Source organism: Melospiza melodia, chromosome 6, assembly GCF_035770615.1.
Source record: "Melospiza melodia melodia isolate bMelMel2 chromosome 6, bMelMel2.pri, whole genome shotgun sequence".
Lineage (NCBI taxonomy): Eukaryota > Metazoa > Chordata > Aves > Passeriformes > Passerellidae > Melospiza > Melospiza melodia.
In genome coordinates, this window is record NC_086199.1 from 3,925,033 (window position 1) to 4,068,815 (window position 143,783).

Sequence of the window (143,783 nt, forward strand, 5' to 3'; positions counted from 1 at the left end):
AGGATCCCTGCTGCAGCAGAGCCACAGCTGGCACTGCAGGAGGGCTGAGCCCCCACGGGATGGGGCTGGGACACCCCTGACACACAGGGGGCAGGGACTGCTCTGACTCTGGCACTGTTGTTTTGTGTTACTGCACGATTTATTTTATTTTTATTTTTTTCCCTAATAAAGAACTGTTATTCCTGCTCCCATGTCTTTACCCGAGAGCCCCTTAATTTCAAAATTACAACAATTCAGAGGGAGGGGGTCTACATTTTCCATTTCTGGGGAGTCTCCTGCTTTCCTTAGCACACACCTGGCTTTTCAAACCAAGGCACCTTCTCCTGTGGTTGCTTTCCAGCCGTGAGCCTTGCCAAAGGAAGACCTTGTATACCTTAAATCCAACAACTGTCTCAACTCACCTCTTTTTAAAATGGCTTTTTGAGGAAAGAAAGTATCAGTGGCTCTCATGGGCCTGTCACAGCAGTGAAGAGGGGGATGGACATGGTGATGGAGAAGATGAGGATCTGCTCATCATGGTGGGATTTCACAGAATCCAGAATGGAATCCCAGAGTGGTTTGGGTTGGAAGGAGCCCTAATGCCCATCCAGTCCAACCCCCTGACATGGGCAGGGACAATTTCGACTATCCCAGGTTGATCCGAGTCCTGTCCAAACTGGCCTGGAGCACTGCCAGGGATGGGGTACCCACAGCTTCTCCATGCCAGGACCTCCCCACCCTCACAGGGAAGAATTTCTTCCCAATATCCACCAAACCCCACCCTCTTTCTTCATTTCTGACTGTCTCCAACCATGGCCTTCTAGGATGAAAAACATCATTTCCAAAGTGGAAAAAAAAATTTAAAAAATCTCTAATGATCCAAATGTTTTGCACTTGGAGTTTGATTTCAATGATATTTTCAGGGCAGCTTTGTTTTTAGTGTGTCTCGTTTGGAAAGGACGAGAACATTCTGTGCTGATGAAATTGTTCAGCTTAATTGCATGCTAAAAGCATGTTGATGTTTATGTTGTGTGAGTATTAATTTTAATCCCCAATATTAATCAGCAGCAATGTAAACAATGTATCAAGTATTATCTTTTGCCAGGTTGTATTTGTATATAATTTAATATTTACAACAGGTGTTTAATATTTTATATTATGTGATAATGTTTCTCTGTTATTGCTCATCAGGGACATGAAAAGAAATGAAGACTCTAAATGTCAGTCAAGGAGTTTGGATTAAACATCTGGAGCATTATTTTCTTAGGGGAAGGGCAGTGAAGCACTTGGGCAGATTTTTGGGGATGAGGAGAACTTGCTGTGACTTCAGTTGTCACACCAGTTGGTTGTCCCCATCTGATCATCACCCCAAAACCCTTTTAGCCCCATTTTCCCAGTGGGGAAGGGAAACTCTAGAAGTGTCAGCTTGTGGGGTGGACTTATCATAAAACAGCTCTGAAAACTCATAGATTTTATTGTCCTGATGGAACTATTTCCTTATTTTGCAGGAAACAAAGAAGATTAAAGGCAAGATCTGGACTGGCCAAATTTTGCTTTGATTGGGACATTGGGGTCCTTGAAGTAGCTTATAAATGAACTGCTCAGAAAATCATGGTCCAGTATCTCCTGCTGCCAGAATCTGATAAAATTTAGCCATCACTCCTTGTCAGGTCTGAAGATCACAAATCCAAATTGCCTCCAGATCAAGGCTGAAAAAATCTGCATAAGAAATAATTTTTTACCTGTAAAACTGGTATTTATCCCTCAGGTCTGCTCAGGCACAGTGTGGGAACCATGGCCATTTTCACCCCAAATTTGAAAGGCAGAAAGAGCTGCTGTGATCCAAAATACAAAATAACCTGTCTCTATAGATTTAGTGGAGATTCTACTCTTCAAGACATGGCTCTTGATTCCCAGTACCAGGAAAGAGCAATCTACATTATTTTCTTCCAAAATTATTTTGAGATTTCATGGAAAGACTTATGTAAGAGCTAAACAGCATTTTCATTTTTCATGCATGAACCACTTGGACATTTTTTGACTTTTAAACTAGAAAGGGGTTTTTTATTATCATTATTTTCCAGGAAACCATTTGGTTAAATTATATTTTAATAGTGTTTCAACAGACTCTAGTACAGGAAATAAAGTAGTCACAAGTTATGCATCTAAGCACTGATTTGCATTATATTTCCCCACAAAAAAATATTATATATTCATTGTTGCTATGAAACCAGAAGTTTTGCTTAGATCAGATCATTTTGTTCTCATGTCATGGATAGAGGGGCTGAATGAACAATGCACTGCTAATGGTGTTCATGTTAAATCTCCTTAAGGGAACCTTTCACCTCCCACACTTCCCAAACAAATAAAGTCTTTAAAAAAGGTTTTGGGTAAGTTCAGTGCTCCTGAAAGTTCCTCCTGGGAGAGGCAGTGAGAGGAGTGCTGGGGCTGTGTGTTGCTGTGGAAATCTGAGTTTTGCAATGATTTATGTCTGGGTTAAGTTGAGGTGTGGTTTTTGCTGATGCATCAGTTCCCTCCTTCAATAGAGGGGGGTCCCTTGAGAATCCTCCTGCTCCTGTCAGGAGCCCCGAGTGGCACCAGGATGCTGATGATGAAATAATGGCAATGAGAATATCATTTTTGATTAAACAGCTTTTTCCAATTGCCTTTTGGAAGAAAACTGTGGTTAGAAAAGATTCACTCAATTCCTGGAGTTGGGTCTTTAAGGGAAAAAAATAAAAGGTGAAATTCTGGGATAAAACTTCATTTGGGTGATGATGTGTCAGTCCTTGGGCAAGGCAAGCAGGTTCTCTTCTTCTTTTGGCTGCTTGTGTGTATGTACAATGTGCAGATCTCTATATAATCTATATATCAATATCTATATCTAAAAAAAAAGATTTATGCATGCTATGTGTGTAAATATATATGTATAGTGTATGGCTTAAATTTAACAAAAATTATTGAATATATTAATATATATGTGTGTATATATATGTATGCCTGTGTCTATATATATGTTTATGTATAATAGCACATAAACCCTTATATATTTATATATACATATACTAGCATACATATTTATATATACATATACACACACACAGAGACATATATAGATAAAAAAATATATTTTATATGTATATATATAATAGCACATAAAACCATATATATTTATATACATATAATAGCATACATATTTATATATACATATACACACACACAGAGACATATATAGATAAAAATATATATTTTATATGTATATATATATAATAGCACATAAAACCATATATATTTATATACATATAATAGCATACATATTTATATATACATATACACACACACAGAGACATATATAGATAAAAATATATATTTTTTATATATATGTATATATATTATAGCACATAAAACCATATATATTTATATATACATATACACATAGAGAGACATATAGATAAAATATATATATCTTATATAAATATATATAGTATATATGTGTATATATATATGTGTGTGTATGTATATATATATATATGTATATATAGTTCTGAAAAAGGCATCAAAGACAGAAACTTTCTCTTGCCCCTGCCCCTATTTTATTCCTAATTGTGGATGATGGATTGCATTTATATGGCTCTCTCTAATCTCTTTTCTTAAATACAAATATACCTCTGTAAGAATTCCTTGGGAAGAGCTGTGGGCAGAAAGCTAATTCAGTCTCCTTGCTGATTCATATTCCTTGCTTGCCTCAGGCATAACAGTGCTGGGCTTGTGGAAGTTGGTGCTTGCAGAAAACCCCCACCTGTTGGAGGGAGCAGCTCTGGGGTGTCTCGTCCTTCCCCCGTTATCAGCCCTGGCTGGCTGCAAGAATAGAGCCAGTGTAACAGCCCGGGGATGGGAAACGAGGCACTGCAGCCAAAATGGGAATGAAAGTCTCTTTTTAGCAGCTGAACAGAAGATAGGAGTTAAAATATGCAAGTCCATGATGGAGCAGGGAAAATGTGGGCTTTGTTAAAATTAACTGGTGAGGGCTGCTCCCCATCCTTCCTCCTCAGCCACTGTGGGAACACCATGGCTCTCCTCCAAACAGGAGCTCAGTTTTGGGTTTGCCTCGTGCCAGCTTCCATCCTTAGGTAGGAGGCACTGGAGGTGCTGTGAGCTGCAAAAATCTAAAAACTTCCTCAAATATCCATCCTGAATGTACACATTTATATGTGTGTGCATGCACATATATAAATATACACGCACACATGTAAAAATAAATGCATGTATATACATATTTTTCAAGTCCTCAGCTGCTCTGTTTGCAACATAAACTTCCAGTCTAACTAAAAAAAGAAAAAAAAAAAAAAAAAAGAGGAGGAAATCAACAGTTGGAATTGCTTGGAGGGAAGTGATGCTGCCTGCAAAATCAGTTTGTTTTTAGGGCTGCCTTTGCTGGTGTATAACTCATGTCAGGAGTTACCTCCAGCACCTGTGGCAAATTCACTCTTGGTTCAGACTGACTTTGCAGGAGCCAGAGGGAACAGCCCCGAATTTGAACCTGGCTCCTACCCCTGCTGCATTAAAGAGGAGAATTGTTAACTACAACTCAGCTCATTAAAAGGGGGATGAAAGGAGAGGGCAGCTCGGACGGAGGGGAATTTACTCAGCAGGGAGGGAGTAAGGGGTAGGGATGGAAAATCCAACACGTGGGACTCCAGGAGCTGGTTAGGAGAGCACATGGACAGGGGGAGCCCTTAAAATTTTGGGAAAAGCTTTTTTTACTCCAATTGTAGGATTTTCCACAGTGGAGGGATACCGTAGAGTAACTTGGGATGAGCTTCATGCCACAAAGCCACAAATCCAAATTGAGGCTCTTCAGAAACTCTGGTATTAACTTCCAGTAGTTTTACTGGTTAAACTGGTGGTCTTGTATGGATACAAAGCAGACAGCTAAGGATGAGGCGCTCCCTTTCCCTTTTGCATCCTTGAAGAAAACCCCCTGAAGAAAGTGTAAGAAATGCCCTCGGCTTTTGGGGCAGGAAAGGAGCAAGATCCACATTCCTCCTGTGGAACCAGTGCTAATTCCTGGCTGCTCTGGACGGGAGCAGGAGAGGGATTAGGGGATGCATGAAGTGGAATTTTGTAATCAAAGTGAACTTTTGGGGTTTTTGCACTGGGCTGTGACACTCAGGGTGGCTGTTTGTACCTCCACTAGGTTAAATCAGCACTGTTAGCCCTTTAGGAATGAGTAGATATTACCACACTGCCCCTTGAAAAAAAAACAATTACTGCATCCATTGGGCAGTACATTAATTGACACTGCTTAATTACAGCCTGATTTATCTCTGAACGAAATAAATTTCAAATTTCCAGTGTATTATTCCATTCAATTACTGCAAATCTCTGTCCATTTGCAGCCACAGACAGCTGGGTTGGCAAAGCTGGGCACACACACCAGCAAATATTCAGCTTTGCCCTCATCCCTGGGGAATCAGCTCCAAACCCAGACCCAGCAGCCTGATTTCTGCCTCTGGTGCCTTTTCCAAGCTTTTGTGGAGGTGGGATGTTTTCCAGCCATTCCCAGGAAAAGGAGGTCAGGTCTGGGGCCAAATCAAGCTGATACAGAATTTGGGAAGGAGCTGAAACATCTTTATGGGATGTGGGATGATATCCCAGCCTTACTGAGGTCAGAGAGGGGTTGGTGACCATGGCCCTGGGGTTGGGGTTTCTCCTGGAGCCTTTGGTGAGGTTTCCATGGTAAACCTGGAGTGAAGCCAAGCTGAAATCCAACAATGCCCATCCTTTTAGTCCTTCCAGCAGAGCTGCATCGTTTAATCCCAGAACTAGAAGGTACCAAAATTTACTAAAATTTAGATGGCTAAATTTTATCAGACTCTGGCAGCAGGAGAAACTGGACCATGATTTTCTGAGCAGTTCGTTTATAAGTTCATTTCAAGGACCCCAATGTCCCAATCAAAGCAAAACCTGAGGTACCTGCAAGGCTACCTTACAGATCCTCTTGTTCCAAACCCCTGCTATGACAGGGACACCTTCCACTATCCCAGGTGGCTCCAAGCCCCATTCAACCTGGCCTTGTCCCAAAAGCTTACATTTCACAAAATTCCTTGTGTTTTCAGCCACAGAAGCTCAACAAATAAAATAATCACGGGAAGATTTGCCAATCTGGCATAAATTTGTGCAGAAAGAGCTTTCTAGCCAAGGACAGACAATTTGCTGTCCGTGCTGCTAACCAGTCACAGGAAACGTGGCTGTTTGACAAGTTTGTGATTAGGGGACCACCAAAATAGGTCCCCAATTTAAAATAAATTTGGGAGCTATTTAAAATTCATTTAAAATAAATGAAATAATAAATTAATTTAAAATAAATGAAAAAATAAATAAGAATATTTAATATATTATAATTATATATAATATATAATATATATTATATATAGTATTATATTTAAATGATATTATATATATACTATAATGAATAATATTTATAAATAGATAAATAAATAATCAAACAAATAAATAAATGGATGAAATAAGTACACCTCTGGCCATATGCTCTTAAAGGCCATCCCATTCCAGCCCCCTGCCATAGCAGGTACACATTCCACTATCCCAGTCTTAAAAAGTGCAGGAGAGAGGGAGGTTTTATTTTATTATTATAATTATTTTCTGTTACATTGGCATTTTCTGAGCAGCCTGAATTTGGGCAGGAAGCTCAGAGGAGTCTGGGAAATGACACGGGCAAAATTCCTGCAGCTTTTGCCCCAAGCTACAAATCTCTCTGTGTTAAACATGTTTTCTTTCAACACAGATGCCCTCACTGCTTCATCCTGGGGCTATGAAATACTCAAGCATTGTGAAGAGAAGGAAGACAACCCCATTTCCAGGGACTCTCCAGCCCTGTGGCAGTGCTAGCTCTGGCTCTAGAGTGTGGATTGGAGCAGTGATTTCAGCTTTGCTAAACACGTTTTCCTTAAATACATGTTTAAGGTTAGGCATTTACTAACCTGGGACCTAAAAGATAATTTTGCCCCAACCCCTTTCCATGATCAAGGACACTTCCCACTATCCCAGGTTGCTCCAAGCCCTGTCCAACCTGGTCTTGGACACTGCCAAGGATCCAGGGGCAGCCACAGCTGCTCTGGGCACCCTGTGCCAGGGCCTGCCCACCCTCACAGGGAACAATTCCTTCCCAATCTTTAATATCTTTGAACTGCTCACCAAATGGGCTTCCTTGCAAAGAAAAAGGACTTTTCATTCCAGGTTAAGCAATGCTGTTCCTTTTTTTCTCCAGCCCTGCAGTTTCTTTTTCATTATGTCTGGGAGAAGGGAACACAAATAGAGACACAGGAGAAACCTGACAGAATTCAGCCTAATAGGGAATATGGGACAGCATTTTTGCTTTTAGATCTGTACTGAGCTTCTCATCTTTATTAGAGGAGTTGACAACTGAGCTTATTTCTCTGTGTGATAAATCCACTGTAGTAAAAGGCTGTTTCCAGATGGCAATAGCTGGCACATAGGAGTAAGATATAAGCAGAACATCAGATACACAGATATAAGCAAAACATAGATACTCCCAACCAAAACTGTTGGCTGGTCAAAAATTCTTCAGTTTTAATGGTGTGCGAAACGCCACGTGAAACACATTTCCTCAATAAAAATCGTGGGGGATGTTATTTTCAAATGAGCTCTTTAATTAAGAATTCTTTTCTTCGGCCTCAAAGTTTTCCCTCCGTCCTGGATCAGCAGAAAAAAGCCAACACGGCTGAGCTTATCCAACTGACACGGGAGGATTGGAAAGCTGGGAGTAGGTGGTGACAGGGATAATTTGGGTTGTAAAGTGCTAATGACCTCCTGGGATCATCAGAGCGTTTGTTTGGGTTCCTTTGGCTACAAATGCCTTTGCCATGAAGGCACAGAGCTGCTTTCAGCCCCGGGAAAGGCAGGATGGATGCAGAGGCTGTGCCTGTGGAGGAGGTCTGGTGGCAGCAGCACTTTGCCCCCCAAGCCATGGACACGGAGCTTTCACAGCTGGAACAAGTTTTTCAAAGCAAGTTAAATCTCCTGCTCTTCATTCCTGTATCATCCACAGCTCCATTGGCCCACACTGGGATGGTGTCCCTCACATTCCCAGCCTGGATGGGAGGTGGGCAGGTTTGGGAATTTCAGCTGTGTCCTCCCCTTTTTCCCTCTTGCCACGATTTTCTCCTGCTTCTGGCTGCAAGTCTAATAAAACAAAAACCCTGTGCATTATGCAAAGCCTTTAATTTAAAATGCTATCCATAAATCCGGTCCGTTTTATTTTGCCACGGATGGGGTTTTAGCTATATTTGCTGGTTTGCTTTTTTTTTTTCCCCTAGGATTTCTGCTCTGAATCTTTTTAGAGCTGTGGTTGGGCTTTGCTTTAGGGAATGTCTGCCCTCACCCTCCAGCCTTCAAACTCCTTCCCTGTGTAAACCCTTGCACGCAGCCACAGAAATGTGCTATATATTATGTATGGGCTATATATTTTGTGCTATATATTGTTTTTGTGCTCTGTTTTGCCTCTGATTATGTATGCTCTGTCTGCTGTACATGGCCTGTGTGCTGTGTAGCCATATATTAACATACCAAATACATTTACATTCCATAATTGTTATACAGACTTCTGCAATGCTTTGGGTTGGAAGGGAATTTAAAGCCCATCTCGTTCCAACACCCTTGCCATGGGCAGGGACACTTCCCACCAGGCTAAGCTGTAGGGGGATACAGTATGGGTAAATGAGGGTGGTATAGAATGTACTCTTATCCCCTAAAGAGTTGCAATGGAATCAATTACCAAAAATTAGGAGCAGGCCTAATGTTAAAAGGCCACACCTGTAGCCAATAAGAACAATGGTATAAAAGAGTGGATTGGTGGGATCTGGAGTCAGATGGTTATTGCAAGGACCAGGAACAGCCAGTGCTTAGAGGAGATGCCTGTGAGAAGAATTGAGGAGGTATGAAACTCTGGCAATATGGAATCCTTGCACTATAATGATAATAGAACTCTTGGTATACAAGACAACACTGAGCTGCCCCAAAACTCATCCCATCTAGCCTTGAATACTCCCAGGGATGGCAATTTTTGCTCAGAACCCCTCAGGTTTGGTTTATTTTACGGAGGCAGCCCTGTCCTCAGGCCCAGTCCCGCCTGCCGCAGGCCGAGTGGTTTTTCCCAGGAAAACTCTCCAAAATCAGCTCTGGCTCCTGCTCAGAGAGTATTAGTGTGTGGATTACGTGTAATGCAACCCATTATGCAAGGCAGCCGGGATGGCAGTGGGGATTACAGCCCCAAAATCCCATGGAAATGCGGGTTTAGCAGCCCTGGGCCCTGAGGCCGCTCCCAGAGCACAGAGAGGAGGGAGCTGAGCCTCCAGCATTCCCTCCCTGGGGATACCCCTCAGTGCATTTCATGGAGTCACAGAATATCCTAAGCTGGAAGGGACCACAAGGATCAGGGTGCAACTCCCGGCCCTGCACAGACACCCCAAAAATCCCACCCAGTGCATTGTCCCAACTCTGCAGCCTCAGGGCCGTGCCCATTCCCTGCTGTGAATAATGTGTGTTTTATGATTGGCTTTTTGCAAATATTAAAGTGAATATTATATATGTTGTGTTAGAAAGTAATGCTGTATTCATTCTCTTAAGTAGTGTGTTAAATATAGTTTTAGGTTATAACAAAATGTTAAAATAGAAACTATGCTGTGTAGGATACTTTTTTTAAAGGGAGGACTTGCACTGAGACAGCAGCCACAGGACACCTGAATCTTTCAGAGAAAGAGAATCTATTGCTCCATTATCAGGAGAAATGAACTTCTTCCTGCCTCATTTAGGCAGCATGTCACCATTAGGATTGTGAGGAAGAAGTTTATGATGACCAGACAGAATCCTCTATTTGAGCAGAATTTATGCATCGTGTATGAGCTGTATGAATATGCAACAGGTTATTGCTTTAAGGGTTAATCCTTTGTTAATGTGGGTCCTTTTTTGGGCTCGTGCTGCCCAGAAAAGGTACCCAGACATGCGTAACTCTTTGTTTCTATTGTCTCATATTGTCCTAATTCAAATTGTCCAAATTATTATTACTCTAATTGTATTACTATTTCTATAACCATTTTACTGCTATTAAACTTCCAAAATTTTAAAAACAAGTGATAGGCGTTTTTCACACTGAGGAGCCTTTTCAGAGCCCCACCACCTTCTGGATGAAGAATATTTTCCTGACATCCATCCTAAACCTTCCCTGACTCAGCTCCAGCTGTTCCATCAGGTCCTGTCACCTGTGAGAGTGAAGAGTTGGTGCTGCCCCTCTATAGGAATGTCCCCCCTGTTGACAGAGTGACAAAACTATCCTTTGTCCCCTTAAAAAGGAAATAAGCCCAGAAATTTCTCTCCTCAATTAGGTGAAAAGACATCTCACAGGACCTGGGGGACTTCACCTCAAACTTAAGGATGGCTAATGGGACAGAAGCCAAAAAGTCCAGCCTGGGCAATTCACTAGAAAAAGAAGAGAGCAAAGAAACTGATCACTTTTGTGAAGTGTTTTACCAAGGGCAAGAACCTCTTGCACCTGGCTCAGTCTTTCTCTGTTTTGTTATTTTGCCTTTTATTAAAACCTTTTTGTTTCCAACACTGCCACAGAAGCCATCCTGCTGATTTTATGCCTTCTAAGGTAGCTGAGCTATCTTGGGTGTGAAATAGATCTCCAAGAGCTTGTGAGACCTGGCTTGAGGAGACCCACGTTTCACCCCTTTGCTTCCCCTTGTGAGGATTTTGGAGGCTGCAATGAGGTCTCTCCTCAGCTGGTGTTTCAGCTCCTGGTGCACATCCCAGCAGGAATGATGGGGGAATACATCCCTGCCATAGGGTGCAAAGTCCTTTTACAGCATCCTCAGGTCCTTGGTGAATCCTCTCTCTGCTCAGTCCAGAATTACACAGCTGGGACAAGGCCTGCTGTAAGGTCATTATGTTTGTAGAACTTTTTTCTCTTTTTTTCTCCCTTCCATCCAAATCCACTGACTATTTTTATCCCTGAGCTATCATAGCTTTGTCCTTTGCCTTTTTGGAGTATCATGCTAATTGGGTTGGAACAGAGGCTTTCATTACCAAAAGCAATAGCTCACAAACAGAGTGGCACCAATTATTTCCCAACCAACTGCAGGATTGTTTAATCCAAGGCTGGATTTTGAAGCCAGTGGCACAGAGGGATGGGGATGTCCCACTGTCCTGGCTGTGCAGTCACAGGGATGGTGATAATTATCTGAGAGAGGGACATAGGCAGGGCATTGAATGCTTTTCAGGCAGGATTTTGGGGGTTGAGGAAATGTCAGATTTGATGAAAAGTGACTCTCTGCAGAATCCAGCCAGTGTCAGGATTTCCCCAGGCTGAGGTATGACCTGTTCAAACCTGTGAGTCTGTAGTGGAAAATGACAGAACCTGGAATTGCAGTGCTTGTAGGTAATGGAAAAGCTGGTGGGGATATTAATATCCCTGCTTTCATAGAATCATGGAATGGTTAAGGAAGAACTTAAAGCTCATCCAGTTCTACCCCCTGCCATGGGCAGGGACACCTTCCATTATCCCAGGGTGCTCCAAGCCCTGTCCAACCTGACCTTGGGCACTTCCAGAGATCCATGGGCAGCCACAGCTTCTATGGGCACCCTGTGCCAGGGCCTCCCACCCTCACAGCCAGGAATTCCTTCCCAATATCCCATCTAAGCCTTCCATCTGGCAGTGGAAGCCATTCCCTGGCTCCTGTCCCTCCATCCCTTGTCCCCAGCCCCTCTGCAGCTCTCCTGGAGCCCCTTCAGGCCCTGCCAGGGGCTCTGAGCTCTCCCTGGAGCCTTCTCCTCTCCAGGGCAGCACCCCCAGCTCTCCCAGCCTGCCTCCAGCCCTTGGAGCTTTTCTCTGGACTCATTCCAGCAGATCCACATCCCTCTTATATTTGAGGCCATGGGATTAAGTGTAAGGTTAAGCTTAATTACATTTCTCTGTTAGATGTTAGGATGAAACCCCTGAGGAGGGCTGGAGCACCCGAGGGTTGCTGCTTTCCAGCCCCAAAAGCAATGGGGATTTTTTCCAGCCAGCCCAGCAGCACTCGGCCCCTCTGTCTCCCCTCCCAAACTGGGATCACTGGGTGCAAATGGTAAAGTCACTGATGCATAGAGGAGAACCAAAATATCCTACAGAGGAAGGGTTTGGTTGGCCAGCACCTCTCCAGGTTGGCACAGAGGAGTGGAAGCTGCGGAGCAGAGGCTGTAAAATCTCCTTGATCCAGGGGAAACACTGCTCTGAGGGGCTTTAGGGCATTAGGAGAGCACAGAGCTGGGCTGTGGGGTAGGGACAGAACCCCCTGAGCCGCCTGGTGCCTGCAGAGCCAGCCCTGTGCTAATCCCGGACCCCGTGCAGGTCCTGCAGGAAACCCAGGGGGCCAGCACAGATGCTCTGCTCCACAGGAACACCTGGCAGGTCGGGTTCTGTCCTCTGCAGAGCTGCTCCTGCAGGTGGGGAGAGGGGGAAAGCAGTGAGGAATCGCCTGTGATTAATGAAATCAGGGTGCACACATCCACAGGGATCACACCATCCCCAGTGGGGATGTTCAGCAGGGCAGGATTAATCCCCTGTCTGTCCCCTCCAGCACCTTGCACTGACACTGGCCACAGCCAGATGCTGCTGGGGAAGGTGTAAGAAGTCTGGGAGGAGGCAGAGACCCCTCTACTCCCAATGTTTTCCTTCCTCTGCCCTATTTCTCTGCCATGCCAAGGGGACTGTGATGGGTACTGTGCTCTGGGCTGCAGGATGAGCACTGTGCTGGAGGCTTTCAATATTTCTTTTTTGGTTCTGAGTTGCAGCCACCAGAAGATGCTGCATTTGGGGCTGCTGGCTGAGGTTGCAGCATGACAGTGGTGGGGACAGTGGGCTCTGAGACCTTGGCTGTGCTGCTCACTCCTGGGGACACCACACTGGCCCAACCTCTTGTCCAGGAGCATGGAACATAGACTTACAAACTCCAGCCAGCTCAAGGAGGGGATCAAGGCAGGGAATAGAAGCACTTTTCTGCATTTATTTGGTATTTGAAATTCTCCCTGGCAGCTCACACTAGGCAGGTTAAATCCCTTTCCCTCTGTCTCTTGGCACTAAGCCCACTGGAGGCCGAGCTGCAGCCCCAGCCCTGTCCCAGCCATGGTCTCAGAGGACATGCACATGGATTTTTCCGAGTCCTTCCCTCCAGCAAAGGCAAATGATGGGTGAAGCTCAGGCTGGGGACAGGCACGGGGTCTGCACTGTGTGTTCCTGCCTCCAGGGATAACCTGAACACCTTCCAAGCCCCAGGGCAGGATCGTGGCTCCATCTGCCCCTGCTCCCACCTTATTGCCCTCCTTGGACCCTGCCACTCTCAGCAGGGCAAGGGGCTGTTGCCCATTACCCTGCTGCTGCTGCTGCTCTTGAGCCTCCTCGACTGCAGCTTTGCTGTAGAAATGCTGGATTTTTTTTCCCCCTAGAAAAAAGATTTGTATTTTCTTAGATCTGCAAGGCTAATTGAGCAGAGGAATCGATTACCACGGCCATGGAAAATGTCTTATCTCTTTAAGTCTATAAAGCACTCACGCTGATGTAGTTATGAAATACCTGTGAAGCCCCTGAGGTGTATTCTGCCAGAGAGCAGAGCTGCTGGTGGGGTCCCTTCCCTTGAGAAACACAGAATCCAGGGAGCTCTGCCCATTGCCTGCTGCCTCTCCAGCAGGGAGCTGTGGCTGCTGTCTCAAGGGGCTCCATGTTGCTCCAGTCAGCAGGACTTGTCCTTGTCCTCAGTGGTGGAGAACACAGAGGCAGCTTTGAAATTGCTGGGATGATGCTCAGCTGTGGATGATGTCGCTGGTGTGTCTCAGCCCAGCAGTGCTGGTTATCCTTGCTTCACCTCTACTCCTTGGCCTGAAAATGTGGGATTGGCCAATCCTAAACATGCTGGAAGCACTGAGACACTCAGATTCACAGAATCACAGAATGGTTTGGGGTGGGAGGGATCTCTTAAAGCTCATCCCATCCCACCCCTGCCACAGCAGGGACACCTTCCACCATCCCAGGCTGCTCCAAGCCCTGTCCAACCTGGCCTTGGGCACTGCCAGGGATCCAGGGGCAGCCACAGCTGCTCTGGGCACGCTGTGCCAGGACCTCAGCACCCTCAGAATGAAGAATTTTTTCCTAATATCCCACCTGGACCTGCCCTCCTTGAGCTTAAAGCCACTCCCCATCGTCCTGTCCCTCCATCCCTTGTCCCCAGTCCCTCTCCAGCTCTCCTGGAGCCCCTTCAGGCCCTGCAAGGGGCTCTGAAGCCACTCTGGAACCTTCTCCAGGCTGAACAGCCCCAGCTCTCCCAGCCTGTGGTCACCTTCATGGGCTCCTCGTGGTTTCTGAGCTCCAGGAGGAAATTCAGTGAGAGGCACCATGCCCTGGTGTATTCAGGCAGCTCTGATGTTTTAACCCTGCCTTCTGCTGGGAACCTCAGCATCCCTTTCTGACACACACACCTGTGCAGAGCCACGTGGAGAATTACAGGCACCAAGTATTACAAAGCCAGACTTTGGGATATTCTGTGTGTTCAGGATGAATCCTGGGCCATTAGCAATATCTCCTCTCCTTTTATTTTTTTTCTTTTTATTTTTTTTTCCACCAGGATAGTATCAGCAGCCTAAGTGGATGCTTTCTATTCAGTTTTTTTTTTTGTTTGTTTGTTTGTTTTGTGGTTTTTTTTTTTTTTTGTTTTTTTTTTGGTGTGTGTGTGGTTTTTTTTTTTTTTTTTTTTTTTTTGGTGTGTGTATTCTTTGTGGTAAGAACCACGTAGCGAGCAATCCATGTGCTCCAAACGTGATAATGCAGAGATACAGCAGACCCCCTGCTTGGCTGGAGATTGCTGGATAATATATGGCATTCTGGTGAGATAATAACTCCAAATGGAGTGAGGTTTTCTCCCTGCAGCATTTACATCAAATACTTAGGGTAGCCAGCCTTTTGTGGACAGAGGAGTCAGAGGTGGCATCATCTGACTGGAGAACAGAAAAGACTTGAAATAGGGGGATAAAAAGAGCCAGTCATTGAGATGATTTCATTTTTCTTGAGCTTGCAAGGCTTGGGAGGCCGTGGGATGAAAGGGGATGGAGGGAATAATTGGAGTTATGAAGTGTGGGCAGCCAGCTTGCTGCTGGGGAAGTTAATGAGCTCTATGAAAATCAAATCCCCAGCACGAGAACTCACTATGAGGATGCTCTCCCTTGGTGGTTTTTTTTCCCCTGCTGGCTGCCAGCAGGTACTGGAAAATGGGATTTTGCCATAGATGATGCCAGCAGCCAACCTGCTGTCGCCAGATTGGTTTCTTGGAAAGGGAGCAGAGTTTCTAGGCAAGGCAAATGCAGAGTCTGGAGTGTGCCTGCCTTCCCCAAAGCACTGCCCTGTGCTGGCAGGAGGGTGCAGAGTCTGAGGGTCAGTGCTGCTATTGACTGTGAAAGGTTGGGGCTGCTGTAAAACAGGGCAAATGCCATATTGCAAAGGGTGAGCTCAAGAGTCTGGGAGAAAATCTGCTAAACTGAGGGCTGGTGAGTGGAAATCAAAAGGAGAACAAAGAGCATTCCCTATGTGCCATTGATATGGGATGCTGCTGGGAGAAAAGGAAAATGGGACCCTAAAATGTAAAAAAGCAAAATAAAGATGAGGAAATATTTAAGAGAACAAAGACCTTGGTGCATTCCCTATGTGCCATTGATTCGGGGTGCTGCTGGGAGAAAAGGGACTCTAAAGTGTAGAAAAGCAAAATAAAGATGAGGAAATATTTAGGAGAACAAAGACCTTGGTGCATTCCCTATGTGCCATTGATACCGGGGTGCTGCTGGGAGAAAAGGAAAATGGGACCCTAAAATGTAAAAAAGCAAAATAAAGATGAGGAAATAGTTAAGGACTCTGCTAAATGCTGGGGAAGCCTCTTTGGGAATGTGCCACAGGGTTCTGGTGGTTACCCTCAAAAAGGGTGAGCTGAAATCACAACAGGTGCAGCAGGGCAGGGGAAAAGGGCCTATTTTAGGCAAGGAGCTGAAAAATATCATCTGTGTTTGTCCAAAGATGTTGGGAGAGGACACCATAGAGGCTGCCTATAAATACAGAGGGAATGTAAACACCAGGGAGGGAAGCAAACTGATTTAACTGGAAGGGCTGTGTCAGCAGAAAGCCAAATGGCTCTGAAGCAGGCAGGAATGAATCTGAGAGGGGATCAGAACACAGCTCTGGGATCCTGGGGTGCCTGGGGCTAATGGGATTGCTGAGGGTGAGAGACCTCAAAACCAATTTTGAGGCAGAGCTTGTTAAACTGATGAAAGATCTGACAGGGCAGCAGAGTGGGGGCTGAGCTGGGAAATCCCTTTGGGGGTGAATTACTCTGACTTGCATCCACAGCACCCCAGTGAGCCCATGGTAACAGGAGTAGGGACTATTCATAGCACTACAGGGTTCTTTATTTGTATTTTCCATGCCTATCCCATGCTATTTGTAAGGAAAAAAACACCAGGAATATTTGAAATTAGCACAGGAATATCTGAAAATGCCTCCCTGCCCCAGGCTGGATGGATGTCAGGATTAGCACAGGGGCTTCCAGGAAGGTCCCTGCTGTTGGTACAAAGGAGCTTGTGAGGGTCCTGTGCTGCTGAGCAGAAGATGCTGGTGCTGGGGGATGCTCAGCCCTGCCTGACACAAGGATGTGTGGGCACAAACCCACTCTGAGCTGCTGCACGTTGCTCCTCTCATGGGAGCCACAATATTGCATTAGCACCTTATGGCAGCAGACCACAAGTGGGCAAAAATTTACTTTTTTCTCAGTTAATCTTGAACGTTCCCTGCAACCTGAGAATCTCCAGACAGATGGATCATAAAGCTCTTGGTGATTTTTGGGATAGGCCGTCACAGGGAGGTTTGTGGGCTGAGATTTTGGAAAGGGCGGTGTGAGGGAGGTGGGAGAGGCTCCCCTGGGGCAGGAGGGTGTTTGTTCTGCAGCAGGAACAGACCCAGGAATGATTTCCCTGTTTTTTGCCCCGGGCATTTCAGTTTTGTTAATCAGAGGAGCTGTTAATTCCTTGGGCTGGAATGAACCTCGTGAGGAGGGTGTTTGGATAAAGCCTTTGGGAGGCTGTGCTGTTTGGGCACAAAAAGGGTTTGCTGAGGCTTATGTGGGGGTCACAGTGGCCTAATTAGGATTTAGGGGAAATGGTGCTTTTTATGTAAATGGGTTTTTAGGTAAAGGAAGGAGGTGGCTGGAATGTGCTGTTAGATGTGGAGTGTAGCATTGAATGAGCATGTAAATGAGATGACTCTCATTAGAAAAGGGCAAGTTTGATGAACAGTTCCTGAGAGCTTTCCCTGGAACGATGCCTTTGACTTCTGCCTCCTGCCTTATTATGGCAGGACAAGGAGGCTGGGAGGGTGGGAGGGATAATGAACTGCTGGGAACACTGGGAGAGCACGGCTTTGATGCTGGTAATAAGGAGCAGCCATTTCACCTCTGAGCCTCATCCCAAAACTAACCTGCTTGGGAATATGGCAAAAGCACCACCAGGCCCAGGGGGCTGAGGTTTGGATGAGAGTTATGGTCAGAGTTGGTTTTTGGCAGGGGCTGCATGGGCTGGTGAATCTCTTCTGAGCGTGCTTATGTTCAAATCCAGGTTTGCATGGAAAGTTCTTCCCAGCATCTCCCAAAATTCTCCCCAGGAGCATCTCAGCACCCAAGCCATGGGGGAGAACAAGGCCAGAGTTTCCTCCTGCACTTGGGATGAAGCAGGGCTGGGTTTTTTCCTGCCTAAAATAATCCTGACTATTAAGCCTCGAGCCCTGGACCTTCCCAGCCTGACAAGAGCACTTCAAGATGATTCCCCTTGAGCTCTCTCCTTGCTGAAACAACCTGTGTGTGTGCTGGCTGTGTGCTCCAGCCCAGCTGAGTGCAAAGGCTCCAGGGATGAAAGCAAAATCCCATTTGTCTTTGCTGGCTGCAAACAGTTGGAGGATCAGAGATCTCCATCCCATTTAGAAGCAGGCTGGGGCAATTTTTAGGCAATTTAGGCAATTTTTTAGGCAAGGGATGTATTTTGCTGAATGAGGTGGTTTTTTGTTACCTCTCCTTCAATAGAAGATGAAAATCTTGCTTCATATCAGCTGCCTTCCTGAATTTAGTGATCACCTCCTTTGGTTTCATGGAAATAGGCTGACAGACATGGGGAGAGCCTCGGGGATTAATGGAGTGGAGCTGTCCTTATGGAACCTCTGCTGGATTCCCCCAAATGAGGCTGAAAAGGATTTTCTGAGCTCCTCAGCACTCCTGGAGGAGGTTTTAAGCTCTGAGACACATGTCCAGTCAGATATCCCCAGGTGATGGAGATGTTTGTGGTTCTCCTGGATAACTTCCCTTTGAGACAAGGAGACTGATGCACTGAGACCATCAGTTCCAAAGTATTTTCCTTCTGGGCCTGTATTTTTCTGGTTTGCAATGAAAGCTCTCATTCTCCCTCCAGGCTGCTTTTCCTCATCCCTCCTGCATCTTTAACTGAGGGTTTGTCAGGGCCAGGATTAACCCCACAGCCAGTGCAGGTTTAGGCAGTGAGGTCCTGGTGTTGGTTACACCCCTCAGCAGGAATTGACATTTCCTAGTGCTGGAAACTACAGGAACCAACCCTCAAATTGCAGCAGCTCCCACGCTGCTCCCCTGACTCCGACGGCAGCCACTGGCAGCCCTGTAATTGTCACTGTAATTGCAGGGGACTTGGAAACCCTGAGCCCTGCCAGAAGCACAACCTAATCTTTCCTGAGCTGTTGCTTTTGAGGGCTGAGCGCGGGGATTTGCTCTTCTCGTGGTGCCAGGGGATCAGTCCTGATCCCAGGGCTGGCAGGGAGGCTCTGGGCGCTGCTGCTCCCTCCCAGGGCAGGACAAGGAGCTCAGGTAAGCTCGTTACAGGGGCTTATTCAGCAGATGGACGAGCTGTTGCCAGGTAGATCTCGTTGCTCATTAATATGCCATTGGCCTCATTTGTGTGCCCTGCTCACCCCTGGCTGTGTCCTTGTGTGGTGCAGGGATTGTGTTTCCAGCCCAGCCTGTCCCTGGCATCCTGTTCCCATTGTTCCTCAGCTTCCCAGATGGCAATAACTGGTGAGGGACCTGGATATGGCCATCCCCAATCCTGGGGCTTGAGAAATGTCCTGAATGTGGCACTGGGTCACAGTCACAAGGCTATGGAGGAATGATGCCCCATCCCTGAATGAGGGATGGAGTGACAGGATGATGGGCAGTGGCTTTAAGCTCAAGAAGGGCAGGTCTAGGTGGGATATTAAGAAAAAATTCTTCATTCTGAGGGTGGGGAGGCCCTGGCACAGCGTGCCCAGAGCAGCTGTGGCTGCTCCTGGATCCCTGGCAGTGCCCAATACCAGGTTGGACAGGGCTTGGAGCAGCCTGGGATAGTGGAAGGTGTCTCTGCCGTGGCAGGGATTGGAATGAGATGGGATTTAAGGTCCCTTCCCACCCAAACCATTCTGTGAACCTATGACTGACTGCAAGAGATATCAAAGGCTTCTGTATCTTTTCCAGCTGTGTCTCCCAGTGTTACAGAAACCCCTGGGGAGGGTGTTTGTGAGCATGCTGACATGGGGACAGGTGGGTGACACAAAACACCTCGGCCTGCAGCACAACAAGGAGCAATTTGGGGCTGCTGCATTCACCTGTAACATCTATCAAAACTCCCCCAAAAAAACCAAAGCCTGGCAAAATCCCTCCTCCTCTGCCATTCTTTCTTAAATGTTTGCCATCAGTACATTTGGTTCTCCATTTTCCCTGGCACTGAAGTGAGAGATTTCATCATGATTCACACTGTGTTCTGCTGAGCAGCTTCAAGCAGCAACTGGGGAGTCTGTTAAACAGGCATCCAGCCCGGAATATTTTGTACACTATCTAAATGCAGAGCTGTAATTAAAAGACATGCTTGAAATAAATGACAGAGGGCTTGGGGTTCGTGGTTTTTTTCTCTCCTTTATTTTTTTCCCCTTCCCCAAGGGAGATGGGAAGGCGGGTGGAAGTTGCACTGAAGTACCAAAAGGCACAACAAGCACAATTGAACAAATAATATCCAACAACACAGGTCGACAGAATTGCTTTCAAATGCTGCATGTTCAGTTATCACCCAGGGAAGTTTCTGTCTGATTAAAAATAATTATTGCTGGCATTAAATCTGTTCAGAATTACTCAGCGCAATTCGTCTCCCGCCGCACGCCGCTACCATATGCCTGGTCTGTTGAGTGAAAAATGTCTCTTTTATTCAGAGAAATAATGCTTTGTAAATATTTAGAGATGAATGTTCTGGATCAGTGAGCGGCTATTTTTTTTCCTGATGACAAATATGTGCAAATGAGCTTGGTTTTGGCTGCGGCTCCATTTGAGGCAAGCGCTGTATGGGGCCACATTAATCCCTCAGTGAACTGCAGGGGATGTGCCAGGATGATTTACCACGGGGACAGCAGAGGGGTCACAGAGTCATGGAAGAGTTTGGGTTAAAGGCCATGTCCTTCCAAAATTAATGCAATCAGCAGAGATACCTTCCCCTAGAGCAGGCTGCTCCAGGCCCTGTCCAACCTGGCCTGGAACACTTCCAGGGATGGAGGAGCCACAGCTTCTCTGGGCTGTGGGCCTGAGAAGGGCCTGCTCACTCTCACAGCCAGGAATTCCTTCCCAATCTCCCATCCATCCCTGCCCTCTGGCACTGGGAGCCATTCCCTGTGTCCTGTCCCTCCATCCCTTGTCCCCAGTCCCTCTGCAGCTCTCCTGGAGCCCCTTCAGGCCCTGCCAGGGGCTCTGAGCTCTCCCTGGAGCCTTCTCCTCTCCAGGGCAGCACCCCCAGCTCTCCCAGCCTGCCTCCAGCCCATGGAACACCTCTGGGGCCTCCTCTGGACTGGCTCCAGCAGGTCCATGTCCTTCTGCTCGGGGTCCCAGAGCTGGATGCAGCACTGCAGGTGGGGTCTCATGAGAATGAAGCAGAGGGGAAGGATCCCCTCCCTCACCTGCTGCCTGAGCTGCTTTGCATGCAGCCCGGGACACGTTTTGCTTTCTGGGCTGCCAGTGCACATTGCAGAGTGATGTCCAGACTTTCCTCCACCAGGACCCCAAATCTTTCTTGGCAGAGCTGCTTTCAATCCTTTCAACCCCCAGCTTGTAACACCAAGGGTTGCCCCAATCCCGGTGCAGAACCTTGCACTTGGTCCTTGCACTTCTGCTGCTGAGCAAAGATTTTTTAAAATCTTTTTTTAAAGATTTTGAAATCTATTAAGATACCTGCAATGCCTTCCAGCCAACCATAGTTGCAGGCACCTGGATGTTGGGCAAATGCCATGGATTTCCCTTGTTCCTGCTGCTGAAGTCCCAGGAGGATCCATGGGATGTGGGCAAAGGTACAAGAGCTGGATCCCACACTGTGTCTGGATCTGACCCTGCTCCCCAGTATGCCTGGAAGGAGGGTTTGTTTAAAAAATGGGACACATGAAACTCTTGGCATGGCCACACTCCTGCCTGATGCTGACAGAGGCTCGTGGGACTGGATGGGATTGTGGGTTAAAACTCCTGGAGCTGTGTGATGGCAGCGGAGCTGACACTTTGCATCTTTCCCCTTTTACACTTCCAAAGTACTGCAGGGAAAATGCTCATCTCGGTGCCAAAAAACGTATTTGCTGAGCACATATAACCTCCAGGACAGCTGCTCTGGCTGGGTCCTGGTGATTCATGGAAAGGGAACAGGGCTGCTGGAGGGTGCATGGAATATTTAAAGCACTGCAGTTTTCATGTTTTGTCCAGAGGCTTTAATTGAGATGAGATCTCTCCCACAGGTGAGATAACAGCCCTGCGAGGGGTGAGACTTAGCCAGACACATCCCTCCACTCCCAAAATGCCTCCCAGGGAGTGGAGGTGTTGGAGAGCACATCCAAAAGCTGAATTTCTGTCCCTCAGGATACGCACAGGAAGAGGGATGCAAATCCCAGGCCTCCAGGTCTGCCACCTCTTCACCTCCATCACCTCCTTCTCCCAGGCAAATTCCAAGTGGCTGGAGATCCTGGCTGGTGCTGCCGGCCTCAATAAACACCCTCTGGATGTATTTGCTCTGTATTCCATTAAAACATGGAGGCAAACAAGGGGCATTAATGAATTCCTTCGTTTATGATGACAATACGTTTCCGAGTCCTCCTATTGATTTGCCGAGCAAGCTGATAAAAAGAGCAAACCTTGCAGTATTTACCGCCCCGAGCCTAAGTGTGATGTCTGAACCAACAGAGCCTGTTTGCTGTTCAAAATTCAAATGAGGACAAAAATAATCTCCTTTCCAGGAGGCCAGCAGGCCCCTGCAGGAGGGGTTTTTTGCCAAACTTACTCAAAGAGGTGTCGCAGCCTGGTTGGTGTACTTGGGATTTCCCCAAGATTTGGGGTCTGTGCTGATGCTCACAGGGGCAGACGCTAGGTCAGGCTGTGAAAGCTGGAAACCAGAGCAAAAAAGCTTTTGACAGTCAGCTGAGTCATCAACTCCACGTGGTTAATTAGGCGTAGTTCCTAATGAAAGTCATTATTTACCTTGGAAAGCAGGAGACTGGGCTGCTCCAGCCTTCGCTGAGTGCAGGGCTGGGCTTTGATGTGTTTTCCAGGGAGGACAGTGGGAAACAGAGGCACATGGCTCCTTTGGGTGCATGGAGACAGGAAAAAACCCATGAAATTAAGAAATTGGAGTGACTGGGAGGGTCAGTGTTGCATCTGGTGCTCTGGGTTTCCTCCAAACTGTCCCATGTTCAGTGGGAGCTGCAGGGTAGAGAGGGATGAGCAGTGCGAGCCCAGCTGGCCAGAGGCTGGTTTAAAACCACCCTGCTTAGATTAACTACCAAAGAAAAACAAACCAAAAATCCAAACAGGATTAAAGAATTTCCTTTCTCTCTCTGGAATATTGGAGACCACAGGCCATGCTTCTGCCTCTGTGCTCACCCTGAGAGCAGATGGAGCAAACCCTTCCTCTGCTTTGCACTCCAAAATGCAGCAGCATGCTCAAGCCTTGACCAAAGGGGCCATTACAAAGGCAAGTCAAAGCCTTGATTTAAACCAGCTTGTTCAAATATTTTCATGCTCCTTGTGGTTGGATTCCAGACTTTTACTCTCTGATTACTTTAGCCTGGAAAAAAAAGGGAGAAAAGAAAGGCCCGATTCAGTGATGAGGGGATGGCACTGCTGAGCACAGGGTGCTACAGTTTCCCCAGGAATTCTTTCGGGTCTCAGAATGCCCTGCAGTAAATAAAAACAACCAAAGATTGCTAAAGATTGAGGGAGATAGTTTTGTCCATCTTAACAAGGTATAGGATGCCTTCTGGGAGAGTGAGGTTTGGGAGATGGTCCATGGAATCTATTAACAGTTGTGGTTATTAATTAATATCCTGGGCTTTTGGCACCATCAAATTGTTTTTGTTCAGGATCCTGAAGAGACTTTGGGTTTCCTGACACCCCCATGGAGAGTGGGGCTGTGAGGACTCTTCCATGTTTTTTGTTTCTCTGGGAGGGCAGGGGAGGCTCTGGGGCTGTGCTGGCTCCATCACTGACTCCAGCTTCACTCACAAATTATTTATGGTCATTACTGGCTTCTCATTCTTGGTGTCATGGAGATTCTCCACGAGCAAAAACCTTCCAGTGAGCTCATCTTAATGTCCAGATTCATACATTTATTTCTTTTTTCCTGCAGCCAGGAATGTGCTTGCAGGATCCCCTTCAGAATCCACGAGCTTTGTCATCCAGGGGCAACACTGGAAGGTTTCCCCATACCCTACATGTGACAGGCACTTGTGTCCTTGTTCCCTTTGTTGGAGATTTTACCCCTGGAAATCCCCTCATGGCCACAATCACCTCTCCAAGGCCACAGAGCAGGCACGGCATCACTGGGTTGTTTTTTTTTTTGCAGAAGATGATTTTTAGGAGGAAGGAAGCAGCTGATGGTGGTGTGTGTGTGCTCCTCCCAAACAAAGATAAAGAAGGGTGCTCCAAATAACTCTGTTCTTGCTGGCAAGGGGTATTTTTAACCAGCAACACGACGCAAAAATAACACAGACGGCTGGAAAGAAAAAGGAACGGCTGCTTTGCTGGGAGAGCAGTTTGCTCTGTTTCATGGGGAACGCAAGAAATATTTATTGTGCAGCTCCCCATCAGCCCTGCCATTCCCAGGAGGTGTTACCCATGGTGTTTGCATGGACATGGGGGTGATTTTAAATGGCTGCTATAAAGTAATAAAGGTTGAAAGGTCAGGCTTGGGTACAAACAGCCCCCGGGAGTCTGTTTTTACACCCTGGCCATGCCCTGAACCAAAGAAAGAATTGGTCGACTTTATTGGCTCCTTTCTCCAGAGACACTTGGGACATCTGGGTGTTCTGGTGAATGCTGTCACAAGGCAGCAAATACAGCTCTGACTCAGTGCCAAACCAAGGAATGACCTTTTCCCACCCCTCCTGCCTGCAGCTTTCCTTCCCCACTGCTGGGCCGCGCTGGGAGCGGGGCTGAGCCTGCCCCTGGCAGGGAGAGAGCTCTGGCACAGCCCTTGGGGTGTCTGGGCTCTGAGCAGAGCCTCCATGGCTCTGGGGCACTTTCTGTGCATGCCTGACAGCTGGTTTTTCCCTTAGTAAAGAGCAGGAAATGAGCTGGGGTAAGGATGGGATGTGCAGCGTGTGCGTGGGGGAAGTTTTGGAAAGAGGCTCAGACCCCAGGGCTACACGAGGCATGTGGAGACTGTCAACAGGCCTGTTGATATTCAGGGGAAAAGTGGGAATATCCCCTTGCAGGTACATGCCTGTGGACTTTTTGTTGGGTTTTTTTGTTTGGGTTTTTGGTGGGTTTTTTGTGTGGGTTTTTTTTTTCTTTTTGGTTGTTTTTTGGTTAAGGTTGGGATTAAATGTGTGTGACAGTATTTTTTGTTTATGTGACTTAGATATTTATTAGTTTTTATCTATATTATATGACTTAGATGTTTATCAGTTTTTATCTATATTATGTGACTTAGATGTTTATTAGTTTTTATCTATATTACAGTTTCACAAATTGTGAGTTCTACAGTACTTACTTTATTTTAACAAATCAAAAATGGAGCTGTATTTTTTTTCTATGATGTTTTTAAAGGATAAGCTGTCTAATTAAGAAATTATACTTACATTATTTTAATTTTAACTTGACAACTAACTACTTGTGGTCTGCAATGTCGACATTTAAATTTAATTACACAATATTACTTAAACTCATGTAGAAGAAGGTGAAGAAGGACTAGTCTGCTCTAAAACTTTAATCTTTATATATATATAGATTTATATATGTTTCTATATTCTAAAACTTTAAGGTTTTTACTATGTGATGTTATACACTTCTATTTAAACTACATACTCACAATTTTAGTTCTACCATTCACTTTTGGAAGCCTTCTTTACGGCCTCAGGTTAAATGTAGTGTTTTCTTTGGGGTTAGTGTCTGTCAGCGCAGAAAGTTTAAAAATTCTCAGTAACCAGGGCTCTAACACACGCCCACACACGCAGAGGGGAAATGAAGGTACTCTGGCGCTTGTCAGAGCATCCTTTGGGGAGAGCAGTCAGGAAAAGGAGCAGCTGTGGAGGAAAATCCCTGTTTGTGCTCATGGAGCAGCCCCAGGGCTCCGGTGCCTCCCTCTGTGGTGCCTTGATGTGAGTCAGGTCCTTCCCTTTGGGATGAGTAATGGAGCTGGGATCACCTCTAACGTGTCCTGGGGACTCTCCCAGCTCCTTATTTGAAGTGTTTTATTGACAGGGATCGGGATGGAGTTAAAGTGTGGGGTGTGGAATGTGGGGGTTCCCTTGGAACCTCCTCCCCAGGAAATGCACCCAGTTCCTACAGCAGCGCCCGCATTCCGTGGGGAGGGAGCCCCATAACTCAGCTTTCCTCAAGCTGCAGCAACCCCCAGTAAATCTTATTTGTGTTTTAAGGTTTAAAAGCTCCAGTGACTCTTTGCTGCAGCGTTGCAGCACCTGGAGGGAGCCTCAGCCCAGCTGATCCTTGTGGTGCTGGGGCTGTGCCTGGAAAATGGGGCGGCTGCCTCCAGCCTGGCCCTGGAGCAACCCAAAGGCAGCAGGAATTCAGTCAGAGTGAGGACCAAAAGGCACCTTTCTGGCTCAAAACTGCCCCCTCACTTTTCTCAGTGCTTCACAGAGCAGGCTGATGGCACAGAACCACAGAATCATTTAGGTTGGAAAAGACCCTTAAGGTCATCCAGCCAATTGTTCACCCAGCAGTGCCAACCCCACCACTCAGCCACGACCCCAAGTGCCACGATTCTGGCTCCATTTGTTTGTACAATGGCTTGAAGAGGTGAGTCTTGGCCTGTGAGTGGGGCATTTTTACCTTCTGGGGTGCAAATAATGACCTCAAGCATGATGGGCTGAGTCTGGTGGGTGCTGAAATTTCCATAAACAAGTCCTTTACTGTGGGAGAGGCACTCATACCAAGCCCTCTCCCTTTCAGGATTACAAATAAATTGCATGGTGTGATTTTTAGAGTTGTCCTGTGCCAGGAGCTGGACTTGATGATCCTTGTGGGTCCCTCACAACTGAGGATATTCTGGGATTCTGTGATAAAGAATCTCCTCCCCATAACCAGAGCGCCAGAATTGTGCTCAGGTCGGTGAATCAGAGGCAAGCAATTTATGTCAAGATTTCCCCTCTCTTGCAAATTATAATGTACTCTATTATCATTATAGGATTATGATTATGTCTAATAAGCAGGAATTTTGGGTGCTGGCAGCTCTTTAAACTCCCCTGTTGGGATTTCTTTGCCTGTCCCGAGGCAAAGGCAGGCGGCAAAGTCACGCGGACGGAGAGGGCTCTGTGGTGGCCCAAAATGAGGTGGAATTTGGAGGTCAGGATGAAAGGGACCATTGTGGGGGCTTGTCTGCTGCTCAGCACATGAAGGGCATGGTGTTCTGCAGGGCTCATCATGTGTCAGCTCTGAGCACAACTGCTGACCTTTGATTTTGGGGCCAAGGGGTTTGTTTGATGCTCAGCCCATCAAACAGCCCAGGGAGGCTTCAGGGTTTGGAGATGTGGGGTTTGGCAGAAGTTTGTGATCACTCAAGGCAGCACAAGGCTGGGTCAGGGGAGGGTTAGGTTGGAAATTAGGAAGAGATTCTTCATCCAGAGCATGGTTAGGAACTGGAACAGGCTCCCCAGGACAGAGGTTGGGCATGAAGCCTGCCAGAGCTCTGCAAGCGTTTGGCCAGTTCTCTCAGACACATGGTGTGACTTTTGGGGTCATCCTGTGCAGGGCCAGGAGTTGGACTTGGTGATCCTTGTGGGTCCTTTCCAACTCAGGATATTCCATGTTTCTGTGATTCTGTATGTTGGAGAAGCCTTTTGGGCTAATTAAATTCCTCCACTACCTGCAAAAGAGTCCTCCATGGGGTATTTAATTGTATTATTAATTTCTCATAGGTACTGAGCAGTTTCAAAAGATGAAATCTCAAAACACCAATGTCAAATAAAAAAAAACCAAAACAACCAAAGGTGAATGCTTTCTGTGATTTGCTGATCTTTCCAGTGTCGATCTTTAAGATTTTGGGGGCCTTGGTGTAGACTTTAATAATTGCAGTTGGTAAGACTGGATTTAAAGGGCTATTATTGGTATATTAAATGTCTGGCATTTAGTTATGTGTCATTTGTATGAAAATTGAAGCCACCTTCTCCCTCAGATCTCCTGCTAATAGTGTTGTTTTAATTTAGGCTTGTTAATGGGCCGTGTAATTTAAGGACAAACCCCTGTGTTTGAAGCATTCCCAATCACTTCAAGTCCCTCATCAGCACTCAGGACTTCCCTGCCTTTGCAGAAGGAGGCAGATGGAAAACACAGGGAGGCAAACTGCAGGTGGATTTCTCCACTCCAAGAAAGGATAATGTACATGTACCTGTGAGTGCCCAGGATATCAGGGATCTGTTCTTGCCCCATCCCTGGAAGTATCCAAGGTTGGATGGGCTTGAAGCACCCTGGGATAGTGGAAGGGGGTTGGAATGAGACGAGCTTTAAATTCCCTTCCAAACCAAACCATTCTGTGATTCTGTGAAGACACGGAATGTCTTTGGGAAGGTCTATCTCCTTGTTGGAACAGCCCTCAATCCCCTCAGTTCTGGGATAAATTGTTGGGGCAGGGGATCCAGGCAGTCATGCCCAGCTCAGCAGCTGATGCTCCAGCTAGGAATTCTTCTCCAAGATTTCATCCCCTGGGCTTTTCCTTCCACTGCCTCCCCGCTGGTCTGCTGGGCTCCTTCAGCACCAGGAGGAGGAGGAGGAGATGGAGGAAGGCTGTCACACAGCACTTGCTCTTCTGAGGATTTTACAGCACCCATATCTGCTCCTGAGCTTCTCACCACGTCCTTCTCCCCTGCAGAAGGGTCTCATGTTCTGTGCTGCTCTCTGGTCCCATTTCCCCACCACAGCTCCCTCTTGGAAGGGAGGTTCTGCTTCTCCTGTGGCTTTAATTCATGCACCTCTCACCGTGTGAGACACCAGAGCACCATTAAGCCCATGAACACATCTCTGGTAATTTATGGTCCAGCTTGGGAACTCCGTGGCTTCTGGATGCTGCTAAGTGGTTCTGCAAGTGAAATAAATATCACCCCTTCAGGATTCCAGCTGATAGCTTTATTATAGGTGTTTTTCCCGAGGGGAAAGCGTAGAATCTACACTTTAATTCTTCCCTGGTACCTGTTCCTCCTGAAAAATGTTGCTGAACTGAGTCAGGAGGATAAGGAAAGCATCTAGGTGCAGAGTCAGTTGCCAGCACCTGGGATTTATGCCATGGAAAACACCATTCCATCAGGACGTGGCTGCCCTGGGCACCTCATCAGCCTGATGGGAAGTTGCATTATTTTTCCTGTTGTGTGGATGCAGGATGGGCACCTCCACGATAAATCCAGTGCCTCACTGGAGGATTTTGTGCCTGTGGTGGTGGGAGGAATCTCATTAACACAAACTTCAGAGGGATCCAGCCCTGCCAGCCACAAGACAAATGCAGCAGCACTATCATCATCTATCAAATGGAGAATGACCTTTGCTATCCATTAGGATGAAATGAAAAGCTTTGGGCTTTAACTTGGTTAAAATGCACATGGCTGTCTTTTTAGATCCTGGAGCCGGCACATTGCTGAGATTAATCAAATTGTGCATTTTGCAAGTGCTTAAGCAGTATTGTTATGTAACTCCATCTCTGCGTGGCTTCAAGACAGAAAGCAGAATAATTACACTGAGCCTGCCTGTGGAATCATCCTGCTGTGGTCAACAGCTGAGGAGGCAGGAGGGGTTTGGATCCAAGTGCCAACTCCATGTTCTTAAATCTTGAATTCAGTTTTCTTCTGGTCAGAATTAAATATGTGAGTCTCCAAGGCTGTGTGTGTGTGCCCAGCAGGGCTCAGCTGAAGGACATGGGTGCATCCCATTGTGGCCTGTCCTAAATCTCCCCATAGAAAGGGGTGTAGGAGTGGGTTTTTCTGGTATTTCACTTTGAAAAATGCTGATATGGCAAGGAAACCTAGCCATGCTGAAAAGAGGGAGAGGAGAGCATTGCTGTGCTGGCATTGGCCATCAGAGAGGGGCCCACAGAGGGAAGCAGGGCCTGGTGGGGGTCTGGGGAATGGGCTGGATGGCAGTGGAGAACATGCCTGGAAAACCCTCTTTCCACCAGCTATTTAAGCAAGAGAGCTCATGGATCCCTCCTCCTTGATCATACCTTGCCTCTGAGACGAGCACAAATTCAGCCCTTCCCTAAGAGAAGGAATTACCCAGATCATCATGTCCAAAGTGTTGTAGTCAGTGCCTCAGCAGACACAATCCAGTGCTGTCCTTCAAGGGATGGTGTTGGGACTGGTTGGAGCTGGATGATCTTTAAAGGTCTCTCCCAGCCCAGCCAACTCCATGGTTGTAAATCCTCACAATCCTCCTGAGCTCCTTGGCCTCCATCGTGTGTATCCTGCACCCAACAGCTCCTTGTGTGTGTCTTCCCCTCCCTTTCTCCTCTCAAGCTCTTCCCTGCTTTTCTCCTGGTCATAATGGAGCCCCTCTCCATCCTGGTGCTTCGTGGGGTGATAATTTGGAACCACCTGTGGCATGAGCAACGCTTGGTGCTCCCACACCAAAGATGAATCTATTTTTTTCTGCATAACCTCTCTAGTATTTCTATTTTCTTGGCAATTCTTGGCATAAGGTGCAGACAATTCTGCCAAGCCATGCAGGCAAGGCAGTCAGATGGTGCCTGATGCCTTCTTGTCTTCACCTGAGGGCTGCACCCAGCTCTGCATCCCTGGATTTTCAACCATTGCTGCTCCATGGGAAGTTGGATCCTGCTGCACAGCCAAGTCCCATTCCCAGCTGACTTCAGCAAAAGCAGGAAACACTTGGAGCAAACAAAACAAACCCCAAAAGTCTGTGCAGCTGTGTGAATTAGGTTGGATGTAATCAGTCTGGTGTCTCACCTTACAGCCCCTGGTTAGAAAAACTGCTGTGTTTATAGGTTGTAACCCCACCTGCATTTGTTTCAGTGTCACTCTAAGCAGATACTTTACTTAAGCCTATAAATATCTTTTTTTCCCCCCCTGCTTAAAGTATCTGCTTATTTACAAACAGAAATTAAATCCAGTTCAGAGGATATGATGTAACAGGGTCTTATACTGAAATAACGACAAGCTTTGGGTTCCAGCTGGCAGATAAGACCATAATGCTACTGCACATAGACAAGCCTTGAAGCAAACATATATTCTTGTAGCTTCAGTGCAAAAGGCAAGAAAAAGTGATGATGAGGAGAGTTTGAGCCTTGTAAATCAACAGAGCACCATTGGCTGATCTGACAGGATTTGAACAAAGAGGAGCTGATACCACAGTGGAAATCAATCCCTTAATGGACAGTTCCCCTTGTCAGTTCCTGGAGTTGATGCAAGTCTCTGGGAGGATCTGAAATGATGAGCTGGAAATACATCCTTGTTTGAACAGGGTCTTTGGGAAGTGCCTCTTTAGCTCAAGTTGTGTGAACTTGCATTCTGATGGTGACATCAGATAAATCACCTCTAAAGTGGGCTGGATCCTGGACTGCTGTTATACCTAACCTGGAGGAATTTCAGGTTGTTAAGCATTGGAATGGAGTGCCTGAGGAGGTGGTGGAGTCCCCATCCCTGGAGTTGCCCAAAGAACCACTGGATGTGGCATTCAGTGCTCTGGTCTGGGTGACAAGGCGGTGACAGTCACAGGCTGGACTGGATGACTTCAGAGACCTTTTCCAATCTAAATGATTCTGTGACATAGGATGTGCTATTTATGAGTGAGGTAATAAACAAGTTTGCATCACTCAGTTATGAATCCATATGTAAAAGCCATTTCCAGTGTGTCCTGGAGGAGCTGCGTGGCACCGGATCCACGTCCTGCTCGGACCCTGCTCACCCTGGGAATGCCTCTGCTCTGAGAAGCTGAGCCTTGAATGGGAACCACTGACTAAATATTAACTCAGAAAAAACAAAGACCCTATTTAGATGTAAATGGAACTGGGGGGGGGGGGAGGGGGAAGTGGGGGGAGAAGAAGGAAGGAAACAGAAACACATAAAATAGGAGACTACAAGCAGAATTATTTCTTTGCAGATTCCGTTTTCCAGACTTCCCTCGGTGAGTTATCAGCAACACTCCACATATTTGTGCAGCCCAATAGCTGCAAGGCACAAGCACATTCTCCAGGAATGGGGGGTGCAACTGGATGATCTTTAAGGTGCCTTCCAACCCAAACCATTCCATAATCCTGTGATTGCAGATCTGAGCATGGACATCAGCACTGGGCTGCTCCGGAGTTAGAGAGATGCCTTGTGAAGGCTGACCTAGAACAGAGACTGGAGAGAGTTAAAGAATAAAGGAGGGATTTATCAAAAGGCCTCAATGGAAATACCTTGGGCAGCACAAGAGCCCAGCCAGGGCTATACCCAAGATGAATCAAAATGGTCACAAAATGGACAGCCAGTCACGGAGTCTCATATTTTTATCAGTTCTGCTCCATTTGCATACTGGAGTTAATTGTCTAATTACAGCTTTACCCCATGAAGCCCCATCCTGCTTGTTTTTCTCTCTCCAGCCCACGGTGTTTGTGCTCTTGAGCTGAGATTTGGGTCATTTGTCCTTGGTGCCCAGCTGGAGCAGGAATTGTTTTGTCTCCCTGCTCTGTGCACAGAGCTCACCATCCCCTGATATGAATCCCAGACCCACACACTAAAGCAGCACAGAGCCTGAAAAACATAAAAGGTAAAACCTGAGGCATCAAGAGCAACAGGAAGATGCAGCAGGAAAACCCTGCAAACCTAACAGAGCAGCTTCCTCTTTGCCAGTAACACAAGATGCACCTTGCTGGGAAGTGTCAACACTTCAGCATTTGCAGGGCAGGGTCTGTCAGACCTCTCTGCAAGAACTAATTGCTTTTAGTGGTGAGGCTGCTCAGCTCAGTGGACAGACCCAGGTGCCTCTGGACCTGTCTCAGCTCCTCTGTGATCAGCCTGTCCTTGAAAAGCAGGTTGTCCATGGGTGCCCACCTTTGGGTGGGGAGCTGTCACCCTGCAGCTCCGGGAAAGGCTGCAGCGAGCTGGAGATTAGATCTGAAAAGGCAGAGCTCATTTGTCTCCCTGATCAGCAGAATGAGTGCTCAGGATGTGCAAAATGAGGTTAAAACAATGTAATATATATCGTTCCAGCTTTTTTCCCCCCTCTTCTCTTGGTGTCACTGGCAGAAACTGACCAAGACAGAGAGGAGATCTGGGAGAGAAGGAAAACTCTGTGCTCAAGGTCAGTGTCTTCACTAAGCTCCAGTGGGAAAATAGAAAGCAAAAAGTCAAACCTCTGCCCCAAAACCCCAAGGCCACGTGGCAAATTAACACCTCTAAAAGGGGTTTCTCCACTGCTGCTCACATCAGTCCAAGTGTTGGCATCACACCTGTGCTTGCCCAGCTGGCTTGGCTGGAGGTGTGAAGAGTTACCTGTGTCCTCCCCTTCACAAGCAGAAACACCCTCTTTTTCTATCCTATTTTTTCCACTTGCTGGGAAAATGGGGGCAATTCCAATGGGGGCAAATCCAGGTGCATGGGATTCAGCAGCTGCTCCACACTGGGGGCACCAACACAAGCAGAACGTGCTCAGGAGCTCTGCCAAGGGACCCTGCTCTGTCAGGGCTCCCAGCAAACCTTGTTTATTCCCGCCTTGAATCTTTCCTGTGGATGAAGAGCATGTTATCCTTGGAGACACAACCCAGAGCTGTGCTTGCAAATTGAAATCCTGGGCCTTGCATGTTTCCTGGGAAGCATCAGATCAGTGGTGAACACCCACAGCACGCTGCCCTTCACAGGGGCACGTCTGCAGGGGCTTTGCTGCTTGCAAGGGTCTCCTGCTCTACAGCAGGGGAAAACGTGGTTTTCCTCTGATGGTTTGTTTTTGTTTTTTTTTTTTTTTTTTTTTTTTTTTTTTTTTTTTTTTTTTTTGTGAAAGGCTTTACAGGCTGGGATTTGGAAGCATTCCCAGTTTTTGCAAATAAAACTGTGAGTCTGTCTGAGAGCGTTGGAAGAGGAATCTCAGGAACGTGGGAGCGTTCTCCCCGGAGCCGCTCTTGAGTTTCTCCTCTTGTTGCTTCAAAATATTCCTAAGGCAGTGGTTGTTCTGCACATCTCCAGGTGCTGGAAACAAAGGAGGCACGAGGCCTTACAGCAAGTTTGTTTGGCAAAAAATACAGGCCAAAATTAAAAGCGGGATTTGCCCCTGCAGTTACAGAACCAGAAGAAGGAAATATCAAACTCTGATTCTGCACGAGTGAGGACAATGATGGAACAAATTCCCCTGAGAAATCGTGAATTTTCCAACCCTGGAAGTGTTCCAGGCCAGGCTGGATGGGGCTTGGAGCCACCCGGGCTAGTGGAAGGTGTCCCTGCCCATGGCATGGGGTGGAATGAGTTGATCTTTAATGTCCTTTCCAGCCCAAACCATTCTGTGACTCTGTGACAAAATATGAGCAGGGGTCCCTGTGTCGGTGACTGCAGTTTGTGAGAGACCCTCAGCACATCATTTTGCCCCACTTTTCATGTCCCCATACCATGCCAGGACAGCTAAACAGCTTCCAGACTCAGATGGGACTTGGGGAAGCCAGGAGACATCCAAGGAGCTGAGATAACAGGCTGCAGTTTTCTCCCAGGCTGTCTGCATTAAAATGAGAGACGTTCCTTGCTTGTTGTTCCCCATCCACGTGAAGGATATGATGAGTTCCATAAAATTTAATGGAACAAAAGCTCATGGGCATTTTATTCGCTTTTTTTTGTGACTTAGGAGTCACAGACAGTTCAGGAATGTGATGAACCCTGAGAAGAAGTTTTATCTTCTTAACCAAGGACTGGAGCCGCGCAGTACCACCGGCAGGATAATCTATTTCCTCCAGGCTGCTGCCTCAAAAATGTCAAAAAGTTAAAGGGATTTGAGTAAAAATAGAAAACGACATCCTGGATGATGGGGGAAGGCTTTGTGTCCGGTGGGAAGCCAGGGAAGGCAGGAAGTCACCAGGCAAAGCCCAGCACAAACAGGGAACCCAGCGTGCATGGGGACCTGTGGGCTGGGATGTGAGGAGGGAAAATCAAAAATCAAAAATCCCACCTGGACATTATTCTGGGGGGGAACTGGGGTGGTTTCTGCTTGTTCTTGCTACTCTGCCATGTGCATGGGGCCAAAATGAGATGGGTGCCAGGGTTGGGTTGGCTCTTGGGGGGGCAAAACACCTTCTGCTTCCCATGGCAGCATCGGCATGATCAGAAACCCCTGGGATTTATTGCTCCAAGGCCATCCCAGCAAGCAGGAGCTCCCGGAATTTCCATTAGAGCAGCAGTGGATGGGCAATGCCAGTGATCCTGGGATGGAGATGTGGAGCCATGCAGAGCTGAGGGGTGGCCTGATTCCAGGGCTTGGTGCTGAAATGTTGTCTTGGTATAATTGAGTGAAGAAGACTCAGCCTGTCCTCTAGCAGCAAATTAAACACAACTTTGTGGGTTTGGTGGTTTGCTGCCAAGTGCCAATACAGCTCCATATTAATGGCTTATGACAGGATTATTCTCCCTGTTTTTGGCAGGAAGCAGCTCTTTGGCCTCAATCCTGCTTGTGGCTGAGGGAAGAAACCCAGCACATCCCATGTATTTACCAATGGTGGAACTCCCAAATACTGCCTAAATCCCAAATTTTCAGAGAGGAGCTGAGCAGAATGACTCTGCATCAATCCAAAAATGCTGCCAGGAGGCAGAAAGGGGTGAGGACCCTTCATGCACATCCCAGGGTGAAGCTCAGTCTACCCCAAGAACAGGAATTCCTTTGTGTAACTGTGGGCATCCATCCTCTCAGTATAATATATAAGCATCACAATAAAAATAAAAATCTATGATTTTTTATTTAGATACAAAAATATGATAAGGAAAAATATATGTGTGAAGTTGTTAAATCAACAACTACTAAAAAATTTTTATACCAGTAGAGAGCTCAATATTTAACTGCCTAAAAGGGGTAAATCCTCCAAACAATGGGGTTGGAAATGGGAAAGTAAAAGGGATTTGAAGCGGTGGGTTTAGGAGAGCAAAGTACTCAGCACACAACCAGGTCAAAACCTCTTTGGGGGGCATCTGGATGAAGGCTCTCACAGCATTAATCCTTTTTAAAATTCACAGATTCCAGCCAGGGACCTCAGTGGTCACAGAGAATCAATTTAAGTGAAAATCTCCAAATTACACACCCAGCATCCCACCCTTCCCTGTGCTTGCAGTGATGAGAGACCGGCCAGAGAGGCTTCAAGGGTTTGATTTTGGGAAAAGCTGAGCTGCCAGCACTGGCAGCAGAGCTTCACTGAACTGAACTGGCAGCATCACTGGAAATAAAAGCAGGGTTGGGTTGTTTTTTTTTTTTATTTTATTTCTCCCTGATTGTTGAAGTTTTGGCTGTGTCTGTGAGGATTTGCTGGTGTGGGCAGCAGGGCTGGGCTGCACTGGAGGCTGTGGGACTGGTCAGTGCTGGGGGTGGGGGGAGGACAAAGATACGTGTGTGCAAAGCACCAAAAACCTCCAGGAAAAACGAGGACAGGCCTGAATTTTTATAAGGAGGTCAGCACAGCCGTGGCTTTGTGCTTCCCACGACCTGCGGACAATGTCCCTTCTCACTGTTACACATTTGCGAAGGGGAGGAGGGGAAAGAATGAAAGTCAAACTTTGTCTCCTTCGCCTTGCCGTGCCAGCCGTGCCCTGTGGGCACAGAGGAGGTGACAGGGTGGCTGGGGTGGAGGTGGCACCCCGCAGCACCAAGCTGCCATCGCTGCATCCATCACTGCATCCATCAGCAAGGCACAGAGACGATGCAAATTTTTGGGAGGTAGAAATGTTTGTCTTGACTTCACGGAGTAACCAGGAGTCAAAGCATGAATAGCTAACTACAGGGAGAGAAGAAAAGAAAAAAAAAATAAAAATAAAAAAGATCCCCAAAGCCCTCAGGACACTTCAGTCTGCTTTAAAGTTCTCATGTGGCACGAAACAGAGACATCTGCACTTTTTCTGTGTTTCCTTATCTTCCCAAAAACAGAGGAGCATTTGCCCACATGAACACAACATTTGTGAGAGGATGCAGGCACAGACACGCTGAAATATTTAAATGTAGCACCATGCTCAGTCAATGACCTTTGCATAATTAGCAGCTCTTTCTCTTTCTGATCATGGAGATGGCCTGTGGCTCCTGCCTTTGTGCTGCCTGCTATAGTCTCCATATGCTCCATTTGCATCCTGGAATTATCGATTGCCCTGTGTCTCAAATGTAAAGATTTATAAGCAGCCCTGGCAGGGTTGGGGATCCCAGGTGGGGAGGTTGAGGTCACCGAGGCCTTGGCTGCTGCAGATGGGACGAGCAGAGGGTTTGGCTGTGCAGGGCCTCACTAATGAGCTGCGGGTTGGGTCAGCTCTCGGATCAGGAGGCTTCCTAAGGCTCTGCTCCCATCTCTTCCCCAAAATCAGGCGAACAAAACACGAAATAAATAAGATAATACATAAAATGAATCTTGTGAAATGAGAACTTTCGTGGCAAGGCCAGGTTGTATGGGGCTTGGGGCAACCTGGTCTAGTGGAAATTGTCCCTGCTCATGGCAGAGGGTTGGAACAAGATGGGCTCTGAGGTCTCTTCCAACTCAAGCCATTCCACAATGTGATTTTCCACCACCAGATTTGGATTTATAAGGTAGCTTTTGCTTTCCCCAGGTTGGAAGGGGCTTGGAGCAACCTGGTCTAGTGGAAGGTGTCCCTGCCCATGGCAGAGGGTTGGAACAAGGTGGGCTTTAAGGTCCCTTCCAACTCAAGGCATTCCACAATGTGATTTTCCACAATGTGATTTTCCACCAGCAGACTGGGATTTATAAGGTTGCTTTTGCTTTCCTGGATGCTTGGATTTGACTAAAACATCTGACCCAGGGACTCCTTCACTCCAGAAGGCAGATGGTGATTTTTATTAGCGAGTGGTTTCCTGTTCTTTTGATTCCTTCAATAATGTATTTTCTGTTGCTGGGGTTGGATGTACTCTCTGTATATGATTGCTAACCCTCAGCAATGAATTCATGTTGATTTTCTTTCAGCTCAAAGGCTTCCCTCATTCATCTTCTCTCTCTTAATGGCAACAGCAGGTATGTCTGTACCCAAAAAAAAAAAAAAAAAAATGTATCACACACTTTTCACAGATTCTTCTGGCGTTTCCATACAAAATCTTCCCCTCTATCAGAGCTGGTAAATCTCAGCCACGAGAGGAAAGGCAGGAGCTCTCAGCCTCTTCCATGATAACTCGGCTCCTTTGTTAAGGAAAGGCATTATCTGATGAGGTACAAGGCATCTCCATCTCCCAACCATTCCAGGAGCAATCAGGGCTCACCAGGATCGTGTTTCTCAGCCATTACCTGATTGCTGAGAAGCACCGCTCCAGCCCGTCCATCTCCTAAAGAGCCCATAACAGAGACAACCCGACCGGAATCCCGACAATAGCGAGCCTTTCAGCTTGTAAAGATAATGACTGGCTAATTACCCGCACGGAGGATGAGTGGCCATCCATAACCACCCCTGCGAGCTCCCGCGGCCGGCAGGAAGGCAGCGCTCCGCATTTTGGGAGCTGCACGTTGATGTCACAGGATGCTGCACGATGTCGCTCCCTCCGCCACATCCTCCCGACATCTGCGCGCCCATGGTGGTCGCTGCCTTTTGGTGCTGTGTTGGTTGTGGGTTTTTTATTCTTCCGATTTTTTTCCCCCCCTCTTGCTCGGATTTCAAGGGGTTTGGGGGCTGTAGCAGCCTTTTTTTCCTTCTTTTTTTCCTCGGAGTTTATGCGCTGGCTGGCTGAAGGCAGCCTGGAAGCCTGCCAGGGGCACCTGGCAATGCACGCAGTAAATTACAGCAGGGAAAAGAATGTCAGATGCTGGGAGGGAGTTATAAGGCTTTACTGGTGTATACATTTTGGAGGCCAAACGCTGCTTTTATTACATATTCAGGTATGACCTGGCATCTCTTTACCCTAACAAGATGTAGAGGAGGAAATGATGAATTGCCAGGTCTTGCTGCCCATGAAGACAGAACTCCCAAGTTGTTGGGAACCACAGAATGGGCTCACAGAGTAGTTTGGGCTGGGAGGGACCCTTTAGGGTCATCTTGTCACCTTCAGCTAGAGCAGGTTGTTCAGAGCCCTGTCCAACCTCTGCCTTGAATGTTTTCAGGGCTGGTCACCCATCAGCACTTTGCTCTTTGGTCAACCTGCTCAGTGCTCCACCACCCCCACACAAAAGTTCCTCAAAGAACACGAGGTCCCACAAGATCCCACAGCCCTTTCTGTCCCACTCCACCAAGTCTCAGAGTGTTTTCCTTTTCCAAAATCAGCGCTGCAAAGATTGCCAAAGGCAGCAATGAGGAATTTGGGGAGACAAAGGGATGGGCTCCCATGGATTCAGTGCTTTTGCTGTGGAGCTGAATCCTGCTGGGGAACAGCCAGGGCTGGATCCTACTGGAGATGAGGAGGAGGTTTCTGTAGCCTGCTGATTATCTGCTGGCTGAATAGGAGCTGGGGGAATGTCTCTCGTTTCTAGTGTGCAATAATTTCTAAAATGCATTTCATTCTCTCTAGCAGAAATATGTGGAAGTGATGTTTGATTTAAAAGTGTCTTTGTGGGTGTTCATACTTTGCTGGTGGGTGAAATATTTTGGCATCTGCAGACTGGGGAAGTTTTGGGTCTGAGATTCATAGTGCTGGTACTGATGGCTCCCATCATCCTGAGACTCCTTGAGCATCTTCTAAAAAGGGGATTTCTTGGCTGATAAAAATTAGTTGGGTGATACCAGCAGCTAGAGAAGGTTTTCAGGGATTGCAATTGGCTGACAAACCCTCACCAAGGGAGCCTTTCACACCAGAGCCAGGCTGAGACCACAGATCTGTGCTGTGCCAGAGCTCCAGTGCTTGGAAAGCAGAGCTCCCCTCCTACCCCATATCCTGCAATGATTGGGGTGCTCTCATTATGTCTGACTGGGGGAAGTCTGGCTGATTTATGGGATGGCTGAATTCCTCTTTGTGCATGGGGACCCAGCCATCTGCTCTGGAAGCTGCTCTCCTGGGGGATGGGGACCATCAGTGCCAGGGATGGCTCCTGCAGGAGGGTGATGGGATCCAGGGATCCACATCCACCAGCTTTGTCTGCAGGGATAAAGGTCAGAGCAGCAGAATTTCCCCTAAATTAGGTACAAGTAAATTATAGGGAAACTCTGTCCATCTTTTGCATCCCACCACTGTATTTGTGTTAACTTTGCAATGGAGGCAAAATTAAAAAAGAAAAGGGGGTGAAACCTTGAAGAGCAAAAGTCCGTTCCCAAACCAGCAGCTGGGATAGGATAGAGGGATGTGGTGACCTGAGAGGGGACTTGGCTCTGGGCTGCAAGGTCCTCAGCAGGAGCTGGAGCTGTGGCTGGACCTGAATCCTCCTGGGAAAAGTGCAATAAAGGCAACACCGAGATTTGGGATGCCAGTGTTCTGGTTTTGGCAGGCACACACAAAATGAGTTTATTTTCACTGCCCCTTAGCTAACACAGGTCCTTCAGGAACTGACTGCAAAGTGAGTGCACAGTGCTGGTGTTCCAGGAAAGGGGGGAGCTGAGGGGCACAGGAAAAGGCACTCAGAACATCCCTCTGGAATAACCCAGGTTGCTGTAAAAGACCTACAGAACCATCTGGGCACATTTTGTGTTTTAGATCATTCTGTTTCAAGAGAAGGACCCGTGGTGCCTGTCACACCTGGGGATGCCTTTCTGGAATGACAATGACAATTAGAGCCAGCCATTAGACGGATATGGCTAAGGTCATCTTCTCTCTACTTGGACATTTTCTTGCTGGGTCCTTCTAGAATTCCTTGCAGTCAGCTTAAATTTTTTTTTGGCTTGTCAGCAAACTTTCCCATTAGGAGTCAGGAGTCTCCTCAGGAAAGGGGGGAGCTGAGGGGCACAGGAAAAGGCACTCAGAACATCCCTCTGGAATAACCCACATTGCTGTAAAGGACCTACAGAACCATCTGGGCACATTTTGTGTTTTAAACTTAGATCATTCTGTTTCAAGAGAAGGATCCGTGGTGCCTGTCACACCTGGGGATGCCTTTCTGGAATGACAATGGCTCAATTAGAGCCAGCCATTAGACGGATATGGCTAAGGTCATCTTCTCTCTACTTGGACATTTTCTTGCTGGGTCCTTCTAGAATTCCTTGCAGTCAGCTTAAATTTTTTTTTGGCTTGTCAGCAAACTTTCCCATTAGGAGTCAGGAGTCTCCTCAGGAAAGGGGGGAGCTGAGGGGCACAGGAAAAGGCACTCAGAACATCCCTCTGGAATAACCCAGGTTGCTGTAAAAGACCTACAGAACCATCTGGGCACATTTTGTGTTTTAAACTTAGATCATTCTGTTTCAAGAGAAGGATCCGTGGTGCCTGTCACACCTGGGGATGCCTTTCTGGAATGACAATGGCTCAATTAGAGCCAGCCATTAGAAGATGACCGTAGCCATATCTGTCCATCCACTTTACTTGGACATTTTCTTGCTGGGTCCTTCTAGAACTCCTTGCAGTAAGCTTAAAATTTTTTTGGCTTGTCAGCAAACTTTCCCATTAGAAGTCAGCAGCCTGGCCAGGGCCCCACAATACCTCAAAATCCCAGCAATAACCTCTCCCCACTGTCAAAATGAAAACTGATTTCCAGCCTTTGGTTTCTCTTGTCTCAGCTGCTAATCAATGCATCCCTTTCTTTATCTCATGTAACTTTTATCTCTTTGACAGCTCTTGTGGTGCCAAAGCTTTGCTGAACCCCAGGTATGTGATACACATGCAATCACTTCCTCCAACATATTCATTGACTGCTTTAAGGGGTGTGAATGCCTTATAAACTTTGATTTCTTTCTGCAAAAACTGCCTATTGCCTTTTCCCTGGTGTATGAGATCTTCCCAGTGCATCCCAGGTATCCATATTTACCTGGACTCCATTGGATTTTCATTTGTGTAATGAAAAATGATGTGGTCTCTGACTATTTTAGGTTTTTTATTTCTTCTTCAGTAAAGTTTAATTTTTTAAGCTTGCTTCTTCAGTAGCAAGTTTGTTATTTCTCATCCTGCAGACAAGTGCAACTTTTCACAGAATTCTACAAAGCAAATATATAAAATAATTTATACAATGTTTTATGGAATTATACAATTATTCATATTGTATTTGAATCTCTTTCTAATTATTGGGCCAATGATGTCTCACTCTGAAAATTTGCTCCTCTGCCAATTTACCTTTATATTCCAAAACTTTTTTGGTGATACTTACATTTGAGAAGCTCACCAGAGGCACTGCAGAAAAGGAGTTTTTCTGTGGGTGTCTCAAGCCCAGACACATGGGGAGCTCATTTACTCAGCCCACCAGTGTTTTATTTCACCCCAATCTTCTCACTTTCCCTGCTTGCTGCTCCCAGTGAGTCCCTGGTTGAATTTCTGCCTCTGCTTTTTTTATGAGCATTTTTATGCCTCTGGTAAACTGCTTTGAAATATCTTCTCCTCTCGCCTTGCTGTGCTTTCAGGTTTGCCAGTGTTTGTGCTATATTTCATTTCCCTCATTTTTGACAGCTGTCTTTTTTGTTCCTAATAGCCTTCCCCACTCTGCTACTTAACTTCTTTGCTTTTAAAAATTCCTTTAGGGTCTTTATTAAGGAGTGTTACATATTAAGCTGGAGCCGGTACTATATCTTTAAGCCGCTGCCAGGGTATTTGAAAGCATTTTATCCTTTTAGCTTTTTCACTTATTTTTTAATGCAATTCTCCTCTGTAAATTTTAGGTGGTACTATGAGTCAAGACCATTACATGCTGTGGTAGAAAATTAAGACAATAGAAGAGGTTCTCAAATGGAGTAAGGAAAAGGAAATCTGTTTTAGCCTGACCTAAGCTGGGCACTGAACCCCTGAGACATGGACTGAGAGGCTCCCCTAAAGATGCTAATCTTGGTGTTGCATCAATATGAGCAATCACATCTTATTTTTCCTGCAATTTATTTGTCAAATCTACTTTTAAAACACCTGCTGCTCTTTCTTCTGCTTTTTCCAGTGGCTGCTTGAGAGCCTCACTGGAGACTTCCCAGCCAGAAAGGTATCACCCACCAGGTGATATCTGCTTGATCCTAACCTTAGAGCTGAGAGAGTTTTTCTCCTTTCCTGGGGTTTATTCCCCTCTCTGGAGCACCAAATCCAGGCTTTTGCCATCCCAAAGTTTAATTTTCCCAGCCCCAAACCATCCCCACTGATGGCTGAACATAAACCTGATCCCAGGCCTGGAAACCTCTCTGTGAACCAGGAATGGGAACCTTTATCCCTATTGATGCTCTGATCCCATGTGCCACGAGTTCCACGTGCAGTGGGAGCTGCAGGTGTCACTCAGGGGCTGTTCAGAGGATCTCAGGATGGTTTGGGTTGGAAGGGACCTGAAATCCCATCCCATCCCACCCCTGCCATGGCAGGGACACCTTCCACCATCCCAGGATGCTCCAACCTGGCCTTGGACACTTCCAGGGACCCAGGGGCAGCCACAGTTTCTCTGGGCAACCTGTGCCAGGGCCTGCCCACCCTCCCAGTCCAGGATTTCATCCCAATATTCCATCTAAATCTCCCCTCTTGTACTTTAAAAACCTCTTTCAGTACTTTTGAAGCCCATTCCCTAAGCCCCGATTCATAAAAGCACTGAAGTACACTCAGAGTCCAGCACATCTGGAAGTACTTTGCTAAATTAGAGACTTATTAATCTTCCTGCATTTAAAATAGCTTTTTATTAGATTTTAAAAATAAATGGGTATGTACTATTTCTTCATGTTTGGGATTTTTATTTTTTTTTTCCTCCAAACATTGATTTTTTTAAGGCTTGGCTGGATATTCCTCCACCCAGCCAAGCAGCTGCTCGTGCTAAACCTGGGAGCAAAATCCTTTTTTCAGTGTTGATGCAGCCTAGAAGGAGCTCCAAATTATCTGTGGCTCCCACTTTCAGGTTTTGTTTGGTTGGAAAACAACCAAACCTCCCTTCACTGCCCTGAAAAGCCACCCTGAGACACCCCAAATCCAAAAAGGAAGGATGTTGTGAGCTGAAAAGTAGCAGAGTGCAGCTGTGGGCTTATTTCCCAATTATTTCAATGGGTTTGGGGAAAAATGCCAGCCAAGTGTTGCTTGTATCAGTTGCAAAAGGAATTTTTTGGAGCTGGTGGAAATAGAGGAGCTGGGATTTGGGGTTGGGATCTGTGTGACACAGGGGGCTGTGTAATGTGAGGCAGAGCTGCTGCATGCTCCTGGCTTTGCTTCATTAGCCAAAACGTAAAAATTTTAAGTATTAAACAATTCTAAGCAGGTTTCCAGTGCTGGCAGCTATTGGTCTTTGGGAATTGAAATGAGAAAACCTAAAATTTGGCAAGAAAAGACTCAACAGCCCTCAGAACACCTTGTGGGGCTGGGGCTGATTTTCCTTCAGCCTAAAACACCCTGTGGGCAGAATGAAGAGATTGGACATGGACAGATGAAGCAAAATTCCAAGGGAAAAAATAATGGATCAGCCCAAGCTCAGGGTTTATGTCACAGTGTCCCACCACAGGTCCATGGCAGGTGAGTGCTCCTCACCCCAGCACAGCTCATCCACCACAGATGTAAATATTCCTAATATTCCTCTGTGAATCCCACTGGGATCTTTTTTTCCCCTGCACATTCATTTTTCAGCCATGCCAAGAAAAGCACTTTCTGTATTTAATAATTTTTTTTCAGCAGTGCAAACCAGTGCATTTTCTGTAGTCATGGAGTGGGAGTCACTTCTGTGTTTAATGACAGAAAATGCACTGGTTTGTGTGCTAGGAGAGAAAAACCTGCAGGTTTGGGAAAAAGGTGCAAAGCTGCCCAACTTCCCCTCTGTTTTCCAAAAGAACAATGTTAAAAAATGTGGAAGTGGAAAAGAGGGGCAAAATCAGATTTACAAGCTCCTTCTTCATCCCTCCATCCCCAGGTGGGAGCAGTAGGAGATGCTCCAAGTGCAGACCCATCACTGACTTGTGGAAGGAGCATTTTTTGGAAGGTTATTGGAGTTTGTTAATGCCATGTGAAAGCCAGGCTGCTGGGAAGGTCTTGCTTTCAGGGGAGAAATGCAGAAATTGAAGAGGATGCAGCCAAGAGCTTTGTTTTCCACGCTGTTTTTGGGAATTTATTTGTTGCCTTTGACAGTGACTTACGGCCCGGCTTTCTTTTCTATTTTGTTAGAGCAATAAAGAAGATAAATCTATAATAATTCAGCTGCCTGTCTTCAATAAAATCTTGTCTTCTTCACAGAGCCCCTGGGAAGATCTCCATTTTGCCAGCCCTTCGAGATTGGTTGTGTTTTTCCATTTCACCTCTTCACCGGAACGACAGAAAAATAATATTACCAGTAAAATTAATAGCTAAATACAATTTCTGGCAGAGGGAAAGCTTTCAGCAGGAGCAGCTGGGACTGTGGCGGCCCCAAGGATGCTCTTCAGCAAAGGTGGATGCTCCCATTGTTTTTGTATTTCATAATGGGTTGGAAACCTCAAATGTCAGCTAATGAGAGTTTCTATCTTTAGCAAGGATTAATGTCAAGCCAATCTTTGCTGGTTTTGGGTTTTAATCAGGTGCAGAGGACAAAGGGGGAGAGAAGGATGGCGGGGCAGACACCGAGGCAGAAAAATATCCTTGGAAGTCACGGAATGGGTTGTGTTGGGAAGGACCTGAAAGACCCGTAAGGAACAAAGGGGGTGAGGGCATTTCTGTCCCCTCAGACAGAAATTTCTGTCCCCTCAGGAGGAGGCAGAAGAGGCTGGAATTGGGCTCCAGGGATGGGGGACAGGAGGCGGGACAGGGGAGCCCGGCAGGGGCAGGGTGTGACAGCGGGAGCCCAGGGAAGGGGCAGGGGCTGCGCAGTGGCGGCGCCGCTCCCTCAGGGGCAGGAGCGGCCCCGGGAGCTCCCTCAGAACCCCAACCCAGACAGGCGGCGACGCGGCCCCGCAGTGACCCAAAGCTGCGGTGTAGAGACACGCTGTGGATCCCGGGGGCAAGAGGGCATCCAGAGCCCCCGACGTGCTGTGGAACCCGGGCTGCGGTGACACAGAGCCACCGCTCGGGACCCCTCGGTGACCCCGAGCCGCGGCCGCCGGTGCGCGGCCCCTTTAACAGCGGCCGGGTCCCCTTTACTCTATGTTTACATAACACGGCCGGGCCGTACCACTGCCGCCTGTGCGGGGGGGGCGCGCCGCGCGGGAGGGGGCGGTGCGCACCCGCGCCCAGCCCCGCCCCGTCCGCCGGCCGTTAATGGGCGCGGGGAGGGCGGGGCCACTCGCAGCCTCGCGGGGGGGGGACGGCGCCGGTTCGCTCCCGCCCCCCCGCGGCGGCGGGTTGGTCCGTCCCCCCGGAGGCCCCGCCCCCCGCGCCCCCCGCGGTGTAGTGGCCGTTGCCACTGGCCGGCGGTGCAGAGCGGAGCGGAGCCCGCTCGGGACGCGCGCCCGCACCGGCGGCCGGGACGGGGCGGCCCGGTGCTCCTACAGCGGCGGCCCCATGTTTTCCTCCAGCCAGGAGGAGCTGTGCGCGCTGAACAAGGAGCCCGTCAAGTATGGGGAGCTGGTGGTGCTGGGGTGAGTGCTGGGCAGCGGGGAGAAGCGCCGTGGTCCCGGAGCGGCGGCAGCGGCGAGAGCTGCCCCCTGCCAGCCTCCGGCTCAGCGCCGGCCGCGTCTCGGCGCTGCGAGGGAGCGCTCGGAGCTGGAGGGGGGCGCGAGGGGGCGCGTGGCGCTTCCCGCCTTCTCCCCGGCCGAGTGCGCGGCGCGGCCGCTGGAGGCGGGGGGTGATCCCGGTGCCCGAGGGGAGCGGGGAGGGATGGATGGATGGATGGGGGGGGTCCCGTTGCCTGAGCGGAGTAGGGAGGGAGGGATGGATGAGGGGGGGTCGCGGTGCCGGAGAGGAGCGGGGAGGGACGGGGGAGTGAGGCGGGGGAGGTCCCGGTGCGTGACGGGGCGCGCGGTGCGGCCGTTGCGGGCTGCCGGTGCCAGAGGGGAGGGTTGGGACGGGGACCCGGTGCCGGAGGGGAGCGGGCAGGGTTGGGACGGGGTGCCGGGGCCGGAGGGCAGCGGGGAGGGATGGAGCAGGGATGGATGGGGGTGGTCCCGGTGCCAGAGGGGCCCGCACGGTGTGGCCCTTGCGGGGTCCCGGTGCCGGACGGGGTCCGGCCGCTCTCGGGCACAGAGGTCACGGCGGGGCCGGGGGAAGAAACTTCTTGCGGGGCCTGGGGGTGCGGGGTTATGGCCACAACCCCCCCGCTCCCCGCTGCGGGCCCCGTCCCTCCCTCGGCCGGTGCCGCCGTGCCTCGGCCGCTGGCTGCGGGAGAACGGCGTCTTCCGTGCAGATGGCAGGGAGATGACTTTGGAGCGAGCAGGGTGAAGCGCTTATATTCGGATCCGTCGTGGAAATGTTTATTTTCTCGGCTTGATATGGATCTTAAAGTAATCCGCTTGGCATTACGCTGTTGCCCTGCTGTTAAAGCTCGCAGCCGCTCTGCTGAGCGCAGCGGCGGCGGAGGAGGGAGAAGCGTCTAAAGCCGCGCTTGCTGAGAGACCTCGCCAGCCTCAGGAGAGACGCTGAATTTTGGGAGTTCAATACGCGGTAACGTGTGGGTAATGGAGCAATTTTTCAGCGCTAAACACAGCGGAAAGGTTCGGAGCCAGCCGCGAAGCAGCGCGGTCACAGCCTCGCTGCGTTACTCAGCCTCCCCCAGAACCTGGTCCAGATTTGCTGCAAGGTCGTAGAAAAGCCCTGTTCTGGTTTCTTGGGGGTTTTTGTTCTGTTTCGGTGCTTTCCTAAAGAGCCGCGTTCACCTCTGCAGAAGAAGCGTTTGGAAAAGAGCAGCACCCAGGCTGGGTACTCTATCCAGTAGTGCACCTTTTTTCCTTAAGGGATGCTGAATGTTTCCTGTCACGAGACTGGGTCAAGATGCTGTGTGGAATAAGACGCAGCTGCTGTCATGAACGTGGCGTAGCTGGCGCTTGAAATCCTTGAATTTGAGTCCCTTGGTTTGTGAGGAATACCCATATCACGCTGAATTTAATAAAGAAACGTTCTTACTGTTTCACTTGTGGCGATGGAGGGTGAGCTCAGCTGCGCAACACTGTCTCTGACAATAAAGTCATAGTACAATGCAGAATCTTTAATTAAATTAGAGTGCATAAATTGATGTTGTGCTGCAGAGGCTCTTTGTGCACAGCTGGAAGCATTTTCCTTTCTGTTGCTTTCCTATTTTTAGCAGCAGTTGAAAGTGCAGAAGTATGAAATGTTTTGGCTCTGATCTTAACCTGGCAAAGTGTGGTGAGCTTTGCCTTTAATATGTGGACTCATTGATCTCGCCTTATCGGTTCTGCTGGGCTCTTGATCTTCACTGTGTGCGTTGAAACACGCCACTAAAATCAAAATAAAACGTAAAGAGCTGAGTTTGGGTCCTGTTTGAGTTTCAGCCGTTCTCTGAAACCACTGAGGCTGCATCTTGTAGGTGTAAGATGTACTGAAAATGCAAACAGATGCTGTTGTCCTTGCAGTGCAGCCAGGGACAAGAAGTCTGTGCAGGGGAGCTGAGTGTCCCTGTGGCTGCACTCAAACAATGGGGCTGTCACTGCTCACACAATGGGATGCAGGGCTAGGTGAACGTGATGGAAGCAATCCAGGAAATCTCGTGACTTCAGTAAATGTATTTTTAATCTTTAGACGGAAGGTTGTTGTTTTAAGAGCCCTCTGCCACTTCAGGAGTTCATTACTGCGTGTCCTATCAGAGGTGTTTTAAATGTTTGTAGTGCCATAAATAATGCAAACACCCCTCTCTTTGGTGACTCAACGTTTGTGACTAGGAACTCTTGGAACAGCTTAAGCTGTTCAGTATGCTAAAAAAACCACTTAATACCTGTTTTGTATTAAAATCTTGTAATCTGGAGTTTCATTTAAATAAGACAATGTAAATCTGCTCTCCTCCCTGCAGTGAAACTGAGACCTGGGGACCAGCAGAAGCGTTTCTGTTGCAGCTCCTGTTACAACTGCCTGATTAAAATTGATAGAGCAGCCTCGCAGCTAGGTTAAAAAAAAAAAAAAAAAAAGAAAAAGCTGTTTTGAGACACTGTGTGGGTTGTTGTTTTTTAAAAAAAAAACCTTGATTGTGATGTTGATGAATAACTTGTGTCTTGAACTGTGAGACTTTTAAATTAGGTGGTGAAAAGGATGATGAACAAAGGAATTGGCATACCTGGCAAACTGCTGAGCTCCTGCTTTTGAGATGACAAAACTTTCCCTTTATCTTTTGCTCTCACTCTGCCTTAGCAGTATTAAAGTGGGGTTGCTGTACCTTGACCTTTAAATGGAGGGAGAGGTGTTTTTTTGGCACGTTCTTATTGTTCCAGTAGTTGGGATTGCTCAGTGTGCACCTCAGCGTGAGCCCCAGCAAAGCCCGAGGCGTTTGGTGTGTGCAGCAAACACATTTCTGATATCTCCCAGCTCTGGGCTGGCAGTGATGTGGCCGCGTGTGTTTGGCGAAGGTTTTGCCGAGGTTTACATAATCAATGTTGTAGTGAATAGAAACAGTTTATGTAAATCGAGCCAGACAGGTCAAGATGGTTGGTAAAGAAGAGATCATCTGCTTTATTGTGAATCTGCTTGTGTACATCTGCTCGTAGCATCATCTGCTCACAAAAGGCTCTGGATTTCTTGGTGAAGCAGAAACATTCATATTCTAATTCTTTTTGAAGAAAAAAAGAAAGCAGCTTTGTTTGAAGTCCTGTCAAAGTAATGGCTCATTATATATTTCTTGGAACGTGGGGCTGGAGGGAGTTAAGGAGATGCTGAATGCAGTTCCAAGTACCTGAATAGTGTCAGGGTGTTTGTTTCTGCCTTTGTCGGGAGCTTTTGTGTGACTTCTCTGGTGCCTTAATGTTGTGAGGTGCATGTCCTGGCCCCTTTGTCCCCTAACTCTGAATTGTGCCCTGAAGCTTTTATTCCAGCAGTGTCACTTGTGCTAAACGTGTGAGGAGCCTGTCCCTGGCTGCAGGGGGTGGCTGTCACTAAGGCAGGTGTCAGTGGCCTGGTGCCCTTAAATCCTTTGGGGCTGCACGCTGGGGATGGGCAGCTGTGACCTCTCAGCAAAGTCACTTGATTAAAATGATGTAAATTGAAGGGGGAACAGCAAACAGACACGAGCTGTAGTCAGTGGCTGAGTTCTGTGGCAGTGAAAGACTTGTACCTGACATTGAATGCTTTTTTTTGGATGGGGTTTCTGGTAGCTGTGTGCATGTAAATGGAATATTTCTTATTAACCAATGGCTTTCTTGGTGTTTGCTACTCCTTAGCAAGGAGGTACAGCCTGGTGCATCCTCGACTTTTGTTGTACAGACTTACTGGATTTTGCAATATCCAATGCATTTTTAAAATTTAACCAGACAAAACTCTAAGGGCTGTCCCTCAGTGTTGTTACTGTAGTAATTTTGAAATTGCCGCCAACTTTTTGCGTGTAAATTTTCCATTGACTGCCATTAAAATAAATGAATTGGTTAATTGGGAGGCTTCAGTGCTGAAAGAAGCCACTGTGAGTTATTATATGAGCATTGTTTAGTGTGGATTCTTGGACATTCTTGAATAAACAGGTTGTAGTTCTGCTTAAATTTAACCTTTTGAGAGAGCAGAATTAAATGATAGGTCCTGGAGAGCCTGGTCTGGTGGAAGATGTCCCTGCCCATAGCAGGGGGTTGGAACTGAATGGTCTTTAAGGTCTCTTCCAACCCAACCATTCTGGGATTCTACAAAAATTCTCACTTGTGTTCACAGTCATACATTTTGTGGTATTTTTTGGGCAGCTCTTCTCATTGATGGACCACTTTATACTTGAAGCAACTTTAGATCTGAAACAGTCTTTTTGTGTTAATCTGAGGGTACATGCATTTTTAAATTCCTGTTTTTCATATTGGCTTTTTCTGACTGATCAGAGTTCCCACCACCACTAACCACTTGCAGGGTAAATAAAGTTTCTGAAGTGTCTTCTGCTTATAAACATATTTCTATATTTTTAGCTTACCTGTCTGGCTTTTCACATCACTCTTGCTGTGCAGTTCAGGAAGGAGCCAGGGCAGGTTTCCAGTGGTGTTGACGAATGCAGAAGCAGAGTGGGATCTGTGCTTGTCCTTGAGTGCTGTTTGCTGCTGTGCCTGGACTGGAGGAGGAGGGAGAGTCATCCTGGTGTGGAATTAAACTGGGACTTGCTTTGCACAGAGATGGATTTGCTGCTGCCAGACTGGGGCTTGGTTTAATGACTTGGTGATTTCCTGCACTATCTGCTACAGATATATTGGGAAACTGCTTAGGTGACTCGAGTTCTGCTTTTAAGCCTTATTTGAAAATGTACTTTAGGTTTCATTTAAAGGAATGAGTGTAGCACATAATGGGAACTACCAGTTAAATGCGTTCAAGGTCATGATTCTCTGAGAATCATTGGCTTCAGCGGTCATTGCTGGAAGGTTGCTGTTCTGGAGAAATAGATTTGGGTTTTTTTTTGTTTTTTTTTTTTTTTTTTTTTCTTTGATATTGACAGTGGCTTCTTGGTGACCTTTATGTCTTGTGCTGTGTTTATGGTGTATTTTATATGTGCATATTGCAAATGTGTGATCAGGGTCAGTTCAGAACTCGCAAGGAGATTAATCAAACACCAGAAGAATTGTGTCTGAATAGAACATTAACTGCAGAGTAGGAAAACAGTGGAAAGGATTATATCTGAGGAAAGGTCTGTGGATTTTTTGGAAAGCTTGTGTATGGCTGGATAGAGCAAACGTTTTGCTTCATTTAAGCTAAGAAAGAAAACATACTTGAGTTGTTTTTTTACAGCTATCCTATTCCTTGGAGTACTGTTGACTTTCTCAGAGTGCAGATTTGTATCCAGCTGTAGGCTTTATTCACAACATCTCCGTACCCATGTAAAATCAGAGAGCACAAACGTCAGACTAAATTCTATGTTTATTGAAGCAAATCACAGCATCAAACGTCTGCATCTTTAATGTTTGTTATAAAAAGGAAACTGAGTGCATTCTGGAAGTTAAACTAATCCCCTTGGTGTGTACAGGCAGGAGGTCACACATGTGGAAGTGAAAGACTCAGGGTTTTTCCCTTAAAATATGGAAAGCAGTTTACTCTGAATAAACAAGTCTGGGAAATGTAGGATTTGCCTTTAATGCACTTCTTGTGTAGAACCAAGTAGCTGTTCCTCTTCAGCCCTGGCAGAATCAGGGATTAATAGTTTTCCATTTTCAGCTGAAATTTGTACATGGGTAAATACTCTAACAGTCCACTTGGTTACTTTAAAATATGCATATAAACCAAGAAATTACTTTCTAGGCTGTTAAGGTTTGTTTTTTGTTGCTGAAAGCAGTATCTTACTTAAGCTATTTCATGTTCCTTCTTAACAGCAGGCTGTTCTTTGACTGTGATTATTACAAGGTTGCTTGAGAACAGATTTTTCCTAAGAAGTCAGGAACTTATTATCCAGTTCAAACTGAAATTATGGCTGGTTTATACTTACAGAACTAATGCTGCTCTTAACTTGCTCAGTAGTGGCAGAAGGTATAAACTTGATACTTTAAGATAACAAACTCCTCCTTCTGTACCCTAATGAGAAGGTGTGTGAGTGTATGCTGAGCCTGTGCCTTGCTCCGGGTGGGGTTTGTTAGTTCAGGGTGCCAGCAGGGAAGTTTTACAACTGTTTACAAAGTCCTACAGAGGTGTCTTGTTTCCTGTTGGTTGTCTGCACATTCCCAGTTTGTCCTGAGCACGTGTGGCTGTGAAACCTTCCAAAGATGACTCTGGTGGGTTAGCTGCAGTCTTGTTTAGTGCTTCTTGTGGTGTCCCCTCAGTCTGGTTATTCTGCACTGTCATACTCGTGGCTTGTTGTCCTGTGGTCAGCAAGGCAAGTGAAGTAGAGGAGGATTTGGTCTAAGCTCCCCGCTGGAAGCAGGATCTCGAGCTGGTTTCCAGTGTACTTTGTGTTATCAAATCCTTTTTTGCTTCTGCTGTTTGATACCCTAAATCTCATTTGTGTTGGGGATGCTTTTTTCTTTTATCAACAGAAATCCTTATGTTTATTCTTGCTCGGTCCCAAGGTCACCACTGGAAGCTTGCATGTGACTTGTCACGAGTTCAGACCTTGAGGGACAGCAGTGAGGATGCTGGCATAGGGACTGTGCCTGCTTCCAGAGACTTCTGAGGCAAAGCTGCTCATTCTCTTTGTTTTATAAAGACATCACTGAATGGTGCACTTGCATTTTTCACTGCATCTGCATAGTAGACCAATATGTTGAGGGGCTCCTGCCTTTCCTTCAGAGGGCTTGTTTCCCTCTTGATAAGATGTAGTTTAGAATTTTATGCCTCTCTTATTTTTGCATCATATTTGTTTTTATCCTGGTGTAGCTTTATACAGGTTAGTCCTGAGTCTTGAGTTCATAGTGATATCCCCATACTTTGGGGGACCAATTTGTGCCTTGTCTGACAAACTGTAAGTAACATCTGGGATTAAACTGCTTTAATCCTATTACTTGCTAGGCTGGAATAGTCCTGGTGCTCATGTTAAGCAAAGAGTACAGCTGGGAGCAGTGGGGGTTCCACAGCAGAGATTGGTGAGCTCTGGGGCTGAGCAGGAGCAGGAGCAGTGCTGTCCCACCAGCTGTGCCCCCTCTGTGCTGACTCCTCTGTTTGACCTTGTAAAGTCACCTCCTGTGCAAACACTCTCCCTGGGTCTCTGCAGTGTCCGTGGCTGAATGATGATTTAAAACCAAAGAGCAAGGGGGGACAGTGGGCAGCAAACTGTTTGTAGGGTTTTCTTAAAGTCTGAGTAGGCATTGTGGTGCTGGGAGTTCAGCACTAAGAGCAACCTGTCTCTGGGTTTGCCTAGGAATAAACATCTCTCCTGCCCTTCCCACAAACAGCACTTGTTGGCTCGAGTTAAAAGATCCTAGGATTCAGGAAGACAGTCCTTGTAGGAAATCCCTCTATGGTGAAACTTCAGCAGTTTTAAATATTTGGTATTTGAAGACTTGTCACTGAGTGGCTATGTGGTGGGAGGATGCAGCATTTTAATGTGATGGGGTTATGAGTGATGTGTGAACAAGGTGACACCGGACTTGCATTGTCTTCAGCTAGACAATGCTTCTACTCCTTCTGATTAGTGCAACCTCTGTTCCTAAAAATAGCAACTATCAGCTGTTTTGCAATGAAATTTCACTGAGTTCTTCGTATTCCAGCCTGGAAGTGCTCGTGTGAGGTCACTGGGAAGCACGCCCACAGCTGGGTAGTACAGCAGTTATTGGCTCATGGAGGAGAGAGAGTAATTCAGCTAAAAGCTTTCCTCTGTTTCACAACAGAAATGTCATCTGGAGGGAGCACATTATAAACAGCAGTTGTGAAAATGGATACAGACAACGTCTGCAAAGCTGAAGTTTGTTGTGTTAAAAGCAAAGTGGTTTGGAGATGAGCTCTGTTTGATGAGGAATGATGTGGAGGTGCTGATAGCTGAAGGACCTGTTTAGGCATCCTGCTTTCAATAGCAGCTTGTTTCTGCTGGAGAGAGGGAAAGCAAGCAGGCTCTGGTTTGTGTTTCTGGAAGTGATTTACTTCAGGCCATTTAACAGTATAATTTTCAGTATTTCATGCTGACCTCACTGTAGATGCAACTCGTGTTTCAAGGAGGATGGAGTAGATGTGGGCTGCACCGAATCTGGGCAGCACAAGGCTTCCTGTTCTCAGGAATTGGTACAAAGGCCACACTGAATGTATGTCAATAAAGACCTGATGTTCTTCTGGCATATTTACTGCTTGTATTAACTGTGATGCAGCTACATTGCTGTGGAGCAACTGATTGTGTTTACCAGAGGTGCCAGCAGGCAGCAGTGAGTCAAATACTGTGTAAAATGTGTTGTGCTGCCTCCCCAAAGGAGTGGGGACAGGCAAGGAAAGTTATGAGGCAGCTGGCACATAGTAGGTTAAAAGGAAAAGGCCAAGAAGCATTGTGGTCACCTCCTTGAGCACTGTAATGTTAACTGAGCCCTGTTGTTGCAATTTTTTTTTTTCTCTTTACGTTCAAGGAATTGAGAATGAAAAGTTCTCAGTGTTTCTTTCTGAGGAACACTTTTTAACTTCTTGAAGCACTTACTGAACTGTACTGATGTGTTTAGTGGGCTTTCAAATTACTCTTCACTCAGAAATGTGTGTGCTGTCTTTAATTTAGAATCCAGTTCATAAGCTGTCATGAAAGATTTTTATTCTTCAAACTGGCTGGCTTTAACAATGCCTCAACAAACAGGTAGGCTTCAAACTTCTGAGGTGTATCCTCTTAAGGCATGGAAATGTCCTGGATGAGGACAGGGTGGCACTGACAGTGAAGACAATTAGTCCCTGTATGAAAGTAAACAAATTGAAATTAATAAAAGCTTAAATCTCTCCTGCCTGTTACAAATAAACTGGAGCCCAAAGGTGCAAACCCTGGAGCACGTGCCCCTAGGAAAAGTGAAAGAACTGTTTAGTCTGGACACAAAAGTTAATGGGCTGAAACTTTGATATAAGCACAGCTGTATTTCTTCGTGTGCAACAGCATGAATTCATTTTGATTGTTGGTGTCTGGTTTAGTGCTGGTGGAGGCAGAGCCTTTGAAACAGGAGCAGAGTTTGTGTGTGTCCTCCTTTCACAGGAGATGCTGTGCTGGTGAAAGATCGCGAGGGCTGTGAGGTTCCTGCTTCCCAGCACATGCTGTGCCAGGGTTCAGCACCTCTCAGGCTGACTGTGTTTTTTATGGAGCATTGACTAATACACCAAAATGTTGCTGTACTTTCAAGCTGCCTTCCTCCTAGAGTGTGTTTGACCTCTGAGAGCAAATAGCTGTGCAGCTCAATGCTTGGATTCAAAATTATTTTGGTGTTTAAGATCAATCTTTCAGACTTGATAGGATTCGTTACCTTGTGCTTGCCCTAACCTTCCTGCTAACATACATGCAATACTTACTTTGGATTGCATTCTGAATCTTAAAATTTGCCAGACTAGTTTCTCAGTGCATCAGGGAGTGAGTTTTGGTTTGTGAGTTTGGTGTGTGGCTTTCTGTGCTGGGCAGTGGGCACAAGTCCCATTCCAGTGTGATGGGAGAGGTGGCAGTGCCCTGCTGCAGGTCTGGAGAATTCAGAGGAATTCTTCCTAAGTGTTCCCTCATCTGACTGCCAGAAGATTTAATTAAATGGGCTGTCAGTACCTTGGTGGCTTTTCCAAAAAAATACTGGCAGGTTAAGCAAATTGAATGATTTGGTGTTGGGGCAGATCTGTGAGGAGGCAGGTGTTGGTTCATGTGAGCAGCTGAGTAACTTCTTCCATCAGAGCAAAAACTGGAGAAGGAAGTTTGGCAGCAGCCAAATGGACAAAGCCTTGCGTGGTTTTTTTACTCCACTTTTGTTTTAGGCTGGCTTTGCTGGAAGAATGAAAATGAAAGCTGAGAGATGCCTCAGAGCAGCCCTGGTGTGCAGCTGCCCTTGGATGGTGCTGGCAGCCTGGGAATTGCAGGATCTGCCTCCACGGGAGCTGCAGTGCTTTGGTCTCACTGCCTGTGCTGGGATTTGTTCCCTAGCTGGGATGCCTTGCTCAGGGTGCCAGGGTAGAGACTGCAAGCTGCTTGTTTGCTTTTAGGGATGTGCACTGCAAGTTTTTCCTGTAATTTCCGTAAATATTTTCTTAATACCCAAATGGTTTTTTCTACCCTTTTTGGTAATGAGTCCCTGTGCCCGTTTAAAAGACTTTGATGGAGCTTTCCCAAAATCTCTGGGTATGTTCCTGCTTTTGCCTATGAAAGATAACTAACCTGGGTTTTTTCCAGTAGTTACAGTCTGCTTGCTGTCAGAGCAAAAGAGCTTTAACTTTTGACTTGGGTTTGGTTCCTTTTTCCATGTTTGAGCACAAATGCTGGAGTTCCATTGCTCACTTAGCTGTGCCTTATCTCTGGTTGTGCAATTCCACTTCCAGCTGCAGAACTGAGTGCCATATATCCAGCTTTATGGCAAGTTCAGAGTTTCCAGCATGCAGAGACTGGTGTTATCCAGCAAATAGCTCTCCATGTAAGGATGCAGGGAGACTACAGAAAGTACATTTCCCTCTGTAAGCAAAGCCTGGGTTTAAGTCAAGCTCTGTGTACCCTCCTAGTTTATTATGTGCAATGTGACTTCAAATTCAACTCTGATCACGTACTGCTGGTTTGCACCTTCAGCTCTTTGGAGGAGACTGGTTTATGTGATGGCTTTACCTACTGGCAGTCTCTTGGTGTAAAAAGGCAATGGTAAAATGACACTGTGAAAGGGCAAGCAGAGTGAGGAAAAAGTGATTTGCTCTTTCACCTCTGGGCATTCTGTGGCCAGTGCAGACGGGAGGGAAGGAACTGGATTTGGGGCTGGCTGGGGTCCAGTTGCAGACCATATTCAGACCCAAGCCAGAAGGAGTATGGGCTTATTTTTAAGTTTTGGGTAGAGATGACAGTTGAGAAAAACCAGCTGTCTCACTTTTGTGAGCTGAGGAAATTAGTTCTGAATATGTCAGGTGGTAAAATTGGGATCCTTTGTGCTGTGCAGAGACTGAGAAATGCATTAAAGATCAGTTTGTCATGCCTAAGTCAGGAGACCAAAACATTTAGCCGAGTTAAACTAAGATAAGAATGTATGATGCTCTTTAATATCCAGAAAATAAGTGTATTCATTTGTAAAAACAACTCATTTATTGTAGCCATGAGTCCAAAGGAATGTTCTCCCACCTCCTGCACCATTCTTACTTGTGCCTGAACTGAGTGGAGCTTGTGTGAGTGATTGTGAGCAGTCTTTGTTTATTTAGTCATTATTAAATCTAAAGGCTGCTCTGGTTAGGGATAACACACATTTCATTTTTCTTCCTAGACTTTACTCCGTATTTGGAGAAATACTGAGTTTATTTGATCTACAGACCTATGCAGTGTGGCAGCTATTGTCAAACATGTGAAAAAAATGTGGTATAGCAAGCAGAATTTGACAGGACCTTTTAGTTTCCTGTTATTTGTTGTTTGTTTTGGAAGAACAAAAACCCACATAATGACTGTTCAAATGGACAGTTTGTCTTGGCATAAATGAATCCTGGTTAAAATCTGGAGAAGTTCTCAACCGGTGCTTGTTTCCCTGATGGTCATAACTGCTTGTAGTGATGTCTCAGGTTTTAGCTTTTATGTTTTTCAGATTCTGTGCTGCTTTAGTGTGTGGGTCTGGGCTTCTTGTTTGGGGATGGTGAGCTCTGCACAGAGCAGGGAGACAAAATAATTCCTTCTCTAGCTGGGGACCATGGACAGTCCATCCAAATCTCAGGCCCAAGAACATAAACAATGTGGACTGAAGAGAGAAAAACAAGAGGGATGGGACTGCATGGCGTAAGGCTGCAGTTAGACAATGAACTCCAATGTGCAAACGGAGCAGAACTGATCAAAGTGAGAGACCCTGTGACCAGTGACATTTTGTGACCATTTTGGGTTCCCCTGGGGCGTAGCTCTGGCTGGGCTCTTGTGCTGCCCAAGGTGGATCCACTGAGGTCTCCTAATAAATCCTTCCTTTATTCTTTAAAGTCCAGCCTCTGTTCTAGGTCAGCCTCTGTTCTAGGTCAGCCTTCCCAAGGCGTCAGTGGCCCCTGGAACTGCTGCTGTTTGTGCTGTGAAGGATCTGCTGTTGGGACAGAGCAAGGGGTCAGTGTGGGCTGGTGATGCCACAGCTGCAGAGGAGCAGTCCCTCACTGCTCCTGGCTGCCCTGGCAGTTTCCCTGCAGGAGGACACTGAAGCCTCAGCTCTGCTGGCACCACAGGCTCCCTCTCCCAGTCATTTTCCATCTGCCTCTGGTGAATATGCTGTGATTTACTGAGAGGTGTAGTGACAGGTGAGGTTGTAGTCTGTAACTGGAAATGAAGGATGTCACTGAACTGATTTTATTCCACAGCCTCCCGATGCTATTTGAGCTCTGGTGAGGAGAGGCTGTAAAGATGAATGAGATTCCTACCCCCCTCCTTGTTAGACATCAGGGAATCCATGTGACTGATTCTCACCTCTGAGAAAAAGCTTCAATTGGAGCTGTCACCTCAGTAGACAAAGAAGGAATCCAACTGCAAGACATGTACCCAGAGGAAATCATGCTTTGCTAGTTCCCTGGCTTATGAAACTCCTTGTTTTTTCATTGTTCTCCTTGTCACTACCAGTGCTTCACCTCTGCTGCCTGCAGTAGTAATAACAGCGTTGGGATGTTGAGTTTGAGTGAGTGGGAATGGACACAAATGTTCTGCTACCCCAGGTGACTGAGGGATGGATGTAGGAGAGGTTTGGGTATAGAAGAGAAAAACTCTGAGTGTTGTCTTTTCTTGGAAAATCAGCTTTTTTGAACACAACCTGAAACTGCTTTGAGAATTGTCAGCAATGTCTCATGTAGTTTAGCAGCCTCATATTTTGCCTCATGGATGAGCTCAGTTCAGAGCTAAGAATAGTATTGTGTGTTACTCAAACATTTAAATTTTCTGGATGTGGAAAGTCTTCCTAGTGGTTGTAAAATAACCTAGTGGAGGATTTTTGTCCTTGGCTGAAACTCTAAAAGGAAAAATTTGGGATTTGTCCAGACATGAATGCTTCTCTAGTAGATTTCAGGCTTGTTCCTTTCTAATAGGCAGTTCCAAGACAATTGCTTCTGAATTCTACAAAGATACTGAAACAAACTGATGGGCTGTGAGTATTTCTGGATGTCATTCTTATCTCCTGCTGCCCCTCAAGGTTGTGCAGCCTGAGAAATTTCTACAAATGCTTATTTTTGATACTGCTGTAGGAGGATAGGAAAACAGTTGTGAGACGCCCTTAGAGATATTCCTATGGGTATAATGCCAAAGAATTGACAGGGTAGGAAAGGTTTATGTTCTGAAATGCACATGCAGCACCTTTAGCTGGGCAAAGGAGGACAGGAAAGAATTTGGTATCTGCAAAACCCACATAAAAACAAGATAATACAGACATAATCTGAGTCTTGCACATCCTCATGCGCTGCTGTAGCTGCAGAGCTCTTCAGCATTGTACCATTCCCTCTTCAGCTGGAAACAGTGCAGCATGGCCAAGGTGTCCTTATGGAGAGTGATGTCAGGTAGAAAAACTCGAGGGCAGCAGGGAATCTCTGGGGCCAGGCAGCTGTAATCAATTACTTGATTTCTGTGTCTCTGAACTAGCTCCTGCAGTCATGCTTTGCTGGGCAATGCACTTCCAATTTCAGTCTCGGGCTCATGAGCTTTATTTCCACAGCTGAATTTCCATTTGGCTTGCAAAAGCTGCTTCTGAGTCCTGTAATGCTGTTTGATATTATGGCCTGTACTTGGGGAAACATTGCTTTAAGCAGATCCTCTGTTTTCTTGGTCTGGTTTGCCCCATAGGGCGGCCTTGCCTTAAGAATCAAAGGAGTCTAAAGAAATAGAGAGAAACATATGGGGTGGCTTGTTTTCTTGGAAGTTGGTGAACAAAAATAGCAATAGTATGCTGTCTGTCTTTGTGGGTGTTGGCAGAGAAAAAGAGCTGGATTTCCAAAGGAAATAATTTGAGGGAGAACTATCTGTGGTTTTAAACTATTTTCTTTTCTACAAGCCATTGTGCCACTTGTGCACATTACTTAATATCTGTTGGAATGAAACTTCAGCTTGCAGAGTTTAACCAGAAGTAACCAGGCTGGAATAGCCCTGCAGAGGAGCTGAGTGAGAGTTTTGCTCTAGGGAACTTCTCTGCTTTAGAGAGTTCAGTGTGGCTTCAGAGTTTGAGAGCTTGCTCTGTGTGTGAACACAGTCTTGTGTGGTTGTTTTGCACAAAAGTCTCTTGCTGTTTCAGTGAGGAGGAGATGCCTTCCCATCTGCAGAGCACAGCAAGATCTCCTGTGTAGTGAGATTCTTCAGAGATCAGAATCTCTGAGCATTTAGATATGAAAAAACATTAGGAATTCATCACTTGTGTTGCTTTGATTCGTTCTTAGTAAGTGGTGTTTTCTGAGGCCTGTGAAAGGTCAATGTTTATTTTATGTAGCATTTTGGGAAACCCTCTCAAGGGAGGCAAATCTCAGCGTTCTGTTGGTGAAAGTGTGAAACTGAAAGGCTTTTCTGTCATGAAGGTACATAGATCAGAATTCATTCTGCTGATCAGCAGTAAACACCTAATGGCTTTGCAGAAATCTTTTCCTGGCTAGAGATGTCTGATTAACTTTGTTATAAATGATGATAAAAGCAAACACCCAAGGTTGCTCTGAATTAGTAAGCTGTCAGCGTGTTTTAAGTCTGAAGAAGATATATTGAAGTGTAGCTCTCTGCACTGCTGCACTGTTAATTTCTGGTTCATTAAGACTTTTTTAAAAAGCCCCCACAGTTACAGCAGGGCTGTGATGCCTCTGTAGGTTTCAGGTAGTTCTTTCAGACATGATATGAAGAATTATTTATTCTGTGTGGATTTTAGGGCACATAACACATTTGCTAACCAAGAACAGGCAGAAAGGTAATTCTTTGCTTTTTCTCTTTACTTACCTACTCTAAACATGCTAGGAACAGGCAGAGCAGTGGATTATCTTCCCTTTGACAGCTTGTGCCATGGAGCAGTTGATGTAGTGCAGAATCAGTGATATTAAGGAAGCTGCTGTGTTCAGAGGCAGCAATGCTTGCAAGTGCCACAAAGAAGGAAACCCAATTCTTTATTTTCTGTTTCTGAGGCAAATGTTTGGGATTCTGTTCAGCAATTGGGGTTGAACTGGGAGCTGTGCATTTGTAAGGGTGTCTTTTTCCCTGGGAAACTAAAAGGAATGTTCAGATTGATGGAATTACACTCAGATGCTGCAGCTCAGGATGCAATAGCTGAGTTGCCTCACTTTCTATTCAGTGCACTGCTGGTGAGATCACCTATATTCACAAAATGGATGCAGATTTTCTCTTTCTCTGTGCTAAATGGTACTGAAACCATCCTAAGACTATTCTTGTTATGCTTGAGTGTTTGAAAAAGCTGTAATAGACATCCTGGAACTTCTTCCACTGTCTGTGAAATAACAAAAATGACATTGCCATGCTTGTATTTGGAGTTGAACTGAAGTTATGAGAAAGCTGTCACCTTTTCTTATGAAAATGTGAATTATCAAATAGTCCTTGATAGGGTTTTAGGGAAAGCATTTGATTTCTTAGGAAATGACTGTTAGGACTGTGCTTTTATTTTCAAAAGGCTCAAATGTTCCTTTGAGTGAAATGTAGTTTCTCCATAACGTTTAATGTAGTGCAGTTTCAGCTGTAACGTGGTGTTATTACTGCTCATTCCTCAGGCTAAAATGTGAGTACTTTGGTTTTGCACCTTGGAGCATGTGGGAAGTACAAATAGAATGTTCAGAATGTCAGGGCAGGTGGGTTTTGAGGTTTCTCGTCCCCTTGCATGCTGTGAAGTCTGATTTGTCTCAGTTTTGAAACTTGCAGCCTTTTCTTGATGTGATGTTTAGGAGCACATTGTAAATAGTTTCCAAACAAAGCTGTGTGGTTCCTAAGCCTCTGGTGGTGTGGATCAACAGGATTCCTCCTTGCCTTCTTTCCTCCTGTGCACTGAAACCCAGCTGGGTGTAGTACTTTGCTTTGAAAGGGATTTTGTGTTTTACTGACTTGTATTGAGTGCACTGAAAGTCAGATCTCACTTTCTGCTGTGTCTGTGTGTGTTTAACCAAACACCATGTCCACAATTCCAGTGCCATTTGGTGGATTATGGATCCTTCTCGGACGAGCAGCGTTTCCTCTGTGCTGTGAGATGTTTAGGGTTGGAAAGAGGATTCTCTAAACATGGTGCTTTGCCCATCTCTTATGCTCTTTTAGCTGGAATAAAAAGCATGCTTTGAAATGAACCTGATTAGTTTATACCCTGTATTTTGCTGTGCATTTTTGCTGGTTTTCTGCAGTGGGGAATGGTTTTAGCTGCAGCTTTGGAGATGGGCTTAAAGCACTCAATAAAATTGCCTCCTTGTTAAGTGAATGCTGGGGGGAGCAGTAAAATGTTGGAAATAAGGATTGTTAAGGAAATCATTATGTGAAAGAAGAGGTTTCCTTACCCTCTACCCTTTGCTTTCTGAAAGGGAACTCTCTTGCATTCTGATGCTCTGCTGGCGTATTACTTCTGTTGGAAATGTATAATAGTATCTTAAATGTGGAGTTTTTTTCTTTTAAAGTTGCTGCCTTTCTTTTTCCTTGATCATATCATGGTTATCTGTGTTTTATGTTGCGAGACTCAGGTCATCCCTGCCTAGAGAGTTTTTAGCTGTTAAATTGTTTGGAATTTGAGGTTATTTGACTGCTTTAATTGAAGCTTATCCTGATGCTCTAGCAGGCTGCGTCAGCATGTTCCTTGGGTTCTTCCAGAGTGTCAGCTTTTAATCAAACTCTTGTGCTACTTACACAGCTGTCTTTGATTTCACAAAAACAAAAGTAACAAATTATTTTCCAGAAGAATAATCTAGGACAAGTAACACACTTGCTAAGAAAAATCAAGGAGTGTAGGAAGAAGTTTCTGCAAAAGTTTCTCCCAACCCAGGAGAAACATCAGCTCTTCTGTATTCCTGCCTGCATCCCCCTGGTTTTCTGTGCTGCAGTAATAAAGCCCTGACTCCTGTGCCCCTCACTTGGGGCTAGTTACTTCTGTATTATTTTACTCCAGAATTTCTTCCTCTGCCCCTCAGTGAGGAGAAGAGTATCAAAACAGCCAAGAGTTTTGGGAATCTTGGAGGAAGCTGGATGTGTGGTGTAAATAAAGCTGTTTCAAAGCAGTTCTTACACAATCCATTTGGTATTTGCAAGCCAAGAGTATCCTTTAATTTTCTGTATAAAGTGAAATTAACACAGATCAGGTGGGTTTTCTTCAAGTGCCTGTATTATGTAAGCTAAACATGCATGAGGATTAGTCAGCTGTATTTTCTATAAATATTCTCCTGAATCAAACTTGATTTTTTATTACTCTTATGTTACAGCTGTTATAATAGCAGGGTACTCCTGCTGGTGCTGGAGGTGGATATGTGGAGTGGAATAATTACAAATATGAGTATGTAGGGTACCAGATCCTTTAATCTCTTAGTGGGTGGAACAGGGGGAGGCCACAGCAGCCAGGAATAGCCTTTCCTCCCCAAACCACAAGAGTGACCAGTTCTGCTCCAGAACACCAGGGAATAATTAAGGTCACCCTGGAGAACCTCAGCGACTGCACATGTGACTTCTTGTGGTGTTTCCAGCAGATAAAGTTCTACTTAATTTGTATACCCTGGCAAGGAGGAAAGTAGGTTCTGGCTTATCTGATCTGCAGTAGTTGCCTCTGAAAGCTTTTTTTTTTGGTTGTTTTTATTTGTGGTGTACATAACCTGTTACTGTGTGCTCAGCTAATCCATGGGGCTGGCTGGGTGGATGTGAACATCAAAGTTTTGTGAGTGCAACATGAGGCTTTGGGGTGGCTCGCTGCTGGGTTCCTGATTCCTGATGGTAGGAGCAACTTTAGAAAGGTAGCTAAAAAAAGTAATTAAAAGTAGCTCCTAATCATGAGCCAGTGATGCAAATCAGCCTTTTCTCTGAAAAATCTGGGGTCATGGCACAGATCAGGCCAGGCTGCATTGCACTGAATCACTGCAGCCCCTTTGAAGGCTGGAGGACAGTTAGGGAGCAGGTAACAAAGCAAGGAATACTAAAATTCAGTGCTGAAGAGAAGGCTTGTGGTGAACACACAGGGCTGATCACTGTGTCAAGGAGTGTTCCAAAAGTGCTGGAGAAGGGAATGCTCCCTGAAGTGTTTTATGATGTAAAATGACTTTGCAAATGCAAGTTGTAAGAACAAACATTTGTCTCAGAAGCAAAGAAAAAAACACCCCCAAACTGCTTATAGCCACAATTAATAACTCCAGCATACCTTCTTATGGATAATCAAATTCACAGATGCAAAAACATTGCTTTTAATTGGGTGCAGAGATGAGATTATTTGGGACTTTGGAACTTGCTGGTTTGGATTTTCTTGCTCTGCAGGAAGACTGGCTTTGTTAAGCTGTACAACTGGTAGTGATTAGGAAGCATTTATGCCTGTGGAGATGTCTTAGCCAGCAGAGTCTGAGGTGGGACTGTGTCTTTCCCTCAGAGCTTCCTCCCAGGTTGCATAAACCAAAGGTCTTGGATCAGTATTTTTTGTTAATCAAGGGATGGAAGCCCTTTGGTTATCCATGAGTTGCTTATTGCTGTAGCCTTTCTACTCAATTCAACTTTAGTTTTGTGCTTGTAGCTACTTAAAACATTTTCCTTCAGAAAGAAAGAAAGCAAAATCTGGTGGGAATCTTCTGGCACATGAGCCTGCTGTGAGAAGGAAGAGAGAAAAGATTGTTTAAGCTTTTTGGTGGATTTGGCAGGAGGTGCAGGAGATTTGCTTGACCTTGATCTCCCTTGCTTGACTTGGGTCTCCCTTGCTTTACCTGGCTCTCCATTGCTGTGTGCATGGGGAAAGTTTTAATTCTAAAGATATTGAAACACAGTGGGGAGGCCTGGATTTTCCAGACGAACTCAGAGGTGTCACAGATTGACTGGATCGAGCCTTTGGGTTGGGGATGGAGCAGGTGGCTCTGCCAGCTCTGTGTTCTGTCCCTCAGAATGCAGCTGTACATTTTTCCAAAGGTGCAGTGGGGAAAGGGAACCTTCTGGTCATTCAGGGCTTGTGGAGCTCCTGGGAATGAGGGCAACAAGGATAAAACAGTATAAATAAAACAGTGTCCTCCTTCCAGCCTCCGAGAAACCTCAGCATTAAAGGTGTTCCTTGCAATCTGCTGTAGGGATCTGTGAAGCTGTTGAAGGAGCAGCCAAGTGTTCACTGCCAGAACTCCCAACAGGAGCAGGATTAGCAAAGCTCTGGGGGTGGAGGTGCTTCTGGGACACACAATCTGCTGGAGACAAGCTGAGACCTAAATTCATATTGAGTTAATATCTGTGACACTCATAGAGCACCAGAGCACACAGTTCAAAGGAGGAAATGAACCAGGAGTATCCTGTTAGTACAGAAGTACTCTGAGCTTTGCTGTTGCTATTTGGCAACTCTTCCCCATGAGGCTGAGTTTGAGAATAACTTCACTGTTCTGTTTCACTGAAATTCTCAGATAAATTGCCAGTTGCAGACAGCAACTGCTTGTTTTCTGAAGCTGTGATGCAGAAAAATGTGCTTGAAATAATTCTTGCCTTTTTTTTTAAAGGAAATCCTTAGCCGTTCTTTTGCTGAACTATTACTCGGCACAAAATGAATTGTTGAGGTTGATACAAGGGAAGAGGGTGTAAAGACTATGAAGAACTGGCAGTGATATTATATAAAGGGAGACACAAATACACTTATTTTGTTGTCAGCTTTATGTATGTTGAAGCTTTCTGTTTGTGTTTTGCTATAAACATGTGACTTTTTCTCTTTCCCTGTGTGTTCAAGGGAGGGAGTGTTGGATGCTTCAGCAGCAGAAGTTTTCCAGTTAGTCAGGACTGGAGTGTGGAGCTGTGAAAAGCTCTGGGACTGGGTGTTATAAAGGTGAATAATGACTCTTTAGCCTTCATCTGTGGTGGATGTCATGAAAGCTGTGGACTTGTAGCACTTCCAGGGGAATCCTCTCCTTTCCATGTTGCTGGTACAGGAGTTTCTGTGGCTTTGCTGAGGGCTGGAGAGTGAGGAATGTGGTTTTAAAACTGAACTTATAACATAAATCTAGTTTTGTTTCCCCTTCATATGAACCAAGGAGAGAAGTAGTGGGAACAAATTAATAAATGAAAGGTGAGACTGCTGCTTTTGGCAACAGTGTGGGACCACACTGGCTCAGGGAAGGTGGAAATACAGTGTAAGCACAAACTGAATTTTGCTATGTGTAGTGTATCTTCTACAGGATTCTACCAAATCTGGGATCAGAATGTACTTACAAGGGAGGATTTGCTCAAGTTTGATTTTGCTTGTGCAGCTTTATTGTTTAGTGAGCAGAGATGTGCTGTTTGACTCACTAAAACTATGGAAACAACCGAACTGCAGCATCTCATCTGTGTATAGCCAAGTCTGGCATTTGGGATGGTTTTCATCCAAAAATGATGAGGGGTGCTGTAGAGCTGTTAGTCATAGACAAGGAAAGCAAAGTGAAATTATTCTTTTATGTCTGGGGGAAATATTACCAGTGAAAATCAGGAGCTGTTCAGTTTTAGTCTTTTGAGAGATAGTTTGCATAGGTATGAAGAAGTATTTAACTTTATGATGGCTTGTATTTTGATAGCATTGTAGAAAAATCAGCTACATGCAGCACCTTCAATGTCAGCTAGTAGATACCATAATTCTAAGGATGGCTTCCTTGAGTTGAAGTCAAACTTTCCAAGGTGCACGTCATGATTTGGAGCTGTTGTACCAAGTAACAGAACTATCATTTACTCTTTACCATTGTCTAGGCTAGATTTTTTTTTTTAAAGCCAAAATAAACATAAACCAAAAAAGCTTGTGTAACAAGCTTTCTGACAAACAGTTCAAAGCTTGTTGCTAATCTCTGAAGTAGACAAGTCCTTGTAGTAGTACAAGTAGTACAAGACTTGTAGAAAGTAGGAGCTTGCCACAGTGGACTGTGGGAGAGAGCAAGTGTGGTCTTGCTCTCCAGACAGCCCTGAATCCAGGAGGAGGAGAGGCTTTCATTACACATCCCAGCCATGGGAAAAGCTTAATTGGAGTTTGCAGCTCATTGTATACCAAACTCTTCAGTGTTTGATGTAAATCTGTAGGAAACTGGCTTTGGTAATCATGGTGCCCATAGCCCATGCCAGCACCACTCCCTTATTTGCAAGGAATAGTGCTATCAACTGAGATAATTATCCCAGGAGCTTTCATGAAGCAGCTTGTCCCAGTGCTGCTGTCACTGAGAAGCATCTGGAGAAGCACAGGACTGCTCCTTCTGTGACAGTGTTCACAGGGTCCCAGCATGAGGGAAGAGATGAGGATCTGACTCCATGTTTCAGAAAGCTTGATTTATTATTTTATTATATATATTACATTAAAATTATACTAAAAGAATAGAAGAAAGGATTTAATCAGAAGGCTGGCTAAGAATAGCAAAAGAAAGAATCATAACAAAAGCCTCTGTCTAGGACAGAGTCCGAGCCAGCTGACTGTGATTGGCCATTAATTAGAAACAACCCCATGAGAGCAATCACAGATGCACCTGTTGCATTCCACAGCAGCAGATAATCATTGTTACATTTTGTTCCTGAGGCCTCCCAGCTTCTCAGGAGGAAAAATCATAAGGGAAAGGATTTTCCATAAAAGATGTCTATGATACCTTCCATGTATGTAGGTCTGATGAAGATCTGGAAAACTTCCAAAGTGCCCCACACATCTGTGTGTGAGCAGAGTGCTCTCAGAAATGATTGCTCTGTCCTGTAAAATGGATTTTTTCCTAGTTTATTAGTTGGAAACAATATTTGTTCCTGTTTTTTTTGGCAGGTGAAGGAGAGTTCCAGTTGTAGTTCTTTTGGCCTTCTTGTGAAGCAGAAAGTTGTGTGCTCATGTGCTGTTCCCTAAGCTGATCCTGGAGCTATTGGAAAAGTGTAGAGGAGCTGGGAAATGGCTCCTGCTTGTGGAGTGGCTTTGTGAGAGGAAACGTTTGGTGATGGGCAATTTGTCTCCTCAATCCTCGTCCCTTCTCCATAGGTGAAATTGTTTTTTTTCCTAGTTTGTTTATTACTTGGAAACAACATTTGTTCCAGGTTTTTTGATGGGTGAAGGAGAGTTCCAGCTTCCGTTCTTTTGGTAGTACTGGTTGTCTTGTGAAGCCAAAAGTTTTGTGCTCATGTGCTGTTCCCTAAGCTGATCCTGGAGCTGTTGGAAGCATGCGGAGGAGATGGGAAATGGCTCCTGCTTGTGGAGTGGCTTTATGATGAGACAGAGTGAAAACTTTTCCAGAGTAGAAATCCATTTTGATTTTGGTGAAATGTACATCTTTGAGTTAAGTCTGTAGTTTGAAAACATAGCTGTTTAGTCACCAAACACTTTAGAGGAGCTGTTTGGTGATGGGGATTTTGTGTCCTCAATCCTTGTCCCTTCTCCACAGGTGATTCCATCCTGTTGCTGCTCAGAGGGAGGCACTTGGTGCTCGCCCAGGCTCTGCTCAGTGGAAGGAGAGCAGAGAGGGATGGAGAGGAGAGGGCAGGGCAGGTTTTGTTGTAGCTCTTAGTGCCTGTGCTTAGAAAAGCTGACTGAGCAAGGTGTGGGCAGCGATTCCTCCTCCAGGGTGCTGAATCCAGCTGTGTCCCGTGGGGAAGGGAGGCAGGGACAGGCAGGGCTGTGGAGCTGCCCAGGAGCAGGGCACGGGAGGTGGGAGGAAAGCTGTGGGGGAAGCAAAGCTGTGGCTGCAGTGCCATGGAAAGGGTTAATTTGTGGGGAACAGCTTGAGAGGCCAGGCCTAAGAAAAATGAAGGTGTTTGCTGGTTGTGGGAAGAGGCAACTTCTCACACCCTCCTTTTTTCCCCCCTTTTAAAACACGTCTGTCCTTAGGAATTGTCCTAGCTCTTTCTACCACTGTTGGGTCAAAATCACACTTGAAGGTCTGTAATTGAAGCATAACAATTCATAAAACTACCACTCAATTTCTCCTTGGAATTGTGGAAAGGAAATGTAGAAATGGGCACAAGGAAAACCTTAATGAGAATTTATCCGTGCTAAGCAGGGTGAATGAGTTCAGCATTCACTTTGCTTGTATTTCCTTCATATTTGAAGACTCCAAGAGGTCTTTTAACCTTGAATTTCTTTATTTATGTATTTTAAAAGTAATTAAACCCCACGAAGACCTGAATTGAAATAGAGTGGACTTTCCCAGTTCAAATTGTGTTCTGAAAATGAGGGAAACACCCCCAGACAATAAAACCCCACTTGCCTGGTTTTAACTTCCAGTGGAACTGCTTTAATCCAGTACTGTTTAGCAGTTACACAAGTATAAGAAAAATCAATAATTACAGGATATAAAGCTAGCAATGGTAATCTGTAGTAGTTATATATTATTTCTGAGGGAATTGTTACTTTTTTAGGTTTCCAGATAAAAATACTTGTAGAAAGAATGTTGTCTTCAACAAGTTAGAACTTGCTGGCATATTCCTGATAATGTCTTTGAAAGAAGGCATGTGCATATACGCAGGGAGATTCATGTGCAGAACCAATAATTATAATAATTATATAAATAATTATAAATAAATATGTATATAATGATATATTTATATAAATAAAAATAAATAATACATGTAATAATAAGAATGCAAATAACTCCTATTTGAAGTGCTGGTATTTAAGTTGCCTGTGAAACATTTTGATGTATCTTTCTAGAGATTGGTCTCTTGTGATGAGGATCCACAGGCTGCACTTCTCTGGAGTAGAGTTAATAACAAATTTCAGGGTGCAAGTAGGCCTGGCATGAAATAGTAGTGATTTACTCCTCTTGGTTTTGTGCTGTGTTAGGGAATCTCTGATATTCCAGAAAGACCCAGTGGTCTTCCCTATGAAAATGGGAGTGAGAGGACAAGTTCAGCTGGAAGTCTGTCAGTTCTCTCTGTGGCTTTAGCATCATGTATTAAATGTGCATTTTTAAAATGTCTGGGGTTTAAGTTCTAGAGCAGTGAAATTTGAGATAATTTTTATCTTAAATCTGTTCTTGCTTGTGCTCAGTCATTCAGCAGTCCTGCCCTTGGGATTCCTAGAAGGGTAGGAGGCTCTCCAAGTGCATTCTCCTGTTACACAAACATACAGGATGTAATATTTGTATCATTATCATTACATACACAGGATGTAATGATAAAAAAAATATTCTGGGTTACTGCATTGCTGCCTCTTTTATTTTTATATTCTTTCTCTGCCTGCAGTGTTAACCTGTAATAATAAAGACTGTAGGAGAGGGATCCATGAGATCAGTGTAGAACAGACCTCACCAGTAAGACAGAAGAGATTTATCAGTGGAATAACATCTGTAGTTTCTTGGGCAAAAGTCTGAAATCTCTGAGGGTCAGACATGGAAGATTCAGTAAAGCCCTGAAAGCTCTTCCAGCTGAGAGTTGGCAGGAATGGTGGTGAAAACCTGACCTGAATCTTGGGGTGAGGTGATGGTGAATTCCATGCTTGTGCACTGCAAAGAAATTTCCAGTTGATCCCTTCCCTGGGGAAGGAGCTCTGTCCCCTTGAGGCCTCAGACTTCTCTGAGTAATTAATCCATTGGGTCTGTGTCCTCAGGGAGAGATGGAAGAACTGTCAAGGGCTCCTGTGTTACACCTGATAAAGAAAGTCATTAGTGAGGCTGAGATAGTCACATAAATTAAAAACACTTGCATCCTCTTTCCTTAATAATTAATGGATGAAGCCTTTAGGATTAAAGTTTTGTAAAAAATAGGGGAAACATAACTAGAAAAGCATTCTGTGTGAGTAAAATTCCTTTCTCATAGTTTTACTTGCCCATAAATTACTCTGGTTTTCCATGTTGCCCCTGTTTTTCCTCCAATCCTGCATGAGATGTGGGCAGATGGGTACTAGGGTAAAAACATTTTAGAACTTTTCACATTCTGACATTGAAGTAAAAATGTAGAGTTCATTCTTCTTCATTCCTTTGATTCTAGAGGTGAAGAAATGTCTCTGTGGCTGACAAACTGAGTATTTCATTTGTAGTTAATTACCTTTTAAATGAGAATAAAATTCCAACCACTGGTAGTTAAGGAATGCTTGAATGCTCAATTCAGGAAGCAAAAATTAGCCTGATTGTTACTTTTTTTTGTTTTGCCCCATGCATTTGATGATACCAGAATATTGTGGCCAAATCACCTCTCTCTCTCCTTTGCTGCTTTCCAGACTGGGTGGTGTTTTATGCTAAACTCTTTTCCTTTATTTCCAGGTACAATGGATCCCTCCCTAATGGTGACAGGGGCCGCAGGAAAAGCAGATTTGCCCTTTATAAACGATCAAGAGCAAGTGGAGTTAAACCCAGCTCTGTCCATGTCGTCTCCACTCCTCAAACTTCAAAGGTATGTGAGTGACACTGGCAATTCCTGGTTTTTGATGATCCTGAGTGGAGAGAAACTCAGCGATTGCTGCTGATTTACCTCGCTGCCAGTTTATTCTGTGCTTGGAGGATGCTTTTGTTTAATGAAGAGGCTGCAGTGGATTTGCTTTCTGGGGTATAGAGCTTTAATCCAGTTACCAGTTTAAAATAGTCTGGAAGCTCAGGTGTGAGATAATCTGACCTTCCTGCCCCTGTTTAGAAATCTGGCTGTCAGTGCTGGCTGTTTTATCTGAGCCATAGAGTACATGGGTTAAAAACACAAGTGTTTTAGTTTCTTTCTCACTGGAGTGATTATTTCTTTCCTCTTCAGGAAGATAACTGATGTGCTATAAAAAATGTTCTAATCCCTTTGGACCTTTCATTTTTCTTGCTAATAATGATGCTGTACAAATTTTTACCTGAAGTTGAATGTGGGTGAAGGAGGAAAAGCAGCAAAGTTAATGTATTAACAGAGTAACATTAATGTATAGAACTGTCCAGGTCAGAGTTCTGGTGGTGGAATGTATTTCAGGCTGCAAAAGCTCTTCCTATCTCCATTCTCAAAGCCTTTTTCTTAAAGCAAGAAGTGAGTAGAGTTTATGCTAAACTGGAGGAGGAGTTAAGTACTGGCACTCACACAAGAGGATGGTTTGTATGAAATTTACCTCACTAAAATATCTCTTGAAACAGAGAGAAAGAACCTACACTGTGCTCAGAAATATACCAAGAGAAGAATGTTGTTTAATACATAGTATGGGATTGTTTTATTTTCTAATACACAGTATATGCCTGAACTTACCAAAATACACAATATCAGAGCTTGTTTCTTTAAACAGTATAGGGCTTGCCTGCTGCAAATAAATGTGGAGTCTTTTGGCTTAAAAGTTACAGGAAATATTTTACAGTGCTTTTGTTATCAAAATGGAGGCTTTTGTGAGTTAATTCTTCCTGATGAAATCAACCTTCACAATAGAGCTGTAGTATATGTTGGTAATTCTGGTTTGTTGCTTAAAATGTAAAAAATAGGGAAAAATGTGTTTTACATAGTGGATGAAAATATACACATGTTCTCACTGGATGATCTTAAGCATTTGGACTGCAGATTGTATTTCAGCATTTGAGTTGCAAAATATTTAAACACCTGGCAGACACCACAAGGAATCTGGTTAATGTTCATCTGTGGTGTTATTGTAGTGCAGATAAAATATGTGTGCTGTACAAATTAGTGCCCTTATAAAGATAGCAGAGGATCTGGGACATTAAAGCCTTTCCTCTGAGCATTTGGATTCGGGTGGATGTGTCAAGTTGAATGTATTTTGCACTTTCTCTGAACCCTTAGAAAGGAGCTTTTGTGTGTTTGTGCTGCTGTCTGGGGCAGGGCTGGTGGATGTGTGCCAGAACAGTGGTGCAGTGGCTCTCAGTGAGTGCTCTTCCCATGCACTGAAAGGACACTTAGATGTTAAAGATGCTGTCATCAGCTTTTCTCACATCTTAGGCACCAGAGCCTGAATTGTTTTACTGAGAATTGTTTCTGTATGTAACTTGTGTAAATGCCTGAAGAAACATGGGCTAATAAAGAGTGAGCTGCTTAGTTCTTGGAAAATAATGGCAACTTGACCTCAAAAGTTTAGTTGTGCTCTCAGTCTTTCAGTTTTGTATTTAAGAAAGATAAACCAGCAGAAACTTTTACTTCATAGGATGTTAACAAGTTTCCTCCCTTTATAACCTTCATTTTACCTTTCCAGCTACCAATTTTCTGTTTTGTTCTGCTTTTCTGTCACTCTAAACTGAACCTGGGGGTAAAAACAAGTGTAGGGCACTGATGCTTTTTGGGGGGTGGATTCAGCAGAGGAGGGAGAAGCCCTGACTGCCTCCATTGGTGTTGTCTCTGACAAACAGAGGCTGGAACGAGGTGCTTGGCTGTTTTGTGCTGATTGCATTAATGCAGCAGCTCAAGAACTGTGGCTGTCACCAATTTTAAGTTTGTGTGTCAGCCTGAACACTGCAATAGATGCAAAGAGGATGCTTGTCATGTTCCATTGTCCCTGCTGTGCAGGTGTCAAGGACAGCTGGGGTAGCAATGGCTTCAGTAGTAAATTTAGCTGAGCTAATTGCATATGAATCACTGCCTTTTGTTGTTTTCCACTGAGCGCTTTTTTTTTGCCACTCTGCCTTCTGAGGTACTGAAGAAAATTCAGAAATATTTGGCCTTCTGAGGGTATATGGGTATATTTAGGGGAAAAGCAGTGCATAGGGTAGTAAGTCTCAAGTTTTTTCAGAGTTGTTATTGTTAAAATACAGAGGAATCTCTTCAACATTATGCACTGGACTTTAAAACCTATTTTATTTACTCTGTGCTTAGGCACCATGCAGTAAATTTTGTGGTTTCCCCTATTTGATTTTTTCCAGCAATGTCAAAATCGGTTTTACTGTAAGAAAGAGCTTAAAATTCTTCTGCTGTCCTAAGCTTGTCTGTGTGGACATGTCTGGGATAGGGCTTTGGGGAATGGAGTGTGAGTCTTCATTAACTGAGTATGGATCTTTCTCAAGATTTTAATAATCTCCTTTGCTGAATTAGAGTTTCTTTCAAAATCATCCCATCACAGAGGCCATTCCTTGCCTCTTGACCTGGGTCTGATGATGAAGAGGAAGGTTTATCAGTCACTGTAACAGAATTTGTGAAAACCTTCCTCTGACTACCAAACTCATAGGTGTAAGTTTGCTGTTGGCTCATCATAACATAGTTAGGGTTGGTGATTTTTATTTTCAAGCTATTGGAGCTGTTTAACAAAGTCAGAAGCCAGTTGTAATGTTTATTTCATTTAGTTGAGTTGTGTTAACTGTTGTTTTCATGCACAATATTTAATGCTGTGAAACTCCAATCAGTGTCTGCTGGTGTCTGAAATGATTTCAGGATTTACTTGGGCAGAAATTTTCCAGTAAGCACTGAACTTCAGGGGAGAGTGGGATAAAAGGTTGTCTGTAGAATAATCACCTGTGGGAATGATGGGTTGCTGAACTGGACTTCACTGGGTTTTAGGAAGAATAAAGGAGACTTTTATAAGAGTTTTTGTGTTTTGAGAGTTTGTGACTTTTTTTGTGGTTGGAGATATTTGAGTCTAACAGGGAAAGAGGTGTCTGAAAATGAAACTGGTTTAATACCACTGTGGAATAATATTTGAGGGCACTGTTTTTCCTGCAGATCTTAAGCAGGTCAGTAATGTGCTATGGAAATAAAACTGTATGATCTCAGTTCCTGCCAAGTGTGGGTGTTCCTGTTCCAGTCCACCTCCAATCTCTCTTGTTAACCCAGTGCATCACTAGGTTAACACTTTGCCCTGTACAAGCACGGGTGAATCTTCACTCCTCATTGCTCCTCTTCATGACCAGCCCTGGCTTCTTGCTGGACGTTTTTAGTTGGGATTCTTTTTGTGGAACAGTGGGAGAGAACTGCCCCAGTCCCATATGAGAGGAGTGCTGAGCACTGAGCTCACTGGTGTTACTGGGAACTCTGATCTTGGAATCCCCCATGACTTTGGCTCTGCGAGCATTTGGATTTCTCTGTTGGCTTCTGATGCTTCAGAATTATTTCCATGGGCCTGAAGTTTAGAGAAATGAAGAAGGGGCTTCATGTACATTTGAATTACCTGAAGTATGGCATTAGGAAGCAGGAATTGTTGACAGTAGTTTTACTCTGGAAATGTGACTGAATTTCCTTGTTACAGCATGGATGGTAATTGAGAATATGGGCAAAAGAATATAACTGCTGAGCACTGGAAGTATTCCTTTTTAACAAGCGAATGTTGGGCTTTCTTAAGTGATTGCATGTGTATAGTGACTCCAGAAAAGATTCCAAATACCTTTTGAATTGCTGAAGACTTGAAAAACCCCACCTTTAAAACCTTTTTATGGCTGTCTGTCTTGGTATTTATTATGTCTGTCTTTCTTAGGATCAAAGTTTTCCTTTGGTAACCTGTGGTAGATAAAGGCAACCTCTTTTCTCCCCTATGAAATCACTATTTCAGGCTGACTGAGGAAGATCTCTCTTGACTTCCAAGTCCAATTACCTGCCGAGTTGGCTTCTGCTTTGTGCTATCACAACAGCAGCTTGGATAGTCACTGCCTGGGTTCCTGCAGCTCTAATCAAGTTTCCTGCTGCTGCTGGAGAAGAACAAAACACAGCCATACGAATAATTATTAGGTCGGGGAGAGAGCTGCAATTTGTGCTTTGAGTGAGGAGAGAAAATGAAAGTATAGGATTCTTGTGATTAGAGATCTACTGTAGATATTGCATCTGCTTTGACGGCCTTTGAATTGGGAGTAAAAAGGCCACAAATCCTCTTGGCACTGACAGCTTTTTGGTGTTCGTGCTGAATGAGAGCTGTAGAGCTCAGCTGCTGTCAGGAGGATGCTGTGTCTGTCAGTGGCTTCTCTTTTTCCTGTTGGGCTTATTTATGGTCTAATCAGTTCATGGAGCACTAATTTGTTCTGAAGGAACTTAATGGCATAGGTGTCTCAAGAGCCCTGGCTTGTGCAGAAGCAGCTTTTTCTTGGCTCATCAGACTGAGTCTGCTTGAATAATAGTTTCCTTGGTGTAATGTCCTTTTCTTCTATTAAATGAGCATCATCTGAATGTGTTAACTCCCCACCCCTGTGCCCTTGCAAATAGCAGGGAATGGTTAGGCAGGAGAAGGTGGTTACACCAATTTCACTGGTAGGGCTGAATAAATAACAACCCTTACTTGGTTTGAAACCCTCCCTCCTGAGCTTTTGGGTCCGTGTCAAAGGTTTTGGAAAATCATTTTATAGTGTTTTCTAACAAAACCCAGATGTTTAGTGAAGGAAGGGGAATTAAAAATTGCTGAGGTCTACAACGATTATTTTTTTATGACTTAATGTTGCTTTTTGTTTTCATGCTCCCCCTTCAGAGGATAAAAAAAAAATCAAAAAAATGCTTTCCTTGTAAACTCTCTTTAAACTACATCTGCTCTAAATCAATATTTTAGAGCAGATTCTACTTGAATGTGGTGCCCTTTGAAAGCAGAGGAGGATGCAGTGATCACCAGGCTGGTGTCAAGAAATGGGGGAACATTTCATTTCCCCATAAGCTTCCCTTGGCTTCCTGCAGGGAGCCAGGCTGTGGGAGCACTGCTGTGCAGGATCTGTCACTTTGCAGCTTCCTTGACCATGTCAGAAATAACTTGGGGGCTTTGGGTTTGTGACAGTGCAGAACCAGGGAAAGGAGAGGCTGCATCTTAGCTGAGGTTTAAATGTTGTAGTGTAAGGTCAGACACTGCAAATCCTGCTGCCCATCATGGAATGTCCTGGATTTCTTTGTGCCATGGGAAAAGTGACGAGTAGGATTTGTACTGGAGATGGCAGAGCCACTTGTTTCACTGGAAGATGAAAATTTCACAGCTTGAGCTTAATGTAGCATGACTTGTTTAAAACTGTCTTGTTCCAGTTTGACTGGTTCCTGCATGCTTCCCCAGAATTTAGAGTGGAAATTTTGGACCACCTGCTGTAGTGGTGAAGCTCTGTCCTGTTTCATATTTATTCTGCTTGGACTCTCAGTTGCCTGGAATTGGATCTGGTTTTGAAATCCTGAAATGGATCTGGTTTTAGAATTCCAAGTCTCCCAAGAGTTGGGCTGCTCTGAGCTTCCTAAAGGTCAGGAAAAATCCCCAATCTGGTGTGGATCAAATGGAACTGGATGGCCTGAGCACAGTATTGCTGCCTTTGGAACTTGTTGGGGATAACTCACCCTGCAAGCTGGCAGTACTGAGGGAGATTCTCTTTGGAGTTCTCTTTGGTGTTGAGGGGTTGGGTGGGCTGTGCTGGAGCACAGCTGGGAGCAGCCTGATGGCTGCAGAGCCTTGGGTACAACTGTGAGAGCTGGGACTGTCAGCAGCTCTAAAACAGGAATTCCTCCTCTCTGAAAAGGTTGTTTAATGCTCAAAGGAAAGAGCCATGACAAGGGGAATGTGGCAGCTGATAATGGATATGCTTTTTCTGTTATCTTAAACTAAATTGTCTTAAATGGATGGAACATTGTGTTTTGGAAAAGTCAGGTAGTGTGTACTCAGAGTATGGAATTGCTCTCCTGGAACAGGGGAGTTGGAACTGCATCAAAGAGGAGATGAGGCTTCTCTGCTTCAAGGCTTTGTTGAGAGGGGCAATTATTTTGAAAACATAGAAAGCAATTGAAGCATCATGGGCCAACAGCAACTTTCCAAAGAAACAAACAGCTGCTACTCCTGTTTTACAAATTAGAAAATACTTGTTTTCCAGAGTGCTTAGAGATTTTGTTGATGGAAAGAACAAAATCTAAATATTTCGCTTTCTGGGAGTCTCTTATGACTCCATCTGTAAAATGAGTAATGTTATCTGTTTGCCAAGAGAAGAACTAAGAGGGGTGACTCTCTTGTGACATTGAAAGATTCCTCTTTCTACTCTGTAGGTCTCTTGTCTGAGACATGTTTATGCTTTCTTTTGGGTGTAGATTTACTTTGTTTTGAGATCCTGCTGGTTGGTTCCTATTCAACACCAAAGACCTCACAAATATTTTAGGAGAAAGCAGGGAGTGCTTTATCCTGATAATCTCTTTAGAAGGGATGTATCCCCAGCAAAGTGCTTATTGGCTGCATGTTCCAAGCCCTTCAGCTCTGCTTGCAGAAATTCTCTGGCAGTCATAAGGCAATCCAGAATTCTTCAGCAATGTGGCTTTGCTTCTACAAGATCATTATCTTTTTTTTTTTTTGATCATCCCTGAGGTGTCCTTCCATGAAAACAAACGAGTCCAGCCACTGGACCTACATCAGAGCTTGTACTGAGGTGACCTCTGTGTCAGACCCTGTGTGTTCTGTACAGACTTGCCTTGAAATTCTGCATGTCTCTTGTCCACAGTGATTCTGCCAGTTCTTCAAGAAGTTCTGGACTCTGCAGATGCCTGCTGTGAGATAATGCTTGTGGTAATCTATACTTTGGGCTTCTAATTTCAGTAGCAGCAGATCCCTATCGCTTTGACTTGAGGAAGCTCATTAAAGGCCCAGCACTCTCAGCTTGCTCTGTTCAGCCTTCCCCCAGCTCTGAGGGATCTCCCTTCCCCTGAGTTCCCCACAGCCAGGGAATGGTGGATGCTTTCTTCTCTGCTTTTTTGGTACCAGGGAGGGGTATCACTCCCTGGCCACCTGGAAAACTCTGGGCTTGGTGCCCCAAGCTGAGGATTGCACATTTCCTGGGAACTGTGGCCTGAGGACAAGGCCAGTGTCTGAGCAGGGATCTGTCTCAAGCTGGGGTCATCCTGAATCGTTGCCCTCTCAGCCTTGGATGTTGACAACAACTACCACTTTTGTGGTCCCAGAAATTTTCCTCTGGGAAATATCTTAAGGATAGTTCCCTTAAGGAAGTTCCCTTAAGGGACCTCTCCTTGTAAGTTTAAGATATTGAGAGACATGTTCCTTTCTCTTTTGCCCTAACCCCAGGATAAGAAAAGGGGAACAAGTACAAGTTTGATTTCTGTGTATTTAGTGTTCTTTCATGAAGCTCATGTGGCCAAAGAAGTTCTGTTTCTTGTGGCTTTAGCTGCACAAATCTGTCTCTCCTCCCAGACTTCACAACTGATTTAGGGCTTAGTTGACAAAACACTCCCAGTTTGCAGCTTGGAAAACTCTTGTGTCTAAAACAATTCATTTCAGCATTGGTCAGGGGTGTTCCTGAGCAGAGGAATCTGAAAGAATATGAAACTTCCCTGGTGAGATAAACCACATTTTATACTTGTACTACAGCAATGCAGATTTGTAGGTTTTATTGCTAACCTCAAATCCTAGAGAAGTTTAACAGAGGAGATGCTTTCTTTTGAAGTATCAGATGACGTCTGAAAGTCAGGCCTTTGTGGGACCAGAGCATTCACATTTACACCCTGCTGGTGACCAGGGAGTTTCTGAACCTGTAGCAGCTTGCTTGTTCTCCAGTTCTTTGGGAAATTCAGTGGAAGCTGTTCTTTGGGGGGTGAGTTAGAGCCTCTGAGGATCAGAGTTTGTTCTTTTCCCCACACAGTGCTCTTCCTGACAGTGCTGCTGCTGTTTTTCAGCTTTATTTCAGCTGCACGAGTCCAGAATTCCAGAAGAGGCAATTAAATCATATTCAGGGAAGGTGAGGGAGAGGTGCTTTTTTGTGCTTGAGGTTTTTAAAGAGTGTGTGACTGTTACTAAAGCAGAACTTCTGTACTTCATAAATGCAAATAAAATTGTGTGAATGATCAAGAAACCCCTTCAGTGGTTATGGGCTGATTTCTGTAATTTGTAACTTTGAGGCAATGAACTTTAAATAAACAGGCCTAACTAGTTTTGAATTTTCTACAAAGGTTCGGAGGGAATGTTGAATAGAACAGTGAGAGCAAGTGCACAAAAGCTGGAAGGGGGCCTGAAAGAAGTTTTGAGGAGGCTTTGTGGATTACATTTGACTTTTAGCCTTCCTGTAATGGCATTTAGCATTATAAACTTTGGACAAGAGGCTACAGTGTGAAACATGCAGAAGTTTTTCCTCCTCTCTGTTATCTCTACATTAGCATTTGGTTTTCCACACCTCTGTCTCTTCTCCAGCCCACTAAAGAATCTTCCAGTGCTGAAGGTCAGGATTGAGGCAGTGCCTTGGTGGTCCAGGTGGGAGGCAGGGAGGACAAAGCTGACCTTGCTTCAGCTGCTCCCAGATTGTTCCCAAGGAAAAGCTGGCCTTGGAAAGCTGGATTGTGAAACTTGCAAAAAAGCACATCAAGTGTTCTCCCTAACTCATCCTCCCCCTCCTCCTCCATGCTTTCTCAAATCTTTGCCTGGTGTTTTGTCACAAAAATTGATTCTGTTGCTACTTGAGTATAATAAATAAACTGCAGAAGTCAAAACAAAATGTTTGCAATTTTGTTAGCGAGACAGCCCATGCTGAATGTCTTAAAATATCCCTGTGTTATGATCTTGCCTGCTACTGGAAACACTCTCTCCAACTCTCCTTTTCTTTGGTTAAAAATACCTTGGTTATTTAATGTTGTCTGTTGGTATCTTTGCACTGTAGTAGCAAATACTGCTGGGGTTGGAAGTGTCACTGTGCCATTATGGGATGCATATAAAAACAAGGCTCTTTCTGAGGAACCTTTTTTTCATCTCCAGATGAAGATGCACTTGCTAAATTTAGAGGTAGGGCTCTGATTTTTCTCTGACTGCTGAGAAATTCTGTGTAGTAGGAATCCTCTGATTAAAATTGAGCCATAATGCTCAGTAAAAATCCATATGTGCATTCCAAACACAGCATGCCAAGGGACAACACTGTCACCCAGTGTGGCTCTGTGAATGCACTGAGGTTTTCCCAGGCTGAAGAAGTAATTGGTTTTTACTTGGTGGCAGTGAGTTACCTCATTTAGCCTTAAAAACACTAAATCACTTTGAAACAGAAGTGTGGGGGCACCTTCCTCAGTCTAAGGCTTTGGTGGTTTCAGACACATCTGGGAAAAGGAGATTTTGAAATGTAACAACTGATGCTTCTGCTCCAGGTTGGATTTGGGCTATGCAAAGGCTGGGAGATGATGGTTGTCCCCACAAGTGGATGTTGGAGTTTCCCTGGAGCTGTAATCCATTCTGTTCATGTTTACCAGGCAGTGTTTGGCTGCAGCACTGGTGGTGGAGCAATAATGTGACTTGGATGATTTCTGATACCCAAAGTGTCTTGCTCCCTGCTCAAGAGTAACAGTCCTGCCTAGATTTATTCTGAAAAATGCACTTTGCATTAGGCAAAATCCCACAGCAGTGGAGACCATCCTTCTCTGTGGCAGCCCAGTGGAGAAAGCAGTGTCAGGGTGATGGAGGCTGAGGCTGGAGCCTGTGTTGGAACATTTTGAAGATGCTGAAGGTTTGGCTGAGCAGGTTTGGGCTCTGCAGGCTCAGGGGGGTTCAGCTGAGCACCACGTGCTGCTTTGGAGCACATGGGTTTGGTCAAGGCTGCCCTGACTCAGCTGTGTCCAGAAGGCCACACCAATTTTGGTATCTCAGCTGCTGATACAAGCCTGGCTGAAGGTCGCTCCAGAAGGAACTGTAGCCACTTTGTGTACATGGGATGTTTGACAGCTTGTAATCCTTTGTCCTTCAGTCATTTTTCTGCCAAAACCTTGAGTGTCTGCCGCGTCATTTTCTGAACTCCTGCCAGGATTCTGGGACTCTTTGTTTTGAAGTCAAGGAAGTTGTCTTCAAGGAAATGTCATACCCAGAATCAGTTGTTAATTTTGCATAAACGGTGCACGGGCTGTCTTTTAGCACTACTTTCCCAGCTTTCACTTGCCAATTTGTGAAGTGTGTTGCTAGCACCAGTAGAAATTCATAAATCACAGATAGAATCTGTGTATCTCATCAGCCTGTCCAGTGTTCCAGGATTATCTCAGTCTGGTGTTCCTCAGGCTTGATGAACAGGAAGGAGAGAGCCCTTAGGACACTTGTTGCTGGTACACGATGTCTCTTCTTTATCATTTATATAACTTTCTTTCCTGTTGTGTATCAATGTGTATTTGAAGAACAGTGAAGATAAAAAGTAGATTTTTTTTTTGAAACAGAAATCCTCCTCATTCAAATATTATGTACTCACTGTCTCCAGACTGGTAAAAGCTTGCACATTTATTTGCCATGATTTTTCTGTTTATATGCTTTCTTTATTTTTTCTTTTTTTGTTTGTTTATGCTTGGATCTAGACACAGTGTTCCTCTTATTACTGAAATAGATTAGCAGTGTTAAAGAAGGCATACAAACTATTGGGAGGGAGAATGTAATTTACAATTAGAATTCTTTCTCATGAAGCATTCACTACTTCTAAATCTATTTATTTAGTGCCTGCTAACTATAGGCAGTATGATGATGATTGAATGCTTTTTCATGCAGGCTCATGGAGACTTGAAGTGGAATAAGATTCACCTTTGGAATTCACTGAGATAACTTTGTCAACAGCAAGAAATTGCATGCGAAGTGGAAAGGCCAAGAATGTGCTGAATGTTTTGGCATCATCACTACTGTATTAATCTAATTTCTGATTGTGCCTTGCTGTACTAGTTCTCTATTAATAGTTTCTTATACCAAAAGTATGTTTTGCTCTACACTGGGGGAAAACACCTTGCCTTGAAAATAGGGTTTGTGGTTCTATTCAAGTGCTTTTGGCAGAAACTAAGATTAATACCTGTCTGAGGCAGGTTGTGTCTCCCTGTCAAGTGGCAGATGGGTTGGTTGTCTGTGTAAACAGTGAGACTTGCTCTCTGATGTGGTGTTCTTCCTGCAAAATTGTTGGGCTGGGACTTAATTCCAGCTTTACCAGGATTTTAAAGCATGAAAAATTGAGGCTGAAGGGGTTGAATTGAACTGTGATTATTGACAGAAGAATCTGGCTCTGATGGAGTTGTGGAAGGATGTATAGTATGAACTTTTTATGGAGGATGATGTTTAATGTGGAAATAAACTGACACAGAAGCTTGTGCTTTGTCTTTTTCCCTTATGCATCACCTCCTGTGCATCTTAGAAATGCAGACGTAATACAGAGTGTAAAGAAGAAATAGATTTAATGAATTGGTCTGTAAGCCTGGGTTAAAGTCCTGCAGTTATTTTCCTTCCCATCAAACCTCCCCTGTCCTGTCTCCTGCCACTGACCTGCCCTGTGCTGCTCCTCTGCTCCTTTGTCCCTGGGAAATGAGGGACACCAGGAGTCTAGACATTGGTTTTTGCTTTTTCTGGTTGGCCTATCAGTGAGATGCCTTTGAGCTTTTTAGGAAAACATTGCTGAACATTTTCTTTTTGGAAAGAAAAATGTTAAAACTGTACTCCTGGGGCTTTAAAAGAGAATTTTCCTTCTCACTTTGCATTTAATATATAAAACATGTATACGCTGTGCTTAGCACTCACTACTGGTGTAGAGCCTTGCTCCTACTGGAATACACATCAAGTAAAAATAGGCTGGTGTGCTCAGGAATGGTGAGATTTGATGTGTCCCAGTTTTCATTTGTTACAACACTTACATCGTGTTGGTCTATGACTCCATGTTGGTAATATTTTGATTTTTATTTCTTTTCTCTTGAGCTGGCAAAAGGAGAACCTTGTTTTTGCCATAGAGAGTTTCTGTACTGGTCTCTGAACACAAATTGCACCAACAGAATGGTGGGGATGTATTGACAGGATATTCCATATAATATTACGATAAATTCCATATAATATTAGATCCAGAAGAGATTTTTAATAATCTAAAAATACAAGACTACAAATCCATCTCTTCATCATTTGTTTTGAATGCCTGTGTTCATGAAAATAGTTCAGAGCCCTGATGGTTCTGGCTTAAATCCTAAAATCTTCACTGAGTCCTAGGATTGAATTTTCATGAATAAAGAGATCTGAACTTTGGAAAGCAGGAAATTATAGGATTTTGTTGCATTGCTGTTTGTTCACATTTCTGTGAAGGGGAATCCTGGCCTGAGAGACATGATTCTGTAATTAGAATATTAGTTACACTAGATCACCTCTTTCAGCTTTACTGAAAATCAGTGCATTTCACGCTTTGCTAAGTGAGATGCACAGAGACAAGCTCTAAAAATTACATGTTTCACTTCTAACTCTTCCTCTGTCTTGATATTTTCCTTGGTACTGAGGCCTTTTGCTGCTGAAGGGAAAAGTGTAGGATACATGCTGTTCTTTCATAGCTCTCATTTCCTCAAAACTATTATTATTTTCCTTGGAAGCCTGTCTGAGCAGAAAGTGTCAGTCATGGTTCTGTGTGTCTGGTGGCACAACACTGATGTGTCATCTCCTGGTGTCACAAATAAAATGAATCTTTCCAGGTCAGGACAGAATTTCAGCTCATTCCTCCCAGAGTGTTTGCACTGGAGAAGCCTCATAGTAACAACTCAGCTTTTTTTTTTCCTCCAGGAGGAATGTCTGCCTTTTGTTCTTACAACTCATTGTTCTTTTCTGAATGCCTTCCCCATAAGTGCCTGTGTGGGTTTTTTTGTTTGTTTTTCTCTAAAACTGAAAATCTTGAATTAATTTGTGAAATGGTGTTTGAACTTCCTAACAGAAGTTAGTCAGGTTGATGTGCAGTGAGACAAAGCTGCAATTATCTCTATTTTTGTACTCCCAAGGGGCTTCATTACAGCAGCTTCTCTCTCCCTGCTGCCGTGTCCTGGCAAGGTGAGGTTCAGGATTCAGCAGACACAACAAATTATTATTTTCTGTGTGTGTGTAGTGTTTCATCCCTGCTGATGGAACATTTAACTGGGGGTTTGTTTTTTGGTTTTTTTCCTTGCTGTTGTTGTAGTAACAGGAGAATCTGTGCGAGTTCAGACAGACTTTGTATTATTGAATACTTGTTTGGTAGTTGTCTTGGTTTGAAAAGACAGGCGTGTGCTAAGGAAGGCAGGAGCCTCCCCAGAAATGGAAAATGTAAACCCCCTCTCTCTGAATTGTTATAAATTTGAAATTAAGGGGCTCTCAGGGAAAGATATGGGAGCAGGAATAATAGTTATTAGGGAAGAAAATTAAAAAAAAAAAAAAAACAAAAAAACCAAAACAATGCAGTGATACAAAACAACACTGGCAGAGTCAGAATACACCTGACAGACCCCCTGGGTGTCAGGGGGTGTCCCAGCCCCATGCCATGGGGGCTCAGCCCTCCTGCAGTGCCAGCTGTGGCTCTGCTGCAGCAGGGATCCTGCACAAGGGGGGAGTTTTCCTCTGCAGCTCCAGGGCTGCTGCAGATGGGCCTGGGCTCCCTCTGGCAATCCAGTGGAAAGGCTGTCCTGGTGTCCCAACCCTCAGATTGGATCCAGGCAGGAATGCTTGGCTCCTCCCCTGGGCGGAGCATCTCCCCATGGGATGCTGGGATTGGATCAGCCCTGCAGGGACACTCAGTGGCCATGGACAGCAGAGATCTCCTGCAGGGAGGGTTGGCTGGGGGAGAGATAAAGAAAAAACTGCCCATGAACAGAGATAACTGCTCCACAGAATAGAATACACACCCCCATTTCCAGCCTAAGACTCTCTCTCCCACAGTTGTGATATGGCAAAAGTATCAACAGTTCTGCTGCATCAGCTCCTCCCCTGCTGTCAGCCAAAGGCAGGGACCCTTCAGCCCCAAAATGGCTTTAAACTGCTCTGTTTCTAATATTGCTTAATGCAATTTGACAGGCACATAATGCTCTAACTCTTAAAGCCTCTAACAACAATTTCATGATGGACTAGTGTAGGTTTAAGCAGGCTTTCCTGAAGTTTTAGGTTTGCTGATCCAGCCCTGAGGGCAAGTACTTAATACTTGAGACCCTCCAGACTTTTAGTTACACTTCATAGTTAACATTTCCTTTTTCAGGTAGTTCTTTGTCTTTTCATAACGGTTAAACCTCCTTTAATTTGACAATTTTAGCTATCAAAGCTGAGGCTTGAGTGGCAGCACAAAAATGTAATAAGGATACATTTCATTACAGACACAAAAACTCTCTTACATTCATATTTTCCTCTGCAGAAAATTGTCTCTGTTGTTCATTTGTTGTTTCAAGGCCCTTTAAATATTTTTTTAACAGATAAATGCTTTTTTGGCTCATATATTTTAGTAGGACATAGTTCTTTTTTCATAGTGATATCTTTCCCAGCATTTAAGTATTGAGTGCACGTCAGGGGAACTGAATAGTTTAGTCATGCATTTATAACTCCTTGTTAAGGGAATGTCTATAATATTTTGAAAAGAATGTGCTTAAGTAGCTACCTGCAATTCACAGAGCTCTCTGCCTGGAAAGTGAGCTTTAGCTATTGTTCAATATTTATTTTTAGAAACTTGTGGTAATGTGGAGAGGTCTATTCAAAATATTTTACTTAAAAGAGTATGTCAATATATAGATTTGGCAGGATGCAAATCCTGGCTTTCTCAGACGCTCTCAGCAAGGAGAGGGGAGAGAAAATGTACCAAAGTCAGTGAAAATTAAATGCTCTGTTGTTGTGCATTATTTTGTTGCATTTCAATGGAAGATGGATTATAGGAGGGATAACCCCAGCAGGTCAGGGGTGGGATTTGTCACTGGAGTTGAAGACAAGGTAGAGTACCCAGGTGAACAGTCTGTGGTAAGCAGCAAATGGGAGAAACTCATTTAGCAGGCTCTAGTCCCAAAAATTCCCTGCTTACCTACATAATTATGTGAGGAATCTGACATTTCTGTGACTTGCTGAGTATAATAAAGGACATGTTCAAGAAGTATGAGGATGCAGTAAAGAGGAATTCTAAACTATTTATCCTCATGTTAATGAGGGAGGGATCAGTTCCTCATCCATTTGGGTTGGATTGGATCCCTTTTCTGAAATGAGGTTGCTGGGAGCAGGAGAGAACCTGGCTGTGCCTTTCCCAAGGCTTGCACAGCACCTCCCTGCTGCCTTTTTTCATCCCTCTGCACACATTTTCTGTGTATTTGGGGAAAACAGCAGAACAGCAGGTGCCTGTTCACTGCAGGGTTATGAGGTGACTCCTGCTTTATTGAGGACTTCCTAGAAATACCATTTTCTAAATGAGTGTGTTCCCAAGGATCCTAAGTGGCTAAAGAGAGAGGGAGAGAGCACCTGCTGGCTTGGTAATTGATTGCTGGAGTGAGAACAGTGGGGAATTCCTGAAGAGCTTTAATGGTCCTCGAAGAGCTGGAAAAGGATAACGAGAGACCAGGTCCCTGTGCAGGATGGGAATGTGGCACCACTGAACCACAGGCATGAAAAGTCAAAAAAAAGAGAAATGGAAAGGAGCTTTAGGTGATATTATCATCACTGTTATCAGCTGGCTATTAATTAATTTAAATCCCAGTAAATTATTTGTGAAATTGCAATTCCTGAGGTGGTTACTAATGGGATTCCATAGTAGTAAGCAATTTTCTAGCATTAAATGCATCACATGAAACAAAACCTTTGAAAAACAACAAAGAAAACACCAAATAACAAACCCCATAAATTTCATTTGATAAAACTGGTAGCAGTTCAAGTGTTGGAAGGGTAAATAAAATGAAACAGCTGCATTGAGTGGCTTGCCCATTTAAAAATTGGCTTTTTAAAAAAACCACATTAGTTAGAATTAACTTTAACCAAAATACTAGCAAAGTGAAATCTATGGAGGATTTCAGTATGGCCTATGGGTATTGCAACAGGGACTGTGCCTTGGAAATAAGAGTTGTCTCCAATTGGTAAAAATGGAATTCTGTAAAAATGTAATTCTGTAAAAATGCATTTCTGGACTGGGAGGAGCAGGGAATTGTGGAATTGAAGAGTCTGTGTTACCCAGTACAGACCTGCTGTCAGGTGTTCAGGAGGATTCTGAAATGCTGGAGAGGATTCAAACAGGAGCAGCAAAACTGATTTGAAGGAGGGAATGGAGAGACTCTGCCTGGTATAGCAGCAAATGAAAAGTGGCAGCTGAAATGAGCTGTTGCACAAGTTACTCACCACAAGTGCCCAGGAAACCTGGCACAAAGGGCCTCCATTTGATTCTGAACTCCAGCAGCTGCCTAGAAATTTCCACATGCTGCTGTATGAAAACTGATTTCTTTGAAGAAATCTGGTTTGCTTTTAATTTAATGTATTTTACACTTCATTGATGAAATCAAATTAGCATGAAGCAGATTGACATTTTTTAGTCAGATGTGATGCACTTAAATGAATATGGGGGACAACAGGATGACTTTGGAAAATAGCTGATATTGGGAAAACTTAACCTGATGAGGTAATTCTGTTTAAAAATACAAATTATATTTTCTTTGTGCTCTTTTGGAGAAAATATTAAGTGTGCAAAAGTATTTGGTTATTCTGAAGCAGATGTTCAGTGTTGTCTTTAGGGTCTGGGTGGAGTGAGTTGCATCCCAGTAACTGCAGGGTTTTGAAAATGATGGAAAATGTTCCTGTGTGTTGTAGTAGGCAGTGTGTGGAATGGGAGGGTAATGGCTGTTGTAAAAATAAATTAGGGCTGTTTGTGACTAAGTGCTAAAATGGAACCTTTTTTTTTTTTTTTAAGGTGTAGAAAATGATGATGCTTGTAGTGAGAGTAAAGTCTCTGTGTACATAACGTGGGGAAAAAAAAAACAAACCTGGGAAGCATTAGTGTGGGAAGATTAAAGGAAGATCCCATCTTTAGAGCCCATATGTAATTTGTAGCTCCAGCTCTGTCTGCAGAGACATCAGGGAAGGGGCTGAGAGCCCTGAGCCTTGATGGATGCAGGGAAACCCTCTCAGCTCTGGGGGCCTTTTGTTCCTGGTGCTTCATTAGGCAAAGCAGATGTGAGATTTAAGGGATTATTTGCTACTCCTGCAGAGGCTCAGCGACAAAATCCAATACCAAAAGACCTCAAACTCAAGTTTCTGTTTTGTCTGGGGAATTGTAAATTTGGAATGATGCTGTATAAAGTGTAAAATGTAGTTTCTAATCAACCACAAATTTTGGTTTATGGCTTCTGTGCCATCATTTAAAATCCCTGTTATCCACACTCTCTGACCTGACTTAACAGTCAGAGGGCAAATCTCCGGAGTGGAAATAATTTTATATCAGTTGCCACATACAGAAATGAAAAGGTCAGAATGAGATACTGCAATAAAAGGTGTTCTGAATTACCTATTACTTGTAATAGCTGTATTAATAATAATAGTAGAGGTTGAGAGAGCAGGATGGGTTAATGTAGCTGAATAAAACACCTTTTAGGTGTGAAATATTTTCTACACATTACCTTGCTTGTTAGAGAATACATGCCATTATCCCAGAGATTTAATAAAACATTGGAAGGTCAGTGCAAAAATGAATGTTTTGATAGGAGAAGATACACTGGGACAGAGGTAGTTGGAAGTCAGGGAGCTGCAAGTGGGGAGTGCATTCAGTTATTGAGACACTCCAACCTTTCCTTCAATGTTTATGGAAGCCAGTAGAGGTTCTGCTGCAGTTTTCTGAAAGGAATTCTTTAATTAAAGCCAACTATTGGTGTATGATTTGTAGGTTAAAAGAATTTTTGTGTTGGCACTGCACTCTGTGGTCTGCATTTCTGCAGCATTGCTGTGCTATTAAGTTCTTGGTTTTAAGGATCAGTGAATCTGTACCAGCTTGCTGGGTGGTTGTTAGAAAAATGGATAATTTTTTTTTTCAGTTATAATTATATTAAATGTGAATTTAAATACACTCTTCATTTATATTGACTTTGAAGAGATTATCTTTTTGGATTTCCATTTATTATATTTGCTCTAAAAATATGTAAGCTCTTAATTATTTTTTTTATCTGGCATTTGATCTGGATTGCCATTTTCATCTGTTGTCTTTAATTAGGCTTCCTGCTGGGTTTGTAGCTTTACAGTTCATACCTTGTGAAAGAATCAATTGATTTCAGTGCAGATTCCCACGGTTACTATTCTTAAATTGCTTTCTTAGCTCGGCAGAGTGGTGGCAGAGTTCTTGCAATTTGATCTTCACAGCCACTGCTGTTTATTTAAAATAAAACAGATTACTCATGATTTTTCTACAGCCTGCATGAGATGATTTGATAATCTATTTGTAGGCAGTGTTTGCTCCAAGGAGTCACCAGTGCTGCTTCTTAATTCACTCACCCACAGTGTCTTGGGGCTGCCTCTGGATACCATCCAGGTATTCCAGAAGTGCACAGGAATGTGACTAAAATTGCACCCAAAGCATGTGATTTCAGTGTTTTTAATTTTCTATATATGAATATATATGTTTTCCAAGTCATGTAACAACTGTCAGTAGGTGTTTAGTCAAGAGACTGTAAAGGGCAGGTGAGTCTGGAGATGGAGGTTGGTGCAGAGGAAAGGGGCAGGGGAAGTGATTTAAATGATTCTGGGATTTATGGGGCAGCTCTCTGCAAAGTCAAAATGGGGGTTTTGGCAGAGGATTTGCAAAAGGGAAATTTTTTTCTTCTTATCTCCAGCATAAAAATGATGAGTGAGTAAGCAACGATCTCTTGAGCTGAGTGTGAAATGTGTAATTGCTGTTCCAAGTCCTCAGTAAACCCATAAAATAGTGATAGTGAAGTGCTTTGAAACATGTCAAATACTGCTCTTAAAGCTCTCAGAAACATATGTATACATTCATGATTTTTTCTTAAATTAAGCATTAATATTGAACACATTTATTATCTTTATTATGGGCAGCTGATAGTGCTGTGTGTAAATACCCTTACCTGGCATGAAATTGGGATTCACAGCTCTGCCAGGAGAAGAATCAACACAGCAAAGATTTTCCTTCCTCCTTGCTAAAACCTAGCTTCAACAACTGATTTAAGAAATAAAGTAATTTAAGACACCAAATTAAAACCATACCTTTAAATCAGTTAATACTGGAAAACACAATTAATTTTTATGTCAAAAACTTCTACCCAGGCATGCTGAGGGGGGAAAAAAAAGGTCCTTGAAGTGCTTTGTGCTGTATGTAATTTCATAAACCTGTTCTCGACATAAATGTGGGCTGCTTTATCTAGAAAGGACTGAATATTCTATAAACCTAATTAAAACTGTGCCTTATTAACACTGTGGGCCTGCTAAGTGCATTGTGGCGTTATTTAAGACTGTTACTCAGTGTTTGTTTCATTCAATATAAAGCCCCAAATCCCACCTGCCACTGGGAAAATTGTATTTTTCATAGAAATAAGTGACATATCCCATAATTTTGCTCTTGCAACACTAATTTATGCCCTACCTCTTTATTTTTAAAATAAAAAAAATTTTTAAAGTATAATTTTAAATATTATAATCTTTCTGTCTGTGTGTGTGTGTGTGTTCAGATAATTTGGGGCTTATTACTAAAGATATCTGGGGAAAAAAGTGCTATTATGGGATGGAGTTGTGTTTCACTTCTGTCTGAGCCAGGCTGTTTTGGAGAGGGGCAAAGCAGGTCATATCAGTGGTGAAATCATGTTGTGTGAAGTGCAGAGCTTCTGATGAGCTGTTCTCTTATCTGACATTACATAGGAATAGAAAGCAAGTTGCCTGTAAAGCTTGCTTTAAATTTTAATAAACTGTAGAAAAGATAAGTGGTAATTTCCTGATGTGGATGCATCTAGTAGAGCCTGCTAAACCCAAATTCCAGGATCATAAATTTTAAAATGAATCTTTGTGGCTTGAATTTTTAAGCTGGCATGATAGATTTAAATTTTAGGGAAATAAATTTCCCTTCTTCTCCTCTGTCTGTATCAGTCTTACTGAAAAACGACAGAAGATTCAAATTTGAGAACACAATGAAAATAACAGGAAGGGAGAGCAATAGAGGCCACTAATCCTCTAATTACTTTCTCTGAACACTGGGAATTGGGCTGCAGAATATCCTTCAGTACAATCTAGAGTAAGCTAAATTTATTCCATTCCAAAGCTGTAAAGGGAAGGGTTTTGCTACCAACTCAGAATAGTAATGGGCTGTGGTGGTCTTTATCTGATGGGAGGGAAGCAGATGTGGCTGCTCTGTGAACGTCTGTCTGCAGATTTGAATTTTCCTGCCTCTTAATTGCCCTGTGCTGGCCCTTTCCCACCCTGGGGTTTGAAATGGAGCTAAACAATCCCATGATTTTATAAAGCACGGGGCAGAGCCCTCTGCTCTGGGCATGGGGGCTGAGGATGTGGCACATTTACAGCAGAATTCACAGAATAATCACTGGGTTGGGAGAGACCTTCAGGATCATTGAGTCCAACCCATCCCCAACAGCTCAATTCAGCCCTGGCACCCAATGCCACATCCAGGCTTTGTTAAACACACCCAGGGATGGGCACTGCACCACCTCCCTGGGCAGCCATTCCAGAACTTTCTCACCCTTTCTGTAAAAAACTTCTTAATATCCAACCTACATTAGGAAGTGGCTGTGTTGGATTCTCCTATAAATTCCTTTTGGCTGCACACTGCTATCAAAGCTGTTCAGTGGCACACATGACCTGTATTTTGGCTCAAGTGCTCTCAGCCAGTTCTTTTGTGCTTGCTTTGCTCACTAATGTGCTGTTGGTATTGATATTTTCCCCAATCCCTCATTCCACACTGAAGTTCAGTAAACTCACAAAGATGCTGAAGTTAAATGTGTGGCTTTCAGCTGAACCTCCCTCTTCTGGTGTTGCTTGTGTTTTGTGAACCTGGCTAAAATTCTGGAGTAACACTCGGGCACAAAACATTCTGGGATAAATGAATCCTAAATTTGGTTGTAAGCACTTTGTTGTATTTCTGGTGAGTGACTGAGGATGGGATTTGCTTTCTCACAGTGTTTCCCAGTTTGCAGGGTGGGGAGGCAGTGCTGGTCCCACATCCCCCAGAGCCCTGACACCTCCTGGCTGCAGAGATGGTCTTTTTTTTCTCCTCCTTTGTATAATTTAAAAAAGATTTGGGACTCAGGACCAGCCTTTTTTGCGCAGATTCAGAGGCAGCACCAGAGGGGTTTACAGTCACTTGTGTTTTGGAATGAGCCTGGCGGCTGCACGTGTGGAGAGGAAAGCTCCTTGCTTCCCACTTGTTAGCAGCTTGATTTTTCAACTCCAGTGCAGCACATAAATCAGGATTTAATTCTGACTGCTGTTTAATGTATTATCTTGTTGACTTAAATCACTGAAGTAGCTCAGTTAAACACGGTTCAGAGTGTGTGTGTGTTTTTAAATACACTAAGTTGTGTGTGAGGAATGTGAGTAAGCTCTGAACTTTGCCCAGGAAGATGCTTGGTAATGTGTATAAATGAGAACTGGAAAGGTTACAAATAAATACTGTGTTCACTGTGCACTTGTAGGGCTAAAGTAACCCAAAGGGATTTTTTTTCCCCACATGCAAGATGTGAGCTGTTAACTTGGTAGTGAACTGAGGGGTCAAATCATCCCTTTTATCCCTGTAGGAGCCAGATCCTACAGATTTACCTGTTTTGTGCACTCTGCCCCCAGAAATCCCTTGCAATAAGGAAGCTCTGTTTGAAAAGTGGGCTTAACATACTTTTGCCCAGAGCTAGTGTCAAGTTGGCCCAACTTGGTTCAAGTACCAAGTTGGGCAAACTTGACACCAGTTGAACTGTTTTACAGGATTTTTTTTATTGTTGAAAGTCTCCACAGAGGAAATTGCCACAAAGTCCAGTTTGCAATGACTTGTTGCAGTTCCTGCAACAATCTCAGACCAGTAAAAAATAATCTGATTGCTTTGGGGTTTGTTCTGTCAGGACAATATTCCATTGTGTGATTTCTAGAAAGCAGTTTCTATCCTTGATGGGCTCTATAAAATCGTAACTGCTTTCTAGAAGCACTGAATGGCTTTTTGGCAAGAAGAATTTGCTTTTTCTTCCCCCTCTCTTGAGAGGGTTTTGTGCAGCTGCTTAACAGGTCTGTTAAGGTAACTGTCTGGAGAGTCTTTGGCTGTCTTAATGTAAAAGTGACTCGTGTCAGATGCAGTTCATGGATTCTGGGAGCTGTGGAATGATCTGCAGCCTCTCCTGGTGTTATTGTGTGCTCTCCTTGGCAGGCAGGCACAGCTTGGTGCTCAGGGGTGCTTTGATTCACAGAAGCATTCACTGCTGATGAGCTGAGTATACAAATCTTTCAGGCTGTGGATTGATAGAAGCCCTTGAGGGGACTTTATCACTATATTTTTTCTTTTTCTTTTTTTTTTTTTTTTGTCTGGCTTTTAGTTAAGGATTCTAATTTGTGGCTATTTTGTGTGCTTGGCATACCCAAATACATGAGTGTAGCCAGGCATCTGCTGCTTTTGTTCTGATGTGTATAAATGAATTGTAGCCTGTTGGCACCAGAGTGCTCACTTACAAACACTGTTGCATCCTTCTCTAATTACTGATATTTTTGTGGGTGTGTCAAGAGATTTGGGGATGTGATCCAGCTGCAGTGACAAAATCATGTTTATGCCTTCATGTTTAAATCTATAGTCTTATAGTCTTCCTAGAGAAATCCTACTCTTAGGAAATTAATGCCGGGAGTTTTGGGGTCAGAAGTTTTGCTTTCCAAAAAGTCACACATGAGGGAAAGTCTCACTGGTGTCCAAAAGATTATTTAATAATTTGAGTGTAATCTGTACTGAGAGGAATATGGAGATCTAACCTGTGATACAGTGGAAGATCCCCATATAGTCTGTAGTGATCAGTTAAGACAATGAAAAGAGAATCCCTGCTGGAATAAATAAGAAATAGTGGGACTTTTTTTTGAAGTGTGGATAAGTTATTGTTGAGTACAAATAGGAAAAAATGCAAGACTTCTAAAAATCTGCTTGTGACAGTTTGATACAACACCACTGAAGGTCTCCTATGAAACAGATTAAACTGCATAGGACAGTGATAAGCAAAAATGTCTCCTGAGGCCCCAAAGCAGCTGAAATTGTCCTCAACACAGGGTTCCCAGCAGGCAGCTCTAGAGCAGCTGTGCTAGAAAGTGTCACAGCAATGTGCAGGCACAAATGTGTCCAGAGCAGCATTCTGGATTTTGGGAAGGATGATTTATGCTTTGGGTAATTGATGTATCTGACACTGGTGCAGTTTTGTGTGATGCCTCTGGGCTGTCTCTGGCTCTGGTCTGTTTGGGGGAGGAAATTCAGCAAACTGACTAAAAGAGGAAAAACACAGATAATTCCAAAGATGGATGAAAGATCTCTTGTAATATATTGCTACTGAACATGGCAGAAGAAAATGGAAGCAGAGAAGAAAGATCTTAAGGGCTGGAAAAGTGAAAAGGTGCAATTAGGCAGAAGAAAATGATTCATAGGTTGGTTCTGTAAAGTGTTGGTTCACAACCACCAAAAGTTGGGGATTTACAAAGCAGCTACTGTGTCATAAAGCTGGTGTGTGTTGGTGTAAACTGGTGTCTGCTTTGAGCTGCTTTTACTTATTAGGGGGAACAACTGGGCTTGCAGAGCTGGTCAGGAGTCCTAGGAATGAGGAGGGACTCTGGTCTGGTCATTGGCTGCAAAAATGATGGTTTGGACCCCTAACTTCAGTCTGTGCAGTTTCACCAACACCCCCTGTGCATTTTGAAGGTGTTTTGAATACTCCCTTTTGTTTGAGGAGTAGCCTACTCTACATTCTTCTGTATAACCAAGTGTCTTTATCAGCCCTGACTTAGCTTTACAGTAGCTTATCTAGGAAAAACTAGAAAGTTTCCTATCTAGGAAACTTCTCCCTTTCTGCCTCCTTCCTTGCTGCAGGACCCAACCAGAGAATTAGGGGATGGCATGTTTTATTGCTGCCTCTCTGGAGAGGCTGCTGTGTGTGGTATTGGCTGCTTGTCTAAAACAACACAGATTCAGCAAATGGAGAAAAAAATGGTTTAACATCTGCCTGTTGAGTTGATTAATGGTGAAGTGCTCCAGTGGCAGCACACAACCCCACATGTGCACTTGGAGCAGATGGCTTTGATGTGTGCTCCAGACAAATGTGCTGTCCCTTCTGTCCCCTCCAGCCTCAGAGGGAAAGGGTGCACAGAACAAACCTGGGAGTGCTTCAGAAGCCATAAAAATGTGAAGTGTAAATAAACCACACTGTGCTGACTTTGTTTCTGTGTAGTCACTGAGCTTTGAGTTTTGGGGGTGATCTGCATTCAGGAAAGGGAAGTTGGGTGGGTGACCTGATATTTTCATGCTTCAGGCTGTTCATTGTGACAGGGATTGCAGACAGTGCCTCACATAGATTGTTCCAAAGTGACAAAATTTAATTTCTTTGGGGTGGCACATTTCCTTCCCTACATGCAGTTACTGGCTCTTGGTTGTTGTTTTTGGTCATTTCCTAACACTCATTTAGTTGTCAAGAGAAAATTGACAGCTGAAGTATTAGAGACAGACAAGGTGTTAACATTGATATTTCAAAAATGACTGCATGGATGTTGTTGCAGTTGCAGTGTTTATAAAGAAAGGGAAAATCTTGGAAGAATGGGATTGTATGGAGCTGTGCAGGAAGCAGATGCAGAGTTAAAAGAGCTGAGCCAGTGGTTCTGGTTGATTCAGATATTTCAGTCTCTCCTACAGGCACATTAAACCCTTAAGTTTTCCATAATAATGTGTCTTTCTTTGCAGAAGGCTGTAGGAAAATTACAGTATATATATAATAGCTGTATCAGTAGGCAGAGGTCAGTGTAAATTTATTGAAATACTGTGTGACAGAAGCAGCAATTCTGGGCAATTACTGTTAGGTTTGAGACAGTAAAATTGCAAACAGTCTTTCTTTAGCTAATGTTCTATTGGCATTTGTCTTAATTGGCTGGGAAACTTCCCAAGTGGTGGACATGCTTTTCTGATGTGGGTAAAATATCAGTGGCTCATGCTCAGGAGCTTTTGTTATGTTTTCTTATGATAGCTCAGAGTCTGCTGGCTCTGGCAGCCAGTCTGCCCAAAAATCCATTGGAAATGGGATGTGTTCTTCACTTTTGAAGGCTTCCTTCCTTGCTGGCTAAAGCTTCCTTTTAAGTTGCAAGATCTTTTGTCTGACATCCCTGAGTGTTTCTTGTGTTCTCTTTTTATAAAAGCAATGGAAGGCCGGCAGCCAAGTCTGAAAGCATTTAACTCATGAAGGCTCTGCTGTCATTAATTTTAAACACGTCACTGTGGTGTCGGTCAGCTCAGCTACCAACAAAGAAAACTAAAGTGTTCCCATAAATCATTTTATTGTCCTAATCCAACCTAATTAACTAAACCAAAAATCCTATTCTGATGAAGCAGCCCTTCCTGTGAGACATCTGCCTCTTTCTTAATGGGTTTTAGCTTTTATTTCTGCTGTAGTGCACAAGAGTTGGTGACCATAATAATGTTAAGTCCCTCTTGCCCTCTTTGGGGAGCTCACCTGCCACAAGGGAATTAATTTCAAATTTCCAAATGCTGAGATGTTTTATTTTTTTTTTTTTCATTCCTTGGAAACATGGTTTGCAAGCCAGGAGGAAGCAATAAAATCTCTATTTCTAGAAGTGGATTAGACTTGCTCCCTGCAAGCTTTGCAAGTAAAGGCTCTGAGAATTTTGGGATCTGCTTCTGCAGTTCACTGACAGGCTCCTGACACGGAAGGTTTGACTTACCAGTGTTCAGCTGATGTCATCGTGCCGTGAGCTCCTGACCTGTTCCTGAACTCTGGGGCTGGAGGTGACTCAGGGCAATGAGCAGCACTGTCAGTGTGCAGGGCTTTGCTGTGGCACACCAGGACATGATCCCAGGCAGGGAACGTCTGCCTGAGCACAGACAGAAATCAGTGTGGGAGAAAAAGGTGGAAATTCTGAATAAAGAGCTATTTCTGCTCCTGGGGATAATCTGTTGAAGATTTGTTAAGTTCTAGTTTTATTCCCTCCTATTTCCTGTATCTTGGCCGAAAAAGCAGAACACTAAGAAACACTGGTTTTAAATATAACCTTTATATATTCTTATTCCATTTATCTATGAGGTGCCTTTACATGGGGTGAGGCAATTTGATTTTCTCCCTTCTTGAAATGCTGATGAAACTGATAGCATCCCCTTTCCAGGGGAGTGAGTGGAGAGCAAAGAATTGAGATGGACTGAGATATTCCAGGGGCTGCCAGAGTTGCAGTGTTGCTGCTGGGAAAGCAGACTCTGTTTGATCTCTATTTGATCTTGGCTCCTCTGAGACCTGACAGATTTGTAAGTCATAGCCTTTAGCTGCTGCTTTGATTGTGAGGGCAAAGTGCTGCAACGAGGTTTTGTTCTCAAAACGGAGAGAAAGGAGCAAGAATGAAAACATGTGTGTAAGGAGGCAGGGGAAAAACCAAAGCCAAGTGTAATTCCACCCAGCAGGAAGGATATCACTGGAAACTTGAGCTACTAGCAAAGCTGAAAAATTAAAAATAAAAAAAAAAGAACATTTGCTTGGGCCATGTTGTTGTGAGGTCATGGGCCTTCTCCTTTCAGGCTCTGTTAAAATTGGGCAGTTTTGGTCCAAAATCACCAGAACGCAAATCTTGAAGTGTAGTGGGGAGCTGTGGGGTTTGCCTGGAGCAATAGGGAGGAATTTTCCTGCTCACCTTAAGAGCAGGTTCAGCATCCAGTGAGGCTTGGAGCCTCCCTCTGGGAAGCCCCATGGGGATGGATGGATTGCTGTGCAAACACGAGCCCTGTCTTGGAAAAGCGCGGGCCAAATCTGTCCCTTCATTATTAAGCGTAAAACATGTAGAATATGGCACTCAGGGTTCCCTTCCTGCTTTTCTTTGGCATTTGGACTTCTAAAAATCCTTCAGCCCCACTACGGACATAGTTACTAGCAGTGGAATCAGTCTGGAAAAATCTCTTACTGCTGTTTGTTCCCCCTTTTCCTCCAGAGGGTTTTTGTCAGTTCGCCTTCGCTTTGCTGTTTCTTCCAAAGGGAATTGCTTGAGCTCAGCACCTTGAGGCAGTTAAATGTAGAAAATCAAGTGTTGTGTAGCAGCTGGATTCACCCAGGCTGTGTTTCTCCAACATTTCTGCTGGACAAGGGGTGGAATTTTCTGTGTCCAGCCTGGATTGGCTTGGTAAGCTCAGGCTATGGATGTTAGTGAGATTTTTCCAGCATTTGTATCTGTTGGGAACAAATTCAGGATGTTTTGTTTTTTGTTTTTTTTTTTTTTTCCTGTTCAATTTATAATTTTCATTAAACTTTTAAGAACCTGAAAAATAGGAACAAACTGCTCGAGTAAAGGAGCCCAAAATGCTGGAAGTGCCTGAAGGAAGATTTCCCTCACTACTCAGGTGAAACCTGAGATTTATGGTTGGATTTGATGATCTTAAAGGTGTTTTAAAACTAAAATGATTCTACAGTTCCACTCACTCAAAAGCTTAGTGGATTCTAAGAAAAAGCTTTGAAAATACCCAGTGTTGCTCTGGTGGATCTTGGTAGCCTTGGAGTGATGGTGAAGAGGCAGAGGTAGAGTTTAGTGCCAAGTTCTTGTTTTTCCTTGTCTTTTTTCCTGCCTGGAAGGTGGACATGGTGTTGTCCAGCCCAAAACTCTGAATTTATCAGTTAAAACTTGTGAAGCTGCTGTAATTCTTGTGGGAATCAGGGCTTTTGTCACAACTTCAGCTGCTACACCAGGGCAGTTATGTGACAAGCATTGAGGGGTTTGAGGAGGGAATCCTGCTGACAGGGAAAGCAGTCTGACAATTTGAATGCTAAAAAGGCAAACTCACTATTTTGGTTGCAAAAAACCCAGATTTGTGCAATCAATCTCCAGACTCTTTTGGGACTTGTAGTAGTGTGGTTCTGTATTTCCTCAAGCAGTCAAAATCTTTTCATCATGATTTTGCCTGTGTCTGCATTCCACTTGCAGTAGTGTTTTATTAGGAGTCTTAACTTCCACTGTTTTGTGTAGCTCCTAAAATACTTTTGCTTGTCACTTTTTTTTATTATTTTTTGACTTGGAAGTGACCAATTGCTTTGAGACCAGCACTTAAATTATCTGTAAAGTGCCTGAATTGGAGAGTAACTGTTGGTGCTGAGCAAACTGTGAAAGCACACAAGTTGAAACATTTCTCATAACGTTCTTTGCTTTTTCCAAAAATGATTACACAATTCCAGGAAATTAAATGTAGCATTTCTTCACTGAAAATAACTGAGTATAAATAATGGAAAACAAAGGAGGGGGGGAGTAGATGGGAAAGAAAAGTTGGGAGGGGAAAGGAGCACGCAGAGAAAAGAAGATTATGTCCTACCCTGGAATTTCAGAGGACACACTGACCCTGGTCAGTATTATTAATATATCTGAGCCCTGAGCTCTGTAGGCGTGGGGCACGACCTGACTCAGTAATTCAGGAAGTCTTTGTGTGTTTCCCTCTGTGCTTTTTCCATCAGACCTTACAACTTTCAGCTTGGGTTCTCAGCAAAGCTTCCTGGTGGTGCAGGAGCTTGTCTGACACAGGATGAGCTCGGGGCACACGTCCCTGCCTGGGAGCTTTACCTGGGGCTGGCGGCTGGAGCTGCAGGCAGGACCGTCACATTTACACTCTGTCCTCTGCTGCAACAGAGATTTGTGGAAATGAGTGAAATCTTGTGTAGGAAAGCTGTTGCTTTCTCATCTTTGAAATGCTGATAGCTGATAATGAGTATGAACTGATTATTGAGATATTAAGTGTAAAACTTGAGGTGTAAGGATCTCCCGTTTATTTCTTTATTTCACTTCATTCTTTTTTTTTCTTTTATATCCTGAGAACACCTTTATTTCTTTTATATCCTAGGAGCACCTGAGACCTGCCCTAGTGTTTGAGATCCCTTTCTTAGTTGTCAAAAAAGCAGAGAGGAAAAATTGAGAGCACAGTTCACTGTCCTGGCAGGTCACAGAGTGTAGTGACATAGTCCAAACTGCATTTGTGTGTCATTTGTTCTTGCAACTGTGTGCCACTCTAGTGTTATTACAAGATACTATAAATAATCTGGGAAGTTCAGAATTTGGTTATTACTGATTACCAAGTGTGTTTACATCACTTCTCAGCTGTTACAATGCCTAGACTTTGTTTTCAAGTTTTAAAAGAAGTACTGAGAAAGGTTTTATTGCCTAATCCTAGAATGGTTTGGTGGGAAGGTCCTTAAAGATGACCCAGTTCCACCCCTGTGCCATTGGCAAGGACATTTTCCACTAGAACAGGTGCTAGAGCTTCCAGCAAGAGGCACATTGTAAAAGCATTGTCTGGTTGTAAATGCATGAGGTTTGCAAGAAACAATTCTTCCATTACGTGTTTTCAATAATTCTGTGTCAAATACTCTTGCTAACCCTTAGCAGGCTTTTAGTATGCACATAGATGTTTTTAATACCTCCAGCATTCAGAAGGATTTTTAATGATTTGTTCAATAATTGATGGAGCTTTGGCATAATTTAGGCTTTGTGAGGGATGGCAGGCAGATGAGTAGAATATATTTAGTTGTTTAGTTTAACCATCCCTCTCTGTGAATTCTTTAGGTGAAAAGCAGAACAAAGGAAAGGAGCAAGTGAGAGAACTTCTTGGAGGAAATTATCCCCTTAACTGAAAACTGGAGAAAGCCTTAATTAACTTATTAATTCATTGCTTAAGTGTCTGCAAAGTGTTTTCTGAGCAGTAACAGTCATTACCTTCCAGAATTGTGTGTGGTTATATGGACCTTTATATTTACATCTATTTCCCTGGTAGCCAATAAATTCAGTTTCTCAGCTCGTTTCCCTCAGTCTGGGTGAGATAAAGCAGAAAACAGGAGCTGTCCTCTTGCTGTCTTCTTTTAAATACTGAAATCCTTTTTAATCTTTGATGCCAAATCCATATCTGTAGACACCAGTCTACTTTGACAGGTAGTAAGAAGTACCCTTTAATAAGGAAAACCACACTGAAAGTCTGGATTTTGTCACCAGTTATATAAAATTGCTGGGCTCTTTCTGATATAACCAGAAATTTACTTAACCTGAAGTCCTGGCTTTTAACTGCAAATCAGTTCTATTGTTCACTTCCTTCAAAAATTTCAGAGAAAAAAGGTGTTTAGAAAAAATACAATATTTTTTACATACAGAATACCATATAAAAATGATATGTATGTAAAAAATGGTATGTATGTAAAAATACATATAAAAATGTATTGGGTGCTTCTGAACTAGAAACAAACAAGTGCAGCTTGGGGTTTTCCATTAAAAACAAACAAAAGGAATCCTATTGTATGTGCTTAGCCAACCTTGTAATAACATGTTACCCTACACTGCTTTTCCTGATCACAGCAAAGGTGTTTATGTAGAAAAATGATTTGATTACAATATTTTTGTGTGTAATAGACATCTTTTTTTTTTATCCACAGGCAGTCAGCTCAAAAGGCCACCACAGCATCTCTTACACATTATCCAGAACCCAGACAGTTGTTGTGGAATATATTCATGACAGAGATACAGACATGTTTCAGGTAAGGCTCTAAAATACTTGGATTATTTTTTAAAAACATCATAAGAAACCCCAGTTCTGCCTTATCCTCTGGGTATTCTCTGTGACCTGTGGGATTTCCACAGCCTCACCCAGCTGCATTCATATGGGAGCACTTGGAAATTTTGCATTATTCTGCTCTTTGCAAACCCACAGCAGCATCTGTTAATATCTTACTGAGTTACTCTTTAATTGTGCTCTGCCTTTTCTCCCAAGACAAACAGTACTGGAGAGAAAAGTGTGCTCTGTTTGGATTCATGAATTAGCACAGAATTACACCCACCCCCTCCAGATAATCATGGAATAAAAAGGAAGAGGATGGAGTAGGACATGGGATGGGGAAGGAGGAAGGTAAAAGAGCTGGGAGTAGGGGGGACAGACCGGTGATAAATGATATTTATCATTTCACTCATTATGCTGAGTTCTGAGGGGTGTGCAGATCCCTCAGGTGGTGTGGGCTGAGTTTCTCCAAGCTCCCATCATTGTCCAGCACATGCTCAGTGTCCCCTATCTGCATTGGTGTTTTTCTGCATCATTTACCAATCTGATAACCTAAGTGCTATTCTTGTGCCATGGTTATTTTTATGTACAATAAGAGAGCAGAAATTATAAGTGTGTACTTGGACTTCAAATTTGGGGAACCCAAACATGCCATCCAACCCTTTTCATTCTAGACTGCCAGGTCTGTGTTATCTAGAGCATCTCACCAGGAATTGTTATCCCTCCTCATTCAGCATTTCATATTTAGAAGGGCCAGCAGCTGAGTGCTGTTGACAGAGAGGAAATAACTCTTTGGAGGTGTTGTTGCTTCTCTTGACTTCTGTGTTTTGCTCTATATTAAATTTTCTACTGTGTCTGAAACTATTAGGTCCAAATAGAAATTGATTAAGACCCAGTCTTACTCATTTGCTGCAGAATGAAGGATTGAACAGCCAGGATGAACTGAAATAGGTTTTTCTGTGTTGACTAGTGAAAAAAAAAAAGTAACCTATCCATTGGGGTTACTGTGTGATGCTTGTTTAGCTCTTGAGTAGCTACAGCACATATTTTTTCCTGTATATAAATTTTGAAAAGCCATTTTTGAAAGCTGGATTTTTCCTCTTCTTGAGTACAATGAAAAATGAATAAAGAGTTGCAGAACAGCTGCTTTTTCAGGGCATAAAAATCTATTGCATAGTGTCCTAGTGGTGGGTACAGCTTTTTTGGGGGGAATAAGGCACCATTTCAGTCTTGGGGTGTGTGTGGGGGGGTCCTGCTGGGACTTGATCTCAGTGTGACCTCGAGTGCTGTGTCCTGGGTCAGGTTTCTGCTCTCTGGCTCTTTCCTGAGGGTTGCATTCCATGCATTGGCCTGCAGGAGTTGTGTGCTGGGCTGTGGCAATAATTCCCCCTGAAGCAGGGCCAGAAGTTTCCATTATTTATATGAGCCACTAGATTGTAACTGTTCTCATGAATCTGTTGGACAAAAGTTCCTTGAGGATGTTCAGTGCAGCCCTGTGGTACATGATGACAAAATTCATGTTTGTTGATCAACAGAGCAGAGTTTCATTGTTGGTCAGGCATCACTTGGACAGACAGTGCTTGGAGTTTGATGTTCTCTTTGTAAATGTGTGTTCTTGGCTTGTGTAGGATGTGGAAGTTGAAAAGGGAAGGATAATTCCTGGACCACAGGATTATCCTGAACCTTGAGGCCCCACTTTGACTGCAGTTAACATGTATTATCCTGGGCAAATCTTGGCTTTTTGTTCTTTATTCCCACTGTGCTTCTTGAGCTGTTCTGCTGTGTTGTTTGTAGTTTTGGTTTTGGGTTTTTTAAATGTAACTATATTATGAAATCTGTGTGCGAATGCTGCTGTGCACCTTTGTCTGAGTGGCACCCAGGTCAGATTTCTTCATTTAATTACAAAAAAGAATGCACAAATGTGTTCTTCTAGCATCCCCCAGGCTCTGTATGCTCCAGCACCCATGTGCTGCTATAAATGAAGATTTTCTTCAGAGTTTAACCATTCTGTTGATGATGCATTAGGTGAAGTTGAACCTGTTCCTTCATGGTGAAAATGGGTGGATTTTATCTGCTCATGCTACTACAAAACCCAAAATGTGCAGCTCCTACCCTAAATAACCACAAGTTTATACAAGAAGCAGGTACATTCAATACAAAGCATTGATTTTTTTTTCTGAAAAATGACCCTTGAGAAGATGCAGAATCCAATTCTCACTCTCACCAGAGTGAAATGCTGTTGAAGCCCTGAACCTGCAGCTGTTAAATTCTGTGCTGGCAGAGTTTTCTTGTCAGGAGCAGTGTTTCACTGACAGCAGCAAAGCCTGCCTTTCACACAGTTTAACAATCACCTGCAGAGGACACAGCTCTGCTGCCTCTGCAGCACCTGGCACATTTATGGGTTCTTGTTGGAAGTAACTTGGGGAAATCAGATGGCACAGGTAACAAGAAAGGTCCCAAAGTACAGGCTGAAGTTGCTAAAAGAAGGAAGTCTTCTGTGCTGTGGTGGAAAATGGGAGAAAAATGAGTAATGAAGGGTGTAAAGAGCAGCTCTGAATAATGGACTGGGTCTGTAGTGACTGTGGTCTGGCTGCAGCTGCAGATGAGTAAAAGTTCTGCAGGGTGGATGTTGATAGCATCAAGTTTTCCATTTATTCCTTAGGCACTTGCTTTTCAGGTGATCTCAAACCCAAATCCATGATTTAATACAGAGCTTGAGAAAATTGCCAGATTTTGAAGGCCACTTTTTCAAATAAATTCAAATGCTGAAAAGTAGCACAATACATGAGACTGATGCTCTAGAAGGTTTTCTCAACTGGAAAAGGGAAGAAAACCAAATATTTAAAAGATTTGATTTTGCACAGACATACTTGTGACACAAATGAGATAAGTACTAAAGTGTTTATATAAAATACTACTTAGTATCATTCTAGAGATCATAAACAATGCATCTATGTGCTTTTTTAAGATCTTAATGGTTATATCTAAAGAAATTGGAATTTCATGGTGAATGATTACTGTGGTGTAAGGCTGGGAGCACACATTTGTGTGCTTTGTCATCCTTTAAGGAAAAATGAGGCAGATTTTTCTCTAATTGCATCTAAAAGCTTTGAGAGAATGATCTATTTCAGAGACTGCAAGAGGCAGAAACTTGTTATGAACAAATTAATTTCATATTTGTTATTGATTATCCTTTAAGAGACTCCATGTACAGATGGAGAACAGTCAAAAGTTATTCATGAGGTTCCGGCTGCTGCTCAGTTCTGATTCTTAGCAGGAATTGCTTTGTATTGGAAATAGAAACATGGTAGAAATAATGCTGTAAAAGGAAGAAGAATATTGCTTTGTAAGATTTAGCTTCAAGTTGTCAAGTTCTATAAATCAGGAATATCCCATGTTAAATAGTTTCTAAACTCTCTCTCCTGGGTATTCTAGTAGACACTTTGTGTGGGAAATTGAAATGTAGACTTTTGATTAGGCCTTGTTGAGTATTTGCTGTGCAGGGAGCTGATCCCATTTTCTGCCTGTGCTGAGCCCTGTGATGTGGAGGCAGTGACTGGAGGTGCCACTGGGGACAGGAATTCTGACATGTGTTACACTGCAGCCTGCACACAGAGCTTGAAGCAGAAGCACAGCAGAGATCCCTGCACTGTTCTTATCAATCCAGTTGTGACAAGGCTTAGGTGTGGCTAGTGTTCATTTTCTTAACTCTATAACAGTGTTTCTTTAAAGCAGATTTAGTTTGCAGAGATGTTCGTTAATGATAGAACCATACATGGCTCCCCATCAAGATCTGAACTTCTTGGGGGACAGTGAGATCATGTTTAGTGAGGAGGTAATTTAATATCAATGGAGATACCTGATAACTGAGGGTAGTTCCATATGAAGAGTATTCCTAATTCTGTTTGATCACAAGGTGTCTGTAAAATTAATATTCTGTTCCACTCCTTGTTCCTCAGCTCCACTCTCCCAGTTAAGCTCAAAGTTGGTGTAACACTAATTTGCCTGTAGAAATATTGATGAAGCCTCACTGTCTGGCAGTCAGATCCTTCCATCCATGTAGTCATGAAGTTTTCTGTCCCAGATGTTTCCAGATTTGGAATTAAAATTTTTAGCTGACAAGACAGAAAAATCTTCCTGTATACTACTGAGTCTTACTGTCCACACACTACTGGGTGTGTTTAATTTCTGATCAACTCAAGAAAATGTTTTAACTATCTCAGTCGTGCATGTGCATGATTAGGAATAAATTTCAACATAGGGTGGGTTTTGCCTGACAGCTCTTCTTTCAGGGACTACAAATCCTGAAAACCTGAAGGTTGGTAGCTCTTTCTTATGACATATCAAAATAACCAAGTTCTGGTCTAAAAGAAGTGCTTTATTTTTGTGGCAAATGTATTTGGAACTAGAAAATGTGAATAAAACTTGTCAATCCAAGCTAGTGCTTTCAACTGGCAGAATGTAGTGGTAGAATAATTTGCTGTGGTTGGATGAGGAAATAGCAAGGTGATAATACATTTTTTGGTGACAATACTCTTATCAAACAGATCAGCTGTGTTGATCTGTTTCAAGCAAGCATGAACATCACTTCTGGTAAGTGAAAATTTGTCATTCCATGCCTGTGACATATTTCTGCCAAGGACAAATGTGGAAATACAGGTTAGTCTCTGGTTGGATCTTACCATCCAGAAATTCAGTACATAGAAGTTTGCTGATGTCATCAGTATTAACCTGGCAAAACTATGTCCTCAATGCTTCATATTTCTGTAGGTATTTCTATTTATACCATTATCTTAATTTTTTTGCAGGTTGGGAGGTCCACAGAAAGCCCCATAGACTTTGTAGTAACAGACACTATTTCAGGAAATCAAAACAGTGATGAAACCCAGATCACCCAGAGCACCATCTCCCGATTTGCCTGCAGGATTGTTTGTGACAGGAACCCACCATACACAGCAAGGATCTTTGCAGCTGGCTTTGACTCGTCTAAAAATATATTTCTTGGTGTAAGTACTGCTAATAATGATGTTACAAGCAAGCTCTGGTTTATATTCTGTTACTTTCCAGCCCCCAAATCTCCTTGTACTTGTTGATAACTTGTACTGTCATTAGGCTTTTATTACTCCAATGCACCAGCTGCAGTGTTAAATAGAAACTGCATTTTTATGTGCCTGAGTTACCACCAGCAGAGACTCGTGGTCATAATTGTCTTTAACAATGAAGCTGCACTTGAGGAGCTGTTAGAGGATTTTCTTTAGGTTGGTTTGATGTGTTTCTGTCACACCTAGGAAAAAGCAGCCAAGTGGAAAAACCCTGATGGCCACATGGATGGATTGACGACCAACGGGGTGCTGGTGATGCACCCCAAGGGAGGCTTCACCGAGGAGTCCAAGCCCGGGGTGTGGAGGGAGATCTCTGTCTGTGGGGACGTCTACACGCTCCGGGAGACCAGGTCTGCTCAGCACAGGGGCAAACTGGTGAGTGGGAACTCGTTGGTTTTGTTTTTTTTTTTAATTTTTATCTTTGTTGAGGTTGGGATGAGATGATAGTTCGTGTTTGCACTCAGGTGTTTATTATTTTTTATCAGTGTCACAGTCTTACAGCAGCGAGTTCTGTAGTTTTTCATTAACAAGGCACAAAAATGGTTAACTATCTCTTGTTACAAGGTCTTTTAAGGCTAAATTAAGAAATGACACTAAATTATTTTCACTTTTAACCCAATAATTAATCACTCAAAGTCCCCACTGTTAACTTTTCTGTCCAACTACAAAATAACACCCAAACCCATGAAGGGGAAAGAAGGTAAAGAAGAACAACCTGCTTCTGCCCTAAAACTTCTATCTTGCTTCCTATTTATTACTATATTCTAAAACCCCAAACTCTGAGTTTTCCACCCTGTGATATTACACACTTCTAACCAACTACACACCCGTAATCTCAGTGCTATCAATCAATTTTGGAAGCCTGTTCCACAGCTTCAGGTCAAATGTAGTGTTCTCCAGGAAGTCAGAGTCTGTTTGTCCAGAAAGTCTGAAATTTCCAACATCCAGAACTCCATCAGGAAGTGACTGAAATTAATGGAGGAGTACTGTGGATGTGACAGTCTGGTCAGAGAGACAGAAAGCTAGATCAGCTTTCCCATGAATCAGTCTGGGAAGTTTCAGGGAGCTGGAGAGAAAGGATATTAATCAAATGGAAACAATCCACAGGTGGTGTTTTGTAACAAGCTGCTTTCTGTTTTGTTTACAAATGAGTGTCCTCATAATTAGCCAGTGGTGATGGTGTTTTGATTAAAGGACCAATCAGGTCCACCTGTAGAGAATTAGAGTGTAGAAAGGAGTGGGTTCCTAATAAAATTGTTATTGGCCTTCTGAAAATGCATGGAGTGTGTCACTCTTTATCGGTGTCACTTCTGACTCAGCAGTAACAGGATGCTTCTTTTCCTGGCTGTGAATGCAGGCAGGTACAGGGTGGCTGTCCCTGAGCAGTGGCACTGTGAGTGTGTAAATCTGTGTGTTACAGCAGATTTTGCACTGTTCTTCTGTTCCTGAGCGTGTGGGAGAACACTCAGAACTTTCTGCTAATGCCACTTTTCCAACTGAAATAGCGCAGAGTGTAAAAGCAAAATAAACTCTGCTCTGGAGTCTCCATCTCTGGAATGTTCTCCTGGGACTCGGGGATGTCTGAAGTTGCTGCATGGGGAGCTGTCTTTTGCAGTACTGCCAGAAGAGTCCACTTTTGTGCAAAAGCAGTTTGGGTAAGGCAGCTTCTGTTTGATTTACCTGCCGCTGGGAAGATAAGAGGAGCCCTGGAAGTATATTCCTGTTTTCTCCTGTGAGGCAGGATGAGCTTTGCCTTTGCCAGAAGTGAGGGATTTCAGCTGCCAGGGACTTGTGACACACAAAACCAGGAGAGAAGTTCAATTAAGTGACTTGGCAACTCTGCCATTGGCTTTGCAGAAACCTGACTGCAGAAGGAGTTGAGGGAGTAGAGCTGGGCTGCTCTGCTTTCAGCAGACACCCTTCAGGACATAAATTGCTTTGTCACACTGATGGTGGCAGGCAGATGTTGCCTGGGGACCTGGACAGATGATGTGGCAATTGCAGCCTTTGTGGTTAGCAAAACACCTTTTTAGTGCTGCTAAAGAGAGGCACAGCAAAACAAATGAATCCCCCTCCCTGCATCCAAAACGAGTTGAATCCTCATTTCAATAAAATTGCATGGCACACTGGTATTGATGTGATCAGTATTCCTTGATTGGGTTCATAAAACCAAATGCAGGCTGTATAATGAATTGAACATGTTGCATATGAGGGGAGCTTTTTGTTTTGCTGTTTGTGAAGGAATTATGTGAAAAGAGCATCAGATCAAGGCTTCTCTCATCTCTACTTCAACCACTACATTTTTCTGCTGAAATTACTCGGCACTGGTGACCTGTCTGTATTCTGGATTGTACACTGAGGTGTATTGTGCAAGGATGATCCACAGTTAATCTGTGAATTTAAACTGGATTAAAATGTAAATGCTAAATTGGTTGTCATTCATAGTATTCTTAGGCAGATGTGATGATTTCATGTGACCTACTTAATGCATTTTGTTTGTATTTGGCTGTTTGTTCTGCATTAGTGGTGTTTTCTGCATACTTTCTGTGCATAAAGCCAGGCAGTAGGTCTGCTTTTCTCTTTAATTTTATAAAAAGCCTTTTTAATATATATTCATCGCTAATGAACTGATAGTAAAAGCATGGATTGCTTATATGTTTGTGACATTAAAATAAAGAATATTTCAGTCAAGTACAATGTGTATTTGGCATAATCCCCTGAAAATGTTGTAAGTACCTGCATTTAATCAGAGAGAAGCCTTTAGGCAGTGCACGATGGGGCTGTGTTTGCTTGGCATACCTCATTAAATAAGAGGGCTAATGAGTGGGGTGGGTAATTGTTCATAAGCTGAGCCTGTGTGACTTCAGATTTGTCACCTGAGAAATTCAGCTGGTGATCGTGTCTGCTGCAGTGCTGAGGCATGCAGGTACCTGTGCTGCTGCTGAGGGACACTCTGGGAGTTCATGCTTCTGCAGAATGCTTGACCCTTGCCACAACCCCTGAAAAAATGGTTTCTGAGAGGCAGGACAACTGAGCTGGCCTGTCCTGGGTAGCAGTTTTTAGTCCAAAAATGACTTTTTAATTTTACTGTGCGAGCAGTTTCTGTCAGTGTAATGTGGGCAGAGAATTCCAGGAGAGAATCTGCTAATGCAGCCCTCAGGGAATGGCATGTCTTTTCTTCAGTCTATCAGGACTTACTGAAATATGACAAAGGAACAGAGAATCAATATTGGAGGAAAAAAATGCGTGCTCAGGGGCCCAAAGACTGTATAATAATTTATATCGCAGCTGCAAATGCAAATCCCCTGTACAAGCACAGAATAAGAGAGCAGTGCTCATTATAATCCTACATATAGGTTAGGAGGTGAGGTGGATTCGGGACAACAGTAAGACAAAATTAAGCAGGTTAAATGCTGAGAAAGGAGATGTGGTGTCTGTGTGGTGTTTGTGAGGTCCCAGGACGAGGGAAGAGATGAGAATCTGATTTCATGTCTCAGAAGGCTGATTTATTATTTTATGGTATTTCATTACATTATGTTAAAAGAATGCTGTACTAAAACTATACTAAAGAAGTAGGGAAAGGACACATCAGAAGGCTGATTATTTGATGATATTATATTGTATTTGATGATACTATATTGTATTAAAAGAATGCTATACTAAAACTATACTAAACTATACAGAAGGATACATCAGAAGGCTGATTGATTATTTGATGATATTATATTGTATTAAAAGAATGCTATACTGAAACTATACAGAAAGGATACATGAGAAGGCTGATTGATTATTATATTATAGGAATGCTATACTAAAACTATACTAAACTATAGAGAAAGGATACATGAGAAGGCTTAACAAGAATGAAATAATAAAAACCTGTGACTCCTCAGAGCCTTGACACAGCTGGACTGTGATTGTTCATTAAATTAAAACAATTCACTATCAAACAATCACCTAGCACAAAAGCAGCAAAACACAAGGAGAAGCAATCAGATCATTGTTTACATTTCTCTTGGAGGCTTCACAGCTTTCCAGGAGAATAAATCCCGGCGAAGGGATTTTTTTCAAAAAATACCATGGTGATGATGGGATTTTTCAAAAGATATCACGGTGACGAAGGGATTTTTCAAAAATACCACGATGACGGTGTGTGTAACAGCGCTTTGTGTCCTGCCACCAGGTGGAAAACGAGACCAACGTGCTGCAGGACGGCTCCCTGATCGACCTGTGCGGGGCCACGCTGCTGTGGCGGACGGCGGACGGGCTGCTGCACTCGCCGACGCAGAAACACATCGAGGCCCTGCGGCAGGAGATCAACGCCGCGCGGCCCCAGTGCCCCGTGGGCTTCAACACCTTGGCCTTCCCCAGCATGACCCGCAAGGACGTGGTGAAGAAGAAGGACGTGGAGGAGAAGCAGCCTTGGGCCTACCTCAGCTGCGGCCATGTGCACGGCTACCACAACTGGGGCCACCGCAGCGACGCGGAGGTGAACGAGCGCGAGTGCCCCATGTGCAGAACCGTGGGCCGCTACGTGCCCCTGTGGCTGGGCTGCGAGGCCGGCTTCTACGTGGACGCCGGGCCCCCCACGCACGCCTTCACCCCCTGTGGACACGTGTGCTCCGAGAAGACTGCCAAATACTGGGCCCAGATCCCGCTGCCTCACGGCACCCACGCCTTCCACGCCGCCTGCCCCTTCTGCGCCACGCAGCTCACCGGGGACAACTGCGTCAAGCTCATCTTTCAGGGCCCCATCGACTGAGGAACCGCACGGAAATGACCACAATAAAAAGTTTTTTCGAACGGTTTACTGTGAAGATTTTTTGCCACTAATTCTAGATTTTACCTTTTTTTATAATGTTGTTGATATAGGGGGGTGGTAGGGCGGGGATGGAGGGGCTGTGGTGGGGTTGGGATACATTGATACCTGGAACTCGACAGATATCAGTGGTGTTGCATGCTCGAAAGCAGCATATTCATGGAGTCCTTTGGTCAAATTGTAGTATATTTGTAATCTTTTTATTAGTACCCTGGATCAGAAAAAGGTGTCTTAAATGATTTTTTTAAGCTAAGATTTTTTAATGGAAAGGTTTTTTCTTCTAAACTTTGACAAGCCTTTAAAACCTATTTTTCAAATCTAGAAGGAACATACAGAATGTAACTGTCTTTAATTTGCAATATAATTTAACTTGAATAGTTTTCTCAAGGAGCAAATACAGAATGTGTGGACAACCATAGGTGAATGTTCACTAGAGATAATTGGATATATAAGAGAAAAATTAGCTGCCTAAAATGTAGAGGATAAAAGCTATTAAAATATCTATTATGGTATAACACAGCTGGCCAAAAAGGCATCAAAGATTACTTGAAACTGAGGAAATCCTCTTTGCATTGATTTCCTTTCAGTGTAGTAGATATCCACTGGCTATTAGGTATGGGAGATGGCTCATTTTTTTCTGGTTGGTTTGTTTGTTTTTTTTTCATTTGACCTGCATCTGGTGAAACTTTGCTCTTTTCCATACTTATCTCTGGGGTTTAAGCTGATGTTCTGTGTATGTGTGGTCTGGCCTTTTTTATTTCTGCTTTGCTTGCCCTCAGTGCTCCTTCCCCAGGACCTTTGGGTGAGTGGAGGCCACAGAGTTTCCCAAAATGGTTTGGGTTGGAAGGGACCTTAAAGCTCATCAGTTCCACCCTCTGCCATGGCAGGGACACCTTCCACTGTCCCAGGGTGCTCCCAGCCCTGCCCAGCCTGGCCTTGGGCACTGCCAGGGATCCAGGGGCAGCCACAGCTGCTCTGGGCACCCTGATGGAGCCAGAGCCGTGCCCAGGCGTTGCTGCAGTGATGAGGGGTGGTGCCACAGCAGGAGGTTTAGGTACAGCTGGTACAGAAATTGTTTCCATAAACCTGAATTTAGGAAAGCACTTAGTCTGTCTTTAAATCTGAGCCCATGGCTGGGACTGTTTAGAGTCTCAAGAGCTTCAGTGCATTGTGGTTATGTGCTGTTATGTTTTGAAATTTAAAAGAAAACAATTTAAATAACTTAATTTTTTAAGCTCACTTTAAAGCATTTTCACTAGAAGGGAGAGCATCATTTCCAGTTCAGCTGAGCGTTTTTGTTCACTTTTCAACTTGCTGCCATCTGTCACCTTTTCTTTTGCAGATTGAGTTGTGTTTGTATCTCTTTTTTTCCCCCAAATGTTTGCAAATCAAACAACATTCAAATATAATCAAATATATGCACTGGGGTGGTACATCTGAAGTGGATCACTTGAAATTCGTGACTTTTTAAGAGAGCTGATAAATGTTTACTATGGAAATAATTAAATCAGAATTTCATATGAGGTGTACCCTGCCCACTGTTAGGCTCATTTCATGCAGAATGATAACTCTTTGATTTGTGGTTGATTTTTTTTTTTCCTTTATGCTTTCTGTACTCTTGGTATCTGAGGTATCAATCTATCCAGGTTTAAAAAAAAAAATAATTGGGAGAAATCTATAACATCTCTAGATGAAATTGATCATTCAAGCTCAGTTCTGTTTAATCAACTATAGCTTTTTGCTATATTTGTGCCCTTTGTATAAATATATAATTTATATGATTCTAATATATTCTGTATATATATATACTTGAATTGGCCTGTTCATATTTTGGTTGTAAAATTGTTTTATAGTTAACCTTATAAACATTTTACATGTCCCTTGCCAATGGTGATGGGATGGATTTTGTCTGCTGCTGTTTTTAGTATAACTTTGCTGTCTACATGTTCAGCATTTTAATAATTTGAAAATAGCTTTACTTTACTTTTTGCTGTTAAAAATTAACTCTGCAGCATTTTTTTGTCCTAAAAGCCCCGAAATGTACAGTTTTTGTCCCACTCAGTGATTGGAAACAGGACAAACCTTGTTAACCTACAACTCTATGCTTCTTCCTAGTGCCTTTTCAAAGAGATCCTCTTGTTGATTCCATATTCCAAGTCCTTTCTCCCAGCCTCGTGGCTCATCTCCACAGAGGAGCAGCCCAGCCAGGTGGGGGAGAAACCAGAGACAGAGGTGCCTCTTCCTCACCCCTGAGCCCCTGCAGGTTCCTCAGGTGCCACAATCATTCCTGGTTAGCAGATACCTCATCTGGGAGAGGCAGCCTCACTCCTCGCTCCCTGCTGGACTCACGCCCAAGGATGCTCCTGGGGAGATGCTCCCGGCTGGCTTCAGCCCTGCAGCTCCCTCCATGTGAGCTCAGCAGGGGCTGCACATCTCCTCTGAGCCCCCACAGGCTGGAAGCACCCAGCTGCTTCACTGCTTCCCTGCACTGTGCAGTTTAATTGCTGCTTCAGGGCTTCATCTCCCTTCTGCTCCCCGTGGAAGGTGTTGGGAGAGTCCTCGCTGGAAGCACAGCTCACCACCAGGCTTGCTGTGTTTGGCTTGTGTGAAGCAGAACACTGGATGATGGTTTGTGTCCAAGGAAAGTGTGTTTGAAACTGTATAAACAAGGTTTTTTTTTTCTTTTTGCTGTTGGCAGTTCTGTATAACACAAGGAAAACTCTGAAAATCCCAGAACAGGCGAGGCTGGAAGTGACCACAGGGCTCATCTGGCCCCACCTCCCTGCTCAGGAAGGGCCATCCTGGAGCACAGGGCATGGAATTGTGTCCACATGGCTCTGGAGTATCCCCATTGAGGGAGACTCCAAACCCTCTCTGGTCTCTGTTCAGGGAAGTTTTTCCTCATGTTTGGGTGGAACTTGTGGGCATCAGTTCCTGCTCGTTCCTCTTGTCCACAGAGCAGGGCCTGCTCCATCCTCTTGGCACCTCCTTTAGACATTTATACACATTTATGGGATCTCCTCTGTTGTCTCTTCTTGGGGCTGAACATTTCCAGCTCCTTCAGCCTTTCCTCCTCAGAGAGGCTCCATTTCCTTCATCCTCATGGGAGGAGGATTTGCCTCTGCTGTTCCTGCTCCAGCATCTCCGTGTCCCTCCTGTCTTGAGGGGCCCAGAACTGGGCACAGCACTCTGGCTGAGCAGAGGGGCCGGAGTCTTCTCTGGGGAGCAATTCCCCAAGGTTTGTGTGGAATTCAGGGACTTTGCTGTTCAAAGCCAGGGTCAGTCCCCTCTGCTGGCGAGGCAGAAGAGTTTGTAACATGATTTTCCTCAAACCCTGGTGAAATGATGGAGCGTTCAGCTCTTAGCCCTCACCTTCCCCCAGCTCCATAAACGCCTCCTCTGCTCTGGTACCTCTATAGTAAAAGGAGTTTGTGGATAAATTAAATTAGAGTCAGTATACTTGAGAAGCACCCTCAGGTTTATTCATTATTTCAGTGTTATGATGTTCCCTGCATCCCATTTCCAATGCTGGCAGTGTATTCCATCAGGATTTTTTTATCACCTGTTACTGTTGATTCTGTCTGAATGCCTCAAAAGCAGCTTTGACTGCATAACTTAGAACTAAAAGTATTTTTCTAGTTTGATTTTTTTTTAAAGATGATATCTGTCAAATCCATGCACACTGGAGCTGGAACCCTTCCCTTTCTCCTGGCAGCTTTCTGGGAGAGTGCTGAAGTCTAAATAAAATGAGTGGTGAATGCTGTTCTTACTGGAATTGTTGTCTGTTGTACAGGACAGTTCACATGAAACTGTTTTACTCATTAATTTTTTTCAGATTTGGTCATTTTTGTGCATCAAGCTACAGTCACAGTATTGTACAGGTCAAGTAATTAAAGAGGAATTTTTTTTTCCATTGTGAGGGTGGGAATGGGGATCAGAAGAGAAGAAAGCCAAGGCTGAACTGGTTCCAGTAGGGACAGAAGCAAAGGAACTGCTTGGAAATGTGACTGGAGCTGTTCCTGCTTTCATGGCTCATCCATGCCCTGCAGAGGATTCTCCTGAGTTTGTTGGGAAGTTCTGGCATGCTCTGGGTGCCCTTCCAGAGAGACACTCCTTGGTGTTTTAGTGGCAGTTCCTGCAATTTGAGGATTTGGCTTTAGAGCCTGAGTGAGGAGCCAGAGATGCTGAGTGTGTCATGGTGAGAAACTGCAGTGGAACTGTGAACAGAACTTAATTATGTTTTAGTGCTTAATTATATTTTAGGGCTGTGGTCATTCTCTGTTTAGTGCTCTTGCAGTAACTGGTGGATTCCTCACCATTTTTCATTCTTCTGGAAGTGAAAGGAAGTTTCTCCAAGAGCATCATGTTTCTGTTCCTCCGTCCCACAGTCTTGACACTTCCCTGTGCTTGGAGAACCATTGGCAGGGATGTGGCTGTGGTGAGGACTGACCTGATGGCTTTTAAATCCATTTTTAGCCTGGGAGGAAAGCTGACCTGACACTTCCTCCTCATTTCCTCAGTTCTTCACCAGCCTGTGAGTCCTTGGCCTCCTCATTTTTGATTTATCCACACAGTTGCAGGTACGCAAATAAATACAGCTTGGAAGGAAAACACAAGCCAGGTGTTTTTGCAGTGTCTTTTGACAGATTTTTCTCATTATTCTGGGTTTTCTGAGCACTGGTCACAAGTCTGCACACTCAGTGTTGTGAGGTGAAAGGACAAATGTAGAAGGTAAGGCTGGGGTGGGGGGTGGAGAGGGGGGAGTTTCTGGGATGGAGTCACAGTGGCTCTGCAATCTGTGTCCCACCTGAGTGGATCTTGGAACAGCAGTGGAGTGACCCTGGACAGGCAGCAGAGACAGATCTTCACTGTCTGTGCTGCTCAGCGTTCATTTATTGGAGCAGAACAAAAATCGGAGCTGCTTGGATACCCAAACACCAGATAAACCCCGATGTCTGTCCAGATTCCCTCACTGGGGGAATATTTATGTTTTCCTGGTGGGCAAACCAGCCTCCAGATCACCTGGAGTCCCTCCTGCTGCTGTGCTGGGGATTGGGGACGGGAATGGCTCTGGGATCCACCACGGAGAGCCCTTGGAAGGCAGCACAGCTGTAGGAAAAGCCTCTCCCACAGCCAGCCCTGTGTGACGGAGGGGGATGTTTACCTTAAAAACAGTGTGAGCAGCTGTTCAACTTCTGAGTATATTTGTAAAATTGGTCTTTTTATACACCGTGTGAAATGGACTGGAATAATTTCTTTTGCTGTTGTACCTGTGGAAGTACAAGCCATTTTACGGGAAAAAAAAAATTATAAAACAAATTAAACTATTATCTCAGTATTGTCACTGACTCCTTCAGTTTATTTTCCCTGCTGGTTGGTTGTCAGAGCTTGACTTCGATTTGCAAAAAACCGTATAAACAACTTCAAAAATAAATGGTTTCTTTTACTCTTTTATCCCCTTTCTACTCAGCAAACAAAACCTGAAGCCTTTGATTGAGGATTCTTAAATATTGGAGGTAGTGGAGCGTATTCAGGTGTGAGTGCCCTGGAATTTCAGTTAATTCCCTTCCCTGATTTTTAAATTGAACTGTTTGTTTTCAGTGTCAGCTGCCTCCTTGCAGTGTTAACATAATTGCTAAATAAAAGCAATTTCCAGGAATAATATGCTTTGTGACTCTTAAAATTAATTTCCATAATGGGAATTCAGTGGTTTGTTTTCCATCTGTGTATTCTGCATCCCTTTTTTTGCAGGTGGTCCCTGTAGGAACAGGAGCTTCATTTTTTTTTTAAGGAGCTAAAATGAATAGTCTGCTTTTTTTGGGATTTGGAAGGGAAGCACAGGGAAGTGAGCACAGGGAAGGGAAATAAGGATATCTGCAGTGTTTTCTAGATGTGAGCACCTGCCAGCTGGCTCTTGTGCTTCCAGGGAAGTCAGGAATGCTGAATCCTTTGCAGGGAAGTGCTCCTGGGTGAGTTTGGGATGTTTGGGTGTAGCTGTGCTCCCCTCCCAGCAGAGCAGTGACCCCTTTCCTGTGGGATTGCTCTGTGCAGCTGCTGAGGGCAGGGGTGTGCTCCTGGTGGACTCCTGGGCAGGAATTGTGTGCTGGGAGAGGGGCAGTGCCCAGGGGAGCAGAGACAGGCAGGGCCCTGCTGGTTTAAAGGAGTTGGGGGTTTGGGGTTGGAGTGGGATGATCCTTGAGGTCCTCTCCAACCCAAACCATGCCAGGTTCCAGGGCAGCCTTGGGGCAGCTCTGCTGGCAATCCTGCGTGAGGGAGAATTTTCTGCTGCTCCTCAGGGGAAGGGAAGAGCCTCAAGGCAGGAGCGAAGGCTGAGAGGGAGGGACAAGGAGAGTTCAGAGCCCCAGCCTGGGGAGGGGCCTGAGGGAATCCTCATCTTATCCCACCCCTTCCACTATCCCAGGATGATCCAAACCCCATCCAGCCTGGCCTTGGGCACTGCCAGGGATCCAGGGGCAGCCACAGCTGCTCTGGCAACCCAGGGCCTGCCCACCTTCAAAATTCTTCCCAATCTCCCATCCATCCCTGCCCTCTGGCACTGGGAGCCATTCCCTGGCTCCTGTCCCCCCATCCCTTGTCCCCAGTCCCTCTGCAGCTCTCCTGGAGCCCCTTCAGGCCCTGCCAGGGACTCTGAGCTCTCCCTGGAGCCTTCTCCTCTCCAGGAGAGCACCCCCAGCTCTCCCAGCCTGGCTCAGAGCAGCAGAATTGTCCCAGCTCATCCTAAAGCAATCCTCAGCACCCCTCAGGACTGACGCTGTGTTTTATGCAGGCTGTGTGGATTTTGTATCAATTCTGTCACAGGTTTGTTGTTTAATTGAAACCTTCAGCTTTCAGCCCATTCTCCATTCAATTTATGCAAGACAACAGGACCACACATCATCCTAATGATCCCATTCCCTTGCTGCTTTTCTCTCCCCATGCCTCCAGCTCCCTGATTAAAGATGTTTTGGTCTCTTTTTTCACTCCGCTCTGAAGGGAGCATCGATTCCTATCTGTGTTACCTGGCTGTAAAATTTCACTGCTCACTCACTGCAGCTCGAGCTGCTGGGAAATCATCTCTGTGAGAGCTTTCCAGGGCATCTGTGGCTCCTGCTTTTCTCTGCCTTTCAAGGTGTGGATGCATATTTTTAGGAGGAACTTAAGAAATCTCTTTCATGTAAAACTAAGGCAGACAGAAGTTTGACAGAGGAGTCTGAGCCTGATAGTTCTTTTCTTTTCCACTCACTGAAAACTCCTGGAGATGAGAAAAGACTTCACAGCAGAAAGGAACTCAGTAGAACCCCAGTTACATCAAGGCTCGAAATCCTAGATATGCCTGTAAATAATTAAATTTTTATATCATTAATATAATACAATACAATATAAATTGTATTATATTATACTACATTACATTATAATGTATATACATTATAATGTAATATAATATAAATTGTATTATATTATACTACATTACATTATAATGTATATACATTATAATGTAATATAACATATATTGTAGCATATTATACTACATTACATTATAATGTATATACATTATAATGTAATGTAGTATAATATAATACAATATATATAATATTGTATAATGCAATATTATATTATATTATATTATATTATATTATATTATATTATATTATATTATATTATATTATATTATATTATATTATATTATATTATATTATATTATATTATATTATATTATATTATATTATATTTTTAGATACATTTATATTTTTAGATACATTTCTTTATATATGCAAAGAAATCCTCTTGGGGGAGCATTAAATGCTGTATTTTTAAGGGAGCCTGACCTTTGAACTGAGCCCAAATCTGCTAATTCTGGTAGGAATTGTCCTCTGCAAGGACAGAAGGGGGCAGAAAGGGAGCCAGGGAGCAGAAATGGGATGTGTGGGTTTCTGGGTTTCCTCAGGATTTGGTCCTGTCCCCTTTTGGTGCCTGTTGAGCCAAGGCCACAAATCCAGCTCAGCTGGGCAGGGAGAGCAGGGAGCAACATCTGGCACATCTGTGGAGCATCCCCTGCCCTCTTTATTTCTCCCTGATTAAATGGAGCCAGGGAAGGGCTGGAGGAAGGGAGAATTCAGAGTAATTCCCCTGATGAGAGGGTCCAGAGGAGGATTAAGCTGAGCTTTGTCCAAGCTGTGTCTGTACACAGGGAGTGGTTTGGCTTTCGATGTGGTTCAGCAAACCTTACTGGGCCTGGAGGAATCATGGAATGGTTTGGGTTGGGAGGGACCTCAAGGATAATCCCATCCCAAACCCTGCCATGGCAGGGACACCTTCCACTGTCCCAGTTTGCTCCAAGCCCTGTCCAGCCTGGCCTTGGGCACTGCCAGGGATCCAGGGGCAGCCACAGCTGCTCTGGGCACCCTGTGCCAGGGCCTCCCCACCCTCCCAGCCAGGAATTCCTTCCCAATATGCCCCCTATCCCTGCCCTCTGTCTGTTTGCATTCATTCCTCCTTGTCCTGTCCCTCCATCCCTCATCCAGAGTCCTTTTCCAGCTCCCAGTGGCAGAAAGGCACCAGGGGGTGCTGCCACAGCCATCCCATGCCAGGGGAGCTGCACAGGCACCCAAAGCCAAAGAAATTCCCCTTTCCCAGGGGAAAGCACGAGCTGACAGGAGGGCAGGTTTGGCTTCTGCCTTTTCCCTGCTCAGCCCTTGGGTTGGTTTTCATTTCCCCTTTCCTATCCAGAGAACAGGAACTACAGAGCTGCCTGGCACTGCCTGACACTGTCTGAGATTTTTCTTTTAAAAATCTGGCTTTTCCCTCAATGGTTTTATCCCCTCCCTGCCAGCAGATAATAAACATGTCCCTTTTTGTCCGTGGGAATGTTCTGTGCAGAGCCCAATGTCTTCCTTCAGGTGTTTCTTCTTCCTTCACCCTCTGATGCTCCCAGGAGTGCTGTCCTTTTCTCAGGATGTGTTTTCTCCCTTCCCTCCCTGCCCATCAGGATACACCACCCTGTTGGATTAGGCCCTTTTCTGACCCAGAGATGGGGCAGCTCTGCCCTTAAGGCCATTTCTGTGCTTTTTCTGTGCCTTTTCAGTTCCTTTGCTGGATCTGGGCACGTGGTGATCTCTGCTGCTCAGTGGGACTCTGGGGTGTGGGGTGACATCCCAGCCTTGCAATCCCCCTGTTCCCACCACGAGGCACCCGGGAGCTCTTGGGAATTGCTGCTTTAGCTGGGCTGAGCTGAACCTGGTGGGATTGGGGCTCCCCTGGCTGCAGATGGGGCTGGAATCCTTCCCTACCTGCCAAACTCCCCCTCCTGGGAATTTGGGACTGATGCCTCCATTCCCTCATGGAATGTCTAAGGTTGGGAAACACCTGTAGGATCATGGAGGGTAAGGATTTTGGAGCTCTGCTTTCCAAAGTCAGGGCTTTTTCTACTCAAAATCCTCCTGGAATTCCTCTCTGGAATTCCCTGCTGTTGGTAGAGCTCATGAGGAAGGAGAACACTCATGTTTGGTGCTTATTCTTGCTCATCCTCCCAGTGGAGCCACTTGGTTTTTGCATTTCTTTCTCCTTTGAGCTCAGTCCTACATCAACACCTGTGCTTTTCCACCTGGGACAGACACCTGGTGGGAAAAAAACCTGGCTGATTCCTTTTGGTTTATTCAATCCTGGATCCACACTAAACCACCTTTCTACTCTTCCAGAACTTGCCTGCTATCCACAATCAATTAATTAATTAATTAGATGTCATTCAAAGCACTGTGATGGCTCTGGGAGGTTTCTCACTCTGCACCCAACATTTGCTTTTCACTTTTCTGCCTTTTTTTTTTTTTTTTTTTTTTTTTTTTTTTTTTTTTTTTTTTTTAAATCAATTCCAGGATTTAGAAGGTAAAGCCCCTCCATGGAGAATCCACCAGCATCCATCAAAGTCCTGGAGGTTTTTATTCCTGGTGATTAACTGGGTGCTCCCCTGCCCTGCCAGGCAGCTCACACATCCCATTTAATCGGATTATGCAAAGTGTTTGGGAGGGAGGACGAGGCAGAGACCTGGGATGAGCTCAGATTTGGGGATGGAGACGAGGATGTGCTGGGAGGGGGGCATGGCTGTGTTCCCTGGGATGTCTGGGGATTTCCTTTAATTCCCTCAGCAAAGGGAGCAGGAACCAGAGCAGGAATTCAGAGCAGGAATTAGAGGAGGAACCAGAGCAGGAATTCAGAGCAGGAACCAGAGCAGGAATAAGAGCAGGAATCAGAACAGGAATTCAGAGCAGGAACCAGACCAGGAATTCAGAACAAGAACCAGAGCAGGATCCAGAGCAGTTTTGTTTTTTCTCATCCTGGCTGGAAGAAGCTGCTGGGGAAAATGGGGTGTCTTGGCTTGAAAAGCCAGGTGTGTGCTAAGGAAGGCAGGAGCCTCACCTGAAATGGAAAATGTAGACCCCCTCCCTCTGAATTGTTATAATTTTTTAATTAAGGGGCTCTCGGGCAAGCATATGGGAGTAGGAATAACAGTTCTTTATTAGGAAGAAAATTAAAATAAAAATGCAGGGATACAAAACAGCACTGCCATAGTCAGACCATGCCCTGCCCCCCTGTGTGTCAGGGGGTGTCCCAGCCCCATCCCACGGGGGCTCAGCCCTCCTGCAGTGCCAGCTGTGGCTCTGCTGCAGCAGGGATCCTGCACAAGGGGGGAGTTTTCCTCTGCAGCTCCAGGGCTGCTGCAGATGGGCCTGGGCTCCCTCTGGCAATCCAGTGGAAAGGCTGTCCTGGTGTCCCAACCCTCAGATTGGATCCAGGCAGGAATGCTTGGCTCCTCCCCTGGGCGGAGCATCTCCCATGGGATGCTGGGATTGGATCAGCCCTGCAGGGACACTCAGTGGCCATGGACAGCAGAGATCTCCTGCAGGGAGGGTTGGCTGGGGGAGAGATAAAGAAAAAACTGCCCATGAACAGAGATAACTGCCCCACCTCTGACAGATGGGAATTGAACTCACATTGCTTTGCCTTCCAGGACATGGGGGTTCTCCCTGTCCCTGTTTTCCACTTTCTGGGATGCTCCTTCATTCCTGGCTCATTCCACACACATCCCTGTCACCACAAAGAAGAGTTTTTTCCTAGGATTTTACCTGCAGGTTTATGGCCAGCTCCTGATTTTCCAGCAAATCCAAATCTGTCAGAACAAAAGGAACCTGGCAGAGGCCTCACCTTGGTCCCTGTCCCTGCCCTTAGCCCAAAACATGGATCCCCAAAAACGCCCTGGATTCCAGGCAGGATGTTGGACGTGGATTCCTGGAGCTCCCCACCAGCTATTATGGCATCATCCTGATTTTTTCCCCCCTCTCCTGCCCTGCTTTGTTTCAAGGATTAACTCCCAGAGCTGTGTGGATGTATCAGACTTGCAGCTATCTTTTATTTTCCATTTTTTAAAGCCCACTTGGTTGTAGGGGGAAACACAACCCCAAAGAGAACACACATCAAAAGAAAGCCAAATATAGAACATGTTTTTAAAAAATTAAGACAATTTTGAATAATAGCAATGTGTGAGTGAGATTTTGTAAAAAATCTGCCAACTTTGAAGGCAGTCTCAGGACTTATGAATATTTAGAGCTGACAGTCCTGGATAGAGGCTTTTCCTTGAGCTTATTTGGGAAAGTGGTGCTAAACTCCAGTGATGATGGGCTCAGAGCGACTCAAGGAGTCAGAGTTGTGTGAACTCAGCTCCTTTGGTTTTGGGGGGTTTACAGGGAGGGTGGTGTTTGACCATTCCATGGAATCATGGAATGCTTTGGGTTGGAAGGGACCTTAGAGATCATCCAGTTCCACTGTCCCAGGTTGCTCCAAGCCCCATCCAACCTGGCCTTGGGCACCTCCAAGGATGAGACATCCACAGCCTCTCTGGGCATCCTGTGCCTCCCCACACAGAGGCATTGAGGTTTGGGAAGCAGCCCAGCCTAGGAAATCTGCTCCTCTGAGCATTTTGGGTTATGGTGCTGAGCTTGGAAAGGGGACTGGCAGCTGGTTTAGCCTGCTGTATCCTCAGCAGACCCATCTGGTCTTCCTAAAATGCTGTGAAGATGTGAGGATGTAGCAATTTGGGGTTCATTTCACCTCCAGAGCACCAGAATTCCAGAATGGTTTGGGTTGGAGGGAACCTTAAAGCTCACCTCCTTCCAAACCCTCTGCCATGGGCAGGGACACCTCCACTGTCCCAGGCTGCTCAAGCCCCCTCCCCAAAATAATCTGAGAGGTTTTTTCCTGGTGGCTTTGGCAGGAGGAAAAGTGGAGCTGAGCAAATAATGAGCCAGAGGTGCAGCTTGAGGCCTTGCTGTTGGTTTTGTGATAAAGGTGCTGGGGTGCTCAATGCCCAAGGAAATACTGCTGCAATAAAGTGATCATAGGTCTTTCCAGATGTGTTTAGGGTTAGGAGGCTAAGAGGAAATTCCTAGCTGAATTCCTGTCTGTGGGATAATGCTCTTTCCATGATCCTCCCTGCCAAGAATCACTTAATTATGAGTAATTAAAAAAAAATAACCCAACCTATAGCAGGGCTTTGGTTTGGCTCGAAAATGCTGAGGGATCTGGGGACAGGAAAATGGAATAAGGGAATAAACCACAAAAAATGTATGAACTGAGTGACCTTCTGTGCAGATGGGACTTGGCAAAGAGGGGGGAAAAGGGATGTGGGGGAGAGAGGGGATCTCCTTATCAGGGCAGGGATTTTGGGATTTTGTCCCATGCCCATGCTGGAGCCAGGGATGCTGTTGGGTTCCCTAAAAAACCACAGCTCCTTCTCACCAAAAGAGTTGCTAATTCTGTCATTTCCCTCTTTATCCTCCCTGCCAGACAAAAAGAAAATTAAAAAAAGTAAAATCTGTGTTTTCTGCAGGGATTTGGGATTGTTGTGATGGACCCAGGCTGTTGGATCAGTGGTGGGTGTAAAAATGCAACTTTCCCAGGAAAACCTGATGTGTTTGGGCAGGGGCTGGCTCTGAGATGAGGTGAAAAATCTGAGCCCTGGAGCAAAATCTGAGGGGATTCATTTAATTTTTCCCCTTCCCTGCCAGGGATTTGGTTATGGACCCTCCAAAATGCAACACTTAAAGCAGCAAAATTATTCCAACATGAAACTTTATCCCTGAGAAATCAAAAGTTTTGCTCGAGCCTCATCTTATAGAAAACAACAGAAAGAAATGTTGAGATTTTTTTTTGAGATTCTCCCTCAGATGTGCCCCGCCAAGGAAATCTTGAGTAGTTTGAAAAGTGGAGTTGAAAATGCCCTTTGTTAATTGTTTGCCCTGGAGATGAGCATCAGATGTTTTGGGTTGGTTTTATTTTGGGGGTTTTTTTTGGGGGGGGGGTTGTTTTGTTTTTTGTTTTTTTTTGGTTTTTTGTTTTTTTTTTTGTTGGGTTTGTTTTTTTTTTTTTTTTAGCTTAGTTTTTTGTCTTTTTTTTATGGTTGTTTTGTTTTGTTTTGTTTTTGGCTTTGGCTTTGGTTTTGGTTTTTTCTTTTTGAAAGTGCTCCCAAACCACACCAAGATCTGGAGGTGTTGTACACCTGTGCCGGGTTTTGGGGATGGATTCCCTCATCCATAAGTGAAGCATAAACCAAAGTGGGATCTTCCTCTGGTCCATCCGTGTTATCCTGTGACTCAGGGCACCAAGGGGACAGGGAGGGTTGGCACAGGGACATTGAACCCTGCAGGGCTGTGGGTTGAAGCTCCTGGCAGGAATTTCTCCTGTTCTCAGCTGGGGCGGGTGCCCAGAGCCCTGGGGTTTGCACCTGGAGGGGTTGGATGTGTTGCAGTGGGTGTTGTGCACATCAAACCCATCGAGGGCAAACTCCTGGGCTCAGGGATTTGGAAACATTCCTGGCTTTGTGGCAGAAGGGGAGGGAGCTGGAAGTGATGGAGGGAAAATGTGATGTAGAGGGAAAAGGGTGGGGGAGGATGGAAAAGGAGGGATATTGAGGTTATGATAACCATGGGGGCAATAAAACAAGTGTGAGGCTGGGAGGGAGCCTGGGGCTCTGAGCTCCTTCCCCAGGTGCTGCTGCCTCCATCTGGCTCTGTGGCCTGGATTCTGGCCAGGGGACAGGAGGGGAAAGGTGGGGAGGGGGCAATAAAAAAATGCGGAGGAATGTGGGCAAATTGCATCTCTACAAAACTCAGAGCTGGGTTTGGGTTCGAAGAGACCTTGAAGTTCATCAAATTCCACCCCCTGCCATGGCAGGGACACCTTCCACTGTCCCAGGCTGCTCCAAGCCCTGTCCAGCCTGGCCTTGGGCACTTCCAGGATCCAGGGGCAGCCACAGCTGCTCTGGGCACCCTCAGGCCTTGCCCACCCTCACAGGGAGGAATTTCTGTGGTCCATGCGAGGCCCTTCCTGTCCCCATTCAGTTTAGATCTGGGCAGAGCTGGGATTGCAGCAGCCAGGCTGGGATGGACTGGGATTCCTGGGTGGGCACTGAGGGGACAGGACCCCCCTGCACCCCCAAATGTGTTTGGTCAAAGGCTGAGCTCGATGATCTTGGAGGTGTTTTCCAAGCTCAGTGAGCCTGGGATTCTATGAAATGTGGATGGGACCAGGGAGGTCACTGTTCCCCTGGACTCAGCACTGCTGAGGCGGCACTGTGGGGTTCACATTCTCTGAACCTGAGAGAAGCAGAGAAAAGAACAATCAAAACAATTCTTATCTCATTTGCTGCTGCTGTGTTGTGCCAAAGTAGAACGCAATGTGGAGATTGTTTACCCAAAGTGGTGTTTTGTTTACCCAGAGCGGTGGTGTTTTGTTTCCTTGGCCTATCAGGGCCAGGTCTGTGTCCAGACAGTCGGTCAGCAGACACTCATGAGATTTTGTTGAGTACATGTGCAATTTCAATTTAGATGTAGTGTAATACAGTCTAGAGTAATACAGTATAATAAATAATATAGTATAATAAAGTAGTTAATTAGCTTTCTGATATCATGGAGTCCTCCTCATCATTCCTCCCTGCCACAGGGGTCTCCTTGAATCCAATCCTGCACCTGGAGTGCTGTGCCCAGCTCTGGGCCCTCACTTTGGGAAGGACATTGGGACAATGGAACATGTCCAGAGGGGACAGCGATGCTGGAGAGGGGCTGGGAACACAAACCCTGTGAGGAAGCCCTGAGGGAGCTGGGGGTGCTCAGCCTGGAGAAAAGGAGACTCAGGGCTGCCCCCATCACTCTGCACAGCCCCTGAAAGGTGCCTGTGCTCAGCTGGGGCTGGGCTCTGTCTGCAGCAGCACTGACACACCCAGAGCACACAGCCTCAGGCTGCACCAAGGGAAATACAGGTTGGATAGCAGGAAAAGTGTTTTACAGACAGGATGAGAAAGTTCTGGAATGGCTGCCCAGGGAGGTGGTGGAGTGCCCATCCCTGGGTGTGTTTAACAAAGCCTGGATGTGGCACTGGGTGCCAGGGCTGAGTTGAGGTGCCAAGGCAGCCAAATGTGGGCAAAGCCAAGTGTTTGGTGGCCTGAAGGCATCTACTGGTTGCAGTTTGTCCCAAGAGCCAGGAGCATCCTCCTGGAGGCTTCATCCATCCTGGCTGTTGTGTTTGCATTCCCTCCAGATGAAGGAAGGAATGATGGATGTGCCTCCATGTTCTCAGAAGGTTAATTTATTAAGATACTATATTATATTAAAGAATGTTATACTATACTATACTATACTATACCATACTATACTAAAGAATACAGAAAGGATACTTACAAAAGGCTGATGAGATAATAATGAAAACTCCGGACTCTTTCCAGAGTCTTGACACAGCTTGGCCCTGATTGGCCAAAGAATCAAAATAATTCACAGCAGAATCCACTGAAACAATCACCTGTGGGTAAACAATCTCCAAACACATTCCACATGAGCACAACACAGGAGAAGCAAATGAGATAAGAATTGTTTTCCTTTTTCTCTGAGGCTTCTCAGCTTCCCAGGAGAAAACTCCTGGGTGAAGGGATTTTTCCAGAAAATGTGAATGTGACACCTGACTCATTGCTCACCCATCACCTCTCTGAGACCACTGGGAACAGCAAATTGTATCTTCACTGCCTTTAAAAACCCTTTTAAACCTTTCTGTAGGTTTTGACAAGGTTCTCCTGGTGCAAAAAGCCCAAGGAACTTTGTGGAGCAGCCCTGGCTGAGATCCTGAGCTGCCTGGGAGAGCCAGGGGCTCACGGATGCAGGTGGAATAATAAGGATGCAGGGGGAAGGAAAATTTATGTTTGCAGGGCAGTAAAACCTGCTGAATCCCAGGCTCTAATTTTCTCCTTCCTCACCTCCAGGTACAGTTTTCCATGGATTCAGCCCTGCACATTCCTGCCATCCCCTCCTCAAGGTAGTGCTGGGCAGGTTTGGGGGAGCTGTGGGAAGAGGATCCTCCACAGGGAGCTCAATTTGTGTTTAACCCCTAAATCTGTGTTTAATTTAAATTTCTGTCAAACCTCCACCTAAATCATGCAGGAAGGGTTTATGTGTGGCTGTTGCAGGCAGGGATGAGGGAATTTATCGTGCTCTGCTGCTGCCAGGGAATATTCAGGCAGGTGAAGGATTCCTGGATTTATGGCAGAGGGAGTACAAAAGCAAGGGGATATTCCTGGATCAAGCAGTTTAACCTGCAGAATTGAAGGTTTTTAGGGATGGAGCAGGGGCACAGGGAGGGCACATCCAGGGGTAAAGCAAAAGCAAAATTTTCTGATGCCAGGCAGCTGCACTGGGAAGGAGGGGAGGGATGATCAGAGGTTTGGGGTGGGATTTGATGCTCAGCACCCCAGGAGCTGCACCCCAACCCTGGAGGTGCAGGACAGGAGCAGAGGGTGCCCATTTTCCTTCTGGCCATCCCAGGCTGTCCCCCATCCCCTCAAGCCTCAGCTGCAGCCCATTTCTGAGCCCAGCTGGGTTTGGGAGGGAGGCTGAGCTTACCTTGAGCTCAATAAAAGCTGTTCTCTCCCAGGCTTCACCTTTTGCCTGAGCACACTGAAACCCTGGTGAGCTGCCCTGCAGCAACCCCAGCTCTGCACCTTGTCCCCAGCTCCTGCAAGCAGGTCCTGCCATCCTGGCTGATTTTCCATTTTAATCTCCTGTACTTTCAGTATCTTTCAGTATCTTTGAGTCTTCACTGCCTTGGAAATGTCTTTTTCTTTTTATTATTCTCTCTCTCTCTCTCTCTCTCTCGCCCTTGGTGCTACCATCAGCTTTCTGACACGAGGGTTTTATTGGAATAAAAGCAGATTTTTATCTGCCAAGCCTGTTTATTAAACTCTCTCCCTTCTTCCACAGCGAGCTGCCACCCACCCTCCCGGACGTTTGTCGATTCAAATCAGGTTTAATCAACTCACAATATTGGACACAGTAAAATTGGATTTTTGAAAGCCCAATAAAGTTGTGCCACTGCTCTGGAGGAGCTCAGATTTCATCACATCGTGTCAGCAGCCACCAGGAACAGCCCATGAGGAGCTCATCTGCAGGGAGCAGCAAGCTGCTGAAAATGGATGGAGCCTCTCCCGAAGAAATATTGACTATTAGTATTCTTATTAACATTCTGCTGTCAGAAATGACCAGTGGTAATAAATACAGCTGTAGCTTTTCATCCCCCTGCTCATTCATCACTGTCTGCCTGAGCTTCCCTGGGTGCCCAACTGCTCCCCACTGTGCACATGAACCCTCACTGGACACCATCTCTGCCCAAAAGGAGCTCTTTGCCCTCATGTTGTGTCCTTTATTATTAATAATTATATTACCTTTAGTAATAATTATACATTTATTAATAATAATAAATTATTAACAGTTATAAGATTAAAATGTAATAATTATATTAGCATACATTTATATAATTGATACATTTAGCAGTAATTACATTATAATGATAAATTAATAAAATAAGTAATAGTTATATTAGTATTAATCTATATAATGATAGAAAAAGAATATATTAATACATAATATAAAACATTAAGAATAATTATAATAATACTGATAAATATAGATATAAATATAGATATGAATATTTACATGAATATATATTTATAAATATAAACATAAGCTACAATAAAATAAAATAATATAAAAATATAATTTCTATTATATATTAATGAAATTTCTGTTAATATTATAAATTCAATTAAATAAATATTTTATATTCTTATTCTTGTTATTACTACTACTACTACTACTACTATTATTATGTTTGGGTTGGAAGGGACCCTAAAGCCCATCCCATTCAAGCCCCAGCCATGGCAGGGACACCTTCCACCATCCCAGGTTGCTCCAAGCCCTGTCCAGCCTGGCCTTGTGTGGTATTTTTGGGGTCCCCCCTTGTGGGGAGGAATGATGAACTTGACTCCATGTTCTGAGAAGGCTAATTTATTATTTTATGATCTATATTATATTAAAGAATACTATACTAAAATGTGAAAAGAATAGAGAAAGGATATAGGCAGAAGGCTAAAAGATAATGATGCATCTCCTGACTCTCTCGCCAGAGTCCCGACACAGCTGATGGTGATTGGTCATTAAGTTAAAACAATTCACATGAAACCAGTCAAACATGCACCTGTTGGATAAACAATCTCCAAACCACATTCTAAAGCAGCAAAACACAGGAGAAGCAAATGAGATAATTATTGTTTTCATTTTTCTCTGAGGTTTCTCAGCTTCCCAGGAGAAAAGTCAAATCCTGGTGAAGAGATTCTTTTCAGAAAATTTGATGGTGACAGCCTTGGACAATTCCAGGGATGCAGGGGCAGCCAGAGCTGCTCTGGGCACCTTGTGCCAGGGCCTCACCACCCTCACAGCCAGGAATTCCCAATTCCCAATCTCCCATCCATCCGTGCCCTCTGGCACTGGGAACCATTCTCTGTGTCCTGTCCCTCCATCCTTGTCCAAAATCCCTCTCCAGCTCTCCTGGAGCCCCTGGCAACTGAGGCTGCAGATCCTGATATGCACCCGTGCATCCCAAAATCTCCACAGGAGCTTTTGTGACTCTGTGCTTTTGTGGAACCAAACCTTTGGGGGTTTAGGGCTGGGGATTCAGCATCACTTGTGCATTCAGCTGTGGAGTGATGGTACCCCTATCCCAACATCCCAACGTGGCCAGCAGGACCAGCCTGGAAAGGATTTTGCTGCTCTGAAGGAGTTAAATACTCACTGAGCACTGAATGGGTGTTTCTGCTGCTGCAAAGTGGCATTTTCATGGCTGGGAACCACTGGTGCCTGCCCACTTTGGGGTAAAAAATGCCATAAAGGTAAACCAGGTTGTTTTGGTGGGCCTTTTGTGATGGGATGGGCTTTGCTGGGCAGAGCACAGCAGCACTTGGCCCTCCTGTGGTCCCAACCCAGCAGGAACAATTTAATTTTTAATTATGAAGAAGCACTAAAGCCCATTTTTAAAATATGTTTTGAATGGCTGCATCATAAATTAAGGTCAAAATACAATTTCTAAATTCTCCAGCTCTGATGCAGAATTCACTTTATTGATTTTCTGTGTGATTTGTAGGAGCTCCCATCATTGTTTTGACAGTTTTATCCTGGAGTAATAGACTTCCTTTTGGATAATTACAGTTCCTACATTAAATTTCAATCTTCTGTCGGTAATCCCACTTAGATTGTGTTCCTTTCTTTAGCTGTACATACCCAATAAACTTCATATTACAGCACTAATTGTTTTAACACTGGAATTTCAACAAGGAATTTCAACCTTTAATTTACAGAGACAAGTTTAAGGGTTAATCATGCAAAAAAAGTCAAAATCTTCAACATCAGTGGCAACACTCATTTTTAAAGCAGTGAACACCTATTTTAGGGAAAGAAACAGCCAAACAGGTGCTGTTGATCCATCACAGAGGATATTTAAAGCTGATTAATTGCACGTGCCCACTTTGAGTGCGTCTCATCCTGGGTCACAGAGGGTCCCCAGTGAAAGTGCCACCACTTCCCTCTGCCAGCCCAGCACCGTGGGTGTTTGGGGCTGTTCCTTAGCCTTTCCCAGAGTGAGGAAGCAGATTCTCCCTCCAGAGCAAGCCCAGGAAGGTGTTTCACAGCTGATGCCAGGGCTATCTCTGCATCTCCAGCCTGCAGCGATCTCTCCCTCCGGTGCCCGGCCATTAAAAGGAAATTAATTTCAGCAGGCCCTGACGTAAGTAAACTCTCAGATTCCTGCTCTGTTGTGACTGTGAACCAGCTAGATCTCTCTTTAATAGCTTATTTAAAGCACTGGGCTCCTGACAGGCCGGGTGATGGATGGAGCTGTCAGCCCCGCTCCGTTTGGAGAGGAGAGGAACATCTCTTCAGCCACGGGCTCCATAAATCAAAAGGATGAAAAGCAGCCAGTGCATTTTCCTGGACAGGAGAGTCCTTCTCCCTGCAGAGCGCAACAGGCTCGAAATTGAGGCTGGATTGATCAGGTCTGGAACCCCTTTGGACAGGCTGGAATGGGAGGGAATGGGCACAGAGCAGCAAAGCCACACCTTGGGAACCCTGACACTCACCCTTCATGGCAATTCCAGCGTCACTGCTCATGGAAACAGGGAATTGGTGCTGTTCCCTGTGCTCAGTGTGCTCTGGAGATGTGATCCCTGGGGGTTTGGCACTGCTGGAAGCATCACTCTTGTGCCAGCTTTGCCTGGGGAGGTGGTTCTGCCCCTCGTGCAGAAAATGAGCTCTTGGGTTTTTCCTGCCACAAAACCACCATCACATGGCACCAGGCTGAGCAAAATTGAATCCCCATCCCTGGAGGGATTTAAAAGCCATGTGGATGTGGCACTTGGGGACAGGGGTTAGGGGTGGGCTTGGCAGGGCTGGCAGAATGGTTGGACTCGATATAAGAGATATTTTCTGACCATAATGAATTTAAAACAGCAAATATTCACAGGGCAGAGCTGTGGATTCCGCCAGGTGTGAGACCCTGCTAGCACTGCAACCTTTTCTCCATATTTTTTTCCCAGGCTGCCTTTCCCAGAGAGCTGATGGATGGGAGCAGGAGCCACCCCCACCCCCCTGCGGATGAGTGATTCGCAGAGCCTGAGTTTTGTTTAATATTGAAAGATGTGCAAAGCGTGGCTCTGACCTAGATTGGAGCTCTTGGGGGGAAGGCTGGGGAGCAGCCAGAGGAGGCAGGGCCTGTGCCTTGCCATGGAATGCTGCTGCTGCTGCTGCTGTGATAAAATAATCATTTAGGGATGGGAATTAACCCACTTAATCAGCGCTGCTCTGGGCTTGCTCCTCGCTGAGTGCTCAGAGGTGACTTGAGGTGCACAGACCCTGCTGGGCCCCAGTGGTCCCTGTGGCTGCTCCCAGCCTTGCCTTGCTTCCAGGATTGCAAAATGTTTCAGCCTTCCTTTTCCCCCCTTTTCCTTTTCTTTTTCTCCTTCCCGCTCTTCTTTCCCTTCCCCTTCTCCTTTTCTCCTTCTCATCTTTTCTCCTTCTCATCTTTTCTCCTTTTCATCTTTTCTCCTTTTCATCTTTTCTCCTCCTTTCCCCTTCCCCTTCTTCTCCTCCTCCTCCTCTTTTCCTCCTTCTTTCTCCTTCATCTTCTTTCTCCTCCTCCCTCTCCTTACCTTTACCCTCCTCCTTCTTATTTTCCCCTTTTCTCATTTTTCTCTCCCATTTTCCCCTTTCTGTTGCTTTGCTGGGGCTCCCCTCTGGCAGCCCCCAGCTCCTTTGGGATCACCTGCCCTGCCATGCCAGGAAAGCAGAGGGGTCCTTCAGATTCCAAGGATGGACATTTTTTAGAAAGCACACCCAAAGAGTTCTTTTTAGGTCAGAATATGCATTTTAAACACTTCCCATCACATCCCAGTCATCACAGAGAGGTTTGTGTTTGACATAGAAACCCTGGAATGCTCCCACAATTCCTCCAGGCTCGTCCCAAATCCCTTGGTCTGGTTTTTTTTTGGGAGGAGGAGGCATTTTGTGTCGCAGCCACAGATTGTGGCTCCCTGTTTGTCAAGTCCAAGGGTTTCACAGTGGAGCTGTCGAAGGAGAAGGGAAAACTGGTGAACCACATAATTAGTTTTTGATTCAGTGATTAATGTCACTTGCAAACAGGTAATCACAGCCTGAGCAGGCTCTTCCACGATGTTCCCCCTAATGAACCAGCGTGGCTGGCTGGTGCTTTGCCTTTCAATGGGAACACAAATGTCACATTCACATTTTATGAAAAATCCCTTTGCGCAGGATTTTTCTCCTGGGAAGCTGAGAAGCCTCAGAGAAAAAGGAAAACAATAATTATCTCATTTGCTTCTCCTGTGTTGTGCTCTTGTGGAATGTGTTTGGAGATTGTTCACCCACAGGTGATTGTTTCATTGGGTTCTGCTGGGAGTTGTTTTGACTCAATGGCCAGTTGGGGCCGAGCTGTGTCAGGACTCTGGAAAGAGTCAGGAGTTTTCATTATCATCTTTTTAGCATTCTGTAAGTATCCTCTCTATATTCATTAGTTTAAGAATAGAATAGAATAGACTAGACTAGACTAGACTAGACTAGAATAGAATAGAATAGAATAGAATAGAATAGAATAGAATAGAATAGAATAGAATAGAATAGAATAGAATAGAATAGAATATCCTTCTGAGAACGTGGGGTCAGATTCACCATTCCTGCCTTCATCAGGGCACCCAGTGAATGCAATACACAAACACTGGGAATAAAAAGAGGATGTAACAGGGAAAGCAAAGCTCTTCCTTCAGGATCAGACTCCTGATATCCCCCAGCAGCTCCTGGCCCCTGCCTCATCTGACACCATCCCCTTGTTGGTCCCTAGCCCAGCACCCTCCTGTCACCATCTGGCAGTGGCAGTGGCCCTGCCAGCCTTCCCTGGCCACGGAGAATTCCCAGTGCTTTTCCCTGGCACAGACCAAGGAATCTGGGACCAGGGCTGCAGTTCAGAGCCTTTGTTTTAAACCCCGGGCTGGTGGTGGGGTGTGGGATGGTTGTGGCTCCATAATCTGGTCCTGCAATAATCCCGGAGATGCAGGGCCTGCCCTCATTTCAATGTGATTTAGCCAGGCTCTGGCTGCTCTGGGGTTTGCAGGCAGGCAGTGTGGCCATAACAATAATTTGGGGGGATGTTGTTTTGGGGCTGAGCGTCAGGATGAGCCCAGAGTCAGCTCCAGAGTGTTCCCAGCTGGGATGCATGCCTGAATCCCCATCCCAGCAGCTGGAGCTTCCATTTTTTCCCTTCCTCTCTTTTCCCTTCCAGACAATTTCTCCAGCGTCACGAAGAGCCCCTTCCTCTTCCTGGGGATATTTTGGGTGCTGGGTTTCCATAGGCAGGCTGTGCCTCTCCTTCCCCCCAGCACAGCTCAGGGATGAGGGGATTGCAGGCTGACCCCATTGCTGCAATATCCCGGCACTTCCCGGGCATTTAAAAATAGCAGCAGCAGATAACGATCTGTGTCTCCATCCAGCCCGCAGGGAAGGAGCTGGATGAGCTCATGGATCTCCTCGTTTGCCCGGGAGTGACCAGGAAAGGGGCTGCAGGAGGTGGGGATGTGCAGGGGGAGCAGCCACGAGGGGAGACTCCCATGGCACATGCATGGGGTGTGGGGTGTCCGGTGACCTCGTGTTTTTGTCCCCAAAATCTCGGGATTTTGCTGGTCAGGATTACCCTGAGATGTGTTAGAAAGTCTCTTTTCCCAGCCCAGCAGTCAAAGAAGGTGTCAGAATTCTTCTATTCTTGCTCATAACGTTGTTTATCGTTTCTTATCTATAAAATTCTTTCTCCAACCCACCGCAGTCTGTCCAGCAGAGTCGGGTTGAGCCACATTGCCCATCCTTGGGGCAGTGTTATCTTTTTATACTAAAAACTATGAGTACACTATTTACAATAACTTCCCTATACCTATCACCTGTGTTAGACAGTGAGCTTCTACTCTAAACCAATCTAAAAGTGCCAACATCACCCAGAAGATGGAGGCCAGGAAGAAGAAGGAAAAAGGACAAGGCATGCCCAAATTCCTCCATCTTGGAACCCCGAGCCCCTGTTCTAAAAACCTCAAAAATCTGTTTTTCACCCTGTGACAAACTATTATTCTACTTAAACTCTTTTGACTTGTAATTCTTCATATAAGGTTGATAATTTTTTCCAAGGGCTCTGTGCCAAGGTCTCTGAGCCCCTCAGTCAGGGGCTGGAGCCCTCCAGGGCAGCCAGAGGAATTTCCTGGGTTCCGACACCAAAAGAGAGGGTGGTTTTTGTGGGGCATCCGGTGACCCCGTGGTTTTTTTTCCCCAAAACCACCTGGGAGGGTGGTTTTTGGCTGGTTTTGGAGCTGATGGATGAGCGGGAGCCGCACTGGCTGCGTGCACACCATGATGGATGGCAGCAAGACATGGGGAGAAGGATGGGAAATGCAGGAATTTGGGAGCTGTGGCTGCTCAGTGCCAGCCTGCCAGGTGTGCTGAGTGCTGTGGATGCCCTGGGTGCCACCCCTGTGTCCCTGCTCCCAAGCCCCAAGGTCCCCAGGGACACCCTGCGGGGTAGGGCGGTGGCTGCTCCCTTCAAGGAAAAGCTGCTTTGTCTTCGTCCCCAAAATCCACTGAGCATGTGGAATCTGAGTATTTTCCCCTCAGGGAAATCCCCAGGGCATTGGAAAGACTTACCATAGAGTTTTCCTCTCCTTGGCGGGCAGAAAGGACTTCCCATGGAGTCTTGCACAATTCCATTCCCCGAATATCCCAGATTCTACAGGAGCAGGTCATTTTGCTCTCTGGTCCAAATAAATCCCCCAAGGGATGTGTGAAAAATGCGTATTTTATGATTGGCTTTTCGCAAATATTAAAATGAATATGATACATGTTACGTTAGAAAGTAATGCTGGATTAATTTTCTTAAGTAGAGTGTTAAATATAGTTTTAGGTTATAACATAATGTTAAAATAGAAACTATGCTATGTAAGATACTTTTTTTAAAGAGAGGAATGAGGTACTCACACTGAAATGGCAGCCACAAGACACCTAAATCTTTCAGAGAAAGAGAATTTATTGCTCTTTTCGAGTAATTCCCACCTTGCTCAGCCCTGAAGATGCTGTTAGGATTCAGAGGAAGAAGCTGACACTGACCAGACAGAATCCTGTGTTTGAATGGAATTTATGCATCATGTATGAGGTGTATGAATATGCAACAGGCTGTTGCTTTTAAGGGTTAATCCTCTATTAATGTGGGTCCTTTTTCAGGCTTATTTTGCCCAGAAAGAGGTACCCAGACCATCTGTAACTGTTTTTATTGTCTCGTATTGTCCTAAATCCTAATTGTCCAAATTTTTATTCCTCTAATTATATTACTGTTTTTACAATCATTTTATTACTATTAAACTTTTAAAATTCTAAAAACAAGTGATTGGCATTTTTCACAGGATGTGAGTGGGGAAGAAGAGGGGATCCCACTCAGGCAGTGTGGAGGGCTCAGGGATTCCCTGGCTGGGGATGGGATGGAGGGATGAAGGTGGATGGGATGGATGGATGGATGGATGGATGGATGGATGGATGGATGGATGGATGGATGGATGGATGGATGGATGGGATGGATGGGTGAAGGTGGATGGGTGGATGGATGGATGCATGGATGGATGGATGGATGGATGGATGGATGGGAATGGACGGACGGATGGTTGGATGGATGGATGGATGGATGGATGGATGGATGGATGCAGATGGATGGATGGATGCAGGTGGATGGAATGGATGGATGCAGGTGGATGGGAATGCATGGATGGATGGATGGATGGATGGATGGATGGATGGATGGATGGATGAAGGTGGATGGGAATGGATGGATGGATGGATGGATGGATGGATGGATGGATGGATGGATGGATGGATGGATGCAGATGGATGGAATGGATGGATGAAGATGGATGGGATGGATGGATGGATGGATGGATGGATGGATGGATGGATGGATGGATGGATGGATGGATGTAGGTGGATGGAATGGATGGATGAAAGTGGATGGGAATGGATGGATGGATGGATGGATGGATGGATGGATGGATGGATGGATGGATGGGATGGATGGATGGATGGATGGATGGATGGATGGATGGATGGATGGATGGATGGATGGATTGATGGATGCAGGTGGATGGAATGGATGGATGAAGGTGGATGGATGGATGGATGGATGGATGGATGGATGGATGGATGGATGGATGGATGGATGGATGCAGGTGGATGGAATGGATGGATGAAGGTGGCTCTGTGCCCGTGGCAGGTTGGAACCAGCCCCGCCGGCACTGGGAGCGGCACTGCCTGGAAGCTCCTGGGATTCAGCGAATGTTGTCTCCGCACGGCCAGGGAGGGCCTGGCCACGTTTTAGAGGAAGTGATTTATGCTCTAATCGCTCCTGAAGGTTCATTATTCCCGGCATTAGCGTGTCTGAGCCCCTGGCCTTGTTTGTTAATGCACCGGGAGCGTGGCAGATGCGCCGGTTTGCATCTGTGACCCCATCAGCTCCCTGATTCATCCACTTCCATTTTCATTTCCCTGCCATTGATTTATTAATGATGTCTTACTTATCTGGGGCTCCTCTGGAGGGCTCCTACAGCCCAGCCCCCAGAGATGCTGGAGGAGTTCTCTCTCCCTTCACAAATATCCTGTTTTTCAAACCATTTTCACCATCACCGTTCCAGAGATCAGATGTTTTAATAATTTACTAACTGTGGCTTGTACAGTTTGTGGGTGATTTGCCTGCTGAGACAAGAGCATCCCTTTTTTCCGTGGCAGACACGGTACCCCGTCCTCCAGGGATGCATTTGGGAATGAGAATCCATCCTGGACTCCAGCCAGGAGCGCCACAGGATGCACAGGGCAGATGTCCAGGCTGAGAAAACTGACAGTGTTTCTTGCTTTTCTCTGCTCTCTGGGCTGGTCCAGCCTAGAATTATCCCAGGGGCAGATTTTGTGCACGAAGCTCAATTCCCTCTGCACTCGGAAAATGTGGTGAGGAGTTGGATCAAACTATGGTGAGATTCTATGGCTTTCCTTGGCCAGGCACGTTCTTTCTATGCTGCCTGTTTGACCTGGGCCATGATGAAAAATATTTATTTTCTGAATTAATTGAGAATTTTTTTAATTCATTTCAGAAATTATTTATTTTCTGCACCCTATTCTGACAAAATACCTTTATTCCCTCACCTGTTTTAAGAGTGAGCCTTGAGCAGGTTATTGGTTTGCCTTTGCCTTGCAAGGGGATTTTCCTCCTCCTCTGATCCAGTGATGGATCTTCTGGATAAGCCACAAAGCAGAGGGAGATGCAGGGACCTGGGATAAAGCTGTGGCAGGCTCTGTCCCATGGGATGTCTGTCCCAGGCTTTTGGCAGCTCTCAACCTTTAGGCTCCTGACCCTTTTTTTTTTTTTCCTCTTGGCATCCCACTTTGATCTACCCGGAGCAAATTGTGCTTCTCCTCACTAAAAAGCATCTTCTCACTGAGCAGCTCTGACCTAACACCCTCAGGGCTCTCCAGAAACCAAATTCTGCCACAAAACACACACACAGACCCTCTGGATCTAGGGAAGAGCATTCCAAGTTTATTCACAGACCCTCTGTGCTTTTCCTTTCCAGCCCTAAAGCATCACCCCCTGTCCCTACAATTTGCTCCTTGCTCCCACCTTTCCTGCTGGGAAATTCTGCCTGTTTCCAGCTGCTCACCTGGATCCCTGGAGAAAATTTCTTATCTTCCGGGGATGTTTGAGGGGTTTATTGTGTTGGTGTTGATCCCTGAGCCTCAGATGTGCCCGAGACCTTGCTGCTCCCTCTGATCCCTGCTCTGATTCCAGCCTGGTTCTCTCCTTGGCTCTTTGCAGGGTGGTTGGCTCATGACATCCCAGTTTTGCTGGAGGGTTTAACCTGTTTTTTTTTTTTTTTTTTTTTGCATAAAAAATAAATTTTTCTGGTTTTCTTTTTCCCCTTTGTATCCTTCCCTCCTGATGAATTCAGGTGCTGATAAGGGACTTGCCAGCCTGGAGCCATCAGGTGTGTGTTACATTATTGGCACTGCAGACAGGCCCTTGCTGTTTTATAAATGTAAGTACCTCTCCTAATCAATAAATCAACATTCATGCTACTTTAAGTAGCCACAACGAGGAGAAGGAATTTTCTGATAATTTCCTTTTCTTTCTGGTTAATTTATTTGTCCGTGTAAAGCTCTGATTTGCTGGGGGACAGATCCTCAGCTCAGTGCCCTGGATTTTCACCAGGGCCATTTCCAAACATTTGCTTGGATGCAGAGTCATAGAATCTTGGAGTGGTTTGGGTTGGAAGGGATCTAAAGGAAAATTCAATTCCAACCCCCCTTGAATATCCTCTGTGTCCAGACTGGGTTGGGAAATGCAAGAAGGGAAAACAAATTGACAAGAAGGGAAATGGAATCTTGTGAACCCAAAAAGAAAGGCTTACAAACACTCTGGAAAGGAGATAGGATCAAATGAAATGCAATTGAAAAAAAACCCCAAAAAATCCAGAAAATTGTGAGATTTATTGTCTTCAAAAAATGGTCTGTGAGGAAATGAGCCGCAGTGCAAAGGACCAAAACAGGCCAAAACTAAAGTCACAGATGTTGCAAAAGCAGGGGAAAAAGTCAAGGAGGAAGACACAACTTGGAGGGGAAGATATGAGGGGACATGGCATGGATACTTAAAAAAAAGGAAAAAAAAAAGAAAAAAATCTTTCCCAAAGTCAAAGCCATCAAAAGGCATGGCATGCCATCAAGGGCAGGGACATGCACCAAAGATTCCTCTATTGGTCCCCATTGAAATCACAAGATTCCTTTTCCCTTCCCGAAAGGAAATTTCATTTTCTCTTTCAGAAAGGAAAATATCCAGTGCCATGGTTATTAGGAATTCTGGAAATGTGCAAATCAGCCCCTTTCCCCAAGGAAGGGACCTGGGGCAGACCAATACCCCAAAGGCCTGCATGGAAACCCCCGGGAGCCAAGACCTGTTCCTGTGAGCACAAAAACCACATTTATTTATGGCCTGGGTGGGAAACTCCTCCGGCTTCTGTTGTCCCTGTAACACCCTGAGAAAAAAGCACTGAGCACCTGGGGCTCACCTTCCCTCCCAGGGGTGAGGGGCAGATGCTGCACCCCAACTTCCCCTCATGGCCCCTTAGCATTGGGGTATGGATTAATTAACCTCACACCTTCTACAATTTTCTTGCCCGAAGGCAGTTTGCAATTTTACTGTGTCAGCCTCTCCAGCCCTCCAAAACTGGAGTCCCCTTTTGGTTTTTCCTCTGTATTTTTTTCTCCCACTATTTTGACTGCCTTTTTTCCCCTCTTTTTTCCCCCACTCTTTCCCTGCCTCTTTTTAAAAATAATTTTTCTTTTTTTAAATTTTTCTTTTAAATTTTCTTTTTAATTATTTATTATTTATTATAATAAGTATAGATATATAAATAGATAAATATATAAAATATTTTTATTTTTAATTTTAATTGTATTTTTATTTTATTTCCAGTTTTAGTTGTATTTTAATTTTCTGTTTTCTATTTTCTATTTTATAGTCTATATTTTATATTTTATATGTATTTTATATTTTGTATATATTTTATATTTTATTTCTATTTTCTATTTTCTATTTTATTTTTATTTTTTATTTTTTATATAATTATTATTTTAAATTTTATCTTTATTTTATGTTTGTTTATTTTATTTTTAATTCTTTATGTCTATTTTCTATTTTCTATTTTCTATTTTCTATTTTCTATTTTCTATTTTTATTTAATTATTATTTTAAATTTTATTGTTATTTTTATTTAAAATTTATTTTTATGTTTATTTTTATGTCTATTTTTTATCTTTAATTCTTTATTTTAATTTTAATTTAATTTTTTTTTTTTTAAATCTGCTTGCTCCCAGCATCCTAACCTCAGTAAACATCCTAGGAAAAAGCCAGGCAGTGATGTGGTGGCTTGGGCTGCCCTCTCTTGGCACTGCTGAATGTTGCACTGAGCAAAATCCTCAGCTGGGAAAAAAAAAAAATAAATCCATGTTTGTTAACAGCATCTTCTTCCCTGCAGCTCCCTCCTGCTGGAGAAGGGCAGGTTTGAAGCTCTTGCACCCCCTCCTTTCACCCCATGGTGCTGCTCAGCGTCCCTGTTCTAAGGTCAGGGACCATATTGTGACTCTGATTCGGGCACATCTGTCTGCCAACTTCCTTAATGAACCTTTCCAACCTCGCTTGTGGCCCGGCAGCAGCTCTGAAACGGCCCTTGGGGGACTAATTAAGGATTTATTTTTTATTTTTCCCCAGCACATTCGTGGATGTGACCTCGTGCTGCCCCCGCTGCCCGTGGAAGGGGCTGCGGTGCCCTTGTGACAAATCCTGAAATTCCCCCCAGGGCTGGCTGGAGCCTGGCACATCCTGGCACCCCTCCTTGCCAGGGTGGCTGCACAATCTCATCAGCCAGATGGAGAAAGGGCACGGCCCAAGGTTACAACCAAGCTCTTCTCTTTCTCTCTCTCTCTCTTTGTTTATTTATTTTTTTAAATATAAATTTGGTTAGTGTTGATCTGGCTGCCTTCTCTCAGCCTGCTGGCTTTTCCAAATTCTGCAGGGATGCCAGCCCCAGCTTTTGGGCAGAGCTGCTTCCCAGTTTTTGAGGCTGGGTCAGCTCATCCATGGTTTCCTCTCCATTTTTTTGTGGGTTTTTTTCCTCTATCAGGGGTTTGCATTTTCAGAGAAGGGGTTTGGAAAGTGTCTCTGCCCTTGGCAGTGGGTTTGGAACCAGATTTTGGTCCCAAACCATTCTGGGATTCTCTGCTGCTAACACAGCAGACATTGAGGATCAAATCAGCATCTTTCCTTGGGCTCTGGGAGCAAAACCAGCTAAAAAAAAAAAAAAAAAAAAAAATAGTGGTTTTTCTTCTCCAGATTCACCTCATGGCCAAGCACCCTCTGGGCTTGAACCTGAACCTGCTGTTCCCTGCAGGAGCTTGGGTGAGGCTGGGTGTTGGCAGAGGTGGGACCAGGAAAAAAAATAAAACTGAAAGTCACGTCATGTCTGTGACCTCTTTGGGAAAACAGCCCCGTGGTTTCCAGGCACCCCTATCACTGAGGGGCCAAAGGACACACTGCTCCCTGTGCCTGTGTTTGTCACACAGACCTGATAAAGCAGCCTGTGATTGCTAATTTCTCTGCTGGCTTTTTCTCTGGGGCCCTTATCGGGATGGCAGATAAGATAATGTGAGGCTG

General features: G+C 44.6%; 1 protein-coding gene across 1 annotated transcript; it reads left to right on the plus strand.

Annotated features, from left to right (window-relative positions):
• Positions 1–46,157: 46,157 nt before the first annotated feature.
• PELI2 (pellino E3 ubiquitin protein ligase family member 2) lies at positions 46,158–117,927 on the plus strand. The gene is made up of 6 exons (XM_063159706.1): positions 46,158–46,300; positions 71,664–71,793; positions 102,550–102,651; positions 107,477–107,674; positions 107,957–108,145; positions 111,954–117,927. Exons 1-6 carry the CDS (start codon positions 46,224–46,226, stop codon positions 112,530–112,532), a joined length of 1,275 nt encoding a protein of 424 aa, XP_063015776.1. The 5' UTR covers positions 46,158–46,223; the 3' UTR covers positions 112,533–117,927.
• The last annotated feature ends 25,856 nt before the right edge of the window (positions 117,928–143,783 follow it).

Coding starts and splice junctions, on each gene's coding strand:
- PELI2 (XM_063159706.1), top strand. CDS start 46,224: ATGTTTTCCTCCAGCCAGGAGGAGCTGTGCGCGCTGAACAAGGAGCCC. Junction 46,301..71,663: donor GGGGAGCTGGTGGTGCTGGG/GTGAGTGCTGGG, acceptor CTTTATTTCCAG/GTACAATGGATCCCTCCCTA. Junction 108,146..111,953: donor CTCAGCACAGGGGCAAACTG/GTGAGTGGGAAC, acceptor TCCTGCCACCAG/GTGGAAAACGAGACCAACGT.